Below are 129,438 nucleotides of genomic sequence, written 5' to 3' on the forward strand. Positions count from 1 at the left end.
TAATGAATTCAAACTAAAATTACAAGGCTAAAGTAACCTATAACTTATACTATCATAAAGTCATTTCAATGACCACATTGAATCACAAGTAATATCAAGCTGCTTTATATACTTTCAGTGCTGTCTAAAGTTAAAACAGGAAGCAAGATCACCATCCCTACTCAAAATTAGCAGTGGCTGTTTTTTCCATGCTCAATCTATAGTTCTGGTAGCATTTTTGGACCTCTATGCAAATGCAAAGCACATTTCTATATTTCGATATCCCTGTAACTGTGCAGTTGAGGAGTTCCCACCTAACCTTCAATTGGAAGTGATTAATCTGCCATATAATGACATGCTAAAGTGCAAATTTCAAGAGAAGAATATAACAGAACTCTATAAATGTCTTCCAAGCAATGAATATACTCAAGTTAAATCATATGTTTGTGGATGATCAGTATTTGGCAGTATGTATCTATCTTAAAAACATTTTCAAAGATGAAATATGTAAAATCTCATTATAACTGGTATAAACAGATGTACACAATTTTGATGCTGATGAACACTAACTCTGGGGCCTAGCACAGTGCTCACGACTGTAATCCCAGCACCTTGGGGGGCCTGAGGAGTAAGAATCCCTTGAGCCCAGGAGTTCTAGACTAGCCTGGACAACATAGTGAGATCCCCATCTCTACAAAAATGTTTTAAAAACTAGCGGGGCACAGTGGCTCAGGGTTGCTGTAGTCCTCGCTACCGGGGAGGCTGAGGCGGGAGGATGCTTGAGCCCAGGAGTTCAAGGCTGCAGTGAGCCATGATGGCACTACTGCCCTCCAGCCCGGGCGACAGAACAGGGCCCTGTCTGAAAAACAAAACAAAACAAAACAAAACTCACTAACTCTGAATTCCAATTAAGCAAAATGTTACGCCTAAAAAAAGAAAAATTCCATTCTTTGCATCAGTAGCATTACTATATAATGATATAATGAGATCATTATTATTTTTTTTTTTTTTGAGATGGAGTCTTATTCTGTTGCCCAGGCTGGAGTGCAATGAGGTAACCTCCGCTCACTGCAACCTCCCCCTCCCAGGTTCAAGCGATCCTTCTGCCTCAGCCTCCCGAATAGCTGAGATTACAGGCGCCCGTCACCACGCCCAGCTAATATTTGTATGTGTATTAGAGACGGGGATTTCACCATGTTGGCCAGGCTGGTCTCGAACCTCAAGTTATCCACCAAACTCAGCCTCCTAAAGTGCTGGGATTACACGCGTGAACCACCGCGCCCGGCCAATATCATCATCATTATATTTTGAGTTTTATCAATATGAAATTGATGGGAAGGAGGAGTGGTTCCACGATTGAGAGCAAGGCTTGTGTCGTCACCATGGAGACGGACAGTCCAACGCTTCTGATTGGCAGGGACCAAGGGACGGGTCCTCGGCCCGTCCCCCTCGACCCTCTCGGACCGGAAAGTCCTGGCAAGGCTCGAGGGCGCAGGGTCATAAAAAGCAGACCCGGGGAAGCTAGTGGGAGTCAGGACCCCGGGCGATGAGGGCGGTGATGAGGGAAGGAGGCTCCGGGCGCCGCCGGCGCATGCGTACTGGGGATCTGAGGCCAGTGCCTTGCGCCGCCATTGCAGAGAGGCTGTCGTCAGAGCTGTCCTGGCGCGCCGGCTGCTGGACCGGCCCCAGGAGCCCAGTCACCGGGCGTCATTGGCTCAGGCGGTGGGGCCCTCGGCACCTTCTCCCGCCCGGGTCCACCCTGGCGGCGGCGGCGGCGGCGGCGGCGTCAGAGGGCGGAGCCTTCCGGAGCGCCCTTTGTCTGCGGAGGTGAGTGCGCGCCGGGAGGAGGCGGAGGCGGGAGGTGGGAGGCGGCGGCCGGGTGAGAGGCGGCCCCTGTCCCCGCTGTCCCCGTTTCTGTCACCCGCCCCGTGTCCCTTTCGGATTTTTGGTCTTTTATAGGACGGTCTTACCCGTTCCAATATTACAAACACATTGTCCTCTACTATCTGCGAATGACTCTGAGGCTGAAAAAAAATTCGCAATTTATTTTTGGGCAAGCGTCCATAGGTGTCATTTTGGGGGAAAGTTTTTCCTCATCTCAGGATTATGCAAACGTTCGCCTTTATTTTCTTTTAATACGTTTAAAGAATTGAAAAAATATTTTCTTTTTCTCCTTTTTATCTGTATTTCATTGAGTATGATATTTGTGGTAAGGGGTTAGTTAGGGATTTACCTTTTTCTCTCATTGCCTTGCCGTTATCCGTTGAGTCACTTTTCCACGGAATTGCGTGACACTTTTATTACATTTTGCAGTAAACACATCTGTGTATACTCAGATGTGTTTCTGTTTATGTTTTTGTTTTGAGACAGGATCTCACTTTATCACCCAGGCTGCAGTGCAGTGACACGATCATGGCACACTGCAGCCTCAAATGCCTGGACTCAAAAGCTCCACCTGCCTCGGCCTCCCCAGTAGCTGGGACCACAGGTGTGCACCACCACGCGCGACTCTTTGTTGTTGTAGTTAGCGACCAGGTCTCACCATGTTTCCCAGGCTGGTCTCGAACTCCTGAGCGCAAGTGATCCTCCCAGCTTGGCCTCTCAAAGTGCTGGGATTCCAGGCGTGAGCCACGGCGTTCGGTCAGATGTTTCTAGATTCTTTCACTGCCCTGACAGTTTCTGCAGTGAATATATATCCATATATACATACATACATATATTTTTTCATTTAAAAGGTTTAGGCCGGTTGCGGTGACTCACGCCTGTAATTGCAGCACTTTGGGAGGCAGAGGCAGGAGGATCACTTGAGCTCATGAGTTCGAGACCAGCCTGGGAAATATGTCAAGACCCTGTTGCTACAAAAGGAACTAGAAACATTAACCGGGCTTGGTGGTGTGTGCCTGTAGTCCCCAGTTACTCAGGAGGCTGAGGTGGGAAGATGTCTTTGGCCCAGGAGATGAAGGTTGCAGTGAGCCAGCCACTGCACTCTAGCCTGGGCGATAGAACCAGACCTTGTCTCAAAAAATAAATGTTTTAAGCAAATCCCGCTTAATTATGTCCTTTCATGTAATGATTTTTTTTTAGACAGAGTTTTGCTCCTGTTGCCCAGGCTGGAGTGCAATGGTGTGACCTCCACTCACCGCAACCTCTGCCTCCTGGGTTCAAATGATTCTCCTGTCTCAGCTTCCCGATTAGCTGGGATTACAGGCACATGCCACCACACCTAGCTAATTTTTGTATTTTTAGTAGAGACGGAGTTTTATCATATTGGTCAGGCTGGTCTCAAACTCCTGACCTCAGGTGATCCGCCCACCTCAGCCTCCAAAGTGCTGGGATTACAGGCTTGAGCCACCGTGCCCGGCCTGATCTATTTCTTTTAACTTAAATTGTGAGGCATTCGAAAGATACAGAAAAGTAAAATAATAATAATAATAATAATTTTTTAAAAGGCAGGTTGTAGCACTTAGTAGGTTGTAGCAGTTAGTAGGTTCTAAATAGATAGCTGTTCAGTGATGAATGTTGGTTGAAAGTCACTCTGTTGCTGAAAACTTGCGCGCAGCTCCCTGCTGCCATCAGGAAAATGTTCTAGTTCCTCAGTGATGCCCTCAAAGCCCTTTATGATCTTGATATTGCATCTGGCTTTGCCTTACACCCTTGCACTTTTTTTCACCCCAAAAAAGCAGTTTAATTTGAGTGCAGATTTGTATGTGAATTTCATTAGAAAAGAGGACTATATAAATCTATATGAGTTACAGTTCTTGTAATATGTTGGTGTCATTTTCATCTGATTGGAAATGTCAACTGTGAAGAGTATGCTTTTAATTTTTACCTTAGAGTATGCATCTTTGGTGACTGTCGTAGCCTGCTCAGTCTGCTATACAATACTGCAGACTGAGTGCAAACACAGAAATGTCATATCTCACAGTTCTAAAGGTGGTAAGTTCAAAATCAAAGTGCGTGCCCTGTTGGTTTCCAGTGAACCTCTCTTCTTGGCTTGCAGAAGGAGCTGGCTTTTCTCTGTGTCCTCTTCTGCTGGCCTTTGCACTGTATGCATGCACTCTTGGTGTCTCTTCGTCTTCTTATGAGGACATTATTGCTATTGGATTAAGACCTCACCTTTATGATCTTATTTAACTTTAATTACAGGCCCAGCGCAGTGGCTCACGCCTGTAATCCCAGCACTTTGGGAGGCCAAGTCAGGTGGATCATCTGAGGTCAGGAGTTTGAGACCAACCTGGCCAACATGGTGAAACCCCATCTCTACTAAAAATACAAAAATTAGCCGGGTGTGCAGCACTTTGGGAGGCCGAGGCAGGCGGATCATAAGGTCAGGAAATGGAGACCATCCTGGCTAACATGGTGAAACCCCGTCTCTACAAAAAAAAAAAAAATCAGCCGGGCATGGTGGTGGGTGCCTGTAGTCCCAACTACTCGGGAGGCTGAGGCAGGAGAATGGCGTAAACCCAGGAGGCGGAGCTTGCAGTGAGCCGAGATCGCGCCACTGCACTCCAGCCTGGGCGACAGAGCGAGACTCCGTCTCAAAAAAAAAAAAAAATTAGCCGGGTGTGGTGGTGGGTGCCTGTAATCCCAGCAACTTGGGAAGCTGAGGCAGGAGAATTGCTTGAACTCGCGAGGTGGAGTTTGCAGTTAGCTGAGATCACGCCATTGCACTCCAGTCTGGGCAAGAGAGCGAGACTCTCTCTCCAAAAAAAAATACAACCTTTAAGGCCCTATTTCCAAATAAAGTCACATTGGGGGTTAGGACTTCAACATATTAATTTGGGGGAATATGTTATATGGAATTAATTATATGGAATATAATTTAGTCCATAATAGTTACAATATCAAAATGAGTTGAAAATTCTAATCTTCTGTAAGATTAAAAATGCCTCAAATCATTATTACAAGAAAAAAATGTATCCCTTAAGGGAATTCTGTATAAAGATCTAAGAAGAATTGTCCTGGTATCACAGATACAGAGGAGAATCAAATATTAAGGAGAGGCTGGATGTGGTGGCTTATGCCTGTAATCCCAGCTACTTGGGCGGCTGAGGCAGGAGAATCGCTTGAACCTGGGAGGTGGAGGTTGCAGTGAGCAGAGATCGCACCATTGCACTCCAGCCTGGGCAGCAAGAGCGATACTCTGTCTCAAAAACAAAACAAAACAAAAAGAGGTGTTGAAGGGCCCTCACATTTTACTCCATATATTCCCAAGTTTTTTCCCTTTTGAGTTTATATAAAAAATGTGTGGAACTTAAGTTTAAAAAATAATGTGTTTAACTTATATAAGGAATAAAAGAAGAAAACCCTCACGCACACTTAGGACCTCTACAGAGAGGAAAAACAAATTTTACAATGCAGACCTTTTACAAATTAACTCCTTTTAGAAAGCAGCAAAAATAAAAGACAAATGGTGGAATGGAGACTATATGTGTATGTGTGTTTGACAAGGGTTACTGTCTGTGTTCTTGGGTCCCCAATACCACCCTCTGGTTCAGTGATTTGCTAGAACTCCTAGAATTCAGCAAATACTGTGTTGCATTTATGGTAGAGTGTTAGAGTGAAAGGATGCAGATTAAAAGTCAGCAACATGCTGAGCGTGGTGGCTTACGCCTATAATCCCAGCACTTTGGGAGGCCGAAGTGGGTGGATCAGCTGAGGTCAGGAGATCAAGACTAGCGTGGTCAACATTGTGAAACCCCATCTCTACTAAAAATACAAAAATTAGCTGGCCGTGGTGGCAAGTGCCTGTAATCCCAGCTACTTGGGAGGCTGAGGCACGAGAATCGCTTGAACCTGGGAAGTGGAGCTTGCAGTGAGCTGAGATTCTGCTACTGCACTCCAGCCTGGGCAACAGAGTGAGACTCCATCTCAAAAAAGAAAACAGCAACAGACAAAAGCACATAGAGCAAGCTCCAAGGTCCAGGAGAGACCAAGTGCAGGCTTCCCATTGTCCTCTCTCTCTCTGGAATTTAACTGATAACCTTTAAATCTCCCAGGAACAGGCCGCGCGCAGTGACTCATGCCTGTAATCCTGGCACTTTGGGAAGCTGAGGCAGGTGGATCGCTTGAGGTCGGGAGTTCGAGACCAGCCTGACCAACATGGAGAAACCCTTTCTCTGCTGAAAATGCAAAATTAGCCGAGCGTGGTGGTGCATGCCTGTAATCCCAGCTACTCGGGAGGCCGAGGCAGGAGAATCACTTGAACTCAGGAGGCATGGGTTGCGGTGAGCTGAGTTCACACCATTGCACTCCAGCCTAGGCAACAAGAGCAAAACTGTGTCTCAAAAAAAAAAAAAAGGAAAAAAAAGAAAAAATCTCCCAGGAACGATGTGTGAGAGATTTGTGTTCATGCCATACAGAACCAGGGAAGCTCACTCTAGCTTGGTGTTCAGGGTTTTAATTGGGGGCTGGTGTAGGGGTGATCCCTTTTCTCCCTATCATAAGGGTCATGACAGAAAACCCTATAACAAAACACAGGTTAACAAGAGAAAAGCATAACAAGTTTATTTGAAATAGTTTTATAACTTCCCCTTTGCCCTCCGAAGGTTTGCTGAAAAGCACTGACATACACACACACACACACACTCACACACACACACACACACACACACACACACACACACAAAAGCAGAATAGGCTGGGCGCGGTGGCTCACGCCTGTAATCCCAGCACTTTGGAGGCTGAGGTGAGCAGATCACCTGAGGTCGGGAGTTTGAGACCAGCCTGATCAACATAGAGAAACCCCATCTCTCCTGAAGATACAAAATTATCCGGGTGTGGTGGCGGGAGCCTATAATCCCAGCTACTCGGAGGCTGAGGCAGTAGAATTGCTTGAACCTGGAAGGTGAGGTTGCAGTGAGCCAAGATCACGCCATTGCATGCCATTCTGGGCAACAAGAGTGACACTGTTTAAAAAAAAAAAAAAAGCAGAGTAATAGACAAGTCATACAAGTTTATTTGATTGTAGAGTTTTTGGTTTGTTTGTTTGTTTGTTTTTTGAGATACAGTCTTGCTCTGTCACCCAGGCTGGAGTGCAGTGCCGCAATCTCAGCTCACTACAAGCTCCGCCTCCTGGGTTCACGCCATTCTCCTGCCTCAGCCTCCCTAGTAGCTTAGGCTACAGGTGCCTGCCACCACGCCTGGCTAATTTTTTGTAGTTTTAGTAGAGGCGGGATTTCACTGTGTTAGCCAGGATGGTCTTGATCTCCTGACCTCGTGATCTGCCCGCCTCGGCCTCCCAAAGTGCTGGGATTACAGGTGTGAGCCACTGTGCCCGCACTCTTTGATCATAGTTTTATGTGACATGGGAGCCTTCAGACTGAAGACCCAAAGGTACGGGGAAACATAAACATACAGTTTATGTTTAGGTGTGGACATCCGTGTAGAAATATGATTGGACAAAAAGGGTATGATCTCATGCTATAGATTGGGGAAATGCAGCCAGGCCTGGCTGTTCAGATTCTCCTTGTTCTCTTTGGGAAGTATTCCTTCCTACCCAGTGTGCGGTAGGACCACTATGGAATGAGGGTCTTATGACCTACAATGAAAGAAGGTAGGTCAGATAATTTATTTATAGCCAGTTATGATACAGAAGGCAGGGAATTAGGGTAATATTTTTAGGTTTTATGACTGGCTTTGGAGAAAAAGCGTTCCTGTTTTTTTGTTGTTGTTGTTTTGTTTTGTTTTTTGTTTGTTTGTTTTGAGACTGAGTTTTGCTAGTTGCCAAGGCTGGAGTGCAGTGTCATGATCTCGGCTCACTGCAACCTCCGCCTCCCATGTTCAAGCCATTTTCGTGCCTCAGCCTCCCGAGTAGCTGGATTACAGGCACCTGCCACCACACCCGCCTAATTTTTGTATTTTTAGTAGAGAGAGGGTTTCACCATGTTGGCCAGGCTGGTCTCAAACTCCTGACCTCAAATGATCTGCCCACCTTGGCCTCCCAAATTGCTGGGATTACAGGCATGAGCCACCACGCTTGGCCAAGGGTTGTTGTTTCTATGACCTGCCTTGGGGAAGGGGTATTCTAGTTTCTAAGCCTAGTCTTGGGGGAGAATGAGGCGTGAGAGAAAGGAGGGCAGGAGAAGGCCAGAGAGAAATTTGTGCTTTTGAGGCCTTTAATTTGCAGTATCATTTTCTGAGCCCCAACGCTAGTCATGTAGGCTTGGCTGACCACCCTTGTGGCTGATCTTCATTCTCCAGCCCTTTCAGAGGAGGAGCTACCAGACGGCCTGCGGTTTTCCACATAACAGGGTCCCTTTGTTAGCATTAACATCTGGACATGTCCCATGGCCTCAGGCAAACAAAGACACCCTTAACTGGTAGGATATTCCAGGGCTTTAGAGGTTGTCTCACAAGGAGGCAGGCCAGGGTACCTTTCCTTGAAGTGTTCAGGGTTTGGACCATCCAGTTCTGCTGAGTTAATCCCCTAACTTCATGCTATCTTCTGTCTAAAGACCTCTTGTAAATCAGTAAGAAAAAGACAATAGTGGAAAAATGGACAGATGACATGAAAGGGTAATACATTTAAAAAATAAAGCTAAAAATATAAAAATTTCTGTCTCAATGTAAATATGTTTATGAATTTCAAAAGAACAAAGCCTGACATGGTTAATGGTCTCATATATCAGTGATGAGTATATAAATTGATACAACCTTCCTGGACAGTGCTTTGCCTTTTCTTTGACCCTGCAATGACACTTTTCCTAAGGAACTAATCAGGCAAAATCATTCAAAAACTGTATGTCTAACAGTGTTTGCTATTGTCTATAAAAGCAAGCAAGGGGCCGGGCGCGGTGGCTCAAGCCTGTAATCCCAGCACTTTGGGAGGCCGAGGCGGGTGGATCACGAGGTCAGGAGATCGAGACCATCCTGGCTAACATGATGAAACCCCGTCTCTACTAAAAATACAAAAAACTAGCCGGGCGTGGTGGCGGGCGCCTGTAGTCCCAGCTACTCGGAGGCTGAGGCGGGAGAATGGCGTGAACCCGGGAGGTGGAGCTTGCAGTGAGCCGATATCACACCACTGCACTCCAGCCTGGGCAACAGAGCGAGACTCCGTCTCAAAAAAAAAAAAAAAAAAAAAGCAAGCAAGGAAGCAAGAAAACAACCTAAAGGTCTATTAATAATGAAATAAATTTTGGTTATTCCATGCAAAGGAATATATTATGAATCTGTTAAGAAAATGAATGTTTTGACTTTTGTTTTCTGTCATGAAGTGAGATCCACAATATTATCAATTAAAATGTAGATTTCTAAAAAGAAAATTATACATTTAATAATATATGCATGTGTATCCTTGTATGCATATACATGGAAAAAGCCTGAAAGGATAAATCCCAAAAATAAGGTAACTGGTTATCTCTAGGTGATATTATAGGTGATTTTCATTTTTTTAATATTTACTAAAATTTGTGTTTTAATATTTGCCAAAAAGTAAAATGAGGGTATTTCCATGATAGAGAGGGGTGTAGGAAAGATCACTCTGGCTGCAGTATGAAGAAAAGGTTAGACTAAAGTCAAGGAGACAAGTTAGATGGGAATGGCAGTAATCAAAGTGAGAGATGATGGTGGCTGAACCAACGTACTAGACATGAAGATTAAGACCAGAAACATTCACGATATACTGAAGGGAATATGTATACCAGAATGTGACATTGATTAGATAGAGAGCCTAAGGAAGAACGAGGGAGCTCAGGATGCCATTCAGGTTTCAGGCTTGGTGTTGCTATTCACTGAGATGGGGAATATGATAGAAGAGTTAGAATTAAGATATATCTCTCTATCTACTGCTTATTATGTGGTGTTATATTCTTTTTTTTTTTTTTTTTTTGAGACAGTTTCGCTCTTATTGCCCGGGCTGGAGTGCAATGGCATGGCCTCGGCTCACTGTAACCTCCACCTACTGGGTTCAAGCGATTCTCCTGCCTCAGCCTTCTGAGTAGCTGGGATTACAGGCATGCGCCACCATGCCTGGCTAATTTCGTATTTTTAGTAGAGACGGGGTTTCTCCATGTTGGTGAGGCTGGTCTCGAACTCCCGACCTCAGGTGATCCCCCTGCTTTGGTCTCCCAAAGTGCTGGGATTACAGCCATGAGCCATTGCACCTGGCCTGTGCTGTTATATTCTAAATATTTACACATTTTCACTTTTCCTTAATCTTCACAACAAACCCACGGGTAGATACTATTATTCCTAGTTTTATAGATGAGGAAATGGAAGGCTGGAGAGGTTGAGTAATTTACCCAACCAGACTCATACAGCTGAAGTCATGGAGCTGGGAATCAAACCCAATTGGTTTGGTGTGGAGTCACCATTCTGACCTGCCTTACTGCATGGCAAATTAATGGCAAGAGACTTGAGAGAGAATGAGTTTTGGATATGTTAGGCTTGAGAAATATGAGGGACATCTACCTGGGGTTGTCCAGGAGGGTGGTTACATTTGTATGTTTTTCTGTAGCTCAGAAAGGATGAGCAGTGAAGCCAACGCAATGAGAGAAACCACCTGAGAATAAATACAATAAAAAATAGAGGAGACTATTAAACACTAATAAATTGGACCTAACTACATTACAAAGGAAGGATGTAACCACACTGAAAGAGGTGAGGAAGAAAAGAACTAGCCTTAAATAACTTTAGGAAACAGTATCTTAACTGGGTACTGTAAGGCTAAAGATGAAAAGAATTCCACATAAATGCTGTAATCAAGTCAGTAATTGTGTTTCTCACAAGGGTATGAGTTAGCAACTCTATTATAAAACTATGTTATATGTATATCATAATTGAACAAATAAGTAGATAGTGAGAGCCACCAATTTTTTACTGTTGAAGAAGGAAGTTACCAGTAAGGAAAAAGGGAAGACTAAAGTGAACCTTGTGGTATTAGATTGGAATCGGATATCAGTATGAACTCATGGTATTTAATATATATATGTGTGTATATATATATACACACACACACACAAACATGCACATAATCGATGTGTGTATATACATGGTTAGTATGTGCGTGTGTGTATATATATATATTATATATTTCCTAGCTATGTCTGCTAAGAGGGCCTAGAAGCAATGATACCCCAGTAGCAATAAGCACACCTAGCACCCAAATCTTTGTTTCTAAGTCCTCTTCTCCAGTAAAAGGAACCAGGGCACTTTGGAGAAACTGTTGATTCCAGGGCTGGGCAGGAAAAATGCAAGAGCCTGAAACATCTTACATTGCCAGGAAATGAGAAAGTGCTTAAGAAAGGAGAAAGCCTGGTTGAAATAACACAGGAGTCTCGTAATGGCCAAAGCTGGAACAATTTGTGCAATAAAATAAATAATAAAAGTATTTGACTTTTAATTCATAGAATATAATATTCATGAGTCTCTATAGATACAAAGAATCTAATAAACGAATGAATAGGGGATAAGCAGCAGCTCTTCCTTATGGAAAAATTCCAATACTAAATTAGTAAGAGGGAAATAGAAGAACACCATCAGGTAAACACCACATTAATAATTGTTGCAGATGAGATGAGATACACTGATGATGTAATTAATGGGTTTGAGAAGCAAGATATGTACATAATCTTTTTTCTTTTTTTTTTTTTTTTTTTTGAGACAGGGTCTCACTCTTTCACCGAGGGTGGAATGCAGTGGCGTGATCATGGCTTGCTGGAGTGCAGTGGCATGATCACAGCTCATTGTAGCCTCCACCTTCCAGGCTCAAGCAACCCTCTCACCTCAGCCTCCCAAATAGCTGGGACTACAGACACTCACCACCAAACCCAGCTATTTTTTTCTTTTTTTTTTCATAGTGAAGGTCTCACTATGTTGCCTAGGCTGGTCTCAAACTCCTAGGCTCAAGCCATCCTCCCACTTCCACCTCCCAAAGTGTTAGGATTACAGGCATGAGCCGTCCATCCTGTAGGTAGCCTTAAAGTATCTTCCCCCAGGATATTTATTAGCAACAAAAGGAAAGATAGTAACTTTTACCATAGAGAAACCTAGTAGATACCACCTTGACCAAGTGATAATGGTAAATATTACCGTTAATGAGACATATTGCCATTAATGAGCCATATTACCATTAATGAGACATACTGACATTGTGAACATATTGACATTGTAAACATCGTAGACATATTGACATCGTACAGAGTAGATCTTCATGTCCAGTTCCTACCACAGAGCTCCTAAAACCCTCATCATTTTCTGAGTGATAGGGATGATAGAAGCATCTTTTGCTATTCATAACCAATGAGATGACTGGTGACTCCAAGTTCCTGTGTAGCTTCAGGATGGAGGCTAGTGGCTAAAGGAACCTACCTTGTAATTAGAGGGTTGAACTTTAAGTCCCAACCCCAAACCCCACCCCACCTCTGAGGAGAAGAGGGGGGTTGAAAAATAGAGTTAATCACCAATGGACAATCAACTCAAAATGGATTAAGGACTTAAACAGAAGACCTGAAGCTATAAAACTACCAGAGAGGAAAATGCTTCATGACATTTATCTAGACAAAGATTTCTTGCGGATATGACCACAAATGCAAAAGTAAACAAATAGGGTTGCGTCAACCTAAAAAGCTTTACACAGCAAAGGAAACAATCAATAAATGAAGAGAAAAACCAAAGATTGGGAGAAAATGTTTGCAAATGATACATCTGATATGGGACTGTATTAGTCTGTTCTCACACTGCTAATAAAGAACTACCTGAGACTGAGTAATTTATGAAGAAAAGAGGTTTAATTGACTCACGATTCCACAGGCTGTACAGTAAGCATGACTGGGAGGCCTCAGGAAACTTACAAGCATGGCAGAAGGCCAAGGGGAAGCAAGGACCTTCTTCATGTAGCAGGAGGAGAGAGTGCAAAGTGCCACATGCTTTTAAACCATCAGATCTCGTGAGAATTCACTCATCACGAGAACAGCAAGAGGGAAATCCACCCTGTGATCCAGTCGCCTTCCAATTCAACATGAGATTTGGTTGGGGGACACAAATCCAAACCATATCAGGGACTAATATCCAAAATATATAAGGAACTCAACAACGAGAAAACAAGTAACCCAATTTTAAGATGGACAAATGTCCTGAATAGATATTCTCATTCACAGAAAATTAAATTCAAATTTTCCCATTTATTTCTAAAAAACGGCAACATACAAATGGCCATCTGAGATATGAAAAAATGCTTATCACTGATCATGATGGAAATGCAGATTAAAACCACAATCAGAGAGCACTCGCCCCTTTTAGAATGGCTTATTATCAAAAAGACAAAAGATAACAACTATTGGTGAGAGTGTGGAGAAAAGGGAACGCTTATGCACTGTTTGTGGGAATATAAATTAATACAGCCATCACAGCAAACTACAGGAGTTCCTCAAAAAACAAAAAATCGGAGGCTGAGATGGAGAATTGCTTGAACCAGGAGGTGGAGGTTGCAGTGAGCCGAGATGGCGCCACTGCACTCCAGCCTGGGCGACAGAGCGAGACTCCATCTCAAATAAAAATAAAAATAATCAAACTACCATATGATCCAGCAGTTCCACTTCTGGGTATTTTTTTTTTGAGACAGAGTATCATTCCATCAGCCAGCCTGGAGTGCAGTGGCACGATTTCAGCTCACTGCAACCTGTGCCTCCCAGGTTCAAGTGATTCTTGTGCCTCAGCCTCTCAAGCAGCTGGAATTGCAGACATGCGCCACGTCACACCCAGCCAATTTTTGTATTTATATTAGGGACAGGGCTTCACCATGTTGGCCAGGCTGGTCTTGAACTCCTGATCTCAGATGATCCACCCACCTCAGCCTCCCAAAGTGCTGAGATTACAGGTGTGAGCCACCACACCAGGACCTAAGTATATATTCAAAGGAATTGAAATGGGTATGCCAAAGAAATATCTGTACTCCTGTGTTTATTGCAACATTATTCACTGTAGTCAAGATATGGAAGCAACCTTGATGTCCACTGGATGAATGGATTTTAAAAATGTGGTCACCAGCCGGGCGCAGTGGCTCAAGCCTGTAATCCCAGCACTTTGGGAGGCCGAGACGGGCGGATCACGAGGTCAGGCGATTGAGACCATCCTGGCTAACCTGGTGAAACCCCGTGTCTACTAAAAAAAAAAAAAATACAAAAAACTAGCCGGGCGAGGTGGCGGGCGCCTGTAGTCCCAGTTACTCGGGAGGCTGAGGCAGGAGAATGGCGTCAACCCGGGAGGCGGAGCTTGCAGTGAGCTGAGATCCCGCCACTGCACTCCAGCCTGGGCGACAGAGCGAGACTCCCTCTCAAAAAAAAAAAAAAAAAAGTGGTCACCAGGCGCTGTGACTTACCCCTATAATCCAAGCACTTTGGGAGGCTGAGGTGGGTGGATCACGAGGTCAGGAGTTTGAGATCAGCCTGCCCAACATGGTGAAACCCCGTCTCTACTAAAAATACAAAAATTAACTGGGCATGGCAGCACATGTCAGTAATCCCTGCTACTCAGGAGGCTGAGGCAGGAGGATTGCTTGAACCTGGGAGGTGGAGGTTGCAGTGAGCCGAGATCAAACCACTGCACTCCAGCCTGGGCAACAGAGCGAGACTCTGTCTCAAAAAAAAAAAAAAAAAAAAAAAAAGGTCGGGCGCGGTGGCTCAAGCCTGTAATCCCAGCACTTTGGGAGGCCGAGACGGGCGGATCACGAGGTTAGGAGATCGAGACCATCCTGGCTAATACGGTGAAACCCCGTCTCTACTAAAAAAAAAAAAAAAATACAAAAAACTAGCCGGGCGAGGTGGCGGGCGCCTGTAGTCCCAGTTACTCGGGAGGCTGAGGCAGGAGAATGGCGCAAACCCGGGAGGCGGAGCTTGCAGTGAGCTGAGATCCGGCCACTGCACTCCAGCCTGGGTGACAAAGCGAGACTCTGTCTCAACAAAAAAAAAAAAAAAAAAAATGTGGTATATATACACAATGGAATATTATTCAGCCTTCAAAAAGAGGGAAATTATATTATTCGTGACAACATAGATGAACCTAGAGGACATTGTATTAAGTGAAATAAGCCAAGCACAGAAAAACAGAAACTGCATGATCTTACTTAAAACGTGGACTCTAAGAATGTTGAACTTGTATAGAGTGGAATGGTTGTTACTAGAATCTGGGGCTGTGTGGTAGGGGGCTAGAGAGATGTTGACCAAAGGGTACAAAGTTTCAGTGAGACAGAAGGTATAAGTTTTAGTGATCTGTTCCACAGAATGATGACTAAAATAATAAAATAACAATGCATTGTTTTCTTTTCTCTTTTCTTTTCTTTCCTTTTCTTTTCTTTTCTTTTCTTTCTTTTCTTTTCTTTTCTCTTCGAGATGGGGTTTCAACATGTTGCCCAGGCTGGTCTCAAACTCCTGAACTCAAGTGATCCGCCCACCTCGGCCTCCCAAAGTACTGGGATTACAGGCCTGAGCCACTGCGTCTGGCTGATAATGCGTTGTATATTTCAAAATTACTAAAATAGTAGATTTTAAATGTTTTCACCACAAATAATTGAAAAGTATGTGAGGTGACAGATATGATAATTGGCTATTCCACAATGTGTATTAGTCTGTTTTCATGCTGCTGATAAAGACATACCCAAGACTGGGCAATTTACAAAAGAAAGAGGTTTAATGGATTTACAGTTCCCAGTGACTGGGGAGGACTCACAATCATGGTGGAAGGCAAGGAGGAGCAAGTCACATCTTACATGGATGGCAGCAGGCAGATAGAGAGAGAGAGAGAGAGCGTGCTTATGCAGAGAAACTCTAGCTTGTAAAGCCATAAGATCTCATGAGACTTATTCACTATCATGAGAACAGTATGGAAAAGACCTGCCCCCATGATTCAGTTACCTCCCACTGGGTCCCTCCCACAACATGTGGGAATTCAAGATGAGATTTGGGTGAGGACACAGCCAAACCACATCAACAATGTAAATATATATTAATGCATCACATTGTACTCTATAAATATATACAATTACTATTTGTCAATTAGAAATTTTAAAAAATTTTAAAGTCACCAATGTCCAGTAGTTTAATCAATCTTGACTATATAATGCAACCTCCATAGAAACACTAAAAAAAAGGAGTCTGGAGAACTTCCAGATTGGTGAACACATACAGGGCTGGAGGTTGCCATGCCCAGAGAGGGCATGGAAGCTCTGCACCCACCAACCCTCCACCCCTTGCCCAATTTACCTCTTACATTTGGCTGCTCCTGAGTTAAGTGAACACAAGGGATTTAACCTTCATTAAACAGATCACATATTATGATTTCACTGCAGCCATGGTGCAGCTTATTAACTCTACAGAGCAAACCTTTGTATCACTCTCTAACACGTGACATGTAGTTTGCTGCATCAACTGACATGACAATTACGAATGTCAATATGACTGAGCACAGTGGCTCATGCCTATAATCCCAGCACTTTGGGAGGCCAAGGCAGGCAGATCACCTGAGGTCAGGAGTTCAATACCAGCCTGGTCAACATGGCAAAACCTCATCTCTACTAAAAATACAAAAATTAGCCAGGCTTGGTGACGCATGCCTGTAATCCTAGCTGCTCAGGAGACTGAGGCAGGAAAATCACTTGAACCTGGGAGGCAGAGGTTGCAGTGAGCTGAGGTTGCACCACTGCATTCCAGCCTGGGTGACAGAGTGAGACTCCATCTCAAAAAAATAAGAATAAAATAAGAATGTCAATATATAAAAAGGAATAGAAAGCTGATAGAATTTTACTCTTTTGCTAAAATACATTATATTGTATCTTTGAGATTATTCTAGTACAAAGTGTAATAAAACTAGGTGTTTATTAAACCATTTAAATCATTGGTAAGTATACAAGGGCACTGAAGCATTTAATAGACAAAGTAATGTTAATCTATTGGTTACTTGCTCCTGCATTGTCATGCTGTTATAATTTACTTCATCACCTTGCTATTTGATACATAGTGTGAATTTCTCTCGTCACCCCAACTATAGACAAATTTTCATCTTACTACACAATCAAAATGGCATTGATGGGAATGAACTCCAGAGCCTGGGCCTGAACAGGGAGGTGGGCTCTCAGGCTTGATGCTCAGGCATATAACCTATATCTCTCCATTTTTGCCCTATCTCTTAAATATATGTAACATCATAAAATGCTTTTCAATCTTTTTAAAAAGTGTCAAGCTCATGAAAGACAGCCTAAGAAACTATTACAGATTGGAGGAAACTAAGGAAAAATAAAACTGAATGCAGTGTGTATTCTAGATCAGAGAAAGAACATTAGTGGAGAAAGAACATTAGTGAAATGTGAATAATTTCAGTTAATAATGTTGTACCAGTAGCCGGGTGTGGTGGTGGGTTCCTGTAATCCCAGCTACTTGGAAGGCTGAGGCAGGAGAATCTCTTGAACCAGGGAGATGGAGATTACAGTGAGCCAAGACCGTGCTGTTGCATTCCAGCTTGGACAACAAGAGCAAAACTCTGTCTCAAAAAAAAAAAAATGTTCAAGTGTTAATTTCCTGGTTTTGCACATTATACTGTGGTTTTGTAAACTGTTAACATTAGGACAAGCAGAGTGAGTGGTATACAGGAACTCCACTATTTTGCAACTTTCCTGTAAGTCTAAAATGGGTTTAAAATTTAAAGTTTTTTAAAAATTAAAAAAAGAAAAGCAAACACCAGAATCCTTTCATTTACAAATGTAGCAAATATTTATTAAGTGCCTTTTATGTGCCAGGCACTGGACACTGAAAATATTAATAGAATTTAACCAGATAGACCAGGTTCCTACCATCATGGAGATTAACATAACACAATGGTGAGGTATAACGATGGGTTATTAGACAAATAATTACAGTGATTAAAAAAAAAATGCTACCCATGGCCAGGTGTGGTGGCTCACACCTGTAATCCTAGCACTTTGGGAGGCCAAGGTGGGAGAATCACTTGAGGTCAGGAGTTCAAGACCAGACTGACCAATATGGTGAAACCCCGTCTCTGCTAAAAATACAAAAATTAGCCAGGTGTGGCACACACCTGTAATCCCAGCTACTCAGGAGGCTGAGGCAGGAGAATCATTTGAACCTAGAGGCAGAGGTTGCAGTGAGCTGACACTGCGCCCCTGCACACCAGCCTGGGCAACTGGTGTGCCGGACTGTGTCTAAAAAAAAGAGAGAGGAAAAAAAATGCTACCTAGAAAAGGAAGATGTAAATGAGCAACCTCACCTGGTCTATGATGTCAAAATCTTCCCTGAGACCTGAAAAAGGAGTAGATGTTGTCATGGGGGTGGAGGGCGGGCGCATGGCACGTTTCAGCACCTAAAAGTGGGTCAGTGTGAATGAAGCCTCGAGCAAACAGGAGAGTGACTGCAGAGAGCAGGAAGCAGTCAGTCATAGGATTCTTTATGGCTTTCTACTCTAGCCTAAGAGTGGCAGGATGCCCTGAATAATTTTAAGTGTGGGACTGATACGATCAGGTTTTTGTCTTTTTAAGATCCCTGTAAGTCAACTACAGAGAAACAAGAGTAGATCTTAGGAAAACCTAAGAAGCAGCAACACGGAAAAGGCAGGCAAAGGAAAAGAGATTAGATCACAGCTCCCTGAGAGAGACGGTGAAAGTAAAGCAAGAGTCACCAGTCACCAGTATCAGATACTGTCTTGGAAGCAGTAATGAAGTCAGGCCAGGCCTGGTGGCTCACACCTGTAATCCCAGCACCAGGCCGAGGTGGGTGGATCACTTGAGCTAAGGAGTTTGAGACCAGCCTGGGCAACATGATGAAACCTCACCTCTACTAAAATTAGTCAGGTGTGGTAGCGTATACCTGTAGTCCCAGCTACTTGGGAGGCTGAAGTGGGAGGATGGCTTGGGTCCAGGAGGCAGAGGTTGAGGCAGAGGTTGCAGCGAGGTAAGATCACACCACTGCACCCTAGGTAGGACGACAGAACCAGACTCAAAGAGAGAAAGAGAGAGAGAGAGGGAGGGAGAGAGGGAGGGAGGGAGGGAGGGGAGAAAGAGAGAGAGAGAGAAAGAGAGAGAAAGAAAGAAGTAATGAGGTCCATTGCATGAACAACATAAAGGTTTTTGGTGGTCATAACCAGAGCAGTTTCAGCAGAGTACTAAGGGCAGAACAAAAGCCAGATTATAGAGAACTGAGAAATGGGCGATGAGGAAGTAGAGAAAGTATTGACAATTTTTTGAAGAGTTGTGACCTTGAAAAAAAGAAAGGATGGTAGTTGCAAAAGGGGTGTGTGGCCAGTGATAGTTTTTAATGTTGGAGACATTAAATTATTATTATTTTGAGACAGGGTCTCACTCTGTCACCCAGGCTGGAGTGCAGTGGCTTGATCTCTGCTCACTGCAATCTCCACCCACTCAGCTCAAGCATTTCTTGTGCCTCAGGCTCCTGAGTAGCTGGGATTACAGGCATGCACCACCATACCTGGCTAATTTTTATACTTTTAGTAGGGACGGGGTTTCACCATGTTGATCAGGCTGATCTTGAACTCCTGACCTCAATGATCCGCCCATCTCATCCTCCCAAAGTGCTGGATTACAGGTGTGAGGCACTGCGCTCAGCCTAATTTCTTTCCTTTTAAGCCACTCTTGTCTTCACTTCCTTCCCTATCCAGTCTAGATCCCACTGTCTAGTGCTTTCTAAGGTAACAAAGATTTCAGAAGGGGCATGACCTCCGAAGTGGGTGACTGAAGTAGAAAGATGGTGAAAAACATTGAGGTTGAAGAAGTCAAGGAAATGAAAGGCTCCAGTAGTTGTTCTGAACTCTGGCTTGGATCAAAATCACTTGTGGGGCATTTAAAAAATATGTAGATGGAAGATTTCACCTCTGCAGATTCTGACTTAAGAGCTCTTGGGTGGAACCTGGACGTCTATGTATTTACATCTGTGTATTTTAAAATCACTACAAGTGTGTCTAACGCACAGCTCAGACAGAACCACTGCACAGGCAGTGAGCTTCACTGGTATTCCTTAGGCATGGATTTTGGTATCCATGGGGGTTCTGGAACCAATGTAACAGATATAAAATACTAATTTAGCACACTTTGGGAAAACTACAATTAGGTAATCTCTGGAGCCCTCTTCAGTTTGTACTGAAAAGAAAAATGGATCAGTCTGAGCTGTTCTGCACCCTGGGTGCAGAACATCGCCCCACTGCACCCATGCAGGGCGCACTTGTTTAGAGTCATTTTGTTCCAGACTCACCCATTATCTTCACATTCCTGGAATTTATGATACAAAAACAATGTATAGCCAAACAATACCTTATGTGATTTTGATATAGATTTTTGGTAAACAACTCAGGAACTGCTCGTTATTTTCTTTTAAAAATCCACTTAGGGCCAGGCGCTGTGGCTCATGCCTGTAATCCCAGCACTTTGGGAGTCTGGGACAGGCGGATCACCAGGTCAGGAGTTCGAGACCATCCTGGCCAACATGATGAAACCCCGTCTCTACTAAAAATACAAAAATTAGCCAGGCGTGGTGGTGCATACCTGTAGTCCCTGCTATTCAGGAGGCTGAGGCAGAAAAATCGCTTGAACCTGGGAGGCAGAGGTTGCAGTGAGCCGAGATTGCACCACTGCATTCCAGCCTGGGCGACAGAGCGAGACTCCGTCTCAAAAAAAAAAGAAAAAAAAATCATTCACTTATAACTGCTGTTAAACAGAGTGTATTTTCATGGCATCTTGAATCTGTGCTCCCAAGTTGAAATCCTCAAGCTTGGCCCAAATAAGCTCTCCACTTAGATTAACTTTGCCTCAACTTCTTCCTTTTAGGTCAACATACCTGGTGTAAGGAGGCAGGATTGAGAGTGACTCTCACCCACCACTGGTGTTTCTCTTTGAAAGTGGCGCTTGGCACCAGCATGAACTGCCCGTCCTCAGCAGTCCCACCAGATATTTTTGGTAAGTTCTCCTGAATTCAGACCTCCCACTATTTGGGTGAAGTTGTAGACATTATTTGGGCTGTTTTTCAAATCTTCCCTTTTCCTTAAGAGTGAGGGCTTCGGTCTCTGTCTTTGGACAGGAGATTCAGGTCAAGATATCTGCAGAGAACTGCCTTTTTTTTTTTCTGTTTCTGTCACAGCAGAAAGTTCGGGTCAAAGTTTTTCTGCCTCTGCCTCGGGACAGGAGGTTAGCGTAAGGGACTGGCAGTGTGGCACCTATGGTCTCATTTTATAGAGCATGCTTTTAAGATTGCAGCTGTGTTTTATTTTTGGGGATTGGGGCTTGATTTTACATTTGTGACCATCACCAGCTGGGTTTGTGTATGACACTTATGGGGCGTCCTCTTGTAAATATCTAGGAAAGTGGACCCACCTAACACGGGGTGGTCATAAGCAGCAGTAGCCAAAACGGGATCCTTTGAAATGTAAAGTAATTCATTTGCATGCACAATTAGGGGGGAAAAGCTGGTTTTAGAACCAGACAACCTGAAGAGGAGACCTATTTTAGGTTTGTCCTGGCTGAAATCTGATAAGAGATTTGGAAAGACTTTTTATGTTAGAGCTCTGTGGTCAGAAATCAGCTTAATTAAAAGCCTATATTTAGGTTATCACGTTTTCTGGAGCAAGAAAGTCTTCTCCACTTTTTTTCTCTTTTAGATCCTGTTTCTGGGAATTTTTTAGCCAGCCCTTTTTAAATGTGTTCTCTCCCTGTTTGCTTCCTATGTTGGCATTTTTGCTGAGAAAAGTGTAAAACTTCATTGGTCTTTTTGAAAGCTTTTGTAGCAAGGAGCACTGTGGATGCATTGCATAGCCTGGTATTGTGGTGTTTCCTTCTTTTTGGGGACTGGGGATTAAATATAGAAGTGAGATTTTTGATTTTTAAATATCTAGGTGTACTGCCTTCCAGTTGTGCCTGCCTTTCATGTATTTAAATATTAGGCCCTGGAAACTGCAGATACTTTCTTTGTCCTGTGTTCATTAAAGGGCTTCATCCTGAAGTCAGTTCATTCATGTTTCTGCAGAAGATATGATTTCATTATTTTTTGTGGCTGTATGGTATTCCACGTGCAAGTTTGTTACATAGACATGTTGCGTAGCAATGAGGTCTGGGTTTCTGATGTACGCATCATTCCAGTAGTGAACATTGCACCTGGTAGGTAATCTTTCAACGCTAACCCCTGTCCCATCCTCCCTCCTTTTGGAGTCCCCAGTGTCTGTTGTTCCCCTCTGTATGTCCACAGGCACCCGTTGTTTAGCTCCTACTTACAAGTGAGAATGTGCAGTCTTTGATTTTGTGTTTCTGCGTTATTTCACCTAGGATAACGGCCTCCAGCTCCATCCATGTTGCTGCAAAAGGCATGATTTCACTCTTTTTTATGACTGCATAGTATTCCATGTTGTATGTATATTACATTTTCTTCATTGAATCATCCATTGATGGACACTGAGGTTGATTCCATGACTTTGCTGTTGTGAATGGTGCTGTGATAAACATACAAGTACAGGTGTCTTTTTTTATATAATAATTTATTTATATTTGGATAGGTACCCAATAGTGGGATTGCTGGGTTGAATGGTAATTCTATTTTTAGTTCTTTGAGAAATCTCTGTGCTGTTTTTCATTGAGGTTATACTAATTTACATTCCCACCAGAGCGTGTACATGTTCCCACTTCTCTCCATCCTCACCAACACCTTTTTTTTTTTTTTGAGACAGAGTCTCGCAATGTCGCCAAGGCTGGAGTACAGTGTTGCAGTCTCAGCTCACTGCAACGTCCATCTCCCAGGTTCAAGCAATTCTCCTGTCTCAGCCTCCTGAATAGCTGGGATTACAGGCATGCGCCGCCATGCCTGGCTAATTTTTGTATTTTTTGTAGAGACAGGGTTTCACCATGTTGGTCAGGCTGGTCTCGAACTCCTGACCTCATGATCCACCTGCCTTGGCCTCCCAAAGTGCTAGAATTACAGGCGTGAGCCACCATGCCCGGCCAACATCTGTTGTTTTTTGGCTTTTTAATCATAGCCATTCTGAATGGTGTGAGATGGTATCTCCTTGTGGTTTGAATTTGCATTTTGCTGTTGATGAGTGATGTTAAGCATTGTTTCATATGTTTGTTGGCTGCTTGTATGTCCCACTTTTTGATGCGTTTTTTTTTTTTTTTCTTGTTGAGTTTCTTGTAGATTCTGGATATTAGTCCTTTGTCAGATGCATGGTTTGCAAATGTTTTCTCCTGTTGTTTATTGTGTTGAAAATTTCTTTTGCAGTGCAGAAGCTTCTTAATTTAAGTCCCAGTTCTTTATCTTTGCTTTTGTTGCGTTTGCTTTTGAGGTCTTAGTCATAAATTCTTTGCCTACGCCAATGTCCAGAAGAGTTTTTCCTAGGTTTTCTTCCAGGTTTCTTATAATTTCAGGTCTTATGCTTAGGTCTTAATGTAATACATCTTGAGTTAATTTTTGTAGACGGTAAAAGATAGGGGTCCTGGCTGGCGTGATGGCTCATGCCTGTAATCCCAGCATTTTGGGAGGCTGAGGCGGGTAGATCACAAGGTCAGGAGATCGAGACTATCCTGGCCAACATGGTGAAACCCTGTCTCTACTAAAAAATACAAAAAAATTAGCTGGGCATGGTGGCATGTGCCTGTAATCCCACTTACTTGGGAGGCTGAGGCAGGAGAAATCGTTTGAACCAGGGAGTCGGAGGTTGCAGTGAGCCGAGATCACGCCACTGCACTCCAGCCTGGTCAACAGAGCAAGACCCCGTCTTAAAAAAAAAAAAAAAAAAAGATAGGGGTCCAGTATCATTCTTCTACATGTGGATATCCGAGTTTTCCCTCACCATTTATTGAATAGGATGTCCTTTCCCCATGTATATTTTTGTTAACTTTGTCAAAGACCAGTTGATTGTAGGTACGTGGCTTTACTTATGGATTATCTATTCTTTTCTGTTGATCTGTGTGTCTGTTTTTGTACCAGTACCGTGCTACTTTGTTTACTGTAGCCTTGTAGTATAATTTGAAGTCACATAATGTGATGCCTCTAACTTTGTTCTTTTTGCTTAGGATTGCTTTGATTATTCAGGTTCTTTTTTGGTTCCCTATGAATTTTAGGATTGTTTTTTCTAATTCTGTGAAAAATGACATTGGTAATTTGATAGGAATTGTGTTGAATCTGTAGATTGCTTTGAACAGTGTGGCCATTTTAATGATATTGATTCTTCAAATCCATGAGCATAGAATGTTTTTCATTTGTTTGTGTCATCTACCATTTCTTTCATCAGTGTTTGGTAATTCTCCTTATAGAGATCTTTCACAACTTTGGTTAAATGTATTCCTAGGTAATTTTGTGTGGCTATTGTAAATGGGATTGCCTTCTTGGTTTGGTTCTCAGCTTGAACGTTATAAGTCTATTGAAATATTACTGATTTTTTTACATTAATTTTTTTCTTATTTTTGAATATATATATGTATGTGTGTATATATGTGTATGTATTTTTTTAAACAGAGACAGGGTGTCATCATGTTGCCCAAGCTGGTCTTGAACTCCCAGGCTCAAGCTATCCTCCCACCTCAGCCTCCCAAAATGCTGGGATTATAGGCATGAGCCACTGTACACTAATTTGTATCTTGAAACTTCTACTGAAGTCATTTATCAAATCTTTAGGGTTTTCTAGGTATAAGATCATGTCATCAGCAAACAGAGATCATTTAACTTACTCTTTTCCAGTGTGAATGTCCTTTCTTTCTTTCTCTTGCCTGATAGCTGTGGCCAGGACTTCCATTACTATGTTGAATAGGAGTGGTGAGAATTTGCATCCTTGTTTTGTTCCAGTTCTTTGGGGAATGCTTTCAACTTTTCCCCATTCAATATGATGTTGGCTGTGGGTTTGTCATATATGGCTTTTATTATTTTGAGGTATGTTCCTTTGATGCCTGGTTTGTTGAGGGTTTTTTAGTTTTGTTTTTGTTTTTTAAGACAGGGTCTTACTCTGTCGCCCAGGCTTCCGTACAGTGGCATGATCTTGGCTCACTGCAACCTCTGCCTCCCAGGCTCAAGCAATCCTCCCACCTCCGCCTCCCAAGTAGCTGGGACTACAGGTGCAAGCCACCACACCCAGCTAATTTTTGTATTTTTTGTAGAGACAGGGCCTCATCGTGTTGCCCTAGCTGGTCTCAAACTTCTGGCCTCACGTGATCTGCCTGCCTCGGCCTCCCAAAGTACTGGGATTACAGGCTTGAACCGCCACGCCTGGCTCCACTGTGCCCCAGATTCTACCCGTGGGTTCTCTGACAGGTTCCAGCACTCTTCCCTCGGCCTTCTCCTTCAGCCATAGTCATTCTCACCTGTAACTTTTGTTCTTTCTACAGACAACTGGCTCTGCCATCTCTAGTCGCCTATCTTGGGGGAAAACCCGTCTGCTTCTCCTGACTGTGGGGCTTCTTCCAAGCTTATGCTTGGGGAATGAAGAACCTATTTCTTAAAGTGCTTTTAAATCACTCCTGAAAGGTCTGCCTCTTAATGAAGGGGTTTTGAAATGTTAGATTCCTGCCATGCTTGGGCCATGAAAGGCTGCCTCATCTCACAGGACCATTTCACTGGAACTGCAGTTTTCTGTTTTAAAAAATTGCTCCTCAGAATGGCCTCTTTCTTTATTTCCGTCACTCAACATTTTAAAATAGATTTCTCAGGTCAACCTTTGTGAACAGAAAAAGAATGATTCCTTCATGATTATTAGCAAATAATACAATCTTACTCTGTTGTTGAAACATGTGATTTTCCATCTTTCTAAAGAAAACAGTCACTGTTTCTCAAGGCAGGGAGCATGTGTTCTCTGTTCTGGAAAAGGTTAGGAAAAAGGACTGAGGCTGAATTTGTTGTCATTGACACATGTACACATCTCTGCCTTTTGTAATGTGTGAATCTGAGAAATTCTAAAAGTGCTTTTTGATTAAAGAATGCCACACCTAACTGTGCTCTGTCTGTGTGAAGAATAGTTTGTATGTCTCTTTACAGACTCTGTAAGCCCCTAGGTGGCTGAGACTGCTGGATTTCTTCTGCTGACCCTGGTGCATCTCATTACAGGTCTTCAACCCAAAATTCTATCTTATAAGATCCCTGCCAGGATGCAGATTTGAATACCATAGTGAAGTCTGTACATGAGGAAGTGATGCCTTTAGGGAGGGGAAAAAACGGTAATAACAACCTTCAAGAGCCCCTACATCTCAACTCGGCATAAACAAGGCAAGATTCTGAGAGTGGCCACCCCTGGAAGCAGAAATCATTCTTGTGGCTATCCATTGGCTCCTGAGGCTCTCATCAGAGATGGGGCACCTTTAGTACCAGGGAGTGGCTGTTCCCCATAAGGTACTGGAAATCAACTTTCAAGAGCAGCCCCAGCTGCTGAAGCTACTGGTCCTGGTGCGTCTCCTGACTGTCATGTAGAAGATAGCAGAGCTTTGGCGACTTTACAACATAGGAACTGCAGAGAGGTGTAATCCCAGTGGAAGACTGAATCCAGAGACTCAAAAAGGAAGGTAAACATGTGGAAAATGAGAATAGTGACATCTCCTTTGTATATTGGAAGGATCACCTTAGGGGAGAGGAGAGGCAGATCTCTGGAGTGTTCGCTTTGGGGTAAATTCATTCCTTGTGGGGGTAAAGAGTAAGAATGGGCCCTCACCCATGACCTCTCCATCGCCTCATCCTACTAGTTCTCATGTACACTTAGAGTCACTTGGAGACTTTACAATTTAAAATGCTGTTGCTCAGACCCACCCTAGATCAATTAAATCCAAATCTCTGAGTGTAGGGCTTCTTTTCAAGTTGCCACCAGTATTTAGCCAGGGTTGAAAGCCCCTGAGCTCCCCTATGCCACAACAAGAGGAGTTGCACCCCAGAAGAGAGACAGTTCTGCATCGAATTCCCCAATGTCATAGAGAAGTAGAGACGTCACAGCCTTTAGGCTTATGTCTTAGAGGGCTTCTCAGTACTGTCTGCCATACCTACACAAAGCAGAATCTCCCAGATTAAATTTAGCCTTCGTGTCGTGTATTAACAAGATGCTTCTCTTTTTCTTGGTTATGCCTTCTCAGAATGCTGTTTTTTCTCAGGAGGGGAACATGGAGGAGAAAGAAATGAATGATGGCTCACAGATGGTGAGATCCCAGGTAAGTTCGGTTTTCCTCTCCTCTGAAATGCCATTGCAGTTCTCAGAATGTGGGCACTGTTACCTTTTCACTTCTCAGAAGTGCTGCGTCCCAAAAATCCAGAGCCCAGGAGATTCATGTGACAAATGATACACTCTCCACAGCACGTTTTCCATTCACCTGTGTAGCTCTTTCTAGCTCTTCCCTCCTTCCAGCATTTTCACCAGACTCAATTTCATGGATTTGTGCCTGTGCTGGACATTGTGAAGAAAACAAAAGAAAACAATGGACTGTCTTTTAATCATCCTTAAATAGCTCACTAAAATTTAAACAATGCTTGCATTCTCTCTGTAAACACAGTGACTGATGCCCAGGCCCCTAGGACTGCTTGGAGCTAATGGGATTAATAAGTATGCCTGAGGGTAACATCAATCACAAATTAATGTTTCTCAAGCCTCTGTTGTATCTCTTCCAAAACCTATTTAAGTCTGTTATGATTCCTCTTTTTTTTTTTTTTTTTTTTTTGAGACAAAGTCTCACTCTGTTGCCCAGGCTAGAGTGCAGTGGCGCGATCTCGGCTCACTGCAACCTCCGCCTCCTGGGTTTAAATCATTCTCCTGCCTCAGCCTCCCAAGTAGCTGGGACTACAGGCACCCACCACTATGCCCAGCTAATTTTTGTATTTTTAGTAGAGATGGGCTTTCAGTGAGTTAGCCAGGATGGTCTCAATCTCCTGACCTCGTTATCCACCCACCTCGGCCTCCCAAAGAGCTGGGGTTACAGACGTGAGCCACCACGCCCGGCCTAAGTCTGTTATGATTCTATAATCTGATTGGGTATTATATAAACTGATGAGTACGAGTGCAACAAGAATTGTTTCTATGAAAATTAGTCTGATGCTTTGGAAGGAGTTGATAAATGCTGTCACTTTTGAAAAATTGCTTTCAAATTAGGTGTTAGCAATACTACATCACTGAAGAAAAATCATAAAACTCTCAGATTCCTCCACAAATATCATTTCCCATGTGTCAGTTGCTTATTCCAACTTCATGAAACAGAAACTGTTTCTTTATAGGTATGAGTACCCAGTCTTTAAAATCACTCATAGAAAAGGCTTAGCTGACTGTGTGCAGTGGCTCATGCCTGTAATCCCAGCACTTTCGGAGCCCGAGGCAGGCAGATCACAAGGTCAGGAGTTCCACGAGCAGCCTAATATGGTGAAACCCCATCTCTACTAAAAATACAAAAATTAGCCAGGCATGGTGGTGAGTGCCTGTCGTCCCAGCTACTCAGGAGGCTGAGGCAGGAGAACCGCTTGAACCCGGGAGGCAGAGGTTGCAGTGAGCTGAGATCATGCCACTGCACTCCAGTCTGGGCAACAGAGCAAGACTCCATCCCAAAAAAAAAAAAAAAATAGGCTTAGTTTTATTTTCAAAGATGAGAAAATGAATGCACATTTATATGTTTTAAATTAAAATAAAATGTTTAAGATCTATTTTATGGATCTCTAATTTAGCCATCTTTTTAAATTAACACATCAGACACCAGTCTCAATTGCTTCAGATAGGATTTCTATCATTCCAATAATATGTGATATCATTATTCTCATGTAGCCAATAAACTCATTGAAGGGGATTTTTTTGGTTTGTTTTTTGTTTTTTGTAGAGACAAGCTTTCACTATGTTGCCCAAGCTGCTCTTAAACTCCTGGGCTCAAGCCATCCTCCCACCTCTCCCTGCTGAAGTGCTGGGATTGCAGGTGTGAGGCGCCACACGCAGCATGTTGGGGCTTGTTAAAACCCACATCATACAACTAATACTCAAAAATGCATAATGTTGGATGCTGCTGTGAATGCAAAAGAAAACAAATACAACAGGTGCTGGGAGAAGGGAGAAGTCTGATTGAGACTGTAGGGATGAGGGAAGACTTCATGAAAAAGGCAGAGTTTGAATTTGTGCCAATACCAGCAGGTAGGGTTTGGAGATTAGAGAAAATGGGGTACCATTGCAGACAGGAAATAAAACTTGAGCGAGAGCAGGGACAATAAGGAGACTGCCAGCTAGAGCTGAGCTTTTATTTGGTGTATATTAGTGCTTTGGGGTCTTTGGGTTTCAAGGGATAGATTCATTTGGTTTATTCTTTTTTTTTTTTTTTTTTTTGAGACAGAGACTTACTGTGTCACCCAGGCTGGAGTGCAGTGGCACAATCTTGGCTCACTGCAACCTCCACCTCCCAGGTTCAAGTGATTCTCCTGCCTCAGCCTCCCAAGTAGCTGGGATTACAGGCACGCGCCACCACGCCCAGCTAATTTTTGTGTTTTAGTAGAGATGGGGTTTCGCCATGTTGACCAGGCTGGTCCACCCACCTCAGCCTCCCAAAGTATTGGGATTACAGGCATGAGCCACCGCACCTGGCCCATTTGGTTTATTCTTAATTAACTGTAAGACTCCCCAAAGACAAGAATAGAAAGACATTTAGAACTAAGGTGGCATGTCTGCTTTTCCACATTCTAGCCCAAGGAGTTAGTTTTAATTTTCTGGAACCATTTATTATGTTTAGAAGGAAGATGATTCATTCACTCAATAAATATTTTTTGAGCAGCTAGTATGTGACAGAAATTTTTTTTCTTTTCCTTTTTTCTTCTTATGGTCTACTGGTCATTTCATATGTGACAAAAATTACGCTTTTTAGCAGCTAGACATCACTGAGAAAAATAGACCTGACCCCAAATCCATGGAGCTTATTGAAAGACATTTAGCAACTATACTAATAAATTGCAAAAGAGATGTTTTTTAAACAAAATGAAAACAAGGTGCTATGAATACACATTAGGGAATCAGGGAAAAACTGTGGGGAAGTGAAATTTAAGATGAGAAAGAAAAGATACATAGAACCTACAAAAAGTAAGTGGAAAAGAGCATTTTGGACATATGCTAAAAATCACCTGCAAAAAACATGGGTATATTTGAGAAATTAAAAGAAGGCCACTGTGGTTGGCGTGGAAGGAGGGAGAGAATGACTTGAAGTGAGCTTGGAGAGGTGAGCAGGGCTTAAATACACAAAGCCTGTGGCCATGAAAACAGGTCTGACTTTTACTCTGAGTGCAGTGGAAAGCCTTTGGGGGAATTTAAGCAGAAAGATAACATAATAAGTAATCCAGTTCTACATTAAAAATCATCCTGGTACTATATATCTTAACTGAATTTGTGAGAGGCAGAAGTTGAAAGGGGAAAAACCAGTTAAGCTACTGTAGCATTTTCAATGATAGAAAATAGTGTAGTCATTGGAGGAAAGGAGGGAGATTTGAGTGCTTTCCTTTAGAAACAGCAGAGGTTAGCTAAGGGGTAAAAACAAAGGAAGAAAAAAGATGACTTCTAAGAATGGAACCCAGGAAATGGCACCATTGGTAATGGTAAATCAGATCATGTCATTCCTCTGCTCAAAGCACATGGCTCCCATTTCACTCAGAGTAAAACCCAAAGTCCTTATGATGGCCTAAACAGTCCTGTAGAATCTGGCCCTGTTACCTGTCGAATTTCATCATTTACTTTTCTTCCCCTTACTTCATTCTGGCCATCCTGGCCTCATTCTTCTTCCTTAAACGTGGCCGTGGGGCCTTTGCACTGTTAACCTGTCAAGCTTCTTTCTCAAATGTCATCTCTGCAGTGCCATCTTTCCTGACCACCCTATTTAAATGTGTAACTGCCCCACACCCACATTCTCGAACCGTTACCCTACTTTACTTTTATCTTCCGACATACTATATAATTTACCCAGTTATGCTGTTTGTTGTCTACTTTCTTTTCTAGAATATAAGTTTCATAAAGGCAGGGAGTTTTTGTCTCTTTTGTTCACTAGTGCATCCCAAGCACCATGCCTGGCATATATATAGGAAGCACTGAATAACCATTCATTAAACACATAGGGAATTTAGCATATGATAAAGGTAACATCTCAAACCGGTGATAAAAAGCTGCTTTGTTCAATAATTGATGTTGGGATTTCTGGGGAAACATCTGGAAAAAGATAAAGTTGGATCTCTACCTCATACTTTACATCAGAACAGTCTTCAAATGTATCAAAGATTTAAATATGAAAAATGAAACCACAAAAAGTTATGCAAGAAAAAAATGGGAGAATTCCTTTATAACTTTCACCAGAAAAACTTTCTAATTACAACTGAGAATCCAGAAGCCATAATTAAAAACACCGAAAGCATCCGGGTTCAATGGCTCGTGTCTGTAATCCCAGCACTTTGGGAGGCCGAGGCGGACGGATCACAAGGTCAGGAGATCAAGACCATCCTGGCTAACACAGTGAAACCCCTTCTCTACTAAAAATACAAAAAATTAGGCGTGGTGGCAGGTGCCTGTAGTCCCAGCTACTCGGGAGGCTGAGGCAGGAGAATGGCGTGAACCCGGGAGGCGGAGTTTGCAGTGAGCCGAGATCACACCACTGCATTCCAGCCTGGGTGACAGAGTGAGACTCCGTCTTACAAAAAAAAAAAAAAAAAAAAAAAGCATCTGCATGGAAAAAAATTTAAAAACTATAAGCAAAGTAAAAATACATGTCAAATTGAAAAAAATATTTTGCCACTCAAATTACAGTAGTCTAATCTTTCTAATATATAAAATACTTCTCTAAATCAGCAAGAGATTAGGAGTCCAACAGAAAAAGATACAAAAGGCCAGGGACAGTGGCTCATGCCTGTAATCCCAGCACTTTGGGAGGCTGAGGTGGGCTGATCACTTGAGGTCAGGAGTTTGAGACAAGTCTGACTAACATGGTGAAACTTCATAAAAATTAGCTGGGGACTAATGGTGGTGTGTGCGCCTGTAGTCTCAGCTACACAGTAGGCTGAGGTCAGAGGATACTTGAGCCCAGGAGGTGAAGGTTGCAGTGAGCCGTGTTTGTACCACTGCACTCCAGGCTGGGTGACAGTGAGACCCTGTCTCAAAAAAAAAAAGAAAAAATTTTGTAAAAAGACAGTTTACAGCAAATAAAATTCAAATGGATCTTAAACACTGGAAAAGTGTTCATCTGTACTGAAAACAAGAGGAAATTTGTATTAAAACTAGAGAAAGCTGGATATTTTATCATCAGGCTTGATATTTGCCATGAGTTTCATATTTTCCACAAGTGTAACATATTCTGTTAGCAAAGCTGTGGGGAAACAGACACCTTACACTGCTGGTGTGAATGTGACCGATTGCATTTTCAGAAAAATGGCCAAAATACCTCCCATCCCAAATGCTTTCTTTGCAAGTGACTTTGACACTCATCCCATTATAGATATGGAGGTCTGTGTGCCCTCCATTGGATCTCAGCAAGGCTGTGACTGGAAGATGCAAAGCTTTGTGACTTTCAAGGCAGATCATAAATGGCAGTAAGACTTCTACCTCATTCTGTTGGGATGTTTACTCTAAACCCGGCCACCTTGTCAGGAGGAAACCCGGACAGCCCATGGAAAAGCCCATATGGAGAGAAGCCAAGGCCTACAGCCCTAGCTGAGCTCCCAGCTGAAAGCCAGCACCAATTTGCCAGCCTTGTGAGTAAGCCATCTTGAAAGTGAATCCTCCAATCCCAGTCAAACCTTCCCACCTTCTCCTGCCCAAATTGCAGATTTATGAGTAAAGTAAATGATACTTGCTATTTTAATCCCCCAAGTTTTGGGATGGTTTGGTATGCAGCAAGATAATTGTTAGGGATTTTAGTACCTGAAAGTGGAGTGCTGCAAAAACAAAAACCTAAACCATAGGGCACTAGCTTTGGAACTGAGCACTGGGCAGAAGGTAGAAAACGAGTGAGGGCCTTTGTCAAAACTAAAAGGATAGTAAGGAGAATGTTATTAGAAGCTGGAGGATAGAAGACCCTCGAAGAAGAAATGTTGGATAACATTGTTACCTTCAGGAACAAGGAAAATAGAGGCCAGGCATGGTGGCTCACGCCTGTCATCCCAGCACTTTGAGAGGCTAAGGCAGGTGGATCACTTGAGGTCAGGAGTTTGAGACTAGCCTGGCCGACACGGTGAAACCCCGTCTTTACTAAAAATACAAAAATTAGCTGGGCATGGTGGCTTGCACCTGTAATCCCAGCTACTCGGGAGGCTGAGACAGGAGAATCACCTGAACCCGGGAGGCAGAGGTTGCAGTGAACCAAGATTGCACCACTGCACTCTAGCCTGGATGACAGAGAGAAACTCTGCCTCAAAAAAAAAAAAAAAAAAAAAAGGAAAATAGAGAATATAGTTAATGAACTCAGTGATCTACCAAGGAGATTCTCAAGTAGAAGACTGAAAGTGCCAACTGGCAGTTTCTGGCTGCCTAAAGTAAAATGTGAGGGAAAAAGATAAACTCAATGAAGAACTAGTAAATATAAGTGAACAATGAACTTCTGAGTTTGAAAAGAAAACTTTCTCATTCACATCTGTCCAAGCAGCAAATAATAACCAAATTCAGAAAGGGATTCACACCAAAGGTGGACTATAATACCCTGTGTCACAACTTCAGAAGGATCCAGGGCAGTGCCTCAGAGGACCTGTCCTCTCTTAAACACAAGGTTTCTAAGAATGGTTAAGGTGACGTGCCACTGCAGTCTCACAGGGAACCCAAAGGAGAGAATGGCTGATCTCAAAGAGATTTATGGGTGTGGTATTTGTATTGTAGTATAGCTGGATTATAAATTGGTAAACACTCCAGTTTGGTTTTTCTTTTGTTTTGTTTTGTTTTATTTTGTTTTTTTGAGATGGAATCTTGCTCTGTTGCCCAGGCTAGAGTGCAGTGGCTCGATCTTGGCTCACTACAACCTCCACCTCCCAAGTTCAAGCAATTCTCCTGCCCCAGCCTCCCAAGTAGGAGGGACTATAGGTGTGTGCCACCATGCCTGGCCAATTTTTTAAAAAATTTTTTACACTTTTATTGAAGTAAAGGAACATACAAAAATACACATACTATAAGTGTTAAAAACTCAATTATCACCAAGTGAATTCATCCATGCAATCTTAATCCAGATCAAGAAACAGAACATTACCAGTATCCCAGAAGATCCTTCTGTGTGTTCCCTCTTCAAATGTATTATTATTATTTTTTAATTATAGTTAATTATACTTTAAGTTCTGGGATATGTGTACAGGATGTGCAAGTTTGTTACACGGGTACACATACTATGAACAGCACTCATATAAAACAGCAACCTTAACTGATAAATGATGTGTGTTCTGACTGCTCCACCATCCGGCTGTTCCTCCATCGCCCTCTCCCCCAGCTTCCCTATTCCCTGAGACACAGCAATATTGAAATTAGGCCAAGTAATAACCCTACAATGGCCTCTGAGCATTCAAGTGAAAGGAAGAGAATCGCATTCTTCACTAAAAGGAACTAGGGATTTTTTGCCAGTTATGGATGAGCAAAGAAAGTGGTTTCTTGAGATGGAATCTACTCCTGGTGAAGATGCTTTGAACATTGTTGGAATGACAGTCAAAAGCTGAAAATGATTAAGATTAATGAGAAGAGCGTGTCAAATGTATTTGAAATAGGCCAAAAGCTTGGCCTCTTGGGCCAAACAGCCAAGTCATGTGTACAAAGGAAAAGCTATTGAAGAAAAATAAAATTGCTACTCCAGTGAACATGTGAATGATAAGAAAGCAAAACAGCTGTGTTGCAGATATGGAGAAAGTTTTAATGGATTGGATAGAAGATCAAACCAGCCACAACATTCCCTTAAGCCAAAGCCTAATCCAGAACAAGGCTCTACCTCTCTTCAATTCTCTGAAGGCTGAAAGAGGTGAGGAAGCTGCAGAAGAAAAGTTGGAAGCTATAAGAGGTTTAAGGAAAGAAGCTGTCTCAGTAACATAAAAGTGCTAAGTGAAGCAGCAAGTGCTGATATTGTAGCTGCGGCAAGTTATCCAGAAGACCTAGCTAGGATCACTGATGAAGGTGGCTATACTAAACAACAGAGTTTCAGTGCAGATGAAATAGCCCTATATTGGAAGAAGATGCCATCTAGGACTTTATTTATTTATTCATTCCTTTTGTTTATTAGTAGAGACGGGGTTTCACTGTGTTGGCTAGGCTGGTCTCGAACTCCTGACCTCAAGTGATCCTCCTGCCTGTGCCTCCCATAGTGCTGGGATTACAGGCATGAGCCACCGTGCCCAGCCCGATCTAGGATTTTAATAGCTAGAAGGAGAAGTCAATGCATGGCTTCAAAAGACAGGCTGAGTCTTTTGTTAAGGGATAATGCACCTGGTGACTTTAAGATGGAGCCAATGTTCATACTATTCTAAAAATCCTAGGTTCCTTAAGAATTATGCTAAGTCTGCTTTGCCTGTGCGCTAGAAATGGATCAGCAAAGCCTGCATGACAGCAAATCTGTTTACTGCATGGTTTACTGAATATTTTAAACCCACTGTTAAGAACCACTGCTCAGGGAAAAAAAAAAAAAAATCCCTTTAAAAATTACTGCTCATTGACAATGCACCTGGTTACCCAGGAGCTCTACTGGAGATGTACAAGAAGACTAACGCTGTTTTCATGCCCACTAACACACCAGGCATTCTGCAACCCACAGATCAAGGAGTAATTTTGACTTTCAAGTCTTTTTGTTTGTTTGTTTTTGAGATGGAGTCTTGCTCTGTCGCCCAGGCTGGAGGGCAGTGGCGTGATCCCAGCTCACTGCAAGCCCCACCTCCCTGGTTTATGCCATTCTTCTGCCTCAGCCTCCTAAGTAGCTGGGATTACAGGCACCTGCCTCCACGCCCAGCTAACTTTTTGTATTTTTTTTTTTTTTTTTTTTTTTTTTTTAGTAGAGATGGGGTTTCACCATGTTCTCCAGGATGGTCTCGATCTCCTGGCCTCGTGATCCGCCCGCCTCGGCCTCCCAAAGTGCTGGGATTACAGGTGTGAGCCACCGTGCCCGGCCCTAATTTTTTTAAAAGGAAAGTTTGACTTGAATGACTCAGAGTCCTGAAGACTATCAGCACAACGGCTTAGATATCCTGGTGCTACACTTTCACCCTCTCCCCGAGGGTCCCTGTAAGAACCATTTTTGCCTGAGCAGGGATGTGCTTGATGTTTCAGGAATCACTGACGTTTCAGGACGTGGCCGTGGACTTCACCAAAGAGGAGTGGGACCAGCTGTACCCTGCCCAAAAGAACCTCTATCGAGACGTGATGCTGGAGAACTACAGGAATCTGGTTGCACTGGGTGAGGATGGCATCCCTGTGAAACTGGAAGCCATTCACGTGGGTTTATTTCCTGAACTAGTGGAAGCCTCCAAAGCTTTTGTGAATATAGTTTGGGCTGGGACAGAAGAACACTAAGCAGTTTTGGAGTCAGAGACCTTTGTTTTCTGCTCTTTCTCCTCTGATGGAACGTCTTGATTGAGTTTGAGATGGGTAGCTTTATTTTGCTGCCTCTGAAGTCTCCCCTCCAGAGGCTCTAAAGACTGAAGAAGTTGGGAATGTGTCTGAGAGAGAATTTTGTTCCCAGTACAAACTCCTAAGATGTATGTTACTCCCATGAATAGGGTATCAGCTTTATAAGCCAGAGGTAATCGCGCAGTTGGAGCTAGAGGAAGAGTGGGTGATAGAAAGAGACAGCCTGCTGGACACTCATCCAGGTAAGTGCACGCTCTTGGGCACTGCTGCTTAATAAGGGAAAACAGCCACTTCTGAACCACTCAGTGGAGTGCTCCAAAAATCTCCCCTGGGATTTAAGGAATACTAAGCCTTTTGAAAAGAATCAGTTCATATTTGATATTTTTCTGAAGTTGAAATGGCTGCCTTATTTTTTCTCATTGAACAGATAATATATACTTATTGTTTTAAAAATGCACACAAAACAGAGGTTATTTTGAAGGTATCCATTTAAACACCCATAAATACCTTGATATTGCAAGTATCCACACAGCACTTTCTTCATTTTTTTTTTGATATTGCAGATATCCACACAGCACTTTCTTCATATTTTTTATTTACACATCCCCTCTCAGTATTCTTTAAATCTTTCTTTTCCATGAGAGGTGATCCGAGAAGAAATTTTTTAAAAAGCTTTCTTTTCCATGTCAAAAATCTTCTGCCATTTTAATCTATTTTTCATCTTTTCTTTTTCCTTTTATCATTAAACTCTTGACACTTGTCTACAACCCACAGCCTAATTTCTAATTCTCTTGCTCTCCTTTGTGATACTACCCCGATTCCTACCTCTGCTACTAACATTGTTTTCTTGGAGATTACCACTAATTTCCTTCCAGTCAAATCGAGTGGCTACAAAGCCAGTTAGAATTGTGTTGACTTTCCCTTCTTGAAATGTTCTTCCACCCTGGCTTGTGATGCACACGATTCGTGTCTCCAGCCTCTCTCCGTATCTCCCCCTGCCCCTTTTCTGCATTTTCTTCCTCCTTATTCTCCTAAAGATATGTATCCCTATGGACTGGCTGTTCCACTCTGCAGTAAAGTGCTTTTAAGTAGCCCTTTTGTATCATTTTTCCATTTCTCCATTTCTAGTCCCAGTATTTTGTCCACATTCTCCTGTCAGAATTGAGATTATGGCTGGGCGCGGTGGCTCATGCCTGTAATCCTAGCACTTTGGGAGGCCTAGGCAGATGGATCACCTGAGGTCAGGAGTACGAGACCAGCCTGGCCAACATGGTGAAACCCACTCTCTACTAAAAATACAAAAAATTAGCCGGGCGTGGTGGCCTCGCCTGTAGGCCCAGCTACTCAGGAGACTGAGGCAAGAGAATTGCTTAAACCTGGAAGCGGAGGTTGCAGTGAGCCAAGATCATGCCACTGCACTCCAGCCTGGGTAGCAGAGCAGGTCTCTATCTCAAAAATAAAAAACAATTTAGATTATATTTTTGTTTATTAGTGTCATGCTGTCATTTTACTTAAATATTTCTTTTTTTGTTTTTTTTTTCCTGAGATGGAGTCTCGCTCTGTCGCCCGGGGTGGAGTGCAGTGGCGCGATATTGGCTCATTGCAAGCTCCACTTTCTGGGTTCACGCCATTCTCCTGCCTCAGCCTCCTGAGTAGCTGGGACTACAGGCGCCGGCCACCACACCCAGCTAATTTTTTGTATTTTTAGTAGAGACGGGGTTTCACCATGTTAGCCAGGATGATCTCGATCTCCTGACCTCGTGATCCGCCCACCTCGGCCTCCCAAAGTGCTGGGATTACAGGCGTGAGCCACCGTGCCCAGCCTACTTAAATATTTCAAAACCTGGATCTGTTGGCTTTATAATGTCTTCTTTAAATCATTCCCTTAAATACGGAATTTCTTGACCCAAAAAAAAAAAAAAAAAATCCCAACCACCTTAGTTTCTTATTGCTGGCATACCACCTACAATGTTCTGCTTGACTGTTTTAACAAGGAGTGGACTGCTGACTGTACACCAGATGCTGAGTTAGGTAGTTTCTACTCTGGTCCATGACACCAGGTGAACCTACCCCATCTCTGTGAGTTCCCACTCTGGCTCTTTGCTCTGGTATCTGGCTTCATCATTTGGACTTGGTTTTCTGTCATTCAAACTCTTTGGCTTTTTCAAGTTGACTTTGACTTGGCTGTCCTTCTTGCTTTTAATGCTCTAAGTGATCTTAGGTAGAAAACCTTGTTCCTGGCTGGGCACAGTGGCTCACGCCTGTAATCCCAACACTTTGGGAGGCCGAGGCGGGCAGATCACGAGGTCAAGAGATTGAGACCATCCTGGCCAACATGGTGAAACCTTGTCTCTACTAAAAATACAAAAATTAGCTGGGCGTGGTGTCATGTGCCGGTAGTCCCAGCTACTTAGGAGGCCAAGGCAAGATAATCGCTTAAACCCAGGAGGCAGAGGTTGCAGTGAGCCGAGATCGCACCACTGCCCTCCAGCCTGGCAACAGAGTGAGACTCTATCTCACAAAAAAAAAAAGAAAAAGAAAAGAAAACCTTGTTCCTGTTTCAGCCTCCCTGAGATCTCTCAGCCCCACTGAACCAGAATTTTCACCTAACCAGTGCTCACATTCCATGAATAGAACTGGTAATTAACACATTTTGTCAAGAAGCCCGGGCACCTTCCCTGACAATGCTGGGACATATTTCTACAGCCTTCCACATCCCCAAACCTGCGGAGTAGGAAACTAAGGGAACAAATTAGAGAACTCCCTTTTCAGGTAAATTTCCAGGGCGGGGCTATTCCTTCCCCCAGGCACATATGCTGTCATCGGTAGGACCCACACTATCTCCTATTGTGTCCCTCTCCACAGACCCCCAACTCGAAAAAATAATTGCTAACTTAGGAAAACTTCCAGATTTTGGCCAGGCGCAGTGGCTCATGGCTATAATCCCAGCACTTTGGGAGGCTGAGACGGACCATCACTTGAGATCAGGAGTTCAAGACAAGCCTGGCCAATATGGTGAAACCCCATCTCTACTAAAAATACAAAAATTAGGCACATGTGGTGGCATGTGCCTGGAATCCCAGCTACTCAGGAGGTGGAGGTAGGAAAATCGTTTGAATCTGCGAGGCAGAGGTTGCAGTGAGCCAAGATTGCGCCACTGCACTCCTGTTTGGACAACAGAGTGAGACTCCGTCTCCAAACAAATAAGCAGAAAACTTCCAAATTTCATTGTGCACCTATATGTGGATGCCCAAGGCTCTTGGTTCACAGATAAGCTTGAGCAAGTGGTTTTTTTTTTTTTCACATCTCTTATCAGGGACAGGCAGCCTAACCTCTTCTCTAAAGAGACTGCTTGCATTTCTTCAGTATCCTGTGAAACAAAGTCAGTGATTCCCCTGAGAGGATGTAGTAAAACATTTGTTTGTCAGGGGGCTAAGAGAATGACAGAGTTTATGCAGCCTAATTCTGCACGCCCACTAGGGTACTGCATGCCTCAATGTTACTGACATTTGCTGGTCCTTATTTATCTAAAATCTTTTCTTAAGCTGAGACCTGGAAAATACCCAGTAGATTTAGCAGCAAGAAGATTGGGAATTATATTATTGAGAGAAGTGATGGGGGATGATTAGAAGAACAGTCAGTTTGTACATTGTTGCATGAACAACAGGGGGAGGTTTAAAAAGAAAAAATTAGAGCTAGCAAGTGTGTAATATTCTTATAAGCAGCTAGAGTGAGAGCTGGGCACAGTGGCTCATGGCTCACACCTATAATCCCAGCACTTTGGGAAGCCAAAGCACATGGATCACAAGGTCAGGAGTTTGAGACCAGCCTGAGGTTCACCAACATGGTGAAACCCCATCTCTACTAAAAATATAAAACTTAGCCAGGCATGGTGGTAGGTGCCTGTAATCACAGCTACTTGGGAGGCGGAGGCTGGAGAATCTCTTGAACCTGGGAGGCAGAGGTTGCAGTGAGCCGAGATTGCACCACTGCACTCCAGCCTGGGTGACAGAGTTAGACTCTGTCTCAAACAAACAAACAAAAAAGAAGCAGCAGCTAGCTAGAGTGAGGAGTGGGAAGGGGAAATAATAAAGAGGATATTAGCAGCCAGAATAAAAGGTAGTGTCAAAACAGGATTGTTCTAGGCCAGGCTCAGTGGCTCATGCCTAGCACTTTGGGAGACTGTGGAAGGATCCCTTGAGCCCAGGAGTTCAAGACCAGGCTGGACAACATAATGAGACCCCTGTCTCTACAAAAAATTTAAAAGTTAGCGGGATGTGGAGGTATGAGCCTGTAGTCTCCACTACTTGGGAGGCTGAGGTGGGAGGATCATGAGCCTAGGAAGTTGAGGCTGCAGTAAGTTATGATGGCACCACTGCACTCTAGCCTGGGCAATAGAGTGAGACTTTGTCTAGAAAAAACAAAAGAATTGTTCTAAGCAGGAACAATTTTACTTGTTTATAATGCTGACGGGAAGGAACCAGTAGAGAGGACAAGTTAAAAATAGATACAGCTGGGTGCGATGGCTCACGCCTGTAATCCCAGCACTTTGGGAGGCCAAGATGGACAGATCACTTGAGGTCAGGAGTTCAAGACCAGCCTGGCCAACATAGTGAAACCCCGTCTCTACTACAGGTACAAAAATTAGCTGCATGTGGTGGCGTGCACCTGTAATCCCAGCTACTTGGGAAGCTGAGGCACTCGAATCACTTGAACCTGGGAGACAGATGTTGCAGGGACCCAAGATTGCACCACTGTACTCCAGCCTGGGTGACAGAGCAAGACTCCGTCTCAAAAAAAAAAAAAAAAAAAGCTACAAGAGATGGAGCAAGGTTCTAGAAGAGATGGGAGTGGGATTAGAGGGAAGGACATTAGGGTAACTATATATATCAGTAAATTTGTCGATGGAAGATTTGGGGGAGTTCATACATGATGACTTCTGTTTTCTTGGCAAATTAGGAAGCAGTGTCCTTTGTTGAGTGTAGGGGAATTGGGAAGGCAGGTAGAGGACTCATGGTGCATTTGCTGAAGCTTACAAGGGTCAGTGGAAGCTGACCAAAGACAAGCAGAGGCAGCACTGAGCAGCGATGAAGGCCCCAGTGAGACTCTGCCCCATACAGCTGTGGTTTCTAATTTGCATGAGTATGCTCTTTCTCCTGTTTTATTTAGCACTTGAAAGGGTTTATAGGACAGGGGCTGAGGGTGTTAGATTTTGGGGACTATTGGAGGAAAACTGTGTGAAACTGTATGAGAGTTAATTCAAGTGATTTGACAAGTCTAAGAAGTGACAGGAAGTAGAATGAGGCCTGAAGAAGACTTAAAACTAGAAGACCAAGAGAGTCAAAGAAATGGAGATGTAGAAGAGGTCAGAAAGAGGCAGAATGTGAGTAAGGCAGAAGAGTGTTACAATGAGTTGGAGATTTCTTACATGGAGCAGGCAAGGTCCACAACATGAATGTATTACCATATAAGTAGACTGTTGAAGGTGGAACAAAGGTGAAGGCCCAAACAACTACCAGTTAGATTACAAGATGGAAGAGAAGCACCCATGTAACAGCAACTGAAAAAACACCTAGGAATAAACTTCAACACGAGATAGGCAATACCTTCATAGAAGAAACTTAAATACTTCTGACAGACACAAAAATAAACTTGAATAAATAGGCATGCCAAGATGGCAATGTCCCTACTGTACATGTAATACAATTCCATAAAAAGTGCCCGCATGCTGGGTGCTAGGATTCACACCTGTAATCCCAGCACTTTGGGAGACTGAGGCAGGTGGATTGCTTGAGTCTAAGAGTTTGAGACCAGCCTGGGCAACAGGTTGAGAGCCCATTTCTACCAAAAATAAAAAAGTTAGCCAAGTGTGGTAACGCACGCTGGTAGTCCCAGCTACTCAAAAGGCTGAGGCAGGAGGATCAACTGAGCCCTGGAGGTCAAGGCTGCAGTGAGCTATGATTGCACCACTGCACTCCAGCCTGGGCAACAGTGTGAGTCTGTCTCAAAAATAAAAAATGTGCCTACAAGAGTTTGAGAGGAAAGCTAGGTAAGCTTATCTAAAGTTCATGTGGAAAATTCAAAGCACAAAAATTATCAAGAAAATTCTGAAAAGGAAAATCAATAAGGGAGATTATTCCTATTAGATATTTAAAATATACGGTAAAATTTCATTAATGAAGTCAGACCAACTGAACAGAATAGACAAGTCAGAAGTAAACCCAAATACTTGTGGGCATTTAATAAAAAGACATTATTTTAAATAATGGCATCATTTCGAATTAGGAGGTGAAAAGTGGGCTTTGTAGTAAAGTGTTGAGACAACTGGTGCTTTTGAAATGTGCACCTCTTCATATATGGTAGGTAGCCATCTAGAGAGAGACAAAATTGGATCTATAGCTTACCCCTTGAGCCAAGATAAGCTCCAAAGGAAACAGATTTTACACATAAAACATGAAACTATAAGAGATCTGTTAGAGGCTGGGTGCAGTGGCGCACACCTGTAGTCCCAGCTATTCAGGAGGCTAAGGCATGAGAACCGCTTTAGCCTGGAAGATGGAGGTCGCAGTGAACTGAGACTGCGCCACTGCACTCCAACCCGAGTGAGAGAGCAAGACTCTCTCTCAAAAAAAAAAAAAAAAAAAGAGAGAGAGAGAGACCTGGAAGAAAACATGGGAGAAATCTTTTATAACCTTGAAATGGGGGAGTTTTTTCTGACTATGATTTAAAATCCAGAAGCCATTAAAGAGGAGATTCATATGGATTCAATACACACAAATCCAAAAATTCTGCATGGTATAAAATAATAATTCTGCATGAGGTAAAACAATAAACTAAGTAAAAAGATAACAATGGAGGAAAATATTTTCAACTTATGTCAGAAGAGCTCATCATCCATTAATGTTATAAAATGCTCCTCTAAATTAATAAGAGGCCAACAGCCCAATAAAAATAATATGAACAGTTATTTTTCTTTTTTTGAGACGGAGTCTCACTTTGTTGCCCAAGCTGGAGTGCAGTGACACGATCTCCTCTCACTGCAACCTCTGCCTCCTGGGTTATGAACAGTTCTTAAAGGAATCCAAATACATTTAACATATGAAAAAATGTTCAGTCTCAGTCATAATAAGAGAAATGCAAATTAAAGCTACACAAATTATCTTGTCTACCAGATTAGCAAGAGTCAAAAAGTTTGGCAATATACACCGCTGGGTCCATGAGGAGGAAAGCACTCTCGTACATTGCTGGGATCAGATGACCTGGAAGTCAGCATAAAGATGTCCTAGACCAGTCATGGGACTTCCTTTCCACATACCTTGTTTGGCTTTGTAGGCTCTTTGGATGAAAAATAATGTAGTCTAGAGTAACATGTTTTTGTAAATAAAGTTTTATGGGAACACAGCCACACTCATTCTTTTACATAAGAGGCAGGAGGATTGCTTGAACTCAGGAGTTCAGGACCATCTTGGGCAACATGATAAAACCCGTAGCCACAAAAAGTACAAAAATTAGCTGAGCATGGTGGTGCACACCTGTACTCCCAGCTACCCAGGAGGCTGAGTGTTGAGCCAAGAGGATCACTTGAGCCTGGGAGGCGGAGGTTGCAGTAAGCCGAGATTGCACCACTGCACTCCAGCCTAGGTGACAGAGAGAGACTGCCTCAAAAACAAAACAACCAAAAAAACTTTGTCTATGGATGCTTTCACCCTGCAACAGCAGAACTGAGTACAACAGAGACCATCTGGCTCAAAAAACTTAAAATATTTACTATCTGACCCTTTACAGAAAAAAACTTGTCAACCTTGCCAAAGCAATAGTTGTAAATTATTGTTGACCACCACTCATTAAAAAATGCATTTTTCGGCCGGGCACAGTGGCTCAAGCCTGTAATCCCAGCACTTTGGGAGGCCGAGACGGGTGGATCACAAGGTCAGGAGATTGAGACCATCCTGGCTAACACGGTGAAACCCCGTCTCTACTAAAAAATACAAAAAACTAGCCGGGCGAGGTGGCGGGCGCCTGTAGTCCCAGCTACTAGGGAGGCTGAGGCAGGAGAAGGGCGTAAACCCGGGAGGTGGAGCTTGCAGTGAGCTGAGATCTGGCCACTGCACTCCAGCCTGGGCGACAGAGCGAGACTCCCTCTCAAAAAAAAAAAAAAATTTTTTTCTTGCCATCCATAAGATCTATATAATCTATGAAATCGAGGCCTGGTGCAGTGATGCATGCTTGTAATCCCAGCACTTTGGGAGATGAGGCAGGTGGATCACCTGAGGTCAGGAGTTTGAAGCTAGCCTGACCAACATGATGAAACCCTGTCTCTACTAAAAATACAAAAATTAGCTGGGCGTGGTGGCGGGCACCTGTAATCCCAGCTACTTGGAAGGCTAAGGCAGGGAATCGCTTGAACCTGAGAGGCTGAGGTTGCAGTGAGCCAAGATGGCGCCATTGCACTCCAGCCTGGGCAACAAGAACAAAACTCTGTCTCAAAAAAAAAAAAAAAAAATTGAAACAATACCCAACAATATTTATCCTTATCACTGTGTCTGATGAACGCTAACATTTTCTGTCCTTTTTCAGCATATTCTTTTTGTTTCTAATTTGAATTTACTGAAGTCATAGCCCACTATAAATTGTGACACATTTTTAAATTAATAAAAGAGAACCAAAAATATGATGATGCTTTACATGTAAAAAGGATTAATATTTTTTCAAAAAAATTGTTTTCCCCCTTCCCTTTCTCCCTAATTCTCTCCTTCCTTTCCCTCTCTCCTTCTTTCCCTTCTTACTTCCTTGTTTCCTTCCTTCCTGTTTCCTAAACAATTTAGTTCAAAAGGCATGGATGGGCCTGAGCAGGGAAAACATCTGCTCAGCAAGGCATGCCCTGGTGCAGAGGCCCTGCAAGATGTTCTTCAGGTTGCCCAGTGGCATCACAGCATGCTCATACTGACCACAGGCCTGTCTAGAAGGTATCCATTCTTAGATACAAAGGAGGTCATAGGTGCCCTAGACATCTGATTTTACTAAAGACTTATACCCCTAAAGTGGATCCAGGGAATATAGAGTCAGTGGGGACAGATAATGGGCAAAAATAGCAGAGACATTGAGACTACAGTAATCTGTGCCAATCCCCAGTTTTTTGTTATTTTTTTATAAAGAGCCCTCAGGCAAGATTAATGGAAGCCCGATGAACACCTGCCATAAGCCAGAGGGCCTTAGTCTGTAGCTATGCCCGAGGTCTTACAATCACTTAACTTGGGATTTGGACACAAGTTAGATTTCATGTCATTCTCACTGTGGGCAAGGGAAGCTCCTCTGCTTCCACGTCTGAAAACAGTTTCTTCCCAAAGAGCACTTTGTCTATAATCTTAGACAACAGGCAGGTAGGTAGCATGAGATCTGATAGCAGACTTAGGTGAAAGTACAAAGAAGGGCTTGGAGGTTTCAGTGAATGATTGGGCCTCTAGCCAGGTGAGGCCAAACCAGGAAGGAAGTAGACAGTGGATAATGAGTGACCAGTATTTCTGCATGCTCCCTTATGCATGGCTTGGTGGGGGCTTTATCCTCCTCAATGCCCACCTTCCTTTTGAAAGCAGTTATAATCATATCTGCTAACACAGGGGACCTAGATTAGCTGAGGAACTGGGGCAAATAGAATAGTTTGTTCCTCAAAGCTGCCTAAAAGCCCAAGGCAGTCTTTGCCTCAATCTGCAATTTGGTGCTGGGATGTAGATGGGCCACCCTTTGATTGAAGATGTGAGTATGCCTTGGGACCGTCCTCAGTGAGTGATCAGCATCTCTACAGTGCATGCACAGGCTCTCCTGGTATCAGTAGATAGCAAGTGTGTCAGGCAGCTGCAGGAGTTTTTCCATTTCCCTCACGGAGGCAAGATGTGGAAGGAAGGAAATCAGCAAAAGTGGCCATGATCATCGTGATACAGCTGCCATGTTTCCAGGGATAAACTAAAGTTCTGGAAGCTAGAGCTTAGGCAATGAATGCCTTGAACTCCAGGCTGCTGGGCAGTAGGAGCCTAGAGGACCATACCTCCCTGTGAGTTCAGGAGCCAGGTCCACAGGCTACAGATTCAGTGCTAAGAGACCATGAGAGGCAGTCTGTAGAGCTCCAGCCATCATTTCAAACACTCGGGAGTCAAAGCCCATGTGCAAACAAGCCTTTTGGCTGAAAAGAAAGTGTTCCAGTTGATAGTTTGGTTGAAATAATACATTGGTTTAAAATTAATCTTCTCAATCAGGTATAACTGTAATCACATGTACTTTTAATTTTTCCACATGTAATTTAATCTTAGACCATAGTCATTTGTATATATTTTGTACATCTATTAATCTGTTTTCCATAACTTTTTGACTTGGACTTTTTTTTTTCTTTTAAAAATTTGTGGCCAGGCACAGTGGCTCACACCTGTAATCCCAGCACTTTGGGAGGCCAAGGCAGAAGGATCACTTGAGCTCAGGAGTTTGAGACCAGCCTGGGCAACATAGGGAGACTTCGTCTCTACCAAAAAAAAAAAAAAAAAAAAAAAAGGCTGGGTATTATGGCACGTGCCTGTGGTCCCACCTACTCTGGAGGCTGAGGCAAAAGGATTACTTGAGCCCAGGAAGTCAAAGCTGATGTGAGCTATGATCACACCACTGCACTCCAGCCTGGGTGACAAAGCAAGACCCTGTCTCAAAAAAAAAAAAAAAAAACACAAATCTAATATACATTTGGCCAACTAACTACTCTTGTTGTGCTATTTGTAATAACAAGAAACTACAACCTAAATGTGAATCGGTTAAAAATACTTCGGTACTGACGGGGCGCGGTGGCTCACGCCTATAATCCCAGCACTTTGGGAGGTCGAGGCAGGCGAATCACAAGGTCAGGAGTTCAAGACCAGCCTGATTAACATGGTGAAACCCCATCCCTACTAAAAATACAAAAAATTAGCTGGGTGTGGTGGCAAGCGCCTGTAATACCAGCTACTCGGGAGACAGAGGTCACAATGAGCTGAGATTGCACCACTGCACTCCAGCCTGGGTGAAAGAGTAAGACCCTGTCTCAAAAAAAAAAAAAAACATTTCACACATAAGATCTTAAGTTCTACTTTTACTCCTATAATTTTTGTTTGTTTGTTTGTGACGGAGTTTCACTCTTTTTGCCCAGGCTGGAGTGCAATGGCATGATCTTGGCTCACTGCAGCCTCCGCCTCCTGAGTGCAAGTGATTCTCCCGCCTCAGCCTCCTGAGTAGCTGAGATTCTTGGCTAATTTTTTGTATTTTTAGTAGAGACAGGGTTTCACCATGTTGGCCAGGCTGGTCTCGAACTCCTGACCTCAGGTGATCCGCCCGCCTCAGCCCCCCAAAGTGCTTGGATTATAGGCATGAGCCACTGCGCCCAGCCTCTTACTATAATTTTATGCTTGAATTTACTTATTTGACTTTACTGTATTAAATGAGTGGGAATAGTTTGTTGGCCATGCATAATCTAATTTTTGTTTTGTTTTGTTTTTGTCATTGTTGTTTGTGAGACAGGGTCTCACTTTGTCGCCCAGGCTGAAGTGCAGTGGCACAATCTCAGCTCACGGCAACTTCTGCCTCCCAGGCCCAAGCAATTCTCCCACCTCAGCCTCCCCAGTAGCTGGGGCTATAGGTGCGCACCACCACACCCGGATAATTTTTGCATCTTTTTGTAGAAACAGGGTTTTGCCATGTTGCCCAGGCTGGTCTTGAGCTCTTGGGCTCAAGCATTTGCCCACCTTGGCCTCCCAGAGTGCTGGGTTTACAGGAAAGAGCCACTGTACTGAGCCTAATTTTTTGTTAAGGATAATTTAAAAGGGTTGGGGCTACCAGATTTTGTGTGGGTGAACATGATGAAATCAATGACTTAGGAAGAATAATTTAGTTTTATTATGCTGAATAATGAAATAGGAGGAAAGACTGTTGGCAAAGAGACTAGGATATCCTTAAAACAGAGGCTCTTAAACTTTTTTTGAATCTTGAACCCCTTTGAAAATCTAATGAAAGTTGTGGTTCTCGCTCTAGAAAAATATATGTAGGTACTTGCCCACAAAACTTTGTGTTCAATTTTAGCAGGTCTACGGATCCCCAGTACCACCAAAACATTCACAAAAGAAATAAACCAGCCCATAAATATATGGGGAAATGTTCAAGCTAACATAATGAAATAAATAAAAATTAAAGCATGGATGAGGTACCATTTTTCACCCATCAAATTGGCAAAATCAAAATGTTATCACATCCTATGTTGGGAATGGTGTGGGTGAAATGAGTTACATTTCACACTGTTAGGTGCATTTGGTAGAGCCTTATGTGTGTTTGGTCACCCAGGCTTAGGTGCAGTGGCACAATCATGACTCGCTGCAGCTCCAGCCTCCCTGGGCTCAGGTGGTCCTCTCACCTCAGCCTCCCTAGTAGCTAGGATGGCAAGCGCATGCCACCACACCTGGCTATGTTTTTTGTATTTTTTGTAGACACGATTTCGCTGTGTTGTCCAAGTTGGTCTCGAACTCCTGGCCTCAAGCAATCTGCCTGCTTTGGCCTTCCAAAATGCTAGGATTACAGGCGTGAGCCACTGTGCCCAGTCATGGTAGAGCCTTTTAAGAGAACAATTTGACAGAATTTATCAAAATGTATACTGTGCAAACCCTATGATCTGGCATTGCTTTTTTTTTTCTGAGATGGAGTCTTGCTCTGTTGCCCAGACTGGAGTGCAGTGGCGCGATCTTGGCTCACTGCAACCTCTGCCTCCCAGGTTCAAGTGATTCTCCTGCCTCAGCCTCCCGAGTAGCTGGGATTACAGATATACACCACCACACCTGGCTAATTTTTTGTTTGTTTGTTTTTTGAGATGGAGTCTCGCTTTGTCGCCCAGGCTGGAGTGCAGTGGCGCGATCTCGGCTCACTGCAAGCTCCGCCTCCCAGGTTCATGCCATTCTCCTGCCTTAGCCTCCTGAGTAGCTATGACTACAGACGCCAGCCCCTATGCCCGGCTAATTTTTTTTTTTTTTTTTTTTTTTGTATTTTTAGTATAGATAGGGTTTCACCGTGTTAGCCAGGATGGTCTCAATCTCCTGACCTCATGATCCGCCCGTCTCAGCCTCCCAAAGTGCTGGGATTACAGGCGTGAGCCACCACGCCCAGCCTAATTTTTGTATTTTTTTAGTAGAGGTGGGGTTTCACCATGTTGGCAAGACTGGTCTTGAACTCCTGACCTCGCAATCCACCTGCCTCAGCCTCCCAAAGTGCTGGGATTACAGGCATGAGCCACTGCACCTGGCCTGGCATTGCATATTGTCTGTCATATTGAAATACTAACTTAGGTCCATAAGATGTTTGTGTAAGGCTGTTCATTGCATTATTGTATGAAATAGCAAAGAAAATTGGAAACCTAAAACTTAACAGCAGGAGAAAAGAGTTTTTAAAAGATATGCCCTTTGAAAAGAATGAAGTAGATCTATATATATATATATATATATATACACACACACATACACACACACACTCATTTAGAAAGAATATTGTTGAGTAACAAAGTTACATAGGCAATACATACATTATCCTGTTTTGGTTTAAAAATAAAACTATGTATGTATAAATACATACACAGTTACTCATATATATGTGTGTGTTAGAAGGGACTCTTCCTTCCTGAGAGTTGACAGAAGATACCTGCGTACCAAAGTAGGTGTAGGAACCCTCACCCACATCTCCATGAGCATAGTAAATGACCTCATGAACCTCATCCCTCGGCCAGCCAGAGCAAGGCTATAAGAAAGATCTGAGAGAGGCCAGGCATGGTCGCTCACACTTGTAATCCCAGCACTTTGGGAGGACGAGGCAGGCAGATCATTTAAGGTCAGGAGTTCAAGACCAGCTTGGCCAACATGGTGAAACCCTGTCTCTACTAAAAATTTAAAAATTAGCCAGGCATGATGGTGTGCACCTGTAGTCCCAGCTACTCGGGAGGCTGAGGTGGGAGAATCACTTGAACCCGGGAGGCAGAGGTTGCAGTGAGCTGAGATCACACCACTGCACTCCAGCCTGGGCAACAGAGTGAGGCTCTGTCTTAAAAAAGAAAAAAGAGAGAGAGAGATCTGAGAGGGACTTCTGTGAGGAGACTGGGTAAAGAGCAGAAAACCATGTTGTGAGTTCCTAACCCCCTTTTGAGGGAAGAGGTAGAAGGATGCATATTAAGGGTTGGGCCAAGATGGAATGGTTAGAAGTTTCCCCACCCAGTTTCCCTTGACAGTTCCTGCAGAATTAGTGATGATACTGCCATCAAGTGTCCCAATTAAGACAACAATTATCTGGTTACCCAGGTTCAAGGGGACCACTCTGGCAGCTGTAATGTCTGTTCTCTGTGGTTGGAAGGTGAAGACTGGTGTGGACCTCATGTCTAAGAAAGCTGAAGCTGACCCTCTCAGAAAGTCCAAGACCAGGAAGAGATGACTTAAATGGCCTTTGTGGGTTAGCCAGGAGAAGCTGCTGAATTGGGATGAGTCTGTACTGCACAGCTTTGTTGGGGCAAGGTATCATCAGTGTTTCCTGTGGGTCAGCCAGCGTGGTCTTGGATCTTGTCAAGTAGGGTGCATGCCCAAAGTAGAGATCTATCTATCTAGGTTATGGAAATGACAAGGGGTGAAGGGAAGGTGTCTAGCAAGAGCCTCCCAAAAGTGGTAAAACTTCTCCAAAATGAAGCCATTTTAACCATCTGCCAAGCTGAGAATGTGAAGCCACTCAGCCATACAAAAACAAGCCATTCTCTTCATCTCTTCTCCCTCCACACAGTCCCTAATCCTTAACTCTTGTTAGAAACTAAACTACTGGCCGGGCGCGGTGGCTCAAGCCTGTAATCCCAGCACTTTGGGAGGCCGAGACGGGCGGATCACAAGGTCAGGAGATCGAGACCATCCTGGCTAACCCGGTGAAACCCCGTCTCTACTAAAAAATACAAAAAACTAGCCGGGCGAGGTGGCGGGCGCCTGTAGTCCCAGCTACTCCGGAGGCTGAGGCAGGAGAATGGCGTGAACCCGGGAGGCGGAGCTTGCAGTGAGCTGAAATCCGGCCACTGCACTCCAGCCTGGGTGACAGAGCGAGACTCCGTCTCAAAAAAAAAAAAAAGAAACTAAACTACAGTGAGTGGGCTGAGTGCGGTGGCTCATGCTTGTAATCCCAGCACTTGGGGAGGCCAAGGCGGGCAGATTATCTGAGCTTGGGAATTCGAGACCAGCCTGACCAACATGGCAAAACCCTGTCTCTACTAAAAATACGAAAGATTAACCAGGTGTGGTGGTGCATGCCTGTGGTCCCAGCTACTTGGGAGGCTGAGGCACGAGAATCGTTTGAACCCAGAAGGCAGAGGTTGCAGGGAGCCTAGAGCACACCACTGCACTCCAGCCTGGCCACAGAGCAAGACTGTCTCCAAAGAAAATTAAAATTAAAATTAAAAAAACTACAGTGAGAGAGTGAGGGCAGGGGTGAGCAGGGAAGTAGTAAAGTGGGGAAAGAAGCAAGAGAGTAAAGGCAAAGAGACTCATGGGGAGATGGTAGAGTGGGGGAGCAACTCAAGTAGGGAGAAAGATAGAACATGACCCTTTCTATAACCCATCCAGGGGAAGGGAAAGGAATTACTTTTGGGGTTTTGACTATTACCCAGGACTGATCATTTTAATTATTGTGTAGATACTGTGTTTGTGACAATGTAACAGTAGGAACATCTGTTACCTAAGAATTAAGGGGAGGCTGGCAGCAGTGGCTCACACCTGTAATCTCAGCACTTTGGGAAGCCCAGGCAGGAGGACTGCTTAAGGCCTAGAGTTGCAGACCAGCCTGGGAAACATAGTGAGACCCCGTCTCTAAAAAAAAAAAATCAATAAATCAAAATATTAGTCAGGCATGGTGGCACACACCTGTAGTCCTAGCTACTTGGGAAGCTGAGGTGGGAGTATTGCTTGAGCCCAGGACGTGGCTGCAGGGAGCTATGATCATGCACTATACTCCAGCCTAGGTGACAGAGTGAGATACTTTCTCAAAAAATAAGAATTAAAAGGCTGGGTGCAGTGGCTCATGCCTATAATCCCAGCACTTTGGGAGGCTGAGGCAGTCAGATCACCTGAGGTCAAGAGTTCGATATCGGCCTGGCCAACATGGTGAAACCCTGTGTCTACTAAAAATACAAAAATTAGCTGGGCGTGGTGGCGCACGCCTGTAATCCCAGCTCCTCCGGAGGTTGAGGCAGGAGAATTGCTTGAACCCGGGAGGTGGAAGTTGCGGTGATCCAAGATCTCGCCCCTGCACTCCAGCCTGGGTGATAGAGTGAGACTCCATCTCAAAAAAAAAAAAAAAAAAAAGGAGGGGAGAGCCATGGGACCTGTTCAAGTCTTCATCTAGAAGCAGAAGAAGAATACCTCCACTAAGTAAAGTTTAAAGAAGTTGTGGGAGACTAAAATGAAATTTAAAAATCATAATCCATAGGTCATGCTTGTCCAAAATATGGTTTTCATATATACCTGTGTGAACATAGGGAAAATCTGACAAGACAGGCTCCGAACTATTAACAAGGATTTCTTTTAATGGATGGGATTCTTTCTTTACACTTTACACATTCTCACATTATTTGAATATGTGTCTATCAGCAAGTATTAGTTTTATCATTTTAAACAAAAGATAAAAATAGGAAGAAATACTGTTTAAATGAACAAGTAGCTGGCATTACAATCAAGTCATCTGCATATGAGATTTATAAAGGCCTGGCCTCAGATCAGCCTTCTGTAATTAATCATTCCTCTGTCTCCCACCACTGATCAGAGACTTCTCCCTGATACACCTTATTCTTGTGTCCATCTGCTTTCAAGCGCAGATACTCCTGGATGATCCCTTCTATGATTACTGCACATGTTTAAAAATTCCCTCTGCTCCTTGCTTCTTGTGACTTCTCATAGTCTTTCCCTTTGTGACGTGGCCACATTGGAAAACTTTCAATGCCATGTATGCCTTGTACACATTACTGTCAGTTTTATTTGGTAATTTGCTGTGCAATAATTTCTTCTTCCAATCATAGATAACATGAGAATATCGGAAAGTATTTGTATATTCTGAATTTCTTTTAGATGGAGAAAACAGACCCGAAATCAAAAAGTCAACCACAAGCCAGAATATTTCTGATGAAAATCAAACCCATGAGATGATAATGAAGAGACTCTCTGGAGACTGCTTCTGGTACTCCATCCTAGGAGGACTCTGGGATTTTGATTACCATCCAGAGTTTAACCAAGAAAACCACAAGAGATATTTAGGACAAGTAACTTTGACCCACAGAAAGATCACACAGGAGAGAAGCCTTGAGTGTAATAAATTTGCAGAAAACTGTAATCTGAACTCAAACCTTATGCATCAGAGAATTCCTTCTATTAAAATACCCCTGAATTCTGACACACAGGGAAACAGCATCAAACATAATTCAGACTTGGTTTACTATCAGGGAAATTATGTAAGAGAGACTCCCTATGAATACAGTGAGTGTGGAAAAATCTTCAATCAACATATTCTTCTTACTGATCATATTCATACCGCAGAGAAACCCAGTGAGTGTGGGAAGGCCTTCAGCCACAACTCATCTTTTACCCAGCCTCAGATGGTGCTTACAGGAGAGAAACCCTATAAGTGTGATGAATGTGGAAAAAGATTCAGCCAGAGGATACATCTCATTCAACATCAGAGAATTCACACAGGAGAAAAGCCTTTTATATGCAATGGATGTGGGAAAGCCTTCCGTCAGCATTCATCCTTTACTCAGCATCTGAGGATTCATACTGGAGAAAAGCCCTATAAATGTAATCAATGTGGTAAAGCTTTTAGCCGCATCACATCCCTTACTGAACATCATAGACTTCATACTGGAGAGAAACCTTACGAATGTGGTTTCTGTGGCAAAGCCTTCAGTCAGAGGACACATCTGAATCAACATGAAAGAACTCATACAGGAGAGAAACCCTATAAATGTAATGAATGCGGGAAAGCCTTTAGCCAGAGCGCGCACCTTAATCAACACAGGAAAATCCATACTAGGGAGAAATTATGTGAATATAAATGTGAGCAAACAGTTTGCCACAGTCCTTCACTTAGCAGCACATAACTTGTGGTGGGGGAAATAGATAAATATATAAATGTAGGAGATTTTTTGGTCAGACCTTTTTATCCCATTCAATATCAAATTATTCATAGTGGAGAGAAAGCTTATACATAAACTTTCTTTCTTTCTTTCTTTCTTTTTTTTTTTTTTGGGGGGGGGCAGAGTCTCACTCTGTCACCCAGGCTGAAGTGCAGTGGTGCGATCTCGGCTCACTGCAGCCTCCACCTCCTGGGTTCAAGCAATTCTCTTGCCTCAGCCTCCCGAGTAGCTGGGACTACAGGTACGCACCACCACACCTAGCTAACTTTTTGTATTTTTAGTGGAGACGGGGTTTCGCCGTGTTGGCCAGGCTGGTCTCGAACTCCTAACCTCAGGTGATCTACCCACCTCAGCCTCCCAAAGTGCTGGAATTACAGGCGTGAGCCACTGCACCCGGTCATAAACTTTCAATGCATAGAAACCAAATTAATTTAAACCTTAAACTAGCAGCATATTACATTCCCAGGAGGGGTTATAAAAAGGAAAAATAATTTATTTTACAAATGAGATTATATTTGGAGTCATGTTCCAAATCTGATATAAAACTTTTTTAAAAATCAGAATTCCTTATCCAGGCATGGTGGTGCACAACTGCAATCCCAGCTACTCTGGAGACTGAGGCATGAGAATGACTTGAACATGGGAGGTGAAGGTTGCAGTGAGCTGAGATCATGCCACTGCACTCCAGCCTGGGCAACAGAGCAAGACTCTGTCTCAAAAAAAAAAAAAAAAAAGAAATCCTATAGGCAACAACTTGTAATTACTCACCTGTAAGTTTTATGGTATAAATATTTTTTTTTTTTTTGAGACGGAATCTTGCTCTGTCACCCAGGCTGGAGTGCAATGGCCCAATCTTGGCTCCCTGCAACCTCCGCCTCCTGGCTTCCAGTGATTCTCCTTCTTCAGCCTTACAGATGCGTGCCACCATGCCCGGCTGACATTTTTTTTTCTAATTTTTAGTAGAGACAGGGTTTCATCATATTGACTAGGCTGGTCTCGAACTCCTGACCTTGTGATCCACCTGCCTCAGCCTCCCAAAGTGCTGGGATTACAGGCGTGAGCCACCGCACCTGGCAGTTTATGGTATAAAACTTTTAAATCTGAAATTTTCATTAATTAAAGACAGTGCTGGCTGGGGGCAGTGGTTCATGCCTATAATCCCAGCACTTTGGGAGGTCGAGGTGGGGCGATCACCTAAGGTCAGGAGTTTGAGACCAGCCTGGCCAACATGGTAAAAACCCCATCTCTACTAAAAATACAAAAATTAGCTGGGTGTGGTGGTGCACACTTGGACCACCTCCCAGCAGCTTGGGAGGCTGGCAGGAGAATTGCTTGAACCTGGTAGGCGGAGGTTGCAGTGAGCCAAGATCGTGCCAATGTACTCCAGCCTGGGCGACAGAGTGAGACTCTGTCTCAAAAAAAAAAAAAAAAGTAAAATTTAAAAATAAAGGCAATGCTGTAGTGCAACCAGTCACATTAACTTGAAATAAACATAAAAGAGTGGTATTTCACAAACATCAGTTATTTGTATGCTCTCTTTACAGTTTTTACCATATCTACTGTTTACCTAATATTCTTTATAAAGGGATGCAAAATTTTTCGCCTTCTCTTAGGAAATACTATTTAGCATATAAAACTAATAAGTTATATGCTAGTTTTATATGCTAATTAAATTTATTCTACTCTTCATCAAAATAGATACATAACCTTGAAATTAAAAATATTCATTGATGTACCACCCAAAATCTTGTGTGCCATTGTTTGAGAAACAGTGTGATAGTTTGTGGCAATATCCTGTGATGATTCTTTTTGCAATCTTGACATTATTTTCATCAAATGAATCCTAGGAACACTTTGAGAAGAGCCTTGAGGGAGACTTGAGGGTGCTATTGATGAACTTTGAAATACTGATTCAGAGAAGTCTGCTTTTCTATTTTGTTTTAGCTTTAAATTTCTCTGTGGCAAGTCTAGATTTTTTCAGTTAAAATTATTTCTGCTGTATTTGTAGGATAAAAGTTTTGGGTTTTTGTAAAATAATGACCAGAGGCTAAGAATCCCACGCCACCCTGTATCACTGTGGAAGATGCAGAAGTGAGGAACTGTATCTGTGGGTGAGCCCTGGTGCCATGTTGAGGGTGGGAATCAGGGGAGAGCTGCAGTGGCTTATATAAACACCTAAAGAAGTAGTCTAATTGGCTTAATCATTTATTTTATTTATTGAAATATATATCTGGGCCAGGCGCAGTGGCTCACGTATGTAATCCCAGCACTTTGGGAGGCCAAGGCAGGTAGATCACTTGAGGTTAGGTGTTCAAGACCAGCCTGGCCAACATGGTAAAACCGAGTCTCTACTAACAATACAAAAATTAGCTGTGCGTGATGGTGTGCACCTGTAACCCCAGCTACTTGGGAGGCTGAGGCAGGAGAATTGCTTGAACCTGGGAGGCGGAGGTTGCAGTGAGCCGAGGTCGTGCCACTGCATTCCAGCCTGGGCAATAGAGCGAGACCCCATCTCAAAAAAAAAAAAAGAAAGAAAAAGTAAAAAAAGAAATACGTATCTGAACACTTTTTTCCAAAAATAATTCCTATTAGTTTGTTTGCATTGCTATAAAGGAATACCTGAAACTGGGTAGTTTATAAAGAAAAGAAGCTTTATTTGGCTTATAGTTCTGCAGGCTGTCCAGGAAGTATGGTGCTGGTGTCTGCTTCTGTTGACGGCCTCAGAACGCTTCCAATTATGGCGGAAGGTCAGTGGGAGCCAGCATATTACAAGACAAGAGAGGGGTCAAGAGAGATGGGGGAGGTTGCAAGCTCTTAAACACTCAGCTCTCACATGAACTACCAGAGTGAGAACTCATTCAATAACACAGGGAGGACACCAAGCCATTCATGGGGGATCCACCCCCATGGCCCAAATACCTCCCACCAGGCCCCACCTCCAACATTAGGGATCACATTTCAACCTGAGATTGGAAGGGACAAATATCCAAAGTATAATATATCAGAATTTAAGGTGATTTTGTTCAGTCTCCCAAGTATCTGGGATTACAGGTGCGCATCACCACGTCCGGCTAATTTTTGTATTTATAGTAGAGACAGGGTTTCACTGTATTGTATTGGTCAGGCTGGTCTCGAACATTTAATCTCAGGTGATCCATCCGCCTCAGCCTCCCAAAGAGTTGAGATTACAGGCGTGAGCCACTGCGCCCAGCCCCACATTTGATGTTTTAAAGCATTCAAAATGTAAACGGTCATAAACCATGAATGACTGCAAGTATAGGGACACTTTAGTTTCTTGGTTTTCAGGTTTCCTCTGTCTTCTCAGGCATGGTTGAAAAAACCGTAAGGTTAAGGCAGGAGTGCAATCTGCTTGCTTTCTCACCTTTCTTCTAACTTGAGCCTGGCTCAAGACTTCCCTGATTTCTTCTCCCCAAGAAAGGACTAGATTTTATAGGCCCTGAATCAAAGCTGAAATGATTTAAAGACTTTAAAAAACGAAAACACTAAAACCCCCAAAAAACCTCATTTCATTGTAGAAATTAAACTTTTCAAAAGCATTTTTGTCCCATGCAACAGTAGGTATGAAATAGTTAATGAAACCTTGAGTTGTTGTAGTCAGGGAGGCTTTCTAATAGTATTTTGTCCAAACATCTGTGTAGTGGCAATGCATTTTCAGAGCAACTCAATTCTGGAAGCATCCTCGCCCCAAAAAAGCCACATTTAACATTCATTTGCCATTATGAGGCAGGATATAAGGCACTCAGATTTCAGGAAGGGAGAGAGTGAGCAAAGGTGAAGTCTCAGCAGAGGTATGTACTTTTTTTTTTTTTTTTTTTTTTGAGACTGAGTCTCGCACTGTCGCCTGAGCTGGAATGCAATGGCACTATCTTGGTTCGCTGCAATCTCCGCCTCCTGGGTTCAAGCCATTCCCCTGCCTCAACCTCCTGAGTAGCTGGGATTACAGGCGCCTGCCACTCCACCCGGCTAATTTTTTGTGTTTTTAGTAATGACGGGGTTTCACTATGTTGGCCAGGCTGGTCTCAAACTCCTGACCTCATGATCTGCCTGCCCTCGGCCTCCCAAAGTGCTGGGATTACAAGCGTGAGCCACCGTGACCAGCCATGTATGTTCTTTTTAAAAGTAATCATGCGTGTCATCCCAGCACTTTGGGAGGCTGAGGCGGGCAGATCACGAGGCCAGGAGATCGAGACCATCCTGGCTAATTCGGTGAAACCCTGTCTCTACTAAAAATAGAAAAAATTGGCCGAGCAGGGTGGCTCAAGCCTGTAATCCCAGGACTTTGGGAGGCCAAGACGGGCGGATCAAGAGGTCAGGAGATCGAGACCATCCTGGCTAACACGGTGAAACCCCGTCTCTACTAAAAAATACAAAAAACTAGCTGGGCAAGGTGGCGGGCGCCTGTAGTCCCAGCTACACAGGAGGCTGAGGCAGGAGAATGGCGTGAACCCGGGAGGTGGAGCTTGCAGTGAGCTGAGATCCGGCCACTGCACTCCAGCCTGGGCGACAGAGCAAGACTCCGTCTCAAAAAAAAAAAAAATACAAAAAATTAGCCGGGCGTGGTGGCGGGCGCCTGTAGTCCCAGCTACTCGGGAGGCTGAGGCAGGAGAATGGCGTGAACCTGAGAGGCGGAGCTTGCAGTGAGCCGAAATCACGCCACTGCACTCCAGCCTGGGCGACAGAGCAAGACTCCGTCTCAAAAATAAAAATAAAAAATAAAAAATAATGGTTAAGGCCGGGTGTGGTGGCTCATGCCTGTAATCCCAGCACTTTGGAAGGCCGAGGCGGGCGGATCACGAGGTCAGGAGACGGAGACCATCCTGGCTAACATGGTGAAACCCCCTTTCTACTAAAAACACAAAAAATTAGCCAGGCGTAGTGGCGGGCACCTGTAGTCCCAGCTACTTGGGAGGCTGAGGCAGGAGAATGGCCTGAACCTGGGAGGCGGAGCTTGCAGTGAACCGAGATTACCCCACTGCACTCCAGCCTGGGCAACAGAGTGAGTCTCAAAAAAAAAAAAAGGTTAATTACTCTTGGTAAAATCTTTGATCAAAGCTTAATTTTGTGGCTGGGCGCAGTGACTCATGCCTGTAATCCCAGCACTTTGGGAGGCCGAGGTGGGCAGATCATGAGGTGAGGAGTTCGAGACCAGCCTTGCCAGTATGGTGAAACTGTCTCTACTAAAAATACAAAAATTAGCCAGACGTGGTGGCACGCACCTGTAGTCCCAGCTACTGGTGAGGCTGAGGCAGAAGAATCACTTGAACCTGGGAGGCGGAGGTTGCAGTGAGCCAAGATCATGCCACTGCACTCCAGCTTGGGTGACAGAGTGAGACTCCGTCTCAAAAAAAAAAAAGGCTTACTTTTGCAACCAGGAAAAAAAAGAAAAAAATTTTGCAAAGAGTTCTAAAGGCTCCAGTACAAGGCAGTGTATCTGTATCACAGCACAGGTAAAAAACAAGAACAAGATGGAATTCTCAGAAGAGGATAAGCAGAACTTGGACATCCCAGAAAAAAAGGTGTCTGGACTGAACCCGACCACAGTTGGCCAAGGACTTTCACCAATTCTTCATACATAGGAATTGTTCATTAGAATCCTATTATATATTCCTTAGGGTCATAAATGATTCTGTTTATGTTAATTATACAGTAAACTTGGTGTGGATTCATTCTCATATTGTCCTTTATTCTCTTCAAAATGTTCCAAGTTAAGGAGTGAAACCTAAATATGAATACTGGTACTCCCAGTATACGGGAACCAGAGGTGTACACATTCCAGTACTTGTTTGTTATGACTTGTTTCTATCTAGGAGAGTAATATATTACCATTTCACATGTATTAGTTTCTTTGGTCCATCCAACCAAGTGTTGTTGTCCTTTTTCTATGAGAAGAAATATTTAAGCTACACATAGTAGTAGATGATTTATTATTCAGGGTTTCTCTGACTGAAATGTCACTATAACATCAGTCATTTTACTCCTAATCCAGTAGATACAAACAGTGCCTGGAACAGTCTTTTATAACACTCTGAAAACATTTGGTAAATATATGAACTTTAATAAAAGGAAAGATTGCTGCTCAACACCAAAATCTGTGTGACTATTTCTCATAACCTCAGAGTATTAGTAAAGAATTGTCCTGTTGATTGGTTCTTTTATGTCCAAAGAGCTTGTTAGCATGGAGAAAAATACTGATATGATTTGGCTTTGTGTCCCCACCCAAATCTCATCTCAAATTGTAATCCCCATGTGTCAAGGGAGAAACCTAATGGGAGGTGATTGAATCATGGGGGCATTTCCCCCCATGCTGTTCTTGTGATAGTGAGTGAGTTCTCATGAGATCTGATGGTTTTATAAGGGACTCTTCCCGCTTCGCTCACTCACACTCTGTCTTGCCTGCTGACATGTGAGACATGCCTGCTTCCCCTTTTGCCATGATTGTAAGTTTCCCGAGGCCTCCCCAGCCATGTGAAACTGTGAGTCAATTAAACCTCTTTCCTTTATAAATTACCCAATCTTGGGTATTTCTTTATAGCAGTGTGAAAACAGACTAATACAAATACTCATTAGAATTTGTATTTTGATTAATGTTTGATGTATTTTTTTTTAGACAAGAGTCTCACTCTGTCGCCCAGGCTGGAATGCAGTGGCGCAATCTCAGCTCACTGCAGGCTCTACCTGCCCTCCCAGGTTCACGGTATTCTTGTGCCTCAGCCTCCCAAGTAGCTGTTACTACAGGCGCCCACCACCACGTCCGCCTAATTTTTTGTATTTTTAGTAGAGACGGGGATGTTAGCCAGGATGGTCTCGATCTCCTGACCTCGTGATCCACCTGTCTTAGCGTCCCAAAGTGCTGGGATTACAGGCATGAGCCACCGCACCTGGCCTTTTTTGTTCTTTTTTTTTTTTTTTAGAGACAGAGTCTCATGCCCAGGCTGGTCTTGAACTCCTAGGCTCAAGTGATCCTCCTGCCTCAGCCTCCCAAAGTGCTGGGATTACACGCATGAGGTATGACACCTAACCCCGTGTATTTAAGAAACCAATTGACATTCTTTAAACAGTCAGCATTCCTCTACTTATTTGGACATTTGCAACTAATAAATAAAAAATTAAGAATTTATAAAATTAGATATGCCCACTCTTTTAAACATTAACTTCAGATTTAAACAGATCTTAATGTTTCATTATATCCAAACCTAAACTGTCAGATTCTATTAAATGCTTTAAACACTTTAAGAAACAGAAAAGATATAACCAGAATGTCACAATCATTATACCAAAACCAGTTATAAAAATGTTAACTGTGTAGATTTAATTTTTTTTTCTTATCTTTATTTGAACACTTTATGAGGGTTCCAATTTTCCACATATTTCTAGGTTTATGTTATTCTTTTTTTTTTTTTTTTTACAGAGTCTTGCTCTGTCGCCCAAGCTGGAGTGCAATGGTGTGATCTCGGCTCACTGCAATCTCCACCTCCTGGGTTCAAGCAATTCTCCTGCCTCAGCCTCCCAAGGAGCTGGGATTACAGGTGCCCACCACCACGCCCAGCTAATTTTGTGTATTTTTAGTAGAGATGGGATCTCACCATGTTGGCCAGGCTGGTCTCGAACTCCTGACCTCAGGTGATCCACCTGCCTCGGCCTCCCAAAGTGCTGGGATTATAGGCATGAGCCACTGCATCCGACCTTTTTGTTTGTTTGTTTTTGAGACAGAGTCTTGCTCTGTTGCCCAGGCTGGAGTGCAGTGGCATGATCTCGACTCACTGCAACCTCTGCCTCCTAGGTTCAAGCAATTCTCCTGCCTCAGCCTCCCTAGTAGCTGGGATTACAGGCATGCATCACCAAGCCCGGCTAATTTTTTTTTTTTTTTTTTTTTTTAGTAGAGATGGAGTTTCACCATATTGGCCAGGCTGGTCTCCAACTCCCGACCTTGTGATCCGCCTGCCAATCTTACCAGACCCAAAATAATTATACTCTCTCAAACTAAATTGTAGCATATGCATTAGCAATGCCTCATCCTTGGTCACGTCATCGTAAGACCTTGCATGGATGAAATAACTCTTCTTTGGTCTCCTTTTGTAACAAAATGTCACTTGTAATGTGTGGGACATTTTAAGACCTTTTGTATAAACTTTAAATTTTTGAGACTTGAACTTTCCCAAAAGCATCTAGCCATTGTCCAGTCATTTTTATAACAGGACATAATGATCTTTTTAGCTAGCATTATTCCAAAGCCTTTATATTCCTTATTTGTATAATTAAAAGGCCATCCAACTCCTTCTTCGTGAAGAATGCAGTTTTTGTAGTCAGCTTTTCATTGTAAAACATTTGGCTGCTTAATCATTTTGAAACACTGTTGAATCCTGCTTCTCCTTGGTTATTACTGTATGTAATCATTAGAGCTGATTAACTGTTAGATCATCTTTCTACTTTATTGAAGTAACTATTTTAACCGTTAGAACATCTTTCTACTTTGTTGAAGTAACTTTTTCCAAGATTACTGGACTTGCCTAGCACCCCTGTGTTTATTATTTCCTGATTAAACAGTTAAACAGGAACAAATCTATATATACATACATATATGTGTGTGTGTACATATGCTCGTACCTAGTAAGAAAAAATAGTTATTTTTTAGGCCAATAATGAATGAGGCTGGGTGCGGTGGCTCACACCTGTAATCCCAGCACTCAGGGCAATCACCTGAGGCCAGGAGTTCAAGACCAGCCTGGCCAACAAGTTGAAACCCCGTCTCTACTAAAAATACAAAAATTAGCCGGGTATGGGAGCACACGCCTGTAATCCCAGCTACTCAGGAGGCTGAGGCAGGAGAATGGCTTGAACCCAGGAGGCAGAGGTTGCAGTGAGCTGAGAGTGTACCATTGCACTCCAGCCTGGGCAACAGAGCAAAAACTCCATCTTAATAATAGGCCAGGTGCAGTGGCTTACGCCTGTAATCCCAACACTTTGGGAGGCTGAGGCGGGCGGATCACCTGAGGTCAGGAGTTCCAGACCAGCCTGACCAACATGGAGAAACCTCATCTCTACTAAAAGTACGAAATTAGCCAGGCAAGGTGGCCCATGCCTGTAATCCCAGCCACTCGGGAGGCTGAGGCAGGAGAATCCCTTGAACCCGGGAGGCAGAGGTTGCAGTGAACCAAGATCGCGCCATTGCACTCCAGCCTGGGCAACAAGAGCAAAACTCCGTCTCAAAAAATAATAATAATAATAATAGGCCAGGTACGGTGGCTCTCACCTGTAATCCCAACACTTTGGGAGGCCGAGGCAGGCAGATCACCTGAGGTCAGGAGTTCAATATCAGCCTGGTCAACGTGGTAAAACTCCATCTCTACTAAAAATACAAAAATCAGCTGGATGTGGTGGCAGGCACCTGTAACTCCAGCCACTCGGGAGGCTGAGACAGGACAATTGCTTGAACCCGTAAGGTGGAGGTTGAGGTGAGCTGGGATCGCACCACTGCAGTCCAGCCTGGGTGACAGCCTGAGACTCAAAAAAACAAAACACACAATAATAATAATAATATCTGCCAATGAGTACCAAAATGTTTCTAGGTAGATCTCAACCTCCCAGTATGCTAATAAAGATGGATATTTCTTAGGTCCGTGTGTGGTACTTTTATATTCAGGATCAGATAATTAGGTGAACACCTACATTACATAATTCTAACATTTCAGCTAGGGAGAAATGTGAAAACAAAACCTTTTTTTTTTTTTTTTCTTGAGACAAGTCTCGCTCTGTGGCCCAAGCTAGAGTGCAGTGGCACAATCTCGGCTCACTGCAAGCTCCGCCTCCTGGGTTCACGCCATTCTCCTGCCTCAGCCTCCCGAGTAGCTGGGACTACAGGTGCCCGCCACCACGCCCAGTTAATTTTTTTGTATTTTTAGTAGAGACTGGGTTTCACCGTGTTAGCCAGGATGCTCTCAATCTCCTGACCTTGTGATCCATCCACCTCGGCCTCCCAAAATGTTGGGATTACAGGCGTGAGCTACTGCACCTGGCCCAACATTTTTTTATTTTTTGAGACAGAGTCTCACTGTGTCACCCAGGCTGGAGTGCAGTGGCATGAGCATGGTGCTCACTGCAGCCTCAATCTTCTGGGCTCAAGCGATCCTCCTACCTCAGCCTCCTGAGTAGCTGAAACTACAGGCATGTGCCACCACCAACCCTGGATAATTTTTTTTTCTTTTTTGTGGTTAAAATGGAGTCTCACTCTGTCGCCCAGGCTGGGGGCAGTGGTGCGATCTCGGCTCACTACAACCTCTGCCTCCTGGTTCAAGAGATTCTCCTGCCTCAGTCTCCCGAGTAGCTGGGACTACAGGCGCACACCACCATGCCCGGCTAATTTTTGCATTTTTTTTAGTAGAGACAGGGTCTCACCATGTTAGCCAGGCTGGTCTCAAACTCCTGTCCTCAGGTGATCCACCCACCTCAGCCTCCCAAAGTGCTGGGATCACAGGCCTGAGCCATTGCCCCCAGCGTAATTTTTACATTTTTGTATATATTTCACCATGTTGCCCAGATTGGCATGGAACTCCTGAGCTCAAGCAATCCACTCACCTCAGCCTCCCAAAGTAAAGCTAAACATTTTAATACAAAAGGGAACAAAATTTTTCATTCAAAGACATCATCCATAGAAAATAAAATAAACAGCCGGGCACAGTGGCTCCTGCCTGTAATCCCAGCACTTCGGGAGTCCGAAGTGGGATGGACTGCTTGAGGCCAGGAGTTCGAGACCAGCCTGGCCAACATGGGAAAATCCCATTTCTACTAAAAATGCAAAAATTAGCTGGGCATGGTGACCCACACCTGTAATCCCAGCTACTCAAAAATAATAATAATAATAATAATATAAAATTTTAAAAAAGATTTCCAGAATGAAATAATTACAGAATACAATAGAGAAGAGAGGAGAGACAATAAATTAAAGGACGGAAAGGAGAAAGGAGGCAGGAAAGGAAGGTAAGATAGAAATTTATCTGCACTGGCTAGGCAGGGTGGCTCACACCTGTAATCCCAGCACTTTGGAAGGCCAAGACAGGCAGATCACTTGAAATCGAGAGTTCAGACCATCCTGGAGAACACAGCGAGACCCTATCTACCAAAAATGCAAATACTGGCCAGACATGGTGGCGCGCCTGTGGTCCCAGATACTCGGGAGGCTGAGGTAGAAGGATCGCTTGAGTCCAGGAGGTCAAGTTGCAGTAAGCCACGATCACATCGCCATTGCACTCCAGCCTGAGCAACCGGGCAAGACACAACAACAACGAAAAAAAAAAAAAAAATGAGGCCAGGCGTGGTGGCTCAGCCTGTAATCCCAGCACTTTGCGGGGGCGAGTCGGGCGGATCACCTAAGCTCAGGAGTTCGAGACCAGCCTGGCCAACACGGCGGAACGCCGTCCCCACTAAAAATACAAAAATTAGCTGCGCGTGGTGGCGCGTGCCTGTAATCTGTAATCCCAGCTACTTGGGAGGCTGAGGCATGCGAATCGCTTGAACCCGGGAAGCGGAGGTTGCAGTGAGCAGAGATGGCCCCACTGCACACCCGCCTGGGCGACAGAGTGAGACTCCGTCTCAAAAATAAAAAAAAAGAAAGAGAAAAAGAAAAGAAAACAAAAGGGCCGGGCGCGGTGGCTCAAGCCTGTAATCCCAGCACTTTGGGAGGCCGAGACGGGCGGATCACGAGGTCAGGAGATCGAGACCATCCTGGCTAACACGGTGAAACCCCGTCTCTATTAAGAAATACAAAAAACTACCCGGGCGAGGTGGCGGGCGCCTGTAGTCCCAGCTACTCGGGAGGCTGAGGCCGGAGAATGGCGTAAACCCGGGAGGCGAAGCTTGCAGTGAGCTGAGATCCGGCCACTGCACTCCAGCCTGGGTGACAGAGCGAGACTCCGTCTCAAAAAAAAAAAAAAAAAAAAAGAAAACAAAAGAATGAAAAAGAAAAGTCCGAAACCTCCTGCTCCACCGTCCGCTGGATGGGCGCGTTAGAAAAGGAGAGGTCAGCTATCCCCGCACAGCTACCGCCCCAGGTCCCTTTAAGGGAGAGTTCCGGAGGGGCGGGTCCTGCCGTTAACTCCGTCCGCGGCTAAGGAGTCGCACGGCCTATGAGAGGGGCGGTGTGGGGCGGAGCCAATGCGTACGGCGTGACGCCATCCCGCTGCGACCGGCGCTATCTGGGGCAGGTGGCTGCATAGTAGTGGGTGAGGTGAGCTGGGGCTCGGGGTGTTGCTGCTGGGGGAGGAGTTGCTGGGGACCCGAGGCACCCTCGCGTGAGAGCCCTGAGAGGGAATGGCGTCGTCTGACCTCCGGGTTGTCCGGGGCGAAGGGACGAGTCACCCCAACCTTTCCGAAGCCCGGTGGAATGGACTCATTATGGACTGATCCCAAAAGCAGCCCAAGTCATCCGTCGCTGGGGCGGGGAGAGGGACACCGCGGCGGCTCCTCCGAGTGCTACCCGGGCAGTGAGCCTGTCGGAAGAGGAGGCCCAGCGGGGTGGAGAGAGATAAGGGACCAGTAACGGCCAGCGTTTATCCGTGGTATTGAGCGTTCTGTGGGTCAAATTCTCAAAGCACTCCTGCGAAATAGGCCCGCCCATTTTGCAAAAGGGGAACGTGAGGCTTCGCGAAGTTACCGCTTTGTAAGCGCTATAAAGACGAGAGGTTGGGTAGTGGGGAACGTGTAAGCATCTCTAAAATGGTGATTCAAGCCGGGCACGGTGGCTCACGCCTCTTAATCCCAGCACTTTGGGAGGCTGAGGCGGGCGGATCACCTGAGGTCAGGAGTTCGAGACCAGTCTGGCCAACATGGCGAGACCCGGTCTTTACTAAAAATACAAAAATTAGCAGGGCGTGGTGGCGCAGGCCTGTAGTCCCGGCTACTCGGGAGACTGAGGGAGGAGAATCCCTTGAACCCGGAAGGCGGAGGTTGCAGTGAGCCGAGATCGGGCTGCTTCACTCCATCCTGGGCGAAAGAACTAAACTCTATCTCAATAAAAATAAATAATAAAATGGAGATTCAAGAATGCTAAGAAAACTGTTTCTGGGTGGAGGGGGGAACAAAAAAGAAAAAGAAAAAAACTGTTTCTGGACTAACTTGGACAGTTCTTGTGACAAAATTCATTTGGCATCATAACCACCAGAATATGAGACTTTGGAATTTGCTTTTCAGGTGATCAAAGCCACAGTAATGTCTGTAGTTCGTTCATCCGTCCATGCCAAATGGATTGTGGGGAAGGTAATTGGGACAAAAATGCAGAAGACTGCTAAAGTGAGAGTGACCAGGCTTGTTCTGGATCCCTATTTATTAAAGGTGAGAAACATTCTTGTTTCCGGGTGGCTTTGGTAAATCACCAACATGTCCTTGGTCTTGAGCAAAAAAACATTTCTCTCTCACTAAAGATGTCTTGTCTCTCATCTGCTTTGAGCTAGGCATTCTGCTGGTCTGTGGATATAACATGGTTCACACATTCCAAGAAAACAGAGTTAATGTCAGTCCACTCTAACTGTTGTAGTCATTCTGTATGCAAAGTACTGGCCGGATGAGGTGACTCACACCTGTAATCCCAGCACTTTGGGAGGCTGAGGCAGGTGGATCACCTGGGATCACGAGTTCGAGACCAGCCTGGCCAACATGGTGAAACCCCATCTCTACTAAAAATACAAAAATTAGCTGGGCATGGTGGAGCACACCTGTAATCCCAGCTACTCTGGAGGCTTAGGCAGGAGAATCGCTTGAACCCAGGAGGCGGAGGTTGCAGTGAGCCATGATTGTAGCATTGCACTCCATCCTGGACAAGAGCGAAACTCCGCCTTAAAAAAAAAAAAAAACAGTACTGTGGGAGCAGAGAACAGAGCATCTCATTCTCCTATGAGTGCTGTAGGAAAGCAACCTTGATTAAGGGACATTTTAGCTGAATCTCAAAAAGGATTTTATCCAGCTGGGCAGTGACTCACACTTGTAATCCCAGCACTTTGGGAGGCTAAGGCAGGCAGATCACCTGAGGTGAGGAGTTCGAGACCAGCCTGGCAGCCTGTCCAACATGGCAAAACCCTGTCTCTACTAAAAATATAAAAAATAGCCTGACGTGGTGCCAGGTGCCTGTAATCCCAGCTACTCAGGAGGCCAAGGCAGGAGGATCACTTGAACTTGGGAGGCAGAGGTTGCAGTGTGCTGAGATCACGCTATTGCACTCCAGCCTGGGTGACAAGAATGAAACTCCATCTCAAAAAAAAAAAAAAAAAGATTTCATCCAAAGGACTCGGTGGGGGGAAGTCATTTCAGCTATGATGAGTGGTTTGTGGAAGTTCATTTAGCCATGATAGGGCATGACATTCTACAGGAACATAGTGGTTTGACAACATTGAGCCTAGAGCTTGGCATTTAGTAGGCATTCTTAAATGAATGACAAGGACAGTTGGGCTAGAATATGAAGGGTCTTTTGTGTTTTAGATTTCATCCTTATTTTTTTCTTGAGACGGGGTCTTGCTCTGTCACCCAGGCTGGAGTTCAGTGGTGCCATCTCAGCTCACTGCAACTTCCTGGTTCAACCAATTCTTATGCATCAGCTTCCTGAGTAGCTAGATTTCATCCTTTAAGCCAGCAGTCCTCAACCTTTTTGGCACCAGGGACCAGTTTCATGGAAGACAGTTTTTCCACAGAGGCAGGGTGGGGGGAGGATGAAACTGTTCCACCTCAGATCATCAGGAGTTAGTTAGATTCTCATAAGGAGCGCACAACCTAGACCCCTCCCATGCACAGTTCACAATAGGGTTTGTGCTCCTATGGGAATGTAATGCCGCTGCTGATCTGACAGGAGGCGGCGCGCAGGTGGTAATACTCATGGTGGCTCAACGCCGCTCACCTCCTGCTGTGCGGCCCTGTTCCTCACAGGCCACTGAATGGTATCAGTCTGCTGTCCTGAGGGTTGGGGATCCCTGCTTGAACCCAAAGAAAGACAGGCTTGGAAACACGGGTAGGGATGAAGACTGGAGGAAAGGGAATGGGCAGAGAGGCTGCTGCAAAAGTCTAGGATGGAAATAAGGACCTGAACTAAAGTTGATGTAGTGGGGATGGAGTGGAAAAAATATTTCAGGAAGAAAGGACAGAGTCATTGATTTTGCTGTGCCAGGGGGCGAATAGGTGCCGAGGATGGTTTCACATCCAAAGTTCGGCACACAGGTGGGTAGAAATGCTGTTCATTATCAAGGATTAGAAACACAGGAGTAAGCTGAAGAATTACTGCATGATCCTTGACCTTTGGGAGACCTTAGTTTGAATACTGACTCTTGTTTACCAGCTACACACATTGCTTAACCTCCCTGAACTTGTTTTCCTCGTATGTAAAATGGGAATACCTGCTGCAGCAGGGTTGTTAAAAAGAATAGGTGATTCTAGGCCGGGCGCAGTGGCTCACGCCTGTAATCCCAGCACTTCGGGAGGCTGAGGCAGGTGGATCACCTGAGGTCAGGAGTTAGGGACCAGCCTGGCCAACATGGTGAAACCCCATCTCTACTAAAAAAAAAAATAATTAGCTGGGCATGGTGGCAGGCACCTGTAATTCTAGCTAGGTGGGAGGCTGAGGCAGGAGAATCTCATGAACCTGGGAGGCGGAGGTTGCAGTGAGCCGAGATCGTGCCGTTGCACTCCAGCCTGGGCAACAGGAGCAAAACTCTGTCAATGAATCAGTCAATCAGTATAATAGGTGATTCTAGTTACCATTTGTAGTTTATTTGCAGTACTTTGAGCTAAGCATAGAGCTAAGTGCTTGATGTATATTATAACGTTGAATTGTCTTGATAACTTTAGAGGTGCAGGTATTAGAGCCTCATTTTATCGTGGAAAACGCTGAGCTTGGAGTGGTTAAGTGACTCACAGCTAGTGGTGAGGGTAGCATGCTTATAGGCTAGAGGGAAGGCTCCAGGGAAGGAAGAATATAAACAATATAGGAAGAGATGGTAACTGATAGAGCAAGGGTACTGAAGGGAATGACCTGGAGTGCTTAGTGAGAAGATCAACTCTGGAAATGTCATCCTGTTTTCCAAAAATTAAGCAGCTAATTTTGTGGGGTTTGTTTTTGACACAGGATAACTGTCACCCAGGCTGGAGTACAGTGGCATGATTCTAGCTCACTGCATCCTCAAACTCCTGGGCTCAAGCAGTCCTCCTGTCAGCCTCCTAGGAGGCCGGTGCTAGAGGCATGTCACCATGCCTGGCAGTTTTTTTTTTTTTTTTAAGTAGAGAACGGGTGTCACTGTATCAGGCTCTAATTTTTGTACTAGAAGACTCCTTAAGTATCTTATCTTTTCCTAAGTCCTGGCTTGTTTTCCATGCGTTACTTTTTCATATTACATATTGCATTACCAGGTCACAGATGGGAACTACTGATTTGTTTCTCTCCCTCTCTCAACAGTATTTTAATAAGCGGAAAACCTACTTTGCGCACGATGCCCTTCAGCAGTGCACAGTTGGGGATATTGTGCTTCTCAGAGCTTTACCTGTTCCACGAGCAAAGCATGTGAAACATGAACTGGCCGAGATCGTTTTCAAAGTTGGAAAAGTCATAGATCCAGTGACAGGAAAGCCCTGTGCAGGAACTACCTACCTGGAGAGTCCGTTGAGTTCGGAAACCACCCAGCTAAGCAAAAATCTGGAAGAACTCAATATCTCTTCAGCACAGTGAAGGGGGAGTGGAAGAAGGAGCTAAAGGGGAAAATTGACATGTTTATGTTATGGAAAAAGAAATTTTTCTAAATTTCATCACAAACTGTGTCCAATTTCTCTGTGGTGTTCGTGAAATAGCTAAAAGCAAATGAAGTAAAGGGCATATTATGGTTTTTCATAAAAGTTTATGGTTATGTTTCAAATTTTCATTTCAGTGAACATACTTCCACGTTACACTAAGTGTGCCTAGCAGTCTATTGCATTTTGTGAGCTCACTGTTTCAGAAGGTTTTTGTTTTTTGAGACAGGGTCTCGCTTTGTTGCCCGGTCTGGAGTACAGTGGTATAATCTTGGCTCACTGCAGCCTTGACCTCCCTGGCTCCAGCATCTTTCTACCCCAGCCTTCTGAGTAGCTGGGAACACAGGAGCGTGCCATTACACCTGGCTGATTTTTTGTAAATTTTGTAGAGACAAGGTCTCCCTGTGTTGCCCAGGCTGGTCTCGGAGCCCTGGGAGCGATCTGCCCATCTTGGCCTACAAAAGTGCTGGGATTACAGGCCTGAGCCAGTGTGCCCAGCCGGTTTCCTTATTTTCATTCAAAGGAATTTTGAATTTATCTTAGAACCTTTATTTTGAAGGAAGGAAGAAAGAAAGTTTGTTTGTTTGAGATGGAGTTTCGCTGTTGTTGCCCAGGCTGGAGTGCAATGGCATGATCTTGGCCCACCACAATCTCCGCCTCCCAGGTCCAAGTAATTCTGGGATTACAGGCATATGCTGGGATTACAGGCATATGCCACCATGCCTGGCTAATTTTGTATTTTTGGTAGAAACGGGGTTTCTCCATGTTGGTCAGGCGGGTCTTGAATTCCCAACCTCAGGTGATCCACCTCCCTTGGGCCTCAAAGTGCTGGGACTACAGGCATGAGCCACTGCACCCGGCCAGAAGAAAGCCTCTTAATATAAACAGATAAGACCACATTAAGTGAATATTGTTGATCCTATGTAGGCAAAATAAATATTTTATTTTTCTGATTTCACCAGTTCCAAAGAGAAATAACATGCTTATGGTCAGAATTCTTTCAATCAAGCTGTATTAGTAAGAATGTTGATGTGTGGAAAATAAAATTTTATAATTCTGTGTCACTTTTCTTATATCCTAGGCTAGATTAAATAGGTATAAATTCCTAAAATCTGACACATTAAGTTGTAGGACTTCTCCCACATGCATTTGAGATGAAGAGTGAGTTTTGTTGCTATTCATTAATACACCACGATAACTTACATTTTGACTTAAGGAAGCATTGAGCAGTGTATTTCTTTTTTTCTTTTTCTTTTCTTTTTTTTTTTTTTTTTTTTTTTTTTTTTGAGGTGGAGTCTCTGTTGCCCAGGCTGGAGTGCAGTGGCACAATCTTGGCTCACTGCAACCTCCGCCTCCTGGGTTCAAGCAATTCTGCCTCAGCCTTCTCAAGTAGCTGGGACTACAGGAGTACACCGCCACGCCCAGCTAATTTTTTTTGTATTTTTAGTAGAAACGAGGTTTCACCATGTTGGCCAGGCTGGTCTCGAACTCTTGACCTCAGGTGATCTGCCCAACTCAGCCTCCCAAAGTGCTGGGATTACAGGCATGAGCCGCTGCAACCGGCCAAAAGGGGAATATTTAAATCTTAGCTGATACACGTTTGTTTTGAGATGGAGTCTTCGCTCTGTTGCCCAGGCTAGAGCACAATGGCATGATCTCAGCTCACTGCAACCTCTGCGTCCCAGGTTCAAGCGCTTCTCCTGCCTTTGCCTCCTGGGTTCAAGCGCTTCTCCTGCCTCAGCCTCCCAAGTAGCTGGGATTACAGCCACCTGCCACCATGCCCAGCTCATTTTGTATTTTTAGTAGAGATGGGGTTTCAGCATGTTGGACAGGCTGGTCTTAAACTCCTGACCTCAAGTGATCCGTCTGCCTCAACCTGCCAAAGTGCTGGGATTACAGGCGTGATAAACTCCTGACCTCAGGTGATCGTCCGCCTCAGCCTGCCAAAGTGCTGGGATTACAGGCGTGAGCCACCGTGCCCAGTCTTGATACATGTATTGTGTCAGCACAGGGTTTCCAGGATGATCACAGGCCTTGCCCGCCTCAGGGATCAATCTAGCTGGGGAAGTATGCACAGGTGCCTCCATGGCAAACAGGATATGGGTGAGGGTGAATTGAAGGTCACTTCCCAGGAGAGATGAGTTGGTGCTAGAAGTAAGCGTTGAAGCAAGAGTCTGCAGGACAGAGATGATGGGGTGGAAAGGACATTTGAGGCAGAGGAAAGGGAATGTAAAATCCACAAAGTGAATGAAAGTATAACCAGGGCTTCTGGAAGCAGATAATTGCTACGACATTTTCAGCAGTGGTGGAACTCAGAAATAGGTGAAAGTAACTAAGTAATAGTGGTTGAACGTTTTAAAGAGTGATAAAATTGCATTTGCATTTTAATAAAAGTGCATGATTGTAGAGAACGGACTGGAAGGGGACATGTTAGAGATGGGGAGACTGCAGTTCAAAGACTGGTCCTAAGACCCAAACTGAGTTGTGCAGGGAAGGACTGAATAACAGCAGTGAGGGATTGAATAACAGGTTCCAAGGTAGAACTGGTGCCAGGGTAGGTGAGTGAAAAAGGGAAGCATCTTAGACTGTCCAGATCTCCAGCAGGTGGGGCTGTGGGACTGCTTAGCCTGGAAGGGTACAGGAAAGTATCCGGTATCTCCCACACAAAAAAAAATGAGTTCGGCTGGGTGCTGCGGCTCATGCCTGTAGTCCCAGCACTTGGGGAGGCCGAGGCGAGCAGGTCATAAGGTCAGGAGTTCGAGACCAGCCTGATCAACATGGTGAAATCCCATCTCGACTAAAAATACAAAAATTAGCTAGGCATGGTGGTGGGCGCCTGTAATCCCAGCTACTCTGGAGGCTGAGGCAGGAGAATCACTTGAACCTGGGAGGTGGAGGTTGCAGTGAGCATTGCACTCCAGCCTGGTCAAAAAAAAAAAAAAAAAAAAAAAGGCCAGGTGTGGTGGCTCACGCCTGTAATCTCAGCACTTTGGGAGGCCGAGGTGGGCGGATCATGAGGTCAGGGAGATCAAGACCATCCTGGCTAACACGGTGAAACCCCGTCTCTATTAAAAATACAAAAAAAAAAAAAATTAACCTGGTGTGGTGGCGGGCACCTGTAGTCCCAGCTACTCAGGAGGCTGAGGCAGAAGAATGGCATGAACCTGGGAGGCAGAGCTTGAAGTGAGCTGAGATCGCACCACTGCACTCCAACCTGGGTGACAGAGCGAGACTCCGTCTCAAAAAAAAAAAAAAAAGAGAATGAGTTCATGTCCTTTGCAGGGACATGGATAAAGCTGGCCATCATTCTCAGCAACATTTTCAGCAAATTAACACAGGAACAGAAAACCAAACACCACATGTTCTCACTTATAAGTGGGAGTTGAACAATGAGAACACATGGACACAGGGAGGAGAACTTCATACACGTGGACACAGGGAGGGGAACATCATATGTAACATAAGATTTGTAAGAAATCAAAAAGCATTTAAATATCCACACGGAAGTGAGGCAAGACTGATATTGTAGAAAAGTCAAATCAGTCGGGTGCGGTGGCTCACGCCTGTAATCCCAGCACTTTGGGAGGCCAAGGTGGGCAGATAATGAGGTCAGGAGTTCGAGAGCAGCCTGGCCAAAATGGTGAAACCCCGTCTCTACTAAAAATATAAAAATTAGCCGGGTATGGGGGCACACGCCTGTAATCACAGCTACTCAGGAGACTGAGGCAGGAGAATAGCTTGAACCTGGGAGGCAGAGATTGCAGTGAGCCAAGATCACCCCACTGCACTCCAGCCTGGGCAACAGAACGAGACTCTGACTCAAAAGAAAAAAAAAAAATAGAAAAAAGAGAAAGGCAAATCAGGGATAGTAAGAATACACTTGAGAAGTTCTCTAAGAATGTAGAGGAAAAGGATAAAGGAATGGAAGTAATGAGACTGACAGTTCTGTGAGACTCAATTTTATTTTTATTTTTATTTATTTTTATTTTTTTTTTGAGACGAGTTCTCGCTCTGTCGCCCAGGCAGGAGTGCAGTGGTGGATCTCAGCTCACTGCAAGCTCTGCTTCCCGGGTTCACGCCATTCTCCTGCCTCAGCCTCCCGTGTAGCTGGGACTACAGGCACCCGCCACCTCGCCCAGCTAGTTTTTTGGGGTTTTTTTGTATTTTTTAGTAGAGACGGGGTTTCACATTGTTAGCCAGGATGGTCTCGATTTCCTGACCTCATGATCCACTCGTCTCGGCCTCCCAAAGTGCTGGGATTACAGGCTTGAGCCACTGCGCCCAGCCGAGACTCAATTTTAAAACTCCAATATAAATAAAATAAAATTTTCAGATTAGAGTAGAACAAAAACAACAAACTAATGAAAAAAAATAGAAAACATTTTTTCTTTAGAAAAATCATGTTCTATAAAAAGAGATCCTCACAAAGACGTATCCTGTCAAAATATGTATTGAAATGCTGGAAAACTTTAAAACATTCCAGGATCTGAGAAAAGTACTTAGAACTGAAGGAAAATCAGACTGACCCTGTCTTTTCCTCTGTGATAGAAAGTTCAAAAAAACACCAGAATACCATCTACACAGTTGAGGGTAAGGGTTAGAAACCCAAGGAATAACCAGAGATTTTGAAAAAACACTTGTGTAGTCTGACATCTGTGAAAATAACATGCTTGGCTGTTTTTGCTTTGAGAGTACATATCACTAATAAGCAGCTTAAGAAAAAGATCACCTTAGTTCAACCATTGTGGAAGACAGTGTGGCGATTCCTCAAGAATCTAGAACAAGAAATACCATTTGACCCAGCAATCCCATTACTGGGTATATACCGAAAGGATTATAAATCATTCTACTATAAAGACATATGCACACATATGTTTATTGCAGCGCTACTTACAATAGCAAAGACTTGGAACCAACCCAAATGCCCATCAGTGATAGACAGGATAAAGAAAATGTGGCACATATACACTATGGAATACTATGCAGCCATAAAAAAGAATGAGTTCATGTACTTTGCAGGGACGTGGATGAAGCTGGAAGCCATCATTCTCAGCAAACTAACACAGGAACAGAAAACCAGCACCACATGTTCTCACTCATAAGTGGGAGTTGAACAATGAGAATACATGGACACAGGGAAAGGAACATCACATACCAGGGCCTGTCGGGGGGCTGGGGGCAAGGGGAGGGAGAGCATTAGGACAAATACCTAATGCGTGTGGGGCTTAAAACCTAGATGACAGGTTGATAGGTGCAGCAAACCACCATGGCACATGTATATCTATGTAACAAACCTGCATATTCTGCACATGTATCCCAGAACTTAAAATGTAGAAAAAATTAAAAATAAAGCATCAGGGATCTCCAAGTTGTGCTCCTAGCATATGGTGACACATGTGTCACCAGCTCTGGGATGGAGTCCAAGCCATCTCTAAAATATTTCAGAAGTTTAAATATTTAAACATTTATAAATAATCATCATTTATAAATATGTTAAAATATAAATGATGTTTAAGTACCAATGCAGAATTAAAGTATAAATATAAAATAAAAAGCATGTGAAAATATAAATAGTACCTAAGTATCATCAAAGGATGAAAATATAAATGATAATGGCCAGGCGTGGTGGCTCATGCCTGTCATTCCAGCACTTTGGGAGGCCAAGGAAGGTGGATCATAAGGTCAGGAGTCGGAGACCAGCCTAACCAACATGGTGAAACCCTGTTTCTACTAAAAATACAAAAGTTAGCCGGGCATGGTGGTACATGCATGTAATCCCAGCTACTCAGGAGACTGAGGCAGGAAAATCGCTTGAACCTGAGAGGCAGAGGTTGCAGTCAGCCGAGATCGCACCACTGCACTCTAGCCTGGGTGACAGAGCGAGACTCCATCTCAAAAAAATAAAAATAAAAATAAAATATAAATGATGTATAAGCACCATTGAAGTATTAAAATAGTACCATTGAAGCATTAAAATATAAGTGATACCTAAGTGTCATTGAAGTATTAAAATAGAAATGATACTTAAGTACCATTGAAGTGTTAACATATAAAGGATACTTGTTTATATTTTAACATATACTTTTTCCTGAGAGTCTTTGTATAAAACTTATGCTCCAGGAAGACTTGCTATGTTTATTCTATGGCTTCAAATATCTGAAGCCACACAGCTGTGAAATTGGAGTACCCTCCTTTTCCCCAGTGAAAAGTCCTGAAGGAAATGGAACTCCACGGCAAAATGATAGTGGAGAAAAGCAATGCAGGCTAAGCAGCCTAATACTAAACAAAAAAGCAAGGTCAGCAAAGAAGTGTCTAGCTACACTATATTTCAGAATAAATTTAAAAGCAGGTGTCTCACGAAACAGAGCTGAGAAAATGGGGGCATGTGTGACAGTCACAGGAGCTCATCCACCCTTAAAGAGGCCTGGCCTCATGCTCTGTAGGGCTGGGCCAAGTCCTTGATACCCTGAAGAGAGCTTACTTCTCCCTCTCCTTGGAGTGTGAGAAACACACTCACCCATCCAAACCCAAAGAATGGACTTAGAGGCATGAAGAACAGTGAAAGTGAGACAATTTTTTTTTTTTTTTTTGAGACGGAGTTTCGTTCTTGTTGCCCAGGCTGGAATGCAATGGCACGATCTCAGCTTACTGCAACCTCTGCCTCCCGGGTTCAAGCAATTGTCCTGCCTCAGCCTCCCAAGAAGCTGGGACTACAGGCATGCGCTATCACGCCTGGCTAATTTTGTATTTTTAGTAGAGATGGGGTTTCTCCCTGTTGGTCAGGCTTGTCTTGAACTTCCGACCTCAGGTGATCTACCCGCCTCGGCCTCCCAAAGTGCTGGGATTACAGGCCTGAGCCACCACGCCTGGCCAAGACTTTTTTTTTTTTTTTTTTTTTGAGACTTAGTCTTGATCTGTCACCGAGGCTGGATGGAGTGCAACAGTGCGATCTCAGCTCACTGCAACCTCTGCCTCCCAGGTACAAGTGATTCTCCTGCCTCAGCCTCCCTAGTAGCTAGGATTAGAGGCATGCGCCACCACGCCCGGCTGATTTTTGTATTTTTAGTAGAGATGGGGTTTCACCATGTTGGCCAGGATGGTCTTGAACTTCTGACCTCAGGTGATGAACCCGCCTCGGCCCGCCAAAATGCTGGGATTATGGGCAAGAGCCGCGTCACCTGGACAAAAGTGAGACTTTTTATTAATGGTCTTGCAAGATTGGATGTGTGATGGGCAGGCACACCCAGTGCAGTTTCAACAAGCAATTTATCCCCTAGAGCACAGGTCCCTCCCCCGGTTCCTCACAGGCTGAGTAATATAGGGTTGCAGTCTTCCTGGACATCACCTAAGTTTCATTATCCCCTTATTAGGTTATATCTTGTCCCCTTCCCTACTTGAAGTTTCCATTTCCCAGTGGCAAAGCTTTCTTTCCTTTTATGGATTAGCCACCCCCGCCACTTTTCTCCCTCCCCTCTGACTTCTGTGAGTTTTATTACTCTTCCCAGATGTCTGTACCGTGCGGCTTGTCACATCCGAAAGGGAGCTGCCCAGACTTGCCCGCCTGTTTTTTGAAAATGGACCACTTAAAAAGTACTTCTTACAGGGTTCTCCACCGTTCTACTAAGCATACACTAGTTGAGGCCAGGAGGTCCTCAGCCACACAGCCTCTGGCCTCCTATCCTTGTGTTCCTTGGCCTCCATCCCACTGGCCTCCAAGGGACAGGTGCCTCTCCCTGCTCTGGGATAAAGCCCTCCTACATCCACAGGGTCCACCTCTGTCCTCTCTGGTGGCTCCTGACCATATTGACATGTTCAAATTCTACCCCAGTCAGAAAACTGCACCCTTTGAACCCTGATACTCCCTTGGCCCCCAAGATTACCAGCTTCAGGGAACCTCCCAGTTCCTACCCACCTTATGACCTCCAAACAACCCAGTCCTGAGGGCACTTTCCTCTCTGCCTCTGCAGCCCCACACGGGCCTGGAAATGGCTCCCTTTGGTGGCCAGAGCCCTTATTCCTCCCGGGTTCTCCCCCACCCCCAGGGTCCAGCTCCCTTCCTCCTGCCCTCGCCTTGGTTGCAGTATTCATGGTTATATTTGTGGCTTTTTTCTTTTTCTTTTTCTTTTTTGAGATGGAGTCTCACTCTGTGGCCCAGGATAGAGTGCAGTGGCGCGATCTCGGCTCACTGCACCCTCCACCTCCCAGGTTCAAGCGATTCTCCCACTTCAGCCTCCCGAGTAGCTGGGATTACAGGCACCCGACATCATGCCTAATTTTTGTATTTTTGTAGAAATGGGATTTCACCATGTTGGCCAGGCTGGTCTCAAACTCCTGACCTCAGGTGATCCGCCTGCCTCCCCCACCCAAGCACCCAAGGTGCTGGGATTACAGACATGAACCACCGGGCCCGACTACATTTGTAGCTTTTTTTTTATTTTTTATTTTTTGTCTTCCTGGAGGATACATTTTTCCCTCTACAGTGTCAGCCACCCAGATCCACACGTTTGCTTAAGTTATTTCCTCAGCCAGGGATGCCCTCCCTTCTTTCCCTGGGACTGATATGTCCTGCCAGCTCCTTGGGGAACTTTTTCCCCATCTATCCTCTAATTCACAGCCACCCCCGGTTACATGCTCTCTTTCCGTGCCTCTTTCACGTCTCATGAACCTGTCCATCTTGATGCTTACAACACACTCGGTCCAATCATCATTGTCATTCTGTCACCACTAGACCCGGACGGCCTTGAGGGTAGGTACCAAGGACTCCCATGGCCAGTGCCCACCGGTGCTGAAATGAATGGGAATGATGCCGTCCCAAGACCTAAAGAGAACCCTCCCAGTCCTTTCTCCTTAATTTTTTTTTGTGTGTATGTGTGTGGTTAAAATTTCTTCCTCACTTTCTTTTAAGGAAGGAGACCACTACTACTCCTGCTGCCCTCCTCCCCCCACCTTGCCTAGTTCACACGACAGGAGGAAAGAGAGAAAGAAACAAAAGTAAGATAAATAGCTAGACAACCTTGGCACCACCACCCAGCCCTAGGAGTTAAAAAAAGTAATACTAACAACATCAACCCCTGACCTAAACTACTTGTGTTATCTGTAAATTCCAGACACTGTATGAAAAAGCCATTGTAAAACTTTTTGTTCTGTTAGCTGATTTATGTAGGCCCCAGTCACGTTTTCCACGCTTGCTCTATTTGTCACGACCCTTTCACATAGACCCCTTAAAGTTGTAAGCCTTTAAAAAGGCCAAGTATTTCTTTTTTGGGGCGCTCCGCGCTTAAGACGTGAGTCTGCCGAGGCTCCCGGACGAATAAAAAACCTCTTCCTTCTCTAATCCGGTGTCTGAGGAGCTTTGTCTGTGGCTCCTCCTGCTACACTTTCTTTTCTTTTCTCTTTCTCCTTCCCTTCCCTTCCTTCCTTTCCTTCCTTCCTTCCCTGTCTTCCTTCTTTCTTTCTCTCTTTTTTTTTTTGTGACAGGATGTCGCTGTGTTGCTCAGGCTGGAGCGTTGTGGGGCTTTTTGAAATGACAACATATTCATATACTACAAAATTTAAAAGATATTGGCGGGGTGGTGTGGGGGGAACTCCACTGCCGCTGCCCCGCCCCAGGACCTGGATTCCCCTAGGCACAGTGTTACTCTTTCCTTGTGGAGTTTTCCCTGATCACTGAAGCTATGCCCTTGTCCCTTCTGCACCCGCGCTTCTGGGCACCGAACTCCTTTCGCTGGAAGTGATCGGCTTGCACTGACTGCGCTTGGGCTTCGCGCTTTCCCGCAGTGGTCGGACCTCGGCGCCGGGACAACCAGCCGACCCCCGCGGCCGGGCGCCCTGCTCCCCCTGGCGGCCGCGCCCCGCACTGCAGTGGTTGCGTCGGGGCCCGGCCGGGGGAGGGGTCGCGCGGCGGCGGCGTCAGCGGCGGCGCCCGGGTGGTGGGAGCCGAGGCGCCGAGCAAGATGGCGGCGCGAGTGCTACGCGCTCGCGGAGCGGCCTGGGCCGGTGGCCTCCTACGGCGGGCGGCCCCCTGCAGCCTCCTGCCCAGGCTCCGGTGAGCAGCGCCGCCCTTTCCGGGAGCTGTCGGGGAGGGGCCGCCGGGAGGCGGAGGGCGCGGGGTTTCCCGGCGCGGGTCTCCGCCCCGGCCCTTTCCCCACCGCGGGTGGCCGCCCGGTCTCGGGGCGGTGGGGACAGACCTAGGTCCGGGTCGGGGCGCCCTCGGGCTCAAGGTCACGGCGGGGACGGGCCGCGCTGCAGCTCCGCCCTCGCCCGAGAAGGCGCCCGAGGCTTGGCGCGGAGGCCACATCCTCCCCGCGGCGCTGGCCTGGCCTGCAGGGCCCTGACCGGCGCAACCCGGGGCCGGGGACAGGGACAGCGCGCGCCTGAGGCCGCAGGCCCCAGACGCCGCCTGCTGGGTCCCCGCCGGAGGCTGCTCCAAGCCTGGGTGGCCGCCTCTGCTGAGGACGTTGGTGACCCTGGCCTCTGAGGTGCTGTGAGTAGGATATAAAAGCTTAAAGCATGGTCCCGGGCCAGCCCTACGCGGAGGGAGGGGGAAGTCAACGCTTGGAGGAGGTCAAAGCACTCACGTCTTTGACTTGAAATTTAAAGCCGGCCGTGGTTCTAAAAGTACTTAGAGTTACCAGCACTAAGTGTTCAGGCGTGGGGCTCTTGTGTAAACTTCTTTTTTTTTTTCCTCTAACTTCAGTGGATTGGACGTTTGGTTGTCCAAATTTCACCTTGACGTTTGCGTGTGCTATTTTCCACATTCAAACAGCAAAGCCTATCCTAACTTACCCAGAGTTACTTTCTCATATTCATTGCTTTAGGTAGTTTAAATTACCAAGGGAACTGTGTGTTAAACTCACCATCGGCCAGGGAGCTTTCAATAACATGGTTTATTATTTTTTTTTGAGACGGAGTTTTGCTCTTGTTGCCCAGGCTGGAGTGCAATGGCACGGTCTTGTCTCTCTGCAACCTCCGCCGGGTTCAAGTGATTCTCCTGCCTCGGCCTCCCAAGTAGCTGGGATTACAGGCATGCACCACCACAGCCGGCTAAATTTTTGTATATTTAGTAGAGACGGAGTTTCACCATGTTGGTCAGGCTAGTCTCGAACTTATGAGCTCAGGTGATCCACCTGTCACAGCCTCCCAAAGTGCTGGGATTACAGTGGTGAGTCACCATGCCCAGCCTGATCTTTTTAAAAAGATGAGTCTGACTTGGGAGAGGGGGCAGAAATAAGGGTCGTGGCCAGCTGAATGGACGCTGGCACTGAGAGTTGAGAGTTTGCTGAGAGTTGTTTGTTCTGCCAAATATGAGTGTCAGGCACTGTTGACTGTTGAGAGACGTCAGTGAATAAGGCATGCAAGACCATCGGGGAGCTTACCAGTAATTCAGCAGCGCTGGGGAAGAAGAATTCAGAGCAGTTTAGGACCTGGTAAAGTTTGTGAAGGCTGTGTGCTATTCAAGTGGAAAAGCAAACAGACAGTTGGCTATATGACTCCTCAAAGGAGGTGTCTGGGCTACAGGTAACATTTGGGAGTTGTCAGTATATAGGAATGCTAAATGTTAATAGACACATGGATTTCATTATACTGTTTCATATTTGGTTTACATTTTTCACAATAAAGGCTGGGCGCGGTGACTCACACTTGTAATCTCAGCACTTTGGGAAGTTGAGGCAGGAGGATTGCTTGAGCCCAGGAGTTTGAGACCAGCCTGGGCAACATAGTGGAACTCTGTCCCTAATAATAAATAAGTACATAAATAAAAATTTGTGTAATGAAACTTTTTAAACCATAGGAAGCCAGGTGCAGTGGCTCAGGCTGTAATCCCAGCACTTTGAGAGGCCGAACTGGACTGATCGCTTGAGCTCAGGAGTTCGACACCATCCCTGGCAACATGACAAAACACATCTCTACAAAAAATACAAAAATTAGCCTGGCATGGTGGCACGTGCCTGTAGTCCCAGCTACTTGGGAGGCTGAGGTGGGAGTATAGCTTGAACCTAGGAGGTGGAGGTTGCAGTGAGCTGATCATGCCACTGCATTCCAGCCTAGGTGAAAGAGCCAGACCGTCTCCAAAATAAAACAAAAAACCATCAGAATGTGTGAGATTGCTTGAGGCGTGAGTGTGGCGAGTGAAGGCCTGCAAAGCAAGCCCTGGGACGTGCAACATATACAGGTTGAATGTAGGAGGGGGAACTGGCTAGGTCATTGTTATATTACAGTGGCCAGGAGGAGGGAGGGAGTGCCATCTGCTGCCAAAGGGTTAGGTAAAATGATGGAAGAAAACAGAATTTGCCAACAGGGGTGTTGTGGGTGACCTTGCCGGATCAGTTTCAGCAAGCAAGAGGGGCATCCTCCTGGGAGCCTCATCCCTGCCTGTACATTAGCCAGCATATTTCACTTAGCGCTGCTTAGCAGCAAACTTGGAATCCCCAGCCGCTTCCTGGACGTTGAATGTCTCACAGGTGCTCAAAACACTGCTGTACCCAGGATTTAACTCCTCTTCCTTCCACGAAGCCTGCTTCTCTTGGATACTTTTTCTTCAGTCATGAAACATTTTCCATGTGGTGGCCCAGGCCGGAAGCCAGACTGTCTTCCCCAAGCCCATCCGTCTTTTTTCCCACCATCTATCATTTACCAAATCTGTCAGTTCTGCCTCTAGTATGTCTTGAATCCACCCTCTCCATCGCCACTGCCCTAGCTCAACCCTCAGCAATACTCGTCTGGATTCCTATGAAGAATGTGGGCTCGGACCTGTTAGTGAAGGGGACGACTAAAGGATTTTTTTTTTCCTTAGATGTAGAGTCTTGCCCTTTGCCAAGGCTGGAGTTTAATGGCATGATCATGGCTCACTGCTGCCTTGACCTTGCGGGCTTAAGGGTTCTTCCCATCTCAGCCTCCCAAGTAGCAGGGACTACAGGCCCACACCACCATGCCCAGCTGCTATTTATTTATTTATTTATTTGAGACAGTGTCAGTCTGTTGCCCAGGCTGGAGTGCAGTGGTGCGATCTCAGCTCACTGCAGCCTCCACCTCCTAGGTTCAAGCAATTCTCCTGCCTCAGCCACCTGAGTAGCTGGGACTTACAGGTGTGCACCACCATGCCTGGATAATTTTTGCATTTTTAGTAGAGATGGGGTTTCTCCATGTTGCCCAGGCTGGTCTCAAACTCCTGACCTCAAGTGATCCTCTCACCTCGGCCTCCCAAAGTACTGGCATTAGAGGGATGAATCACTACACCTGGCTGCTAAGTTTTTTGTAGGAGGGAGGTCTTGCTCTGTTCTCCAGGCTAGTCTCGAACTCCTGGCCTCAAGCAGTCCTCCCACACTCCGCCTCCCAAAGTGCTGGGATTATAGGTGTGAGCCATTGTGCCCAGCCACACGTCTAAAGAATTCTATCATTGTCTTCATTTTCTTAATAGAAAGAGCTCTATAACACAAACCTTGACTGGATCCTAATCCCTCCCTGTTTGCCCCCATTCACCTACCCAAAAGAACAGTGAAAGACAATTTGGGGAGAACTGGGGACATTTTAATAGGGAATGGATATTAGATATGATGGAATAATTGTTTTTCTCAGATGTGATGATAGCATTGTAGTTCTGTCATTGTGTTTTGGAGATGCATGCTGAAGGATTTACGGGAGAAGTATCATTATGTCCAAACTCTACTTTTTTGTTTTCTTTTTTTTTTTTCCTGAGACGCAGTCTCACTCTTATATCCAGGCTGGGGATCTCGGCTCACTGCAACCTCTGCCCTCGGGTTCAAGCGATTCTCCTGTCTCAGCCTCCTGAGTAGCTGAGACTACAGGTGTGCGCCACCACAACCAGCTAATTTTTTTGTATTTTTAATAGAGATGGGGTTTCACCGTGTTGGCCAGGATGGTCTTGATCTCCTGACCTCGTGATCTGCCCGCCTTGGCCTCCCAAAGTGCTGGGATTACAGGCGTGAGCCACTGCGACCAGCCTAAAACTCTACTTTCAGATGGTTCAGTAGAAATTAAAACCAAATATAGGGCTGGGTGCGGTGGTTCACACCTGTAATCGCAGCACTGTGGGAGGCCAAGACTGACGGATCACGTGAGGCCAGAAGCTCAAGACCAGCGTGGACAACATGGTGAAACCCTGTCTCTTCTACAACTACAAAATTTAGCTGGGCGTGGTGGTGCAGGGCTGTAGCCTCAGCTCTACAGGTGGCTGAAGCAAGAGAATTGCTTGAACCCACGAGGTGGAGGCTGAAGTGAGCCAAGATCACGCCACTGCACTCTAGTTGATGCGAGAGAACAATGCCCTGTCTGAAAAAAAAAAAAAAGAAAGAAATTAAAAAGCAAATATATATAGAGAGAGAGAGAGAAAAAAAAACGTTTAATGGTAAAATGTTCATTTTTTAAATCTAGATGCAGGGCAGAAAAGTCTTCATTGTCGTGGTTAAACTCTGGGTTTGAAGTTTCTGGAAATGAAAGGTGTGGGAACAAGTCTCTGGAGCAGCAGCGTGGAAGACAGGGGTACTAGGGCTGGAGGGAGTGTGGTGGTGGGGAGGGGAGTCAGGGAGCTGCTGCTTTAAGGCAGGACTCTTCTTGGCATGGGTCTGTCAACCTCCTCTCTCCCCCAGGCCTGTGCTTCCGAATGCTGGTGCTATTTGCACACTTGTGGCTTTGGTGGTCACTGGTTCTGCTTAGAATCTCCTTTCTTCCATGGGTGTCCACCTGACCATCTGTTCCTCTTCTTTCCAGTCTTCCACTCAACACATACTTCGTTAGTACTGGTCACCAAGCTGCCGTTACCCCTGCCACAACAGCTACCTACTACCTTGTGTCACCATTGAAGAGCTTGTCTCTGTTTCGGTTGTGATCGTGTTTGTCTGTCTGCCCTCACCAGCAAACTGAGCTCCCGTGAAGTCAGGGCCAGGTTCATCTGTACATCCTCAGTAGCTGACAGGTGTAGTGCACAGTCTTAAATAACGATGATCGTATGAATGAAGCGCAGCATGCTCCTGCTGCCTCATCCTGTGGTCTCAGCATTAAGTCCTTTCCCTTCTTCAGTTTCCTCTTCCCTGCCTGATCGGCATCCACGAGCTGCTTTTGAATATGCTCCTTTCTCTTCATCCCCAGTGCCATCTTAACCCCACACCATCCAGTGAGTGTTTATTGGGTGCCTTCTGTATACCTGGGTGCTGCTGGGCATGGCAACCAGGGCGCCCTGGAAGCATGTTCCTGGCCTTCGTTGCTGCAGCCATATACCACGCCCCTGTCAGGCTACTTTTGACACTTAGTTTTTTTTTTTTTTTTTTGAGACAGAATCTCGCACTGTCGCCCAGGCTGGAGTGCAGTGGTGTGATCTTGGCTCACTGCAACCTCCACCTCCCGGGTTCAAGTGATTCTCGTGCCTCAGCCTCCCGAGTAGCTGGGACTATAGGATGTCCACCACGACACCTGGCAAATTTTTTTGTGTTTTTTTTAGTAGAGGCAGGGTTTGGCCATTTTGCCCAGGCTGGTCTTGAATTCCTGACCTCAGATGATCTGCCTGCCTCAGCCTCTCAAAGTGCTGGGATTACAGGCATGAGGCACTGCGCTCATCCAAAACTTAGATTTTTTTTTGAAAACTTGACAGCATCTCACCCTGCATGGGTAAAGTTGCCCTTGTGTTGCCCTCCAGTTGTATCTCGCTGTCTTCCCACATGCCCTTCTGCCTTGCTAAACAACTTGCCATTCCAGACATGCCATTCAGTGTCATGACTCCATGTCCCTGTACATGTTGTTCCCATTGACTGGAATTAGCACCTGACTTGTCCACCTGTCTTGCTTGCCCTCTAAAACAGAGCCAGAATGCCCCTACTGGAGTCCCTAGTGCGCCTCCCAAGCCAAGCTGATGGTGGGTTCACTTGAGCTCCTGCTTTGTATGTTTAAGTTTACAGCATCTGTGGCCACTCTGACTGTTTACCGATAGGTTTTTCCTGTGAGATTGAACAGGCTTGGCGTCTGGTTTGTCTTTGTGTCCGTAGAGCACGACGTAGAATGCTGACTCGATTTCAAGTCTAGTGTTTTGCATCGTGCACCCTTCCTTATCCTCTGGAAAATGCCCCCTAACATCTTGGCAATGGTCACTGTCAGTTAAGAACCCAGCCCCAAGCCAGATCTTATCATTTGGGCAGCTGCTGGCATAGCTGCAACTCGAAAGACTAGATGGGCTGGGCGTATTAGGCAGCTTTGGTCACCTGACACTCAAAGATTTCAGTTTGACGGATGGGGTAGTTCTGGGCTGGCTTGTTTTTCATTTGTCAAGACGATTGCTGCCCAAGTTCACAAGCAGATGCCACTCAGAGGTCCTCGTGTGTGTGCTGTGTTGATTTAGTCTCACCCCTTGCTCTGCATTTTTCTATTACAAAGCATTTTCACATCCCTTAACCTCATTGTACCCGCCCAAAGGGGAATCTCCCCTTTGGTATTATTATTTGTTTATTTTAGAGGCAGGGTCTTGCTCTGTTGCCCAGGCTGGAGTACAGTGCACGATCATAGCTCACTGCAGCACTGAACTCATGGGCTCAAGCGATCCTCCTGCCTCAGGCTAGGAGTAGCTAGGACTACAGGCATGAGCCACCATGCCCAGCTACTCTTTTTCTTTTTTTTTGTAGAGATAGGGTCTTGCTATGCTTCCCAGGCTGACTTTGGTGTTACTGAAATACAAAGTAAATGCTCAACTGGGGAGATTTCTATTTCTTTTGTTTTTTTGTTTTTTTGTTTTTTTTTTGAGACGGAGTCTCGCTCTTCCACCCAGGCTGGAGTGCAGTGGCCGGATCTCAGCTCACTGCAAGCTCCGCCTCCCAGGTTCACGCCATTCTCCTGCCTCAGCCTCCCGAGTAGCTGGGACTACAGGCGCCCGCCACCTCGCCTGGCTAGTTTTTTGTATTTTTTTTTAGTAGAGACGGGGTTTCACCGTGTCAGCCAGGATGGTCTCGATCTCCTGACCTCGTAATCCGCCCGTCTCGGCCTCCCAAAGTGCTGGGATTACAGGCTTGAGCCACCGCGCCCGGCCGAGATTTCTATTTCAAAGGCATCCTTTATTATTGAAAATATTATCTGTCTGTCTATAAATATACATAATTATGTTTGCTTCTGTATTTCTGGAAGGATATAATTAAAACTATTGGTCATTGCTTTAGTATTTCTTATTTTAAATGAAACTCCCTAGTCAGTATTTTTAGAAGCTTTTTATTATATCCCTTTCTTAATTGTTCATAATTATTATTCTTAGCTTTTACAATTTATTTAACAAAAAAAAATTGTAGATACAATTTCTGTTTAATGAACTTAAAATCTAAAATAAACACAGGAATTGACTGGGCACAGCGAGTGGCTCACGCCTGTAATTCCAGCACTTTGGGAGGGTGAGGCAGGCAGATCACCTGAGGTCAGGGGTTCAAGACCAGCCTGGCCAACATAGTGAAAACCTACCTCTACTAAAAATACAAAAATTAGCTGGGTGTGCTGGTGGGCGCTGGTAGTCCCAACTGCTTAGGAAGCTGAGGCAGGAGAATCGCTTGAACCCAGTAGGTGGAGGTTGCAGTGAGCTGAGATTGTGCCATTATTGCACTCCAGCCTGGGCAACGGAGCAAGACTCTGTCTCAAAAAAAAAAAAGAACACACAGAAATTATACATAGTCCCATAAACAAATCTTAAAACTTTCTACTTAGTGTATCACTGATTTTATATGGTTGCCTTAAAGTAATGGGTAAGTTTCTTTTTTCTTCTTTGAGACAGAGTTTCGCTCTTGTTGCCCAGGCTGGAGTGCAGTGGCATGATCTTGGCTCACCACAACCTCCGCCTCCCAGGTTCAAGCGATTCTCCTGCCTCAGCCTCCTGAGTAGCTGGCATTACAGGCATGCGCCACCACACCTGGCTAATTTTATATTTTTAGTGGAGATGGGGTTTCTCCATGTTGGTCAGGCTGGTCTCAAACTCCTGACCTCAGGTGATCCGCCCACCTCGGCCTTCCAAAGTGCTGGGATTACAGGCGTGAGCCACTGTGCCCAGCCCATGATATTGTTAAACAGATAACCCTAAATGTAGTATATGTAAAACACTTCAAACTGACGAAATGTACTTTCATTTTTATTGAAATGTGGTTGGGTGTGGTGGTTCACGCCTGTAATCCCAGGACTTTGGGAGGCTGAGGCAGGCAGATCACTTGAGCTCATAAGTTCAAGACGAACCTGGGCAGCATGGTGAAACCTTGTCTCTACAAAAAAACACAAAAATTAGTTGGGTGTGGTGCTGGGCACCTGTAGTCCCAGCTACTTGGGAGGGGTTGAGATAGGAGCATAGCTTGAACCCAGGAGGTCAAGGCTACAGTGAGCCAAGATCACGCCACTGCACTCCAGCCTGGGTGACAAAGTGAGGCCCTGTCTCAAGAAAAAAAAAATACAGAAGAGAAAAGCACAATATAGACATTATATGGAGAAAGTTGTGTGTCTTTCCCCTCTATCCCTTTAAACCCTCTCTCATTGTCTTAGGGAAACCACTATTAATGCTTTCTTAATTTTTAGAAATTTTATTGTATAGTAAATGCAAAATGGAAGCATCTTCAACTTACATCTGCAAATGCCACTTAATACTATATGTTTTTATCTTATGCACTTTCAAGGAAAATTGCATTTACTGGTATTGTTATTTTTCTTGTTTAAAGTGAGTTTGCTTCTTTTTAATCTTTGAAGGATGTGAAAAAGTGCTTTTATGTTTCTTTATCATTATTTATAGAGTATGCTTTATTAATTTCTTTTTCTTTTTCTTTCTTTTTTTTTTTTTTTTTTTTTGAGATTGAGTCTTGCTGTATTGCCTAGGCTGGAGTAGAGTGGTGTGATCTTGGCTCACTGCAATCTCCACCTCCTGGGTTCAAGCGATTCTCCTGCCTCAGCCTCCTGAGGTGCTGGGATCACAGGCGTGTGCCACCACACCCACCTTTTTTTTTTTTTTTTTTTTTGGATTGTTAGTAGAGACATGGTTTCACCATGTTGGCCAGGCTAGTCTTGAACTCCTGACCTCAGATGATGCGCCTGCCTTGGCCTCCCAGAGAGCTGGGATTTACAGGCGTGAGCCACCACTCCTGGCCAATATATTTGTATTTTTTATGTTTGTAAGTTCACGTCATTCAAAAATCTTTATATCCGGTTTCTACCTATTTGAGATCATATCCTATGAATTGGTTTTTAAATTAAAAAAAATCATATTGGGGAGAAAATTGTTCTGTAATGTTTGTTCAAGAAAGCAGCAAACTAGACTGGGCGCAGCGGCTCACGCCTGCAATCTCAGCACTCTGGAAGGCTGAGGCTGGCGGATCACTTAAGGCCAGGAGTTCAAGACCAACCTGGCCAACATGACGAAACCCCGTCTCTACTAAAAATACAAAGATTAGCCGGATATGGTGTCGTGCACCTGTAGTCCCAGATGCTCAGGGGGCCGAGGTGGGAGAATCGCTGGAACCTGGGAGGCAGAGGTTGCAGTGAGCCGAGATTGCACCACTGCACTCCAGCAAGTGCAGTGAGACCCAGCCTCAAAAATCAACAAAGCAGCAAACTGATTTTTTAAGCAAAAAAAAAAAGAAAAAGGCTACCAGTATTGTGTGAAATTTAGAGCCCTACTTCTAAAATACTGTTGCTGCATAAGAATAGGAGTTTGTATTGTTGTATTATAAAATCCATATGTTCATTTCATGAAGTACTGGGGAATTTGCTCTGATGAGAGTTTCTCTTGTCCCTTGTTTAAATTCCTGGTCCCCCCTTTTAATACTTGGAGTTGCTCTCTGTTTTCCTCTTAATGTTTACCTGGTGGTATCTGGGTCCTTAAGCAAGTCTGCCAAGCAGATTAGAAATACTGTTGTAGGAAATCATCTAGTGTTTCTAAAGAGATCCCCAAGAAGAGGTTCACACTAGCCCATCAGCATCTGGACCTTTATGTCCAGAAGCACTAAGATTCTGGGCATTTATGCTAGCCATTTGGAATCCCAGCACATTACTGATCTCGGAAAAGGCAAAAAAGATCTATGTGTAGGTCATTTAGAGAGCAAAAGTAGCTGGGCACGGTGGCTCACGCTTGAAATCTCAGCACTTCATGAGGTCAAGGCGGGAGGATCACTTGAGGCCAGGAGTTCAAGGCCAGCCTGGGCAACATGGCAAAACCCATTCTCTGCAGAAAATACAAAAATTAACCAGTTATGGTGGTGTGCATATGTGGTCCCAGCTAATCTGGAGGCTGAGGTGGGGAATCGTTAGAGCTCTGGGGGTCAAGGCTGCAGTGAGCCGTGATCACACCAGTATACTCCAGCCTGGGCAACAGAGTGAGACCCTGTCTCAAAAATAAAAAGAGAACAAAAGTGTAAAGGGTATGCTGTGATAGAACTGGCCAGAGGTAAGATAACCAGTTATAAAAGGGATTGTGCAGAAAGAAGGGACAGGAATTCAGAAGGCTACCTTCTGTATGATTCCATACATACGATGTTCTGGAAAAGGCAAAACTGAGGGACAAGGAACACAGCAGTGGTTGCTAGAGGTGGGGAGAGAGGTTGATTATAAAAGGAGGAACTTCAAGGGGTGAAGAAACTGTTGTGGTGGTGGTTACATGACTTTAGGCGTTTGTCAAAACTCATAGTACTGTCTGCCAAAAAGGTACGTTTATTGTACATAGATGTGAACAAAAACCAAGAAGATGAAGGAAACGCAGTTTGTCATTTGATAATGGTTACATAAAGTTCAGAAGAGGGCTGAGCGCAATGGCTCACACCTGTAATCCCACCACTTTGGGAGACCAAAGGCAGGCAAATCACTTGAGGTCAGGAATTCAAAACCAGCCTGGCCAACATGGTGAAACCTCATCTCTACTAAAAATACAAAAAATTAGCTGGGTGTTGTGGTGTGCGCCTGTTGTCTCAGCTACTAGAGAGGCTGAGGCAGGAGAATTGCTTGAACCCAGGAGGCGGAGGTTGCAGTGAGCCGGGATTGCAGCACTGCACTCCAGCCTGGGCAACACAGTGAGGCTCTGTCTCAAAAAAAAAAAAAAAAAAAAAAAAAGTTCAGAAGAGGATGAGTCTCATCCAGGTTCTGTTCTTTAAAATCTTATTTTCAGTGGTTATAGGGAATTACCTTATCTGTAGAGGGATACTAAAACATGCACTTTTAGATATTTTGGCTATTGTTCAAATATAAAAATAGGCCAGGCGCAGTGGCTCACACCTGTAATCCCAGCACTTTGGGAGGCCAAGGTGGGCAGATCACTTGAGGTCAGGGGTTCAAGACCAGCCTGGCCAACATGGTGAAACCCTGTCTCTACTAAAAATACAAAAATTAACCATGCATAGTGGCCCACCGTGTAGTCCCAGCTACTCAGAGGCTGAGGCAGGAGAGTCACTTGAACCTGGGAGGTGGAGGTTGCAGTCAGCCGAAATGGTGCCACTGCACTCCAGCCTGCGCGACAGAGTGAGACTCTCTCAAAAAAGTGTGTGTGTGTAGAAATTGTTCAGATAGTTCAGAAGGTTATACAATGAAAAGAAAAAACCTTTACTCCCACCCAGGCCCAGTCATGTTCCCCAGATGTCATCACTCTTTAACATTTTCCTCTGTATACGTATATATAGTGCTGTTCTGTGCTGGCTTTTTTACAGAATTTATCTCGGAGATGTCAGCACATCAGTGCATGTAAATCTACCTCATTCTTTTTATTGAGTGCATAATTTCTGACGTGGAGTATTTCCTAATTTATGTGAGCAATCTGCATTAATGGCTGTACGAATGGCCTGTGCCAGGAGAAAACTGGAAACAAGACAGCAATGAATATTTGTGTGCATTCAACTTTGTGCACCTGTCTAAATATAGCTGGCCATAGGACATCACCGCAAGTGTCATTATTGGGCTGAAGTCATACACGGTTTCCATTTTGATATGGATGATGCCATACCGCCCTCGAGGGAGGTCAACAAATTTGTATTCCTATTAGCTGGCATATGGGAGTTCAACATGCACATAGAAATTTGTGAGTAGGGCCAGTTGCAGTGGCTTACACCTATAATCCCAGCACTTTGAGAGGCTGAAGTGGGAGCATTGCTTGAGGCCAGGAGTTTCAGACCAACTTGGGCAACATAGCAAGACTCCATCTCTACAAAAAATTTTTAAAAATTAACCGTGCAAAATGATGTGTGCCTCTAGTCCCAGCTTCTTAGGGGACTGAGGTGGGACAATCACTTGAGCCCAGGAATTTGAGGCTACCGTGAGCTCTCGCACCACCACACTCCAGCCTGGGTGACAGGGCAAGACCCAGTCTCAAAAAAAGAAAGAAAAAAATTCATGGGTAAAGTATAGTTTGTGACTTGAGTCAAATTTATCCTCACTTTCTGAAAGCATTCATAATAGAAATTTAATTATAAGATGAAAATTAGCAAATTATGTGTTAATAAAGTTGGTATTCTGAGGTTTGTGGGGGCAGCTTTAAAAATCTTAATTTTTAAAGTTAATTTTTACAAATCTTGATTTTTAATTTACTTGAGGAGTAAAATTTTTTTAAAGAAATTATTTCATTTTCCCTGTATTTTTTTATATTTTTATTGTGGTAAAACATGTAAAAATATACATAAAATTTGCCATTTAAACTATCTTAAATGCATAATTCAGTGGCATTATATTCACAGTGTTGTACAGTCATCACCACTATCTGTTTCCAAATCAAGCAATATTTTTTAAATTATGGCAAAATGTGCGTAACATAAAACTAACAATTTTAACCATTTTTAAGCATACAGTTCAGTGGCATTAAGTATATTCACATTTTGGGGAAACATCACTACCATTCATCTTGAGAATTTCTTCATCTTCCCAAACTGAAACTCCTTACCCCAACCTCCCCTTTCCTCACCTCCTGGCAACCTCCATTCTGCTTTCTGTCTCTGTGGTTTTATCTACTTTAGGTATCCATGTATATTTTTTCTATGTCAAAAATTGCTTTGAAAAACACATAGCACAGATTGCAAAGATAAATGTGGGCTCTCGTACAAGAATGCCACAAATTTTACATTTTTCTTTGCTTCTGCTTCTCGGAGTGCATGCTGTTGTCATGGAAAGCAGACATTCTGTGGTAGCCCAGATTCTGGAACAGTGCCTAGAATAGCTGCTCACCGTGTGTTTGCCAGGTGAACTGATGGATATATGAAAACGGTATACTGTGTGACAACACTTTTGTTATTCCATAGGACGTGGACATCTTCCAGCAACAGATCTCGAGAAGACAGCTGGCTAAAATCCTTATTTGTCCGGAAAGTTGATCCAAGAAAAGATGCCCACTCCAATCTCCTAGCCAAAAAGGAAACAAGCAATCTATACAAATTACAGTGTGAGTGACAGGTTTGCTATCTTCATAGTTGACTTTTTTTTCCGTTTGTTCCTAAGTTTATCGTTGAATTTTCTTTTGTTTCAGTTCACAATGTTAAACCGGAATGCCTAGAAGCATACAACAAAATTTGGTGTGTATACCAAACTCTCCTTTCCTTGGGGAAAATAATGACTTTATTTGTGAGTTAATTCCACTAACACTTGATAGCATAGAGAGAGAGCTTTTCATCCCTCTCTTTTGAAGTTGAACATTCAGAGGCTCTTAAACTGAGCTTCGTGTGGGATTGCCAAAGGCATTTTGATTTTAAGCACTCACACAGCTAAATCATCACATAGGCTATCAGACTTTAGAATGTTACCAGACTCTTATGTTTGGAGGAACTTTGCCAGGCTGTCTAGTCCATCTGCTTATCCAATGCTGGAGTCCTTTCCACAGACCTTCCTCACTGCCTGTCCTGAAGTAAGTTCCATCTCTGGACAGCTCTAAGTGTTAGGAGTAAGAATTCACATCTCTGAGTCCTTCATTGATTCCCCTTAGTAAAACTGCCCTGTGAGAGTACTGTGTGTATTTGAACATAGCTGCCATTTCTTCCCAACTCCTCTGTTCTCCAGGATCCAAGTCCCTTCTGCTGATTCTCCTATGATTTGAGATCTAAACCTGCTTACAGAATTTGTAAACTTAAGACGAAAGGGAGAACTAAGCTTACTGGCTTTTAAGTTAACAGAAATAGTATTTTAATAATCCATTGTGAGCAAATGTGAAGAAAAAGGTTTTTTTTTTAACCTTTAATATCTACTACTTTCATAAGAAAGCAAACAATTTTGTCCCTATAATCAGCTACTTTTTAGAAGAAAAACTTTTTGTTTATTGTTTTGTTTTTGAAGATAGCTTATGAAATGTAATAATAGTATTGAATTTCTTACTCATTCCAGCACCTCTTTATTAAAAAATGCCCTTAAAGCAGATATTTATTTTTAAGTCTTTTCTCATAAAATGGAATTTTTCCCTATGCTAATGTTTTCCTGGATTTTACCTTTTCTGTCCTGTTTTATCACTTCATCTCCTGTCTTGGATTTCTGGCTGTCTTCATATTTCTATTTGATGTCGTGCTCTCACTTCACACTCAGCATGTGGAATCACCTTGCTCTTCCAACTTCCCTGTCTGTGCCATTCACCTTGTTTTACTCAGCCCGTTCCTTAGTTGTCTGTCACCTAGAGCCGTGCATTCTTCATCGGACATGTATTTTGGTTCTCTTGTTTCCTTCTCCATCTCCCTCTCCAAGCCTCTCGAACCCCATTGCCAAGTGCCTTTTTTCTGACTACCTTTCTGGGCTCCAGGCTGTACCTGTATCTCTTCCCTGCCCTGCAATACATTACCCCAAAGTTTGTCAGATTGATCTGCTTGAGTTCTGCTTTCTTTTTTCATCACATTTTTTCTTTTCTCTGAAACTTTCAGCAGCTCCCTGTTTCCAGAACATAAAGACTTAACTCCTGCCTGGTTTTTAGGGGTCCCAATAATGGGATTCTGCCCAACCCATCCAGTTCTGGGTACAAGTACTGCCTGCCTTACAATCTCCATTCAGGTAAGGCCAGGACTCCCAAGAGCAGGTTTGGGGTCCCCAGCAAAGAGGAGTGGCTTCAAATCCACATGTAACTTTGTGTTGGTGAAAAACCTAGGCCCCGTTGCCAGACCCCTCTCTGGACCCCACCTGAGTCATGTGTACTGGGCTTCCTTCCTGGACACTGCCTCCAATGCAGGGTTGTCTCTTCCTGCTCATGTCATGCGACCAAAGGGAAATGTTGGACATACATTGCCCTAGCAGAATCCCTCTTTCCCTGTCTTCGATTTTCATGGATCCCATGTTATTTCTTTTTTTTTTTTTTTCTTTGAGACAGAGTCTCGCTCTGTCGCCCAGGCTGGAGTGCAGTGGCACGATCTCAGCTCATTGCAAGCTCTGCCTCCCAGGTTCACACCATTCTCCTGCCTCAGCCTCCCGAGTAGCTGGGACTACAGGCGCCCGCCACCACGCCTGGCTAATTTCTTTTTGTATTTTTAATAGAGACGGGGTTTCACCGTGTTAGCCAGGATGGTCTCTATCTCCTGACCTCGTGATCCGCCCGCCTCAGCCTCCCAAAGTGCTGGGATTACAGGCGTGAGCCACCATGCCCGGCCGATCCCATGTTATTTCTGAACATTCGTGAGTCACGCATTAGATACATTTAATATCAGATCCTAATTTAAAAAGTAAAATGCTACTCTTCCAAAAGTACACATGATGTGGTCACTATACTGGGTCATAAAGATGTATGGGTTTTCAGTTAGTTAGACATAGACCATTTGGAACTTTTCTCTGTTAACCATTTATATATCCCTGGTCCTACGGAGGTCCAGTGGCGCAATCGGTTAGCACGTGGTACTTATATACTCTCGGTCCTGTAGCCCCAGTGTCTGGTGGTGATCACTAGCTAAATATCAGTGTCAGCATATAATGTGAACAGGTTCCATTTCTTGCCCTTGATCCTCTTTTGCATCCATTGATGAATTTGTATGATACTTTTTCATCATAATTTTTCTATTCAGGCCGGGCGCGGTGGCTCAAGCCTGTAATCCCAGCACTTTGGGAGGCCGAGACGGGCGGATCACGAGGTCAGGAGATCAAGACCATCCTGGCTAACATGGTGAAACCCCGTCTCTACTAAAAAATACAAAAAACTAGCCGGGCGAGGTGGCGGGTGCCTGTAGTCCCAGCTACTCGGGAGGCTGAGGCAGGAGAATGGAGTAAACCCAGGAGGCGGAGCTTGCAGTGAGCTGAGATCCGGCCACTGCACTCCAGCCTGGGTGGAAGAGCGAGACTCCGTCTCAAAAAAAAAAAAAAAAATTTCTATTCAGAAAGTGTGCAGGTTTTAGCTTTTCTCTTGGTATAAAACAGTTAACACTCTTCCCTTTGCCTTTCCCTGTACATTAGGGTCTATACCATAAGAAAGCTTCTATGGAACCAAGCTCCACTCTGACACCCCTGTTAAATTCATACACTGCCGTGACCTGTCATGGCTTTGCCCCTGTCCCCGCACAATGAGTGGAAATGAGTTCGTGTGTTCGGTGCGAGACTACATGACACCCCACCCATCCCCTTGGCCCACTGAATTGAGTAGAACGTAATTTATGCTTCGCGTTGTATCTTTAATTTTTATTCTTCTGCCATGTTGATGCCCTTGGGGATTGTTGGACGTCAGGGTCGCTTCCAGACTGTTGTGTTCCAGCTCTGCTTCTTGCTCCTTCCTGAAGGCCAGCTTGTTTTCTGCTCTTGTTACCTCTGCCTGCTGATGCTGCTTGTGTTGTCTGCCTCTGTCTTGAACATTACTTTCTTCCCTTTCCATCTTTCTTATTTCTTCCGTGTTCTTTTCTACTATTGCCCTCTCATTCTTCCTGTCTTTGGAACCAACAGAATGTTTTTTGGTGATGTTGTTTTTTTTTCCCCCTCAAATGGAAAATAGTAGTCACGTAACTCCCAAAATCCTGGCACCTTTGGTTTTTCTTTATCATCTTTATACTGGTTCAGCAACTCCTCTAGATAGTTGGGGTATCAGAAACCTAAGCTTCTGATCAGCAGGGTGTTGGAGTACAACAGAATTCAGCCAAAAGGTTAATTCCACATGCCGTTTTATCATGAGGATGTGCTAAGGTCAGTTGTTAGAACACAGAGTAGGTGGTCTTTTTCCTGTTACTGATCAGGTGCTGTCCACCTGGTCAAATTTTGCTGGTTGTTTAATTAGTGTTGCTGTTTCTTCTCTTTAAGTCAAGAGGTGTTGCCAAAGATTCACGAAGATAAACACTACCCTTGTACTTTGGTGGGGACTTGGAACACGTGGTATGGCGAGCAGGACCAAGCTGGTAGGAAGCGAAGTCTTTGGAATAAACACTTCTTCCTTAAGCCTTATGTAACACTTAAGTAATTTTCTAATTTAATGCTTGTTCTTATCATCAAAGCTTTCCAAGTCTCAGTCTAATTTTATGATTAGTTTCTTCAACAATTCATTGCAAAAACAGTTTTAAAATTGTTTTTAATGTTTGAATCTATTATTGAATCATTATGATGTAACTCATAGGCCAAAACATGGGGTATTACAGTTTTTTTGGTTTTTTTGTTTTTTGAGATGGAGTCTCGCTCTATTGCCCAGGCTGAAGTGCAGTGATATGTATCTAGGCTCATTGCAACCTCTGCCTCCCGGGTTTAAGCGATTCTCCTGCCTTAGCCTCCCAAGTAGCTGGAATTACAGGTGCCCACTACCACACCCAGCTAATTTTTGTATATTTAGTAGAGACGGGGTTTCACCTTGTTGGCCAGGCTGGTCTGGAACTTCTGACCTCAAGTGATCTGCCTGCCTCAGCCTCCCAAAGTGCTGGGATTACAGGTGTGAGCCACTGCACCCAGCCTACAGTTCTGTGCTGTGTTAACATTATACCTATCTAGAATATTTTCAAGTAGTATCATGAAATTCTAAATGTATACTATCTTTTAAAATGCATTTCAGTCCACCTCTGGAGGTATGAAGGAGGCTATCCAGCCCTCACAGAAGTCATGAATAAACTCAGAGAAAATAAGGTAATGATTTTGAAAAATGTTTACAGACTAATGATATATAGATGTTAGTATGGAATTAAATGACTTTTCTGTCTTCAGTTTTTGTTAATGAACTTCTTTTTTTGTAACAGAAATTGTATTGTTTGGACTCCTGAAGTTGTATTTAAATATAAACAGTTGTAATACTATTAAAATAACAATTCTGGCTGGGCGCGCTGGCGCACGTCTGTAATCCCGGCACTTTGGGAGGCCAAGGCAGGCAGATCACAAGGTCAGGAGATGGAGACCATCCTGGCTAACACAGTGAAACTCCGTCTCTACTAAAAATATACAAAAAAATTAGCCGGGCGTGATGGTGGGTGCCTGTGGTCCCAGCTACTCAGGAGGCTGAGGCAGGAGAATGGCGTGAACCTGGGAGGCGGAGCTTACAGTCAGCCGAGATTGCGCCACTGCACTCCAGCCTGGGCAACAGAGTGAGACTCCGTCTCAAAAAAAAAAAAAAAAATCTTATTGTTCTTATTATAAAAGTCAATTATACTTTGAAACTGATAAGGTGGTACTTTGAAACTGGTGACTGGGCTGAGTGCGGTAGCTCACGCCTATAATCCCAGCCCTTTGGGAGGCCAACACAGGCATATCAGTTGAGGCCAGGAGTTTGAGACCAGCCTGTACAACATGGCAAAACCTTATCTCTACTGAAAATACAAAAATTAGCCAAGCGTGGTGGTGCACGCCTGTAATCCCAGCTACTCGGGAGGCTGAGGCACGAGAATTGCTTGAACCCAGGAGGCAGAGGTTACAGTGAGCCGAGATCACACCACTGCACTACAGCCTAGGCAACAGAGTGAGAATCTGCCTCAAAAAAAAAAACAAAAGAACAAAAAAACAAAAAAACTGGTGACTGGTGTATCAATCAGCATGGCACACACAATTAGCCCTCGATGACCTAAAACTGTCTACTTCAGGAACTGTCTGTCACACACATAGAGTTTATCTTGGGCTGACTTTGCTTTCCACCCACCCTTCACTAGCAGGTGCTTGTTGGTAGGGAGAAATTTAAAAGCCACACATCATTAACAAAGAAAATCTTTTGTATAGAGTCCCAGACAAATATAAATAGCTTTTGAATTATCTGCTCTTTTGTAGTCTGCATGCCACTTCTATTGATGTGCCATCAAACACTATTAGAAGAATCTAAAAGTATAGCAAGTTAAATTTGTTTGCATTGCCACCTAAATAATTAGGATGACCAAGTAATTTGTCATCTAAACCTGGACACTTTTTTTTTTTTTTTTTTTTTTTTTTTTGAGAGGGAGTCTTGCTCTGTCGCCCAGGCTGGGATGCAGTGGCCGGATCTCAGCTCACTGCAAGCTCCGCCTCCCGGTTTTACGCCATTCTCCTGCCTCAGCCTCCCGAGTAGCTGGGACTACAGGCGCCCGCCACCTCGCCCGGCTAGTTATTTTTTGTATTTTTTAGTTGAGATGGGGTTTCACCTTGTTAGCCAGGATGGTCTCGATCTCCTGACCTCGTGATCCGCCCGTCTCGGCCTCCCAAAGTGCTGGGATTACAGGCTTGAGCCACCGCGCCCAGCCAACCTGGACACTTTTGAGAATGAAAAGGAATGCTGTTAATGATTATGCAAGCTCAACAGATATAAACTGGGACTGTCTCAGGCCATCTGGGACCTGTTGGTTACCCTATTACAGTATTCTGTAGGAACATAAATGTTACTGAAATGGACTTATGTAAGTATCAGAAGATTTCATGAGCATATTTTTTTCACTCAAAGGAATTTTTGGAATTTCGTAAGGCAAGAAGTGACATGCTTCTCTCCAGGAAGAATCAGCTCCTGTTGGAGTTCAGTTTCTGGAATGAGCCTGTCCCACGATCAGGCCCTAATATATATGAACTCAGGTCTTACCAACTCCGAGTAAGTACACAAATAGAAGTTTTTCCTTTTGCTCCTCTGTGAAGAAGCACAAGCACTTTGTAAGGCTGACAGCAGAACTTGTGTGTACATTCTGTGATGTGTGTTTAGCATTCTATATATATATATTTTTTTAAGACCGGGTCTCACACTGTTACCAAGGCTAAGCTCTTTTGCTTTTTATGGCCTTACACATAATGCTTATTATTTGAGATTTTTCTAAATAACATTTCTGTTTTTAAGAAGAAGGACTGGCCGGGTGCGGTGGCTCACACCTGTAATCCCAGCACTTTGGGAGGCCGAGGTGGGCGGATCACGAGGTCAGGAGATCGAGACTATCCTGGCTAACACGGTGAAACCCGTCTCTACTAAAAATACAAAAAATTAGCCGGGCGTGGTGGCGAGCGCCTGTAGTCCCAGCTACTCGGGAGGCTGAGGCAGGAGAATGGCGTGAACCCGGGAGGCGGAGCTTGCAGTGAACCGAGATTGCGCCATTACACTCCAGCCTGGGCGACGAGCAAGACTCTGTCTCAAAAAAAAAAAAAAGAAGAAGGACCTAAAGTGCAGGATAAGGTACAATATGTAACATCTATTGTGGTTAAATGAGAGCAGGTAATAAACACTGTGACTGTTGAACAAATTATACAACATGATAAGAGTAAAAGGCAATAATATTTTATAACACTTTCTAGAAATTTTCCTACTGAGAACTAGAAAGAAAGCCCCATGTAGCAGCATTATTAAAGTGGCTAACGCCTGTAATCCCAGCACTTTGGGAGGCCAAGGTTGGAGGATCGCTTGAGCCAGGAAGTTTGAGACCAGCCTGAACAACATAGTGAGACCCTGTCTCTATTAAATTAAAAAATAAAGTTTTGGCTGGGTGCGGTGGCTCATGCCTGTAATCCCAGCACTTTGGGAAGTCAAGGCAGGTGGGTGACCTGAAGTCAGGAATTTGAGACCAGCCTGGCCGACATGGTGAAACCCCATCTCTTACTAAAAATACAAAAAATTAGCCAGGCCTGGTGACGGGTGCCTGTAATCTCAGCTACTCGGGAGGCTGAGGCAGGAGAATTACTTGAACCCAGGAGGCAGAGGTTGCAGGAGCTGAGATTGAGCCACTGCACTCTAGTGTGGGCAACAGAGCAAGATTCTGTCTCAAAAAAAAAAAAAAAAGGGTTTTTGAGGTTAGTTTTGTCACTTAATGTTTTTTCTACTGCTGTTTGCTATTTCTGTATTTTTTTTTCACAGAAGAACTAACAAACCAAATCTAAATCTGTTTTCAGCCAGGAACCATGATTGAATGGGGCAATTACTGGTGAGTATATTACTGAATGGTGACTTTTTAAGTCTTGTGAATAGATTAGTTTAGGCCATAGTGTTAATTCTAGGGAAAAAAATCTGAGGATGATACCATGATTTGACACTACACTAATGTTTTATTGGATGTTTTTATTATGAGATTTTTCAAACATACAAAACAAGAGAATAATGTGGCTCCCCTTCCACATCCATTGCATAGCTTCAGTAGTTAACACATGGCCCATCTCGTTTAGGCCTAACTCCTTCAACCCAGATTGTTTGGCATTAAATCTCAGACAGCATTCTGTTTCATTCATAAATATTTCAGTACTGTATATATTTCTGAAAGGTTACACCTTTTTTTAAAAGCAAAACCAGTATTGCATAAAGTTAGTTTACATACTTCTTGGATATCATCTTTTCTGAAACATTACTTCTGTCACATATACACATCACATCAGTAATAGTTTCTTTTTTTTCCTTGCTAGTTTGAGTAGAAAAATAGCAATTTTTCCACAAGTTGATCTGTAGATTCAACAGAATCCCTATCAAAGTCCCAGCAGGCTTTAGAAATGCAAAAGACTAGCCAGGTGCAGTGTGGCTCATGCCTGTAATCCCAGCACTTTGGGAAGCCAAGGCGGGAGAATCACTTGAGTCCACGAGTTCAAGACAATCCTGGGCAACATAGCAAGACCCCACTGCCTCTACCAAAATAAATAAATTAATTAAACTAGCCAGGTGTGATGCCACATGCCTGAGGTCCCAGCTATTTGGGAGGCTGAGTGGGAGAATTGCTTAAGCCCAGAAGATGGAGTTTGCAGTGAGCCAAGATTGCACCACTGCACTCCAACCCGGACAATAGAGTGAGACCCTGTCTCAAAAAAAAAAAAAAAAAATAGTCCAGGCATGTTGGCTCACACTTGTAATCTCAGCACATTGGGAGGCTGAGGTGGGCAGATCACCTGAAGTTAGGAGTTCGAGACCAGCCTCGCCAACATTGCGAAACCCCATCTCTACTAAAAATACAAAAATTAGCTGAGCATGGCGGTGCACTCCTATAATCCCAGCTACTTGGGAGGCTGAGGCAGGAGAATTGCTTGAACCCAGGAGACAGGGTTGCAGTGAGCTGAGATCGCACTACTGTGCTCCAGCCTAGGTGACAGAGTGAGACTCTTTTTCAAAAAAATAAAACTAAAAAGGCTGGGCATGATGGCTCATGCCTGTAATTCCAGCACTTTGGGGAGGCTGAGGGAGGAGGATTGCTTCAGTCCAGATGTTTGAGACTTTGAGACCAGCCTGGGCAACATGACGAAACCCTGACTACAAAAAAATACAAAAAGTAACCAGGCATGATGGCACAGGAGGCTGAGGTGGGAGAATCACCTGAGCCTGAAAGGTCAAGGCTGCAGTGAGTCATGATTGTGCTAGTACTTTCCAGCCAGGAGAGAATAAGACTCTGTCTCAAAAAAATAAAAAATTAGGGCAGGGATGGTGGCTTACACCTGTAAATCCCAGCAGTTTGGGAGGCCAAGGTGGAAAGATCACTTGAGGTCAGGAGGTTGAGACCAGCCTAACCAACTTGGTGAAACCCTGTCTCTACTAAAAATACAAAAATTAGCCAGATATGGTGGTGTGCACCTGTAGTTCCAGCTACTCAGGAGGCTGAGGCAGGAGAATCACTTGAACCTGGGAGACACAGGTTGTAGTGAGCCGAGATCACCCCATTGCACTATAGCCTGGGTGAGAGCAAGACTGTCTCAAAACAGAACAAAACAAAAAATGCCTTACTCTCAGTGATACAAAAAAAATTTTTTTTAATTAAAAGAACAGGCTGGGCATGGTGGCTCACACCTGTAATCCCAGCACTTTGGGAGGCCAAGGCAGGCGGATCACAAGGTCAGGAGATCAAGACCGTCCTGACTAACACAGTGAAACCCCATCTCTACTAAAAAATAAGCTGGGCGTGGTGGTGGGTGCCTGTAATCCCAGTTACTTGGGAGGCTGAGGCGGGAAAATGGTGTGAACCCGGGAGTCAGAGCTTGCAGTGAGCCGAGATCGTGCCACTGTACTCCAGCCTAGGCGACAGACCAAGACTCCATCTCAAAAAAAAAAAAAAAAAAAAAGACAAGTCATATACTGGAATAAAATATTTGCAAATCATATATCTGATAAGCAAATTAAATTCAGAATATATAAAGAATTCTTACAACTCAATAAGAATACAGATAACCCAATTAAAAATGGGTAAAGAACTTGAAAAGACAGTGGCTGGGTGTGGTGGCTCACACCTGTAATCCCAGCACTTTGGGAGGCCAAGGCAGGAGGATCTCTTGATCCTGGGAGTTGGTGACCAGCCTGGGCAACATGGCAAAACCCTGTCTCTACAAAAAGAAAAAGAAAAAGAAAAAAAACTTGCCGGGTGTGGTGGTGGCACATGCCTGTATTCTCAGCTATTCAGGAGGCTGAGGTTGGAGGATTGCTTGAGCCTGGGGAGGTGGAGACTGCCGTGAGCCATGATCATGCCACTGCACTCCCAATGAGACCCTGTCTCACAAAAATAAATACATAAATAAATTGAAAATGGAACCAGGCGTGGTGGCTCACGCCTGTAATCCCAGCACCTTGGGAGGCCGAGGTGGGTGGATCACAAGGTCAGGAGATTGAGTCTAGACCATCCTGGCTAACATGGTGAAACCCCGTCTCTACTAAAAATACAAAAAAAAAATTAGTCGGGCGTGGTGGTGTGCGCCTGTAGTCCCAGCTACTCAGGAGGCTGAGGTAGGAGAATGGTGTGAACCCAGGAGGCGGAGCTTGCATTGAGCAGAGATCGCGCTATTGCACTCCAGCCTGGGCGACAGAGCGAGACTCCGTCTCAAAGAAAATAAATAAAATAAAATAATAAAAATAAATAAATTGAAAATGGAATTCAGTGTGATTCAGCAGTCCTACTTCTGGGTATATATCTAAATGAATTCAAAGCAGATCTCAAAAAGATTTGCATACCCATGTTTTTATCATAGCTTTATTTGCAGTAGCCAAGAGGTGGAAGCAACCAACGTATCTATCAATAGATGATAAAGAAATTGTGGGCTGGATGCGGTGGCTCACACCTGTAATCCCAGCACTTTGGGAGGCCGAGGTGGGCTGATCACCCGAGCTCAGGAGTTTGAGACCAGCCTGGCCAACATGGTAAAACCCCATCTCTACTAAAAATTAAAAAATTAGCCGGGTCTGGTGGCACGTGCCTGTATTCCCAGCTACTCGAGAGGCTGAGGCAGGAGAATCGCTTGAACCCGGGGGGCGGAGGTTGCAGCAAGCTAAGATCATGCCACTGTACTCCAGCCTGGGTGACAGAGAAACCCTGTCTCAAAAAAAAAAAAAAAAGTGTGGTCTATACATAGAATATTACACATCCTTAAAAAAGAAGGAAGTCTTAGATCGGGCGCAGTGGCTCACGCCTGTAATCCCAGCACTTTGGGAAGCCAAGCAGGCAGATCACGAGGTCAAGAGATCGAGACCATCCTGGCCAATGTGGTGAAACCCTGTCTCTATTAAAAATACAAAAATTAGCTGGGCCTGGTAGCGTGTGCCTGTAGTCCCAGCTACTTGGCAGGCTGAGACAGGAGAATCACTTGAACCCGGGAGGTGGAGGTTGCAGTGAGCCGAGATCGTGCCACTGCACTCCAACCTGGTGACTCCATCCCCGCCCCACCCCCACCTCACAAAAAAAGAAGGAAGTCCTGTCATGTGCTGCAATATGGTGAACCTTGAGGAGGATGTAATGCTAAGTGAAATAAGAGGACAAGTAGTGTATCATTCTCCTTATGCGAAGTATCCAGTGTTGCCAAAATCATAGAAACAGAAAGTAGAAACGTGGTTGCCAGGAGCTAGGCAGAGAGGGAATACGGAATTGGTGTTTAGTGAGTATAGAGTTTCAGTTTTACAAAATGAAAATGTTTTGGAGATGTGTGGTGTAACAGTATAAATATACTGGACACTACATAAAAATGGGTAAGATGGTAAATTCAATGTTATGTGTTTTTTACCACGATAAAAAAATGTTTAAAAAATTTTTAGGCCAGGTGGCTCACAGCTACTTTGGGAGGCTGAGGTGGGCAGATCACCTGAGATCAGAAGTTTGAGACCGGCCTGGGCAACATGGTGAAACCCTGTCTCCACAAAAAATACAAAAATTAACCAGGTGTCGTGGTACATGCCTGTAATCTCAGCTGCTCGAGAGGCTGAGGCACGAGAATCACGAACCTGGAAGGCAGAGGTTGCAGTGAGCTGAGATTGTGCCACTGCACTTCAGCCTGGGCTACAGACCCTATATCCAAAAAAAAAAAATTCATAAAATAAACTTTGAAAATGTTTAACAGGCAAAGGATTTGAATGGGTATTTCACCAAAGAAAATACATGAATGCCCATAAGCTTATGAAAAGGGACTCAACCTCCTTAGTCGTTATGGAAATGCAAAGTGAAACTACAATGAGATACCAGTTCCTGCCCACTGGGACAGCTATAACTTAAAAGAGAGCGATAATAACATCTGTTAGTGAGGTGAGGAAAAAGTGGACCCTTCCGATATTGTGGATGGGAATGTGAAATGGTGAAGTCACTTTGGAAACAGTCTAGTAGTCCCTCAAAATGGTAAACATGAAATTACATGTGGGCCAGACGCAGTGGCTCACGCCTGTAATTCCAGCACTTCACAAGGCTGAGGGGGCGGATCACCTGAGGTCAGGAATTCGAGACCAGCCTGACCAACGTGACAAGACCCCATCTGTGCTAAAAAATACCAAAAACGTAGCCGGGCGTGGTGATGGGCACCTGTAATCCCAGCTACTCAGGAGGCTGAGGCAGGAGAATCACTTGAACCCAGGAGGTGGAGGTTGCAGTGAGCCAAGATCGTGCCTCTGCACTCCAGCCCGAGTGACAGAGCAAGACTCTATCTCAAAAAAAGAAAAAAAAATTACATACAACCCAACAATTTCATTCCTGGGTGTCTACCCAAAAGATATCATCCGCATAAACACTTATACATATGTGTATAAGTGAATTTTTCCTTTTCGGATCATCAAAGGCTAAATAATGCAAGTTAGAAAGCATACATCCATGTAAACACTTATATAAGTGACCATAGCAGCATGTTTTATAATATCCTGCAAGTAGAAACAGCTTTGCCCATCAACAGAGGGTGGGATTAGCCAGAGGGCTAGTTCACTAGCCCTGATCAGCTCTCCATGTCCTCCCAGCAGCTACCTTAAATTCAAATATGAGACACACAAGCATGCTGATTACAACTATAACAAAATAACCACCTTTCACCATTAAGATTTAATACTGTTTTTGGAAATCCTGACTATTATGAGAAAAGACAGACATACAAAGCCTCAATAGTCCGGGTGCTGTGGCTCACACCTCTACTCCCAACACTTTGGGCGGCTGAGGTGGGAGGATCCCCTGAGCCCAGGAGTTCAAGACCAACCTTGGCAACATGGTGAAACCTCATCTCTACAAAAAATACTAAATTAGCCAGGTGTGGTGGTGCTCCTGCCTGTAGTCCCAGCTACTCTGGAGGCTGAGCAGGAAGATCACTGGAGCCCTCGTTGTTGAGGCTGCAGCGCACCATGATCATGCCACTCCGCTCCAGCCTGGGCAACAGAGCAAGACCCTGTCTCAAAAAAGCCTCAATAGTTAAGAGGGATGCAAGAATAAATTATTGGCCATTGGTTAGCTGGTTAGTGCCTGGGACAGGAAATGGAAAGAAAAATGCTAGTGACATTTAGGGTTCTGTGATGGTGAGATTGTTGACGTTTTCTTTTTACCAGTTTCCATACTTACTTCATTATGGGATTTCTTTGGAAGCTAAAAATACTGCCTGGGCATGGTGGCTCACGCCTGTAATCCCAGCACTTTGGAAGGCTGAGGCAGACAGATCACTTGAGGTCAGGAGTTCGAGACCACCCTGGACAACATGGTAAAGTCCTGTCTACTAAAAAAAAAAAAAAAATTGGTATGGTGGCGGGCACCTGTAGTCCCAGCTACTCAGGAGACGAAGGCTGCAGTGAGCCAAAATGGCACTGCTGCACTCCAGCCTGGGCGACAGAGTGAGACTCCATCTCAAAATATATAATTTTGAAACATTGGGATAGTTTCCTAAAATAATCTGAAGCATACATCTATATCTAATTAAAATATTTTGAGCATTGAAACTCAACGTATTTCTGTACCTTAAGTTTTGCTGTTTTTCTTTTTTTTTTTTTTTTTTTTTTTTTTTTTTTTTTTTTTTTGAGACGGAGTCTTTCTCTGTCACCCAGGCTGGAGTGCGGTGGCACGAACTCGGCGCACTGCAAGCTCCGCCTCCCTGGTTCACGCCATTCACCTGCCTCAGCCTCCTAAGCTCCGCCTCCCGAGTTCTCGCCATTCTTCTGCCTCGGCCTCCTGAGTAGCTGGGACTACGGGCGCCCGCCATCACGCCCAGCTAATTTTTTTTTTTTATTTTCTAGTAGAGACGGGATTTCGCCGTGTTAGCCAGGATGGTCTTGATCTCCTGACTTCGTGATCTACCCGCCTCCGCCTCCCAAAGTGCTGGGATTACAGGTGTGAGCCACCGCGCTCGGCCTGCTTTTCTTTTTGGGGGGAGGTGTTTGTGTATATTTCTTTTAAGTGATTACGTGAACTCTTTACTTTTCTTTGGCAACTTGCTATTTCTGTTTCCTAAACTGGCATTTCGTAACTTTTTTTTTTAACTTCAACTTATATCTTCTTTCTTTTCTTTTTTCTTTTTCTTTCTTTCTTTTTTTCTTTTTTTTTTTTTTGAGACGGAGTCTCGCTCTGCCGCCCAGGCTGGAGTGCAGTGGCCAGATCTCGGCTCACTGCAAGCTCCACATCCTGGGTTCACGCCATTCTCCTGCCTCAGCCTCCCGAGTATCTGGGACTACAGGCGCCCGCCACCTCGCCCGGCTAGTTTTTTGTATTTTTTAGTAGAGACGGGGTTTCACCGTGTCAGCCAGGATGGTCTCGATCTCCTGACCTCATGATCCGCCCGTCTCGGCCTCCCAAAGTGCTGGGATTACAGGCTTGAGCCACCGCGCCCGGCCTTTTTTTTTTGAGACAGAGTCTTGCTCTGTTGCCTAGGCTGGAGTGCGGTGGCGCAGTCTCAGCTTACTCCAATCTCTGCCTCCTGGGTTCAAGTGATTCGCCTGCCTCAACCTCCCAAGTAGTTGGGATTACAAGCGTGCACTGCAACTCCCGGCTATTTTTTTGTTTTTAGTAGAGACAGGGTTTCGCCATGTTGGCCAGGCTGATCTGGAACTCCTGACTTCAAGTGATCTGCCTGCCTCAGCCTCCCAAAGTGCTAGGATTACCGGCGTGAGCCGCCGCGCTCGGCCCCGTTTTTCTCTTTTTTTGGTTATGAAATTTCCTGATGTGCATGAAATAATTTCTAAGATCCCGTCTAGCTCCAACAAATAGTTCTATGATCTTTATTTCTAATGAATCTTTCCTCCTCAGAGGCTAAATAATGCAAGTTAGAATTTCTTTTCATTTGAAAACTAAGAAATACGTATTTGGTTGTATGCTGCTATTATATACAATTTTTGCTCTTTTGTTTTTGGACTATTGCTGTTAATCATGTAGCTATTCACAGAATAGGATCACTCACTAGTTCAATTTTTGCACATTACTAATCAACACTCGCTCGCTGTGGAATCCACAGGGACATACTGGGGTTATTCAGTTATTTAAAAATTTATTTGGCTGGGCGCGGTGGCTCACACCTGTAATCCCAGCACATTGGAAGGCCAAAATGGGCAGATCACCTGAGGTCAGAAGTTCGAGACCAGCCTGACCAACATGGAGAAACCCTGTCTCTACCAAAAATACAAAAATTAGCCGGGTGTGGTGGCACATGCCTGTAATCCCAGCTACTTGGGAGGCTGAGGCAGGAGAATTGCTTGCACCTGGGAGGCAGAGGTTGCAGTGAGCCAAGATCACACCATTGTAATCCACCCTGGGCAACAAGAGTGAAACTCCGTCTCAAAAAAAAAAAGAAAAAATTATTTATAAAGCCAGTTTAGCATTCAATTTATATTTTGGCACATAGGTAACTAAGATGGTGACCACCTCGTCTGTACAGGCTTCTGATTGTTACCAGGCTCAGGCAAGTATGTTTTCTTTGCCTACCATAACTAAATTACAAAAATTCAGAATGAAATGAATAATCTGGAATATTTACCACTATCAGTAAAAGCCAGGTTTTTTTTCTTGCACATTGAAGTGATTTGCTTAATTTCAATAATCAGATTTGTAATTTCTGTGAAGATACTGATCACTTTATTCTCAATGTAAAGATTAAAGATGTCATCTTATTTGTGGCTAATCCATGGGGGCAATAGCAAGAAGTCCCTTTTTCACCATAAAGAAACCCAAGCACTTGGGTAAGGTCCCCATTGTGGCATTGAGACCATGGTGGATTAGAGCAGAGGTGTAGAGTGAGTTTAAGGAGACTGGATTGCTTGAGCCCAGGAGTTCGAAACCAGCCCAAGCAACATAGCAAGGCCCCGTCTCTTAAAAAAAAAAAAAAAAAAAAAAAATTGGCTGTGCTTAGTGGCGCAAGCCTGTAGTTCCAGCTACTCAGGAGGCTGGGGCAGGAGGATCCCTCGAGCCCAAGAGTTCCAGGCTGCAGTCAGCTAAGATCATGCCACTGTACTCCAACCTGGGTGATAGAGTCTCTGTCTTAAAAAAGGAGACTGGCTTCATCACTCACAGGAAATCACTCTTTCTTGGATTTTTTCCCCCTTTTGAGTTATCATTCAGTATATATGAGGTTTGCCTCCAGGAAGAGAATGCTCAGCCAAGCCAACTCAAGCATCTTGTGCCTTGAGAGTGACATCTTTCACTGTCACTATTGGTAGGTTGCTATCCTTGTTTGTATGCTGCCAGCTCTTTTGAATGAATTAGAATGAATCTGTCTTCCCAAGTCTTGTCAACTGTGGGAACCTGATGTGACTGAGACTTCAGGCTAGAGCCTGGGCGGTGTGGTATGGATTTACTGAGTAATGCATGGTGTGTCATCTCTTGATAGACCTTAACTGTGCATCTTCTGCTGACCTCCCTACATCATTTGAAGCCCCTTCCTTTTCACCTTTGATTCTAGAAGACTGCTTTTGAAAAAATAGGCACATTTTTAAAACATTTTTAGGAATTCAGATGCATCACTAAATATTTTTTTAAAGTGTCTGGTGCAAGTATGAAAGGTGTTTAAATTAAAGGACTCTGAGCTGGGTGCAGTGGCTCACACCTGTAATCCCAGCACTTAGGTAAGCTGGAGTGGACAGATCACTTGAGGTCAGGAGTTCAAGACCAGCCTGGCCAATGTGGTGAAATCCCATCTCCACTGAAAATACAAAAATTAGCTGGGCGTGGTGGTGCACACCTGTAATCCCAGCTCACAGGAAGCAGAGGCAGGAGAATAGCTTGAACCTGGGAGGCAGACGTTGCAATAAGCCGAGATCCCGCCACTGCACTCCTGGATGGCAGAGGAAGACTCCATCTAAAAAAATAAAGGGCTGTAGGCTGGCCTGGTGGCTCATGCCTGTAATCCCAGCACTTTGGGAGGCCAAGGCGGGGCAGATCGAGACCAGCCTGGCCAACATGGTGAAACCTCATGCCTACCAAAAACACACAAAATTAGCCAGATGTCATGGTGGGCACCTGTCATCCCACCTACTCCGGAGGTTAAGCAGGAGAATCACTTGAACCCAGAAGGTGGAGGTTGCAGTGAGCCAAGATTGCACCACTGCACTCCTACCTGGGCAACAGAGCGAGACTCCATCTAAAAAAAAAAAAAAAAAAAAAAAAGCCGGGCATGGTTGCACATGCCCGTAACCCCAAGTACTCAGGAGGCTGAGGCACGAGAATAGCTTGAACCTAGGAGATGGAGATTGCAGTGAGCTGAGATCCCACCACTGCACTCCAGCCTCGGAGACAGAGGAAGACTCTGTTTCAAAAAAAATTAAAGAGCTGATACCTTTGCAGTGGGAAATTCTTAAAAAGGAAAGTTTTAAGCCAAATGCCAATTTTTAACTGATCACAATGTGATGTTGTCCATAGAGGCACAATGTATATTAGTACTTTCTTCCATATTTAGTACATAATGAATGCCTTTGGTACTCATTTTCTGAATGGTTTGCTCTGGTAAGAAAGAAAAAAAAACAAGAGGCAGCTTTGCCTGCACTAGCGGTGGCAGCGAGGTTGTACCACCAAAAAGCTTCATTCCCATGGTTCCTCCCTCTGGCATCCAAGAAGTTGCAGAGTCCCTTGTGTAGTTCAGAGAGCAGGGGTGTTTCTCAGGATCTCAGAGTCATCAGCTGCTTTGAAGGTGTGCTGCTTTCACCTGTGTTTTAATGCCCTGCCCCAGGGTGGTCCCTGTCTCCCTTGGTTACAGTGCCCTGTGGCACCTTGGGTGCTCAAGTTCCAGGTTTGCCTCGCTTCTCTCAGGGTGTTCTGGAGAAACAATGCTTTTTAAGTTGACGGGTCCCATCCTCTGCCAGTTCTAGATTTTATTTCAAGAATCACCAGTGCAACTATATATACATTCTTAGATTGCTGTTTTTATTTTTAATAATTATTAAATACTGTACGTTTTCTCACAAAAATTAGTATAGCTACAGAAAAGTATGCTTACATTTCATATACATTACAATGACTTTTAGACCAGGTGTGGTGGCTCATGCCTATAATCCCAGCACTTTGGGGGCTGAGGCGGGCGGATTACTTGAGTTTGAGACAAGCCTGGTCAACATAGGGAAATCTTGTCTCTACTGAAATTACAAAAATTAGCTGAGCATGGTGGTGGGTGCCTGTAATTCCAGCTACTCAGGAGGTTGAGGCAGGAGGATGACTTGAACCCGACAGGTAGCAGTTGCCGTAAGCTGAGATCCCACCACTGCACTCCAACCTGGGTGATAGAGCGAGACTCTGTCTCAAAAATAGGCCAGGTGCAGTGGCTCACGCCTGTAATCCCAGCACTTTGGGAGGCTGAGGTGGGCAGATAACCTGAGGTCAGGAGTTCGAGACCAGCCTGGCCAACATGATGAAGCCCCATCTCTACTAAAAACACAAAAATTCGCCGGGTGTGGTGGTGGGCGCCTGTAATCCCAGCTACTCGGGAGGCTGAGGCAAGAGAATCGCTTGAACCCAGGAGGTGGAGGTTGCAGTGAGCTGAGATTGTGTCACTGCACTCCAGCTTGGGTGACAGAATGAGACTCCGTCTCAAATAATAATAAAGTAAATAAAATAACTTTTGATTTGCGTTAGATAGCTTGATACCAATTTGATAAACAATTAAGTCTTCATTTTAAACAGCCTGCCCTGAGTATGGCAAAGATTTAGTCTACTGATTCTCGTTAGTGTATCTAATTCAGTGTCTTAAACAAACATCACCTCACTCTTACAGGGCTCGTGCGATCCGCTTCAGACAGGATGGTAATGAAGCCGTCGGAGGATTCTTCTCTCAGATTGGGCAGCTGTACATGGTGCACCATCTTTGGGGTATCTGTTTTTTCCTTTTTGAGTTACTGGGATTTAAGAGTTCATTACTAAGTTGTACTGGGCAGTAGAGCACATCTTGAGTCAGTAACCTTAACCACTACAGCAAATCCAGACGTCACAGAGGGACAGTCTGTACAGGGCTGTCTGGAACTAGCGAGGTCAACAGTACAAGTCCATAGATTGATGGCATTAGTGAGCTGAAAGTGAGTGGGGATGATGGGGAAAGGAATAAGGGGTGAAGCAAGCAGCCATGGAAGAAGGAGGCCAGGGAAGTCAGAGTGCCTTCCACAGAGTGGTCCCAGCCTTTCTTTGTAGACTGACTTCTTAATTCCTTGGCAGAGGCAGGCCTGCATTTTACCCAGAGCGGCAGCTTCCTGCACATACTCACTGTCTGCCTTTGTAGACATGGTTCCACTGTCTCAGGACATGGACCCCCTCACCTTTTCCATCCCCACGCACTTTTATTTGGCACCATCTTTGGTATCTTTCCCGTCCTGCCCCAGATATCACCCCTCCCCAGTAGTGAACATCATCACTCCTCCTGAGCCCCCAGAGCCCTGTGTGGTGCTGGTTATTACTGTTGCACTGTGTATGGTGTGCAACCCTCTCAGGCATCCCTGTCTATGAATAAGCACAGGTGCTAGAAGGGCCGGATTGGATGGAGGAAGTTTCCATCCCTTTGGCTCTTGGGCCGAGGTCAAGCCAGGTGCATGCTCCATTCACATCAGCACCTGTAGCTGCTTGCAGAGGGCCTCCCAGATGCAGGATCCTGGAATTGCAAACAGGCAGGCACCAGAGTGTGAATGGCGGAGCTCTCACAGAGGCTGTGGGGAACATAGGGCAGACCTCCTGTCTCTGCCCTGTGGGGAGGACTCAAGGTTTCACAGAGCAACAGCAAGATGAAGAGGATTGCTTGAGGCCAGGAGTTTGAGGCAACAGTGAGCTATGACTGTGCCACTGCACTCCAGCCTGGGCAATACAGCAAGACCCTGTCTCAAAAAAAAGGTAATTAAGAAGATATTGGCTGGGCACAGTGGCTCATGCCTATAATCCCAGCACTTTGGGAGGCCGAGACAGGTGGATCACCTGAGGTCAGGAGTTAAGAGACCAGCCTGGCCAACATGGCGAAACCTCGTCTCTACTAAAAATACAGAAAATTAGGCATGGCGGTGCATGCCTGTAATCCCAGGTACACAGGAGGCTGAGGCAGAAGAATCGGTTGAACTCAAGAGGCGGAGGTTGCAGTGAGCTGAGATCGCGCCACTGCACTCCAGCTCGGGAAACAGCAAGACTCCGTCTCAAAAAAAATAAAAGGAAAGTAAAAAAGAAAGAAGGCATCTGGATGAGATACCTGTGAATTGTACCACGACACAGGTGATCCCCCTCCACCTGAAGCGCCTTTCTTCCCATTCCTACATCAGTGATGTCCTTTTCAACTTCAACACCCACCTGGTCAACTTGCACCTTTCCCACAGCTCTCCCATTGCCTGCCCTGCTCCCCTGTACACTGTGTCCTTGCATGGGCCACAGCACTCTCCACGGCTGATCTTGCCTGTCTCATATCCTGGGGCTTCACCACATGGAACACACCCGCTACCCAGATCAGTGTAGTGCGAGATAAATGTTGAGTAAAGTTGATCTGACATTGCTTATCTGTGGTCTCACAGTTTCTGGTCATGAATTTAACATGTTATTGGAGAAGTTCACTTGGTTTATAAAGGTATATCGTAGATTCACTAGATTTTAAAGCTTAAGAGGGAATTGTGGCCGGATGTGGTGGCTCACGCCTCAAATCCCAGCAGTTTTGGAGGCTGAGTCGGGAGGATCGCTAGAGTCCAGGTGTTTGAGACCAGCCTGGGCAACATAGTGAGACCCCATCTCAAACAAGCAAATAATTTTTTTTAATTTAAGAATGGGCCAGGTGTGGTGGCTCACCCCTGTAATTCTAGCACTTTGGGAGATTGAGGCGGTTTGATGATTTGAGCCCAGGAGTTTGATGTCTGCCTGGTCACAAAAAAATACAAAAATTAGCCAATGTGGTAGCACTTTCCTGTAGTCCCAGCTATTCAGTGGGCTGAGGTAGGAGGATCACTTGAGCGTAGGAGGTCAAGGCCATGGTGAACCATCATCATGCTACTGCGCTCCAGCCTGGCTGACAGAATGACCCTGTCTCAAAAAAAAAAAAAAAAAAAAAAAGACTGAAAGTTTGCTTTTCCCACATGGCCTAATATAATTTTGCTCAGTGTTTCCCCAGCCCAGTATATTACACACCTGAAGTAGTCCCTGAGAAAACTAGATGCCCAGGTGAAGCAAGACCTTAACATATGTATGGGTGGAATGCAGGGTATATGTTTTAAGTCTTACTTCTCTGTGGGGTTATTTTTAAGCTTACAGGGATCTTCAGACCAGGGAAGACATACGGAATGCAGCATGGCACAAACATGGCTGGGAGGAATTGGTATATTACACAGGTAATCTCTTAATAGCCATGAAATAACGCTTTTTGTCTTACTGTTTCAATCATGTTCTTTCACCCTGACACTAATAGGTGGCTTTTATAATAGTGTGTTACTAGGATAGTGAGTCATCAGGTTGGGAGGGGAAGGGAGATAGTCAATTTTTCTCTAATACTTACGTGACGTTTTTCAATAAAGCAGAATATCCATTCTTTCAAATATGTTTATCATCTGTTACAGTTTTCAGACCCTTGGATGTTGTAAATTGTACATCATTACCTTTCTTTGTAGATTTCTATATTGTCTGAAAACTTATTACACAAATAAAATTTTTTCTAAGCTTTCCTTTTCCATCAAAATTGTTAGTATCCCAAATCAGAACTTAATATATCAATTAAAGAGTGATTTTGAAATTAGATAAATTAAACTTCCTGTATGTACAGTATGTATACATGGGTACATAATACATGCATGTGCACATACATAAGTATATTATTAAACCCTGTTTGCTTGATTTTTATAAGAAAACAGTTGGCTGAATATAACCCAGTGCATTGGTAGAGGTAATCAGTACCAGCCATGTTGCATGGCAAGTATATTTCTGGCCAGGCGCAGTGGCTCACGCCTGTATTCCTAGCACTTTGGGAGGCCGAGGCGGGCAGATCACCTGAGGTCGGGAGTTCGAGACCAGCCTGACCAACATGATGAAACCTGTCTCAATTTGAGAGGCTGAGGCAGGAGAATCGCTTGAACCTGGGAAGTGGAGATTGTGCCACTGCACTCCAGCCTGGATGACAAAGCAAGACTCCGTCTCAAAAAAAAAAAAAAAAAAAAAGTATATCTCAGCCCATATACTACCAAGAAAATAAAAGAGTAATTTGTCCTAGAAAGTAGATGTTACCTTGTCTTTTAGTTCAAGAGATTATATAACATATAATTGCATGTTATAATTATATAATTTGATTTGATTTTGCTGCTTACTCAAAGAACGTTTGAGAAATCACCATTTTTCTCACAATAAGACAATACAGACTTTCCCCACCTCCTACAAATAAAACAAATCTCCAGGTAGCATCTGTTGTAATTTTTTCTTCCTTTTTTTTTTTTTTTTTTTTGAGACGGAGTCTTGTTCTGTCACCAGGCTGGAGTGCAGTGACGCGATCTCGGCTCACTGCAACCTCTGCCTCCTGGGTTCAAGCGATTTCTCCTGCCTCAGCCTCCTGAATAGCTGGGATTACAGGCAGGCGCCACCACACCCAGCTAAGTTTTGTATTTTTAGTAGAGACGGGGTTTCACCCTGTTGGCCAGGATGGTCTAGATTTCCTGACCTTGTGGTCCACCTGCCTTGGCCTCCCAAAGTGCTGGGATTACAGGTGTGAACCATCGCACCCAGCTGATGTGTTGTAATTTTAATAGCATCTTGTAGGATGCCAGCTGATACAGGGCCCACTTCTATATTTCTGCCCTTGAGGTTAATCCTGTATATTATGTTTTTTTTTTTTTTTTTTTTTTTTTGAGACCGAGTCTGGCTCTGTGGCCCAGGCTGGAGTGCAGTGGCGCAATCTCAGCTCACTGCAAGCTCCAGCTCCCGGGTTCACACCATTCTCCTGCCTCAGCCTCCCGAGTAGCTGGGACTACAGGCACCTGCCACCGCGCCCGGCTAATTTTTTGTATTTTTAGTAGAGATGGCGTTTCACCTTGTTAGCCAGGATGGTCTCGATCTCCTGACCTCATGATCCGCCCGTCTCGGCCTCCCAAAGTGCTGGGATTACAGGCTTGAGCCACCGCGCCCGGCCTAATCCTGTATATTATGACATTCTCTTGTTTTCAAGCAGCACAATCTGTCTGTTAGTGTCATTTACCATAATGTGTTTAGAAAAGAACAAGTGCAGTAACCCTGATCCTATTTTCAGTTCCACTTATTCAGGAAATGGAATCCAGAATCATGATCCCACTGAAGACCTCGCCGCTCCAGTAAAGCTGTAGAGTTTCTATGTGCCTACATACATTTCTGTGACAAGTATTTGTCATAAATTAATTTTAATTGTATATCACGTGAAAAAGAAACACTGAGGTTTAAGCTGCTGTATATAGCTTGTGAGAAACCTCTTTTCTTTAAAATTTACATAATCACAAGAAAGGAAAGAATTACAGTTGGACTGATTGTGACAGTGCCCTGTTGTCCTCTTTGAAACACCCCTGTGTTGTCCAGTGTACCTTATAACACTTAGCCACTTCTCCCCACCCTCCAGGAGGGGTCCACATTGAATTCTGAATCATCTTTTTTTTTTTTTTTTTTTTTTTGAGACGGAGTCTCGCTCTGTCGCCCAGCCCAGGCTGGAGTGCAGTGGCGCGATCTCAGCTCACTGCAAGCTCCGCCTCCCGGGTTCACGCCATTCTCCTGCCTCAGCCTCCCGAGTAGCTGGGACTACAGGCGCCCACAACCGCGCCCGGCTAATTTTTTGTAATTTTTAGTAGAGACGGGGTTTCACCGTGGTCTCGATCTTCTGACCTTGTGATCCGCCCGCCTCCTCCCAAAGTGCTGGGATTACAGGCGTGAGCCACCGCGCCCGGCCGAATTCTGAATCATCTTAAAAATAAGATTCCAACCACAAAAACAATTAGCCATTTCTTTACTAAAAAACAAAAAACAAATCTGTTTTATAATTACAGATTTTTAGACAAATTTCTTGTATCAGGAAGAAATACAAATTTTGTCATGTTTCTCAAGCAGTTTTTCTGAGTAGTTTCTGAGGAGGAACAAATTACGAGTGTGCCCAATAACTGAAAATGTTTTAACTCACTCTCATTTGTAAGCAGTCCACATAGTAGACAATGGGTTTTCCAAGCTGGGCAAGGTACATTTAATCAGTAAATCAGTTTCCTATCATGTATCGTGATGTTTCAGTGTGAGACACAAAAACAATGGCTTGAAACTTGTGTATCATATGTGATTTTGAAATGAACACCTTGAATAGCACTAATTTTTATTTGTGATATTTTTCTATAACAAAACAAGTAGCACTAGGAAAAGAGGTTTTATTTTGTAAACGATCATTTGTGACCTCAGACACTCTCTGGCTAATATTTTAATAAGCTCACAGCAGATTATTCTGAGATCATGGATGAGGGGTGGTGCATGTTGAGATTTAAATTGGCATAAAGCTGCATCCTTTTTGTCTAGCTGTTTGATTTCATTGTTTAATATGGTGTGCCAATTTCGTGACTGTTACCATGTGAAAGTCCTGTTGAAATGAACAATCATGTCTGCCCCACAATCAAGGATGCCTGTGTGAAGTGTGAGTCAATCTCATACCCAATGTCAGACTTTTACATGTCAATGATTTTCTCCAAGAACATAGAAAAGTCAATAAAATCCTCTTAATTTTCACATATCATGTTTGGATTTTTGTTTTTTTTTATTTGTTCTGAGAATGACAGACGTTCTGAGAATGACAGACGTGCTGTGAATGACTCTGTCACTCTTGCAAAATAGCTTGTCACAAAGGATTAAAGGAAGTGAGGAAGTCAGCTGGCTTCTGGGGAAAATCCTTCCAAAGGAACAAAGTATGAGGCCCTGGGCAAGGTCATGTCTGGTATGTGCCGAGGGCAGCAGAAGCCAGTGGCGGAAGCAGACATGAGGGAGAGCGTGGTGGGACATGAGCTCAGAGCTCACAGGGCTGGATCCCTTGAGTGTTGGAGGCCATTAGAAAGACCCTAGTGGCCAGGCCCAATGGCTCACACTGGTAATTCCAACACTTTGGGAGGCCGAGGCTCAAGGATCCCTTGAGCGCAGGAGTTTGAGACCAGCCTGGGCAACATGAGTGAAACCTCATCTCTACAAAAAATTGAAAAATTAGCTGGGCATGGTAGCATGTGCCTGTAGTCTCAGCTACTCAGGAGGCTGAGGCAGGAGGATTGCTTGAGCCCAGGAGGTTGAGGCTGTAATGAGCTGTGATCACGCCACTGCACTGCAGCCTGGGCAAGAGAGCTAGACCCTGAATCAAAAAAAAAATAAGGCTGGGCGCAGTGACTCATGCCTGTAATCCCAGCACTTTGGGAGGCCAAAGCAGGCAGATGACTTGAGGCCAGGAGTTTGAGACCAGCCTAGCCAACGTGGAAAACCCTGTCTCTACTAAAAACACAAAAATTAGCCGGATGTGGTGGCACATGCCTATAATCACAGCTACTTGGGAGGCTGAGGTAGGAGAATTGCTGAACCTGGGAGGCAGAGATTGCAGTGAGCCAAGAACGTGCCACTGCACTCCAGCCTGGGCGACAGAGTGAGACTCCATCTGCAAACAAAAAATAATAAAAAGACCTTGGCTTTTATTATAAGGGAGATGGGAGATGAGATCCGCTGGAGGCTTTCAAGCAGAGGAAAGGCATGATCTGACTTTTTTTTTTTTTTTTTTTTTTGAGACGGAGTCTCGCTCTGTCGCCCAGGCTGGAGTGCAGTGGCCAGATCTCAGCTCACTGCAAGCTCCACCTCCCGGGTTCACGCCATTCTCCTGCCTCAGCCTCCCAAGTAGCTGGGACTACAGGCGCCCGCCACCTTGCCCGGCTAGTTTTTTGTACTTTTTAGTAGAGACGGGGTTTCACCGTATTAACCAGGATGGTCTCGATCTCCTGACCTTGTGATCCGCCCGTCTCGGCCTCCCAAAGTGCTGGGATTACAGGCTTGAGCCACCGCGCCCGGCCTGATCTGACTTCTATTTTCCTTTTTTTTTTTTTTTTTTTTTTGAGATAGAGTCTTGCTCTGTCGCCCAGGCTGGAGTGCAGTGGCACAATCTCGGCTCACTGCAACCTCTGCCTCCTGGGTTCAAGCGATTCTCCTGCCTCACCCTCCTAGTAGCTGGGACTACAGGCACGTGCCACCACACCTGGCTAATTTTTTGGTGTTTTTAGTAGAGACAAGGTTTTACCCTGTTAGCCAGGATGGTCTCGATCTCCTGACCTCATGATCCTCCCGCCTTGGCCTCCCAAAGTGCTGAAATTACAGGCGTGAGCCACCGTGCCCAGCCCTATATTTTCAATAGTAACTTCAATAAGGAGTAGCAGTAAAAGTAAGCAGAATGGGCCAGGCATGGTGGCCTGTAATCCCAGCACTTTGGGAGGCCAAGGCAAGGCAGATCACCTGAGGTCAGTTCAAGACCAGTCTGACCAACATGCAGAAACCCCATCTCCACTAAAAATACAAAATTAGCCGGGCGTGGTGGTGCATGCCTGTAATCCCAGCTACTTGGGAGGCTGAGGCAAAATACTCACCTGAACCCGGGAGGCAGAGTTTGCAGTGAGCCAAGATCGCACCATTGCACTCCAGCCTGGGCAACAAGAGTGAAACTCCGTCTCAAAAAATAATAAGTAGGCAGAATGGCCAGATTCTAAATATATTTTGATTGTAGAGCCAATGTGAATTCCTGAACAAGTGATTGTGGAGTGTGAATGAAAGAAAAAAGTGATTTTAGTTTTTGGCCCGAGCACTTGGAAGGCTGGGGAAGGTGGAACAGATTTGGGGGAATGAAGATCAGATATTCTATTCTACTCATGCTGAGTTGGAGATATCTCTGCACAGATCCAGGGGGAGATGTCAAGTAGGTCTTGGTTATGAGTCTGGAATTTAAGAGAGCCTTCTGGCCTGGAGATGCACATTTGCAAATTGTCCACATAAGTTGAAGTGAGGCAGCCAGATGTGGTGGCTCACGCCTGTAATTCCAGCACTTTGGGAAGCCGAGGCGGGAGGATCACCTGAGGTCAGGAGTTCGAGATGAGCCTGGCCAACATGGTGAAACCCCGTCTCTACTAAAAATACAGAAATTAGCTGGGTATGGGGGTGGGCACCTGTAATCCCAGCTACTTGGGAGGCTGAGGCAGGAGAATCGCTTGAACCCAGGAGGTGGAGGTTGCAGTGAGCTGAGATCGCACCACTGCACTACAGCCTGAGTGACAGAGCGAGACCCTGTCTCAAAAAAAAAAAAAAGACAAGCTCACCAAGCGAGTGACTATAGTCAGATGAGAGGATCAAGGTGAGGAGGAACCTGCAAAAGAGACTAAGAAACCACCAGGGAACTCGGCAGACACTCAAGCAAGCGGAGTGTCATGAGTGTCAGGAAGTCGAGACCAGCCAGGCCAACAAAGCAAAACCCTGTCTCTACTAAAAATTCAAAAATGAGTCGGGTGTGGTGGTACACACCTGTAATCCCAGCCACTTGGGAGGCTGAGGCAGGATAATCACTTGAACCGGGGAGGCAGAGGTTGCAGATATTGCGCCACTGCACTCCAGCCTGGGGGACAGAGTGCGATTCCATCTCAAAAAAAAAAAGAGGAGGAAGATTTTTAAGTCAGTGTCTCAGAGGCAGTAGCTTCCCTCTGGGACAGCCCATACCGCAAGATAATCAGTTACTTCCCTGCCCTTTTAGTGTTCTATGAGTAACATTCTTAGAATGGCTTGTATTTCTAGGTGACTAAAACTAGATAGATAGATAGATAGATAGATAGATAGATAGATAGATAGATAGATAGATAGATAGATAGATACAGATAGATAGATGATAGATAGATAGAGACAGATAGATAGATAGATAGATAGATAGATGATAGATAGGTAGATAGATAGATAGATAGATAGACGATAGATAGATAGATAGATATTCTCTTTCTTTGGATATTTACCTGACAAGCTTCCACTGATATCAAGTAGTGGTTTTGTTTTGTTTTAGAGACAGTCTTGCTTTGTCAGTCAGGCTGGAGTGCAATGGCTTGACAGCTCACTGCAGCCTCGACCTCCTAGGCTCAGGTGACCCTCCCACCTCAGCCTCTTGAGTAGCTGAGACTACAGTGCATGCACCATGCCTGGCTAAGTTTTAATTTTCTGTAGACACAGGGTTTCCTTACGTTGCCCAAGCTGGTCTCCAACTCCTGGGCTCAAGCAGGCCTCCTGCCTGGGCCTCCCAAAGTGTTGAGATTACAGGCATTAGCCACTGCGCTTGGCCACCCATTGCTTTAATTTAGGGCCTTTAAGATGGACAGCACCCCTCCAATGATTAGGAGAGGCCCAAGATGGAAATAAAGAGTTTATCACTTGGCCAGGCACGGTGGCTGATGCCTGTCCCAGCATTTTGGGAGGCCGAGGCAGGAGAATCACTTGAGTACAGGAGTTGGAGACCAGTCTGGGCAATTTCTATAGACCCTGTGTCTACAACAAATTTAAAAATTAGCCAGGTACAATGGTCTGTGTCTGTGGTCCCAGCTACCTGACAGGCTGAGGCAAGAGGATCACTTGAGCCTGGGACGTCAAGGCTGCAGTGGGCTGTGTTCGTGTCACTGTACTCTAGCCTGGGTGACGAAGCCAGAGCCTGTCAAAAAACAAACAATAAAACAAAAAACCAGTTTATCACTTAAAGTTCCTAGGGATACACAGTACTCCTGGAGGTCATACACAGGAGGTCAGAAAGAGACTTGGGGGCCAGTGCCTGGGCATCACCCAAACAGGTTTCCCCGTGGAGATTTTAATTGGTGGGTTTAAAGCAAGCAGGTGGCCGGGTGAGATGGCTCATGCCGGCAATCCCAGCACTTTGGGAGGCTGAGGCAGATGAATCACCTGAGGTCAGGAGTTTGAAACCAGCCTGGCCAGCATGGTGAAACCCCTGTCTCCACTAAAAATACAAAAATTAGCTGGGCGTGGTGGTGGGCACCTGTAGTCCCAGCTACTTGGGAGGCTGAGGTAGGAGGATCGCTTGAGCCTGGGAGATCAAGGCTGCAGTACGCTGAGATTGCACCACTGCACCCCAGCCTGGGCAACATAGACAGACCCTGTCTCAAAAAATAAAGCAAGCAGTCACAAGTTCCAGGAGGTCTTGCAGTGACTGAATGGTGGTCACTGCAGCATATCTGCCTAGTCTGTGTGGGGTGTGAGGGCCAGCGGGGCCACCTGAACAGACTGCATGGAACTGTCCCATGGGAAGGTGGCCACCAGGGGGCAGTTGTGTAAGGCAGACTTCTGGATCCACCACACTGAGGAACTGGGGGGTCAGGGAGTAGAACTGGAAACAGTGTCAAGAGTGACCGAGTTGGCTGGGTGCTGTGGCTCACGCCTGTAATCTCAGCACTTTGGGAGGCTGAGGCAGGCAGATCACCTGAGGTCATGAGTTCGAGGCCAGCCTGGCCAATATAGTGAAACCCCGTCTCTACTAAAAATACAAAAATTAGCCGGGCATGGTGGTGCACGCCTGTGACTCCAGCTACTCAGGAGGCTGAGGCAGAAGAATTGCTTGAACCCGGGAGGCAGAGCTTGCAGTGAGCCGAGATCACACCACTGCACTCCAGCCTGGGTGACAGAGCAAGACTTCATCTCAAATAATAATAATAATAATAATTCACTAAAAATTTTTTTTTAATTTTTTTTTTTTTTTTTTTTGAGACAGGGTCTCACTCTGTCACCCAAGAGTACAGTGGCAGGATCTCGGCTCACTGCAAGCTCCACCTCCCGGGCTCAAGCAATTCTCCTGCCTCAACCTCCCGAGTAGCTGGGATTACAGGCATGCGCCACCAAGCACAGCTAATTTTTGCATTTTTTAGTAGAGTCTGGGTTTCATCATGTTGGCCAGGCTGGTCTTGAACTCCAGGCCTCATGTGATCTGCCTGCCTTGGCCTCCCAAAGAGCTGGGATTATAGACATGAGCCCACCATGCCTGGCCTACAAATGTCTTTTTCTTTTTCTTTTTGAGGTGAAGTCTCACTCTGTTGCCCAGGCTGGAGTGCAGTGGCATGATCTCGGCTCACTGCAACCTCCTCCTCCCAGGTTCAAGCAATTATTCTGCCTCAGCCTCCCGAGTAGCTGGGACTACAGGAATGCGCCACCATGTCTGGTTAATTTTTGTATTTTTAGTAGAAATGGGGTTTCACTATATTGGCCAGGCTGGTCTCGAACTCCTGACTTCGTGATCCGCCCACCTCGGCCTCCCAAAGTGCAGGGGTTATAGGCATGAGCCAATGTGCCCTGCTCTATAAATGTATTTCTTATTAAATTTATACTTTCAGTTTCTTTCTGGGACATCATGGATGTTCAATAATAAGATGAATCAACAAAAAGAAAGGGAAGAAGTAAAGGAGAGAGGGAGAGAGAAGGAAGGAGAAGAAAAAGTATAGAGACTCTCAGTTTTGGGGTTTTGTTTTTGTTTGGAGACAGGGTCTCACTCTGTCACCCAGGCTGGAGTGTAGTGGTGTAATTACAGCAGCCTCATCCTCCTGGGCTCAAGCCATCCTCCTGCCTCAGCCTCCTGAGTAGCTCAGACAGCAGGCATGAGCCACAACATCTAATTTTTGTATTTTTTGTAGAGATGAGTCTTGCTACATTGTAAGGCTGATCTTGAGTTCCTGAGCCCAACCTAATGAGACCCCCCATCTCTACAAAAAAAGTAAAAAATAGATGAAAACCACTTGAAGTTTTTGCAAAACAGGCTGTCCATCTCAGGGAGTAAAATTTCTCCATTGTATTCATATGTCAGCACTTGTGACCACAGTGTTAAGTATTCACTTGGGGTGGATAATCCTGGCCTGCTAAATTGTTAACTCTCTAATAATACTTACAAGATAAAGAATGGTGTGGAAATCATTGCCTCAGGTTCCAGCTCTGAATGTGATCTCACAGCTGTCATTAACTCTGGTGAGGGTATTTCCCAGCTGTTAAAGAGGACAGCAGGGCCAGGTGCGGTGGCTCACATCTGTAATCCCAGCACTTTGGGAGGCCGAGGCGGGTGGATCACTTGAGGCCAGGAGTTTGAGACCAGCCTGGGCAACATAGTGAAACCCAGTCTCTGTAAAAAATACAAAACTTAGCCAGGCATGGTGGCTGGTGCCTGTAATCCCAGCTATTCGGGAGGCTGAGGCAAGAGAATCACTTGAACCTGGGAGGCGGAGGTTGCAGTGAGCCCAGATTATACCACTGCACTCCAGTCCGAGTGACAGAGCGAGACTCCGTCTCAAAAAAAATAAATAAAATAAAGAGGACAGCAGTTTCTATACTGCTGACCTTAGGACTGTGAGAATCACATGAGGAGACATGAAAACACCTTGCAAAATGTGAAAATAAGCACTGTGACTCATGGTTAGGTTTTCTGAAGCTGCTCATAAAGGTTCTGAGGGTCGTAGGGTCAAAAGCCATCAGGTTTGTGTTACTGCTTCCTGAGGCCAATCTCTGGAATCTGCAGCTCTCTCCTGGCCTTGCCCTTGGGAGCAGCAGCCCCAGTGGGCCTCCCTAGGTGCCGTGGAGACACACTTGTCTCCAGTAGAAGAGACAGAAATGGAAGAATCATTAAACCAGCAGTTAGGTCTGGGCGCAGTGGCTCACACTTACAATCCCAACACTTTTGGAGGCTGAGAACAGAGGATCGTTTGAGGCCAGGGGTTCAAGACCAGCCTGGACAACATAGCAAGACCCCCATCTCCACAAAAAATTTAAATATTAGCCAGGTGTGGTGGTGTGCACCTGTGGTCCCAGTTACTCAGGAGGTCAAAGAAGAAGGTCCGCGTGAGCCCAGGAGTTCCAGGCTGCAGTGAGCTATGATCTTACCACTGCACTCCTGCCTGGGCGACAGAGCAAGACCCTGTCTCAACAAAAAAATAAAAATAAAAAATAAGCAGCAGTTAAACCAGGAGAGAATGGAGTGGGCGGGGGCATAAAGTCATTTTTTTTTAAGTATATAAAAGCTTTAAAGGCTTTTTATTGTTTCACCTTAATACCCTGACAAATTTCTGCTCTTGGCTTCATGATCCCAAGTCTTAGCTCTTTCTGTTTACACAGGCGGTGTTCATAATCGGAATGAACAATGGCGTCACACGGACAATCAGCCATGCCTGAGTCCATCCTAGTGTAGGCATGGGCGTGACTCATGGGAGAGCTGTTCCGTAGCTGTTTCCAGTGAGTCCAGAATTCAAAAAGTATGAAAGGGGTTAGTGCAGTTCTTGCATAATTTCAAACTCACTCCTCGAACACAACAAAGCAGGGATTGTCTGAGACAGCAGCTTTTGGGTGGTTTGCTGAGAGCTGGGCAGCCTGTGGGACCAGCCCCTCCTATAATGGGTTCCATGCAGCCATCAGTATTTATCAGGGGATCAGATCCCTCTGACCCAAATTCATGTCCACCTTATATTCAGCCCACAGCCCTGTGGATGTGCTCTGAAACCACCTTTGCATGCTTGTGAAAGATGGACCAGAAAAGAAAAATGAGAACCCAGGAGGCGGAGGTTTCAGTGAGCCGAGATTGTGCCACTGCACTTCAGCCTGGATGACAGAGCAAGACTCTGTCTCAAAAACAAACAAACAAACGAAAAACAGACACACACATACAAATGAAACCACGTCTGCAAAAACTCTAACAAAGTGAGATGTAAATTTAACCACCCCCCATCTTGCCTTTAGCCTTCAAACTGCCCTTAATCATATAGCTGGGCTTGGACCAAGCTAACCTGGGAGATGTTTAGTTTATAGCTTAAATGACAATAGCTTGGTGGGGTGCGGCGTCTCACACTTGTAATCCCAGCACTTTGGGAGGCCGAGGCGGGAGGATCACGAGGTCAGGAGTTTGAGACCAGCTTGACCAACATGGTGAAACCCCGTCTCTACTGAAAACACAGAAAAAAATTAGCCGGGCATGGTGGCACATACCTGTAATCCCAGCTACTCAGGAGGCTGAGGCAGGAGAATCACTTGAACCCAGAAGGCGGAGGTTGCGGTGAGGCAAGATTGCGCCACTGCACTCCAGCCTGGGTGGCAGAGTGAGACTCGTCTCAAAAAAAAAAAAAAGATAGTAGCTCTTCCCCAAAACTCAACCGCCTTCATAAAGCTAGTGAGAGACCACCAGGCTAGGTGGATGCGAGAAGCCTAAATTCTGCCAAGGTGTACACATAAACATCGTTTCCAGTTATTATTCCAGAGGGCAGGCACAAGATTTGCAACTGCTCGTTACTCCTGCAGGTTACATCACGACTGTAGAACCTAAAATTGGCCTTTTGAGATGTCTTTTCAGGTTTTCGCATTTCTTTTTTTTTTGAGACAGAGTTTCACTCTGTCGCCCAGGCTGGAGTGCCGTGGTGTGATCTCTCCACTCACTACAGCCTCTGCCTCCTGGATTCAAGTGATTCCCCTGCCTCAGCCACCCAAGTACCTGGGATTACATAGGTGTCTTCCACCACGCCCTGCTAATTTTTGTATTTTTAGTAGAGATGGGGTTTCACCGTGTTGGTCAGGCTGGTCTTCAACTCCTGATCTCAAGTGATCTGCCTGCCTCGGCCTCCCAAAGTGCTGGAATGACAGGCGTGAGCCACCGTGCCTGGCCCAGGTTTTTGCATTTCTGACCATCAATGGCTCCACCTGGACCCGATGACCTCCTGCCCCCACCCCCGCCACCCCACCACCTCACCCCACCCTACCCCACGGCCCCAGCCAGAAGCAAATCCCCTGGCCTGCCGAAGCATCCTTGAAAAAGTCTAACCTCTGAATTTTTGGGGAGATTGATGTAAGAATAAAGCTCCGCCCTCCTGTTTGGCTGGTTCTGCATGAATTAATCTCTGTCTCTATTACAATTCCCCAGTCTTAAGAAATGGGCTGGGCCGGGCGCGGTGGCTCAAGCCTGTAATCCCAGCACTTTGGGAGGCCGAGACGGGTGGATCACAAGGTCAGGAGATCGAGACCATCCTGGCTAACCCGGTGAAACCCCGTCTCTACTAAAAAATACAAAAAACTAGCCGGGCGAGGTGGCGGGCGCCTGTAGTCCCAGCTACTCGGGAGGCTGAGGCAGGAGAATGGCGTGAACCCGGGAGGCGGAGCTTGCAGTGAGCTGAGATC

General features: G+C 44.8%; 3 protein-coding genes across 11 annotated transcripts; all 3 read left to right on the forward strand.

Moving 5' to 3' along the window:
* The first annotated feature begins 1,593 nt into the window (after nucleotides 1-1,593).
* On the forward strand, nucleotides 1,594-56,821 carry ZNF713 (zinc finger protein 713). Of its 5 annotated transcripts, none has more exons than XM_028845737.2 (8): nucleotides 1,594-1,806; nucleotides 20,762-20,890; nucleotides 26,010-26,461; nucleotides 27,020-27,094; nucleotides 32,366-32,621; nucleotides 36,151-36,277; nucleotides 36,600-36,692; nucleotides 53,577-54,754. In XM_028845737.2, the coding sequence occupies exons 5-8, from the start codon at nucleotides 32,454-32,456 to the stop codon at nucleotides 54,599-54,601; spliced, it is 1,413 nt and encodes a 470-aa protein (XP_028701570.2). In that variant the 5' UTR covers nucleotides 1,594-1,806; nucleotides 20,762-20,890; nucleotides 26,010-26,461; nucleotides 27,020-27,094; nucleotides 32,366-32,453; the 3' UTR covers nucleotides 54,602-54,754. The 5 variants fall into 5 exon arrangements, with proteins under 5 accessions (XP_028701570.2, XP_028701569.2, XP_014988927.2 ...); XM_028845736.2 differs by having other exon boundaries at nucleotides 27,038-27,094; XM_015133441.3 differs by lacking the exon at nucleotides 32,366-32,621 and having other exon boundaries at nucleotides 27,038-27,094; nucleotides 53,577-56,821.
* Nucleotides 56,822-66,824: 10,003 nt separating this feature from the next.
* On the forward strand, nucleotides 66,825-72,469 carry MRPS17 (mitochondrial ribosomal protein S17). 4 transcript variants are annotated; one of them, XM_015133417.3, is made up of 3 exons: nucleotides 66,825-67,310; nucleotides 67,841-67,981; nucleotides 71,082-72,469. In XM_015133417.3, exons 2-3 carry the CDS (start codon nucleotides 67,859-67,861, stop codon nucleotides 71,349-71,351), a joined length of 393 nt encoding a protein of 130 aa, XP_014988903.1. In that variant the 5' UTR covers nucleotides 66,825-67,310; nucleotides 67,841-67,858; the 3' UTR covers nucleotides 71,352-72,469.
* Nucleotides 72,470-81,338: 8,869 nt separating this feature from the next.
* NIPSNAP2 (nipsnap homolog 2) lies at nucleotides 81,339-119,987 on the forward strand. 2 transcript variants are annotated; one of them, XM_015133450.3, is made up of 10 exons: nucleotides 81,339-81,455; nucleotides 94,633-94,772; nucleotides 94,857-94,902; nucleotides 98,570-98,664; nucleotides 99,306-99,376; nucleotides 101,145-101,285; nucleotides 102,566-102,597; nucleotides 114,044-114,138; nucleotides 116,526-116,609; nucleotides 118,508-119,987. In XM_015133450.3, the coding sequence occupies exons 1-10, from the start codon at nucleotides 81,364-81,366 to the stop codon at nucleotides 118,570-118,572; spliced, it is 861 nt and encodes a 286-aa protein (XP_014988936.2). In that variant the 5' UTR covers nucleotides 81,339-81,363; the 3' UTR covers nucleotides 118,573-119,987. The 2 variants fall into 2 exon arrangements, with proteins under 2 accessions (XP_014988936.2, XP_077852813.1); XM_077996687.1 differs by lacking the exon at nucleotides 101,145-101,285.
* Nucleotides 119,988-129,438: the final 9,451 nt, after the last annotated feature.

The sequence above is a fragment of the Macaca mulatta genome, chromosome 3, assembly GCF_049350105.2.
Source record: "Macaca mulatta isolate MMU2019108-1 chromosome 3, T2T-MMU8v2.0, whole genome shotgun sequence".
NCBI classification, from domain to species: Eukaryota; Metazoa; Chordata; class Mammalia; order Primates; family Cercopithecidae; genus Macaca; species Macaca mulatta.

Excerpts from the sequence above, each read along its gene's own strand:
- ZNF713 (XM_028845737.2), top strand. The coding sequence starts at position 32,454 with ATGGCAGTAAGACTTCTACCTCATTCTGTTGGGATGTTTACTCTAAAC. Across the intron at positions 36,278-36,599 it reads CAGGAATCTGGTTGCACTGG|GGTATCAGCTTTATAAGCCA; the intron begins GTGAGGATGGCA and ends TCCCATGAATAG. Across the intron at positions 36,693-53,576 it reads CCTGCTGGACACTCATCCAG|ATGGAGAAAACAGACCCGAA; the intron begins GTAAGTGCACGC and ends AATTTCTTTTAG.
- MRPS17 (XM_015133417.3), top strand. The coding sequence starts at position 67,859 with ATGTCTGTAGTTCGTTCATCCGTCCATGCCAAATGGATTGTGGGGAAG. Across the intron at positions 67,982-71,081 it reads TGGATCCCTATTTATTAAAG|TATTTTAATAAGCGGAAAAC; the intron begins GTGAGAAACATT and ends CTCTCTCAACAG.
- NIPSNAP2 (XM_015133450.3), top strand. The coding sequence starts at position 81,364 with ATGGCGGCGCGAGTGCTACGCGCTCGCGGAGCGGCCTGGGCCGGTGGC. Across the intron at positions 101,286-102,565 it reads TCAGGTCTTACCAACTCCGA|CCAGGAACCATGATTGAATG; the intron begins GTAAGTACACAA and ends ATCTGTTTTCAG. Across the intron at positions 114,139-116,525 it reads CATGGTGCACCATCTTTGGG|CTTACAGGGATCTTCAGACC; the intron begins GTATCTGTTTTT and ends GTTATTTTTAAG.